General features: G+C 34.5%; 3 protein-coding genes across 3 annotated transcripts; 2 read left to right on the forward strand and 1 right to left on the reverse strand.

Moving 5' to 3' along the window:
* The first annotated feature begins 2,981 nt into the window (after positions 1–2,981).
* On the forward strand, positions 2,982–8,169 carry LOC123663292 (collagenase-like). The gene is made up of 8 exons (XM_045597981.1): positions 2,982–2,997; positions 3,293–3,391; positions 3,694–3,853; positions 5,309–5,475; positions 5,906–6,007; positions 6,502–6,647; positions 7,381–7,489; positions 7,775–8,169. The coding sequence occupies exons 1-8, from the start codon at positions 2,982–2,984 to the stop codon at positions 8,167–8,169; spliced, it is 1,194 nt and encodes a 397-aa protein (XP_045453937.1).
* A 2,480-nt stretch (positions 8,170–10,649) lies between these two features.
* Positions 10,650–76,865, forward strand: LOC123663370 (cholesterol transporter ABCA5-like). Its single transcript, XM_045598059.1, is given in 36 exon segments — positions 10,650–10,787; positions 43,774–43,927; positions 48,785–48,964; positions 49,387–49,559; positions 49,907–50,144; positions 50,880–51,106; positions 51,253–51,331; positions 51,653–51,760; positions 52,269–52,412; positions 52,897–53,047; positions 53,227–53,359; positions 53,561–53,791; positions 54,147–54,261; positions 54,577–54,726; positions 55,949–56,116; positions 56,444–56,519; positions 56,891–57,067; positions 57,362–57,534; positions 57,898–57,996; positions 58,879–59,035; positions 59,330–59,681; positions 60,049–60,235; positions 60,454–60,570; positions 61,400–61,619; positions 61,918–62,005; positions 65,072–65,240; positions 66,011–66,151; positions 66,737–66,943; positions 67,547–67,707; positions 69,471–69,678; positions 71,526–71,617; positions 71,844–71,934; positions 72,612–72,705; positions 73,030–73,180; positions 73,764–73,927; positions 74,976–76,865. Coding segments are annotated over 36 exon segments (5,562 nt in total). The 5' UTR covers positions 10,650–10,713; the 3' UTR covers positions 75,089–76,865.
* A 38,491-nt stretch (positions 76,866–115,356) lies between these two features.
* LOC123663373 (mitochondrial fission process protein 1) lies at positions 115,357–118,254 on the reverse strand. Its single transcript, XM_045598061.1, has 4 exons — positions 118,203–118,254; positions 117,400–117,527; positions 116,969–117,066; positions 115,357–115,534 (listed from the first exon to the last, which is right to left on the reverse strand). The coding sequence occupies exons 1-4, from the start codon at positions 118,252–118,254 to the stop codon at positions 115,357–115,359; spliced, it is 456 nt and encodes a 151-aa protein (XP_045454017.1).
* Positions 118,255–142,829: the final 24,575 nt, after the last annotated feature.

A 142,829-nucleotide genomic window follows, 5' to 3' on the forward strand; every position in this document is an offset into this window, starting at 1 on the left:
ATATAATGATAACGTAGTATTCTCCTGGTGAGACAATATTTAAAATTAGTCCAATATTTCTTGAATTTATAAGCAATAAAACAAAAAATCCAATCTCTTCTATCTGTAATTAGTATAGATTACGACAAAATTATCAAAATAATCTTGGTTTCATATCAGTTAATACTATTTAAATACAACAAATATTGTAAAAGATCGGTAATTGTCAAAATGGTGGCGTGGTGCGCACTCCTTTGTTTATTGGCCATATCGGTAATATATTTCTTCTTTTTATTACAACTAAGTAGGCAAACAGGCATACGGCTCACCTGATGGTAAGCCAATATCGTAGCCTATAGATGCCTGCAATACCAGAAGCATCGCAAGCGCATTTCTAACCCTATCTCTAATCCCCAGGAGCTCTGGTCACCTTACTCACCAAAGGAACATTGCATTGATTGAAAGCAGTATTTGTCTGTGATCTTCTGTAAGGTCGAGGTCTATCCCAGTCTTACTTAACTTTCTATATTTCCATAGTTATCATTGAGTTTTTTTTTTTTTTTTTTTTTTTTTAATTCCTAATCCTCCGATATAGGGGTCGGACCCGGTTTTTTCTAGTTTCTCTTTCATACCAGTTCTCGCATTTATTCTTCTCGCACTTTCATTCCGCATACCTTATCTTTCTAGCATTCATCACCTTTCTCACACACTCTCTCATCCCTCTACTTTTAAGGCCTACTTAGTAACCGCTTTTTATTTCCATTTACACAGGGTAAATAATTTGACACATTTATTTATAATAATTTTTCTTTTTACACAGTGGTTCTGTCTTTTTGATTTTAAATGCTATACAATTTGCTATGATGATAGTCATCATCACCATTACAAAGTATGCTAATTTCTTGTTTTATCTTATATATTACATCGGGTCTATCCAATTTGTTCCACATTAACGTTTCGAATATTCTATACTTTCTTGGTATCTTACATAAAACATTAGAACTTACTAACTTATCTATTTTATAATTTTTTATGCAAGGTTTTTTAATTTATTCAGCCTACATTAAACAATTTTTATTTTCTTACGTAATCCTAACATACCTAATTTATTAATTTATACAACAATTGTCTTACTTTATTCAGCCTACTACTTAACAATTTCATTGACATCAATTTACTAGTTTATAATTTTTTTTTAATTTGTTCATCCTACTTCATGACTGATTTTTAAATACCATTATACATTATTATATACATACATTTATTTTATAATATACATACAATACATTTATTTTATAATACCATATCTTACTATAAATATAGAATTATTAAAAACAATACAATATTTTTCCATATTCGATCTACTTTTTAACAATTCAGTATCCTGTTTATCCTAATTATTCTACTTAGTGCTATGCTAACGAAATATATACTTATTATATAAACTTAGCATATTTGCCTATCTTTCTGTTAAGGAGCAAGTCGTTTTCCAACATCTATAGTTTTAGGATAAAAAGGAAAAGATATTCCAAGATTTAAGCCTATGTTGTTATCCTTGTGCCCAACGCGGAAGTACCGCACATGCAAAAGTGGCAGCGCATTTCCCTCTTGCTCTGCGAGAATCTTGTTCTGCATCAAACATACAAGTTTCCTCCAAGGCCAAGACTCCCGCAGATCGTCCCGCACGCATCTCGCCAAGGGAATGAGGACTTTCATTTTGCATGCCTCTGTACCGGCCGTCGCACCCTTAGCAGTACGCGACCGATGATCGCGCCAACTCGTCCTATTTCCTCCTAATTGGGCAGGAACTGTCGAACGCATTATGCTCTACGTTTTCGAGCTTCGCCCTCCTACAGTTCCTGCACGAGGGAGGGACGGAGGACGCGACACCGACACACTCCACCTTCAAGTGCGGGCCGCCACAGTGGCTACTAGTGTCCACCGATTCAGCGCAGTACCTCTTACTATGGCCGTACCCTAGACACCGCGCACACTGGACCAGCGGCGACTGGTCCTCAGCCCTCACCCTCTGAAGGTCTATGTGAGCATACCCTTTTTGGGTAATTCTGCTCTAGAGAGTGGGCGAGGTTTCCAAGACCACATGGGTCGTATGCAGGTTCCTCGTCTTCTTCCGGAAGCGGACCCTAGCCCTGCTGGTCTCCTGGTCGAGGTCATCGAACAACTCCCGATTTTGGTTTCTCAGGGCCTTCAATATGTCCTCGTCAGTATGGACTGATATGACGCCCCTCAAAACCAGAAGCAGGTCCCTGTTGCTGACCTCTTCGACCAGGAGACCCTTACCTTTCTCTTCAACTCTCATTCGTGCTTTGTTCCTCTCTTCTTTCGTACTAAAGGCCATCACTATTTTCCTATCCTTGGCCTTGCGCACCTTCTCAACTCTAATCATATCATTGAGTTAGGGTACAGTAGGAAATATCCAGCTCAAAATGTCGGACTGAGGAATACTCAGAATTACAGAAGATCAAAGCCAAATAATACTGTTTTAAAATAGTGTTATGTTCACGTGTTGAGTAAGGTGGCCAGAGCTCCTGCGGAGGGTCAGGAATAGGGTCCACAATGTGTTTGCGATATTTTTCGTGTTGCAGGCGTTCAGTGCCTGCGATCATCTTTATTAAACCCTTTACCATCACGTCGGCTGTACGTTTTTTTTGCCTGAATGAATTTACGAATGAGCCCAACATCAAATTAATGAGTTGTTACCCGACATTTCCTCTTTTCTCATTCTTGGATTGAAGATAGAGTAAATTTCTTCTTCTCCCATTGATTCCTGGAAAAGTACATTTATGGCTTCTCAAGTCCCGCTTTAAGTTTTCTTGGACGGTGACCCATCATGTAAAAATTATTTTTAATAATTTTTACTTAATAGGTTACATAAATTAGTAAAGTTTGACTCCGATCGGATTAATTTGATAAAAGGTATTAATTTGATTAATTAATTATTTTTTGTTATCACCTTATCATCAGTGATATCATTAATAACAATGTTTTTCATCGAAAGTACCTACCTATAAAATTTATTAAAAGATTACAATAATAATAATAGTAATAATTAATTATATAAGACGGTTTATAACACTTCATTACTTTCAAAAAGAGTTTGAATTTTATACAACCTTTTTTATGAGGGACATTTTTTTTATATCATTTATATTTCCGTGTATTGTGTATTTATTTATTACAAATTTAAGGGCCATTTTTACATATGTTGTTTGAGTATTTTTAATGTCTTCTCATTCACTATCAGTTTAGAATGTAGATTTTGATGGGAATCTATCTCTTTCTGTGTCAAAAGAGGAATATAATAGAAACGTCATATTTAACGAAGAATTTTTTTTTCAGGTTGGTGCTGTGCCAACCCCGTCCCAGCTCGTCTACCCTGAAGAAAGACGAAGTGTGTATATCTAAATTTTTCGCGATAATATTTTCTGAACAAGCACGCTGTGTATGTATGTGTGTGTGTTTGTGTGCACGCATGTATGAATAAAAAGCGAAATTTAATTTAATTGATTTGACTACAATTTTTTTTTGCCAAAAATGAGTAGCAAAGGAATAGCCATTGTTAAATTGGCACATAGTAAGTGGGAACTCAAAATTGAAACGATTGAAATAGCAGATTTATTAAGGATATTTATATTCTTATAGAGTAGGAATACCTAACGTCAAGCAATTAAAATATGTGGTTCTTGTCCGTAGATGGAGACAGCCGAATCGTCTCCGGTTGGGAGGCAAACGATGGTGATATCCCTTACCAGCTCTCTCTTCGTATGGTAACAAACATTGGTTCAGTGGTCTCCTGCGGAGCTACCATCATTCACAACGAATGGGGTTTGACCGCTGCTCACTGCACTGCCAAGTCAGTTCAATCGATTTCTTTTTAAATTTTCATTTTTAGATCTTTTACGAAATTTGAAAAAAAATCAGATAGTTTTTGATGCAAGTGATTTTCCCCCGATTGTTAAATATTGCAATATATATTTATGTGTTTGTGATTAAAAGCCTAGGGAAAAGAGTTTCAAAGCTTCTAACTCGAGAAATTACGGACTTTTATACAATTTTCATCCCCTATCACCCATTTAAGGTTAGATTTTTACAAAATCTGAAAAACATATTTACTTAATAAGTAGTCTAAAAATAAAATAATACGTTACCAGCATCAAAAATAATGAACTTTTTGATTAAGCTTTCAACCCACTATTTCACCCCCGAGAGGCATAGTTTTTCAAAATCTGTTCTTAGTAGACGTTTATTAAACTAAAAAGTTAGTGATTGTAGCACAAAAACTGAACGAATTTCATACAAACTTCCTCGAGCCCTTAGACCACCTTCCCCCTGTCACAAAATTCGATCTTAGCGGACTTTTACGGCGGACTACCTTGACCTGTGAGTCAAATTTCAAGTTTGTGGCATAGTAAATTTAGGACTTTATAAAATCTTTTGAGAGCCTTTAGACTTCCTTAATATGACCCTGTTGCAACCTTCGTTCTTATTGGACGTTTATTGACTGTGACTTATCTCTCTGCCAAATTTCAAGCTTGCAGTACAAAAGTATAGAATTTTCTAGAACCCTTAGACTTCTCTAGTGCGGCCCTATTGAAAAATCCGCTCTTGGTGGACGTCTGTTCACTATAAGTTATCTCTCTGTCAAATTTAATAATTGTGTTTGCTAGTAATCGAAAGAAACCGTCTTCAATTACATCGACAAGTAATACAACGTAAGTAGACGAAAAAAATTAACAAACGCACTAGTCTTCACTACGATTTTCGAAAGTTCCCCTCGATTTCTCTGGGATTCCATCATCAAATCCTAGTTTCCATTGGATCTTGGTTATTGTGTTTGGATTATAAGGATATCATGGGATATTTCCTTTCCAAAAAGAATTATCAAAATCGGTTCATAAACGACGAAGTTATCCCCGAACATACATTAAAAAAAAAAATTTTTATCTATATAAATATATATTTTTTAGTAGCACAAAACATGATGGACTTTCATCACATTCACATCAAACTTGTGAGAACCCTTAGATTCCCTTAATCCGGCCATATGGTGAAATCCGTTCTTAGCGGACGTCTACTAACTGTTAACTACCTGTCTGCCAAACTTCATTTTTAAGCATCCAGCGGTTTTTGAGATTTCGTGATAAATGAATGAATCAACGATTTTATAAAAATAGAAAAAGAAGATTTACAATTTATATATGATTTGTAATACTGTTAAAACCTTGTATTTTTAAAAATTTACAATTCACAAGAAGAACTAAGTAAATACTTAGTTACCCTGAGTTTAATTTGCAAATGATTCTTTCAGCCGAATCACCATTCTCATTCGCGCTGGCGGTGTATCGCTTTTACGCCCCACGCTTTTCTTCGAGACTACGGAGTACTACAACCATCCTCTTTACATCGAATCTTCGCCATTTGTTCAGCCCCATGATATTGGCGTTATTAAGTTCAACAGAATCGTCGAGTACACTCGTGAGTTCACTTTGCTCAAATTATTTAATTTTAAGTTTCAGAATATTCGTTTATTTTCAATACTTTAGACAGAAACAGCTGGAAAGACTTACACTTACTGTAACAATTTATTAGCTGTTCTTATTTTAGTTCGTTCTGAAACAAAAAAAGGACTTCTAATTACATCGACAAGTACCTATATAATACAATACACAGTATTAGGGATAACTAAAAAACTGTGCCTTAAATATCACCGAAATTTAAATGATACGAACCAGCTTTCGAATTAAAAAAAAATAATAATCAAAATCGGTACACTCGGTAGAAAGTTATGAGGTACACACGTAAAAAATATATAGGAACTAAGAACCTCCTCCATTTTTGAAGTCGGTTAAAAACGTGTAAATATTTGTTTAGTTCTGATAGTTTAAGCGAAATTGATTTTTTCTAGCTTACATCCAACCAATCAGGCTGCAATCGTCTGTCGATAGGAACAGGAACTACGATGGTGTGAGGCTCATGGCCAGTGGATGGGGCAGAACGTGGACTAACGGTGAGCAAAAAAAATATATTCATATTTTTTTCATATTAATGTTTTAAATATATATTTTATTTGTGTAAATAGTTTTTTTTCTTATAATGTTGTAGTAAATAATAAATTGTAAGCAGCTTAAGTCAAAAACAAAGCGAATATTTTATATGTTTTAATGTTGTCTATGTCCAAATCTTGCGTATGGTCTCTAGATGCGAGTGCTCTTGAACTTATTTAGCAATAGGTCTACACAATAAACCTGCACTGTGTCTTAGATATACGAAACGTAAACTGGCTATGAGAGAAGGACAGAAAAAAAATGTGTGCTCGCACCTCTCTCTCTTGCTCCGTTCACCTCACCCGATCAAACTTTTCGTAACGTTCTCGGCACGCAGTCACCAGCTTACTCCCCCAAGTCAAGCAAGCGTATAGAGGTTTTACTTCAAATATAGTTAAAACTTTTCCAAGAACATGTAATTTTTTCCTAGTTAAATACAATTATTATGTACTTACAGGTGCCTCTCCCACTATTCTTAACTGGGTATATCTTAGTGGAGTCTCCAACCAGTTCTGCTGGCAATCATTTGGGGGTAGCAACATCATTGTTGACTCCACCATTTGTGCAAGCGGTTACAATGTCACTAGTCAGTCTACTTGTCAGGTAAGTTGTTAGTTTACCACCTTTTCAGTATAAAGTGCTTTTGATTTCAGATTATAAATATGTAAGCACAAATTTCGTTAAACCTCGTTACAAAACCGCAGATAGTTATTGATAATTATGGTGGTAAGTATGTCAGCCATTATTTGATAAAAAAGTTTGCCAGTGGCGATATTTTAGTTTGATTAACTTTTAATTGTTTGGCACTGTGACAGGTCTAATATATACGAAAATTAAAAAAATGAAGTTAGCTCCGTTAGCCTAAAAAATTAACACATAACATTTACTGTATTTTAATTACACCACAATCATAATACCAACCATTTACTGAAGTTAAAATTATCATCTATAGTCTTTTGGAAAAAAATAGGTTAACTGAAAATTTATATAGTATGGTATATTAATATACTATACTATATATATTAAGGCATAGTTACAACCTACTAAGGTACTGTCCCTGGTAAAAAAATACTGCTAACCATCTCGTGAACGCTGGTGTAGCGCATTAAATATTCTAAGATCTGGGCACATCATTAATGAGGATCTGTATTGTCAACGATTGCACATCGTGATTGAAAACAAAGCGTTATCCAACTGGAACTGTTCACTTTAGGGCAACACTAGACAAAAAACTACACAAAATATTCCGTTTGTTCTACTCCACAGCTGCTTTAGGCAAGCAATAGATCACTCTAAGAGGCGATAACTGCATAATATACTGCTTAACCATTTACAGGGTGACAGTGGCGGTCCTCTTGTAGTTGAAGATGTTGACGGTGTCCCCTCCCAAGTCGGTATCTCATCCTTCGTCTCCGCCACTGGCTGCCATACTAACTTCCCAGCAGGTAAAACATAATTATATCCATTCTAGTTATTATTTAATTAAAAGTAAGCTAAGCTTAGATTAAAATTAGTACTCGTATAGCAGCTCGTAGGTAGGAACAAAAAATAAATTTAATTTATAAATACTAAAGATTAATATACAACCTACGTCATCTCGAGAGTCTTCCATAGTGGCTGTCCCGGGAGCTTAGCTAATAATTCTATCTTAATTTGATAAATAAAATAAAAAAATTACATACATTACGGACTAAGGAAAATTATTTCAAATAATCAACTGTTCTGTCTAGGTTTCATCCGTCCCGGTCACTATCACGATTGGATCACTGAAGTCACTGGTATCAATTTGGACTGGGATCCCAATGCAAGTCCCAGCACTACTATTGCTCCTGAAGTACCCACAACTGTTACTATTTCAATACCCACAACTACTTCTGAAGTACCTACAACTACTTCTGAAGTACCCACAACTGCTTCTCCTGAAAGTGAGGAAGGTGGGGAAGGGGAAGGTGAAGGGGAAGGTGAAGGGGAAGGTGAAGGGGAAGGTGAAGGGGAAGGGGAAGGTGAAGGGGAAAGTGAAGGAGAAAGCGACGGTGAAAGCGAAGGAGAAAGTGAAGGAGAAGGTGAAGAAGATGAGACGGATGTAGTGAAAATAAAAGAATTGGCCCCTGTATATTATTATTAGAACAGTTTAGAATTAGTGACAAGAACGCTTAAAATTGTCACTCGGCGGAACCTAAAAAGACAAGACGATTAGTGTCATTATGTAATAAAATTTAAACCTTACTTACATGGTTTTTTATTTCGAATACGTACATTATTATTTTTAACACTCATTTATAGAGTCCCACAGGAATACACGTTCTACAATAATTGTGCTTACAAAAAGTCAGAGAAATCTAAATCTAATCGAATAAATCTAATCTAATTAGATACTTATAATAATTAATTGTGTATAAATTATTTTTACAATTATTATAGGATTAATTTTAGTTGTTTTAAAATTTTAAGTTGGTTGGTTTGGTTATATAAAACGAATGTTACGTGAATGTTTTGGGTTCATTACCTAAGTTTGGAGTTGGTTTTTTTGCTATCACGATACTGTCTTTGTCATTTATATTATTACTATTTTTTTCTCAGTTTGACTTTATTTTGTTTTGTATGGTACCTAATTACTTTTTACTGTATCTACAGATTTTGATAATTTAAATTTTTAAACACGCACTGGCACTCACCATCCTCATCTTACGAGTGGTGTTGCGTGATAGCTTTCTCACTTTATCTTTGATACCTAACATTTTTTAATTATTGGCAACCTTTATTTGTGGTCATTTTCGCACAGGCAGCGATATATCGTCATATTTAAAAAAAATAAGCGTTAATTTACTTTATATACGCCATAAAAGTTAAAATACTACAAATTATTATCTGTACTATCTATACTTGGCTGCTGAGTAGTTGCGACCGAGCGGGCTTTAACACCCATGGCTTTTGAAATTTCCTATATGCACTCCAGTTATGTGCATAATATTTCATTTTAATTAAAAGTATTTGCGGCCACTTTTTGACTTACACCCTTGTTATCAATGTATTTATAAAAGTTGGCGTAGCGGTTAAAGTACTGGCTGTTGTGGTTTCGACCCCCACTCACGACAGGCATTTCTATTGGCCATATGGATTTTTGTCGTGGCATTGGCGTTTGTGCTTGTGTATTGTTTGTGTTTCCGGACCCCTGACAAAGAAGAAAATTATAGCGGGAGGCGTTGAGTGTGAAGTATTTATTTATTTACAATTTTGGCAATTATCTCAAAAATATTTTTTCAAATCGGACAAGTTGATTCAGAGACAATTGGGTTTAAATTAATAAAGCAATCAGTATACTCCTGAAATCTTAAGATGCCACAATAATCTTATCTTCAACAAATGTAGTTGTAATAAACTCCTGACACAGCTTGTACTAGCAAATAAGATGATAATAAAATCTTTAATTACATATGAACAGATGAGTACTTGGAGGTTGTAATTCAATTTTGGCTTATCCTCTCAGAACCGACTAAACTATTGTACAAGATAGTAAACATTGGTATGCGATGATGACTTCAGTCATTTTCTTGTATGTAACATGTGTGATGTTGGTATGGAATGACGTAGTCCTTATGGACTAAAACTCCTTAAATAAAGAAAAAAAAAAAATGAACAGATATACATAGCTAGATTGAGCATACAGGTTTTTCTGATTCCGTATAAAAGACTCGGAACATTAATTAGAAACTATGGAACAAAATAAAAATGTAAAAACTCCTAACAATCCAGTAACGAGTAAAGAATCGACAAAAGAATAAAATAGTAATGCATGACCACGTTTTTAATTTGTGTCAAGCGTATACTTACAATGAAATGTAAAAATAGGACCAGAAATCTGTCATACGGCGTCGTATTGCAGTGGTTGCGTTTCGCGCATGCGTGTCTGGGTTGTCAGCTTAAACTTTTTTCCCATCAATGTTAAATTCCTTATTTAATTCGACCTCTCCTCGCGGTTCAACATTGTGTTGACCTGTTTCTGATTAATAGTTTACTAGGATTGAGTTGCTGAATGTTTTATAGTTTTAAAGCGGTTTCATTATTATGAGAAATTATTAGGTTTCATGAAAATCAAATTAATTTAACATACGATTACGATACGATTCAACCTGTAATATTCCACGGGAATAGACTTCTTACTCCATGTAGGAGAAGGATCGGAGCTTAATCCACCACGCTGCTCAATTGCGGGCTGGCGGTTATACTCTCTACTATGAGTATTTAATGATCGCTATCAGGTGTATATGATAGCACCCACAAGGACAGACAAATAGACCGGAAATAAATATTTTTGTAAATACTAATAATATGAGTATCCACTGCGTGTGGGAATTGAACGCTCCAGCAACACGCCTACAAACTACACGCACCATTACACCAGAGCGGTCGTCGTATTTTAACATATTTACCACAAAAAGTTGGTAAAGAGCGTCATACAGCAACACATACGAATCGTTTGGCGCGCGCGCGAAATAATCCCTCAAACCATGATGGCGGTCGGTCAAGAAGCGCGCCCCGCGTCGGTTTACTGATAACGCGTTACATTCCCCGTTATAAATATATAATAAATAAGTGGTGTGATAATAATGTTATAGTTTTAAGTAGGGTCAGGGTATTTTTGTGTGCCAGTGCGTCGTTATTGTGTTGCATGAGTGATCCCAATGGGGGCCTGGGTACGCGGGATGATGGACGCCGTACGCCGGCCAGCACCGAACAGTTAACGTTAGTATTGCTACATTTATAGTACTAAAAAAGGTTTTATATATTTAAATCGATTAGGTTTCATTAAATAGTTCGTATATGTATCTATTGTTTGCAAAGTATTGCTATGGGTGGTTACCACACCTTCGATCTATGGAATCTTTTGCGTAATATATATTTTTTTAAAAGCTTACATAAGCTTATTTTCTTATTAGATTTTTTATTGATTACGATAAATGTTTAAATTAAATTTTTTAAGGGAAATTCAAATAGTTTGAATGAATATTTAATATACCTTTTTACCTCACTAGTAAATTTTTACATATGTATTTTTTTTTTGTAAAATCAATGACTCAGTAGGTCTTCGCCTTATGGTCGCGTAACGAAATCAATGCCAGAATTTACTGGAACAACGAACTTACTAATCGGTCTATTTCAAGCCGGTAACATTTACTAGAAGATTATTCGCACTATAAGAATTTTACCACACAATATATATGGGACTGCTTTTAAATGAACTACATATTTTTAGAAGTACAAATTTGGCGAGTCCCTGGACGAAAACATGAAAAAAATCAAGAATTTTCTTCTGTTTTAAAGAAACAGTAAACGGAAAAAACATACGCGCCTTTGTTCACTAATCATAGTAATATTTCACTTCGTGGCAGCAAATTTATGTCTTACCAGTGTTATGTCCTCAGACATAGATGAAAATTGGTTACCAGAGTATATTCTTGGATTCTCTAAGTAGGATGTTATTATAGTTGCATCAAAAAAAAAAAGATAATTGTGTTCGTTCACAAGCGAAAAAATATAACGACATTAACTGATATCGACAAGTAATACAATGTAGGTGGTCGATAAAATAATCATTCAAATTTGCATTGTTAGGTATAACCCAAAATTTATTTATTTATTACTTCTTGCATAAATATAGTAACACTTTTATTTAAAAAAAGGGAAAAAAAAACAGCAGCACAGAAATAAATTTAAACAAAAAGTAGTTACAATGACAGCATTCAAAGGCGGTCTCATTGCTTTAAGCAATCTCTTCCAGACAACCTCAGGTAAAAGGAGATTATAAGTAACAAAGTGCAGGATTGGATCGGATCGGAATTACTACTCAAATCTCAATTAAATTTAAATAGGACCACATAATCATCATAATTTTTTTTATCAGCATCAGTTTTCGATTTAAAAAAATCGTCATAATCGGTGCTCCCAGTAAAAAGTTATGAACACCTACTCTTATTTTGTAGGGTCGGTTAAAAAGTTTTTCTATTTTATCATTTTAAATAATCTAACCTACTTCCTTGTAGCCTTCATCCTTAATTTTACTTTGGTAGGCAAAGAGGATTCTTGAGTGGATGACGACCAAAGAGAAGCCCTACATATATATGATGATCACTTAACATCTGGTCAAAAACTGGTAACAAGAAGAGTCGGGATACAACAAAGGAAGAGTTATTATTAATTGAAGGATTTTTTTTCGAATCGATGTAATATTGCAGAAAATAATTACTAATTACATTTTTTGCGGTACACGTTTTTTAACCTTCGAAAAATGAGAAGGTTTTCAATTCGACACTTTTATGTGTGTTACTCCAAAATTTTTACTGTGTCTTTTTCGATGATCTTCTTTTATTAGAAAGGTGCTGCTTCGCATAAAATACAATATAAGTCAGTCAGTCAGTTCAGCTTATGCAGTCCACTGCTGGACATAAGCTGCCCCAAGCTCGCGCCACACATCCCGTTTTCCCGCAATATAATATAATTCCTTTACGAACTGTTGTTACAAGAGGACTTACACGTTCTTACTTGTCTTAACATACCGCTTTTATGAATAATTTGGAGTTATATAGCCTATTACTTTCCCCAGTAAACATACTAATTCAATAAACTTTTGAAATAAGAGCCTTAAAATAAACAAAAGAAATCTTAAGCTGTAATTACATTAGTCAAAGACGTTAAGCGAAATGCACTGCCTCCACTATTTTTTCATCGAAAGGAAATTGTTAAATCTTAGTTCTTTACAAAATTTAAAGGTTAGTACCAAAGTGGGAGAGAATATTAGCCCAACTTTTTGACAATGTTATTAAGTTATCAACGATTTTCTGACAGAAAATGTGTGGTTTTTCATCACACGTCTTTAGCCATTCAACAAAAATTGATAGAGTTTGACTGGGAAGTCTTAATGTGTCCGCCATATAGCCCCGATCTTGCACCCACAGATTTCTCTCTATTTCGGTCTCATCAGAATTCTTTAGGTTATGTAGAGTTAAAACATCAAGAGAGGACTGTCAAAACTTTTTGACAATTTTATTCGGTTATCAGTGATTTTCTCATCGTCCTCATCGATTGATAAGTCAATGCAAAGAACTTTAATAAATCTGGACAGACGCCAACTGAGACAAATAACTGCGGCACTGACTGGACTCGGTCCGTATAACAAACATCTATTTAATATAGGCATTACCGACAGTCCCCTGTGCAGAGCTTGCATGGGAACAGAAGAAACGGCTACGCATGTTCTTCTCTACTGTCCAGGTGTAGCGGCTTACCAGGCACAACATCTTGGCACCCTGAAGACACTTCCGGAGATCTTCAAGAAGCCAAAAAGACTTCTGAAGTTTCTGGAGCAGCTTGGGTGGCAGAAGTTAATAGATTATTCCCACACACGCAAAATAGGCGCAAAGTCGTCGAGTTGTGGAAACCAGCCCGTGCTTACCATACCATACCATACCAAGTCAATACAAAGTAGGCATTAGAAAAATCCGTCAATTAAATACACATTATTAGGGATATCTCGTATACTCGTTAAATCTCGGTTTCATTTAAATGGAACCACACGACAAGCACCAACCAGCTTTCAACTAAAAAGAGAATCGAAAAAAATCGGTACACACAGTAAAAAGTTACGAGGTGGCACTCTTAAAAAGGAAAAAAGTCGAATTTAGAAGACGTGACCAAATGTTTATCATTAATACTATATGGCTAGATTATAATATTAGGTAATATGACAAAAACTTAATTATCTTGTCTAGACAATGGATCTAGGCAAAATAAATTATGGGGTCATTCGATAATATTTCCACGTAACGTCTGACTTATTAATGCCTTACTGTGCTTCGCGGTTTCAGACGCGTTAATTTGAGGGAAAAACTAGCCTATAGCCTTCCTCGATAGATCGAATACGAAAATAAATTTTCGAATTAAACGAACAAAATTTTTAGCTATATAATATTAGTATACTTATACTCAGAAATTGATGTAGAATTCCACTGTTACCGTTGATGGTTATTAGATGGGAAAGTCCAATAGAACAATACTTTGATGTGTATTTGGTTAGAAAATTTACGTTTGGTCAGCTGTCTAAAGATAACTTACCTACACTTTGTGTTACTACATGTTGTGTTTTGTGTGTTAGAGAATTTACTTTTAGACTAGCTCGTATGCGTAGTGTGTAGTGACTCTGTTTTCTGCTCCGTGGGTTATGAGTTTGATTCCCGCCTCGACTCTGGTGTTATATATGTGTTCATTTATATATGATTATTATTTATATGAATCTATCGAGAAACAAATATGATCAGTCGCCATATATATCTATATACGTGAACCAAAAATTTTGTACCCCTTTTTACACAATATGCGCGAACGAAGGAGTATAAAATTTCGCATACTTATAGTTTATATAGAGAAGGAGTGCAGAATGCTAATTTTTTTTCAATTATGCTTAAAAATACATTCAATCAATAAAAAAAAACATAACACACTACCATGTATTTGACACACAAACGCACACACATATACTCTTTTGTTTAGTGTTAATGTATGTGGTTAAATTATGGTCGAATTTTGACCACTGGGCGACCACTAGTAATAGATAGTATAATTATGTATTTTTAACTGATGGGTTCCCTGTTACATAGAAGAATTGGATCCTAAACTACCTCTTTTCCACCACCTATTGCGAAATTACTAATTCAGATTTCGTTTTCAGTCTATCAGAAAATCTCCTTGTTGACATTTTCATTAAATTTCTATTCGCAAAATTATACTGAAAATTTAATAACTGTAAAGTTATGGAGAAGAATTAGAACTTCATTACGTCTTTGCGAACGTTGTTTAGCCAAATTACTGATTCAGAATTCATTACGAGTCAAGAAATTATCAAGACGGGTATTTTTTTGAAACTATTAAGTGCCGGAAGCCTTAAAAGCCTTAGCTGGGCTTTAAGCTCACAGAGCCGGATTAGATTAGACCGGAGAGACAGGGCCTTAAAAAAGTCGCAATATTTCTGTTTCTGATAGCACCCAAGTTTGAAGCGACTATGTGATATGTAGGGTAGAGAATCCATACAACAGCTGAAAAGAATACAACTAAACATATAATTGTATATACCTTGATCCATTTGTTGATTCATCAATTGAATTATTTGGCTTCATTCTATAAAAAAAACTTATCCGGCTTCCGAACTCTACTGTCTAAGCATTGGCTGTTTTAATCTTGTTTTTAATTCTCTAATCTTGTAAAAGTATTTCTAGATTTTAAATCTATAAATAGGTATCGGAATTATTAGATTCAATTGCAGTATTTTTCATACTTTTAAAGAAAGGATTATTGCAGTGGAATGAAAAGAAATAAGAATATTTATTTCGCTAAAAGATACGCCACAACAAGGGCGTCAAACTCAATTTTGCAGAGGGCCATACATTAAATTTAGAATGCGTAGGCGGGAAAGATTCAAATTAAAAAAAAATATACTGAGTTATTATAGCATTTCATTGATTAGAATCGAGTGAAGTCATGATTCTTCTGTCTGTGAAAACGATTCGAAGGTGCTTTAGAAGCCTATTTGATCTGATCTCTGATTGACAAGCTATTTTTTATTTGAATTGTTAAGTAAATGTCCAGTTTGACGAAGCCGTATACTGTATTTATAGAACATATTAATAGATATTTTAAAATAATTTAAGTATTTATATAACTGACTGTGAACTTCTCACTACAGGCAAAGTCTTTCTGTCCATTTGATGTAGATAATTAGATATGAAAGCCGTCGGTCCCGGTTGTTATCATGTACACCTGATAGCGATCGTTCTCATTGTAGGGAATATATCCGCTAACTCGCATTGGAGCAGCGTAGTGGAGTAAGCTCTGATCCTTCTCCTACATGGGGAAAGAGGCCTATGCCCAGCTGTGGGATATTATAGGCTTATGCGTAAGCGTAAGATATGAAGGATTAGCGTTTAATCCGTTTACTTATACTATTAAATACCTTTTCAAGTCCCCAATTTACGCAGGGCATTATTTATTAGAGTTTTAATGAATGTGTCAAAAGGGAATTGAAAAATCCGATGTCAAATATCTCGTTATAAATTTTGGTAATTTTTAGGTCACATTGTATGAACAACTTATAAATCAGCCAGTTTTATATATACCGCTTATTCATAAAATTCCTTTCTTGTTAGGCTCATTAACATTCTACTATACGTCATTTGTATAATATTAATTGTAATTTTTTTTAAGTCGGACCAAAGGTAATTTGCCCAAAATTTGAGATTATTTAGACACACACATTATACACAGTATAATAGTATACATTTGTCATTGTTTTTGAATTCTGAAATATCTAAAGATATGCCTTTAAACCCGAAGAATGACACATCGTCATTTTACTGTCTTTTAACTTTATTGCGTGATTACATTAGAATTTTCGTGCCCCATATAGCATCATATTTACTTAGGGACACGATCAATAAAATAGACACATGGTAACGGAAATACGCATATATATACATAAATATTTAATATTTAATAACAAGCTGATTAATTGATTATGTCTGCTACATTCCACTGCTGGGCCTATGAATCTTTTTCAATATATGAGAGGGGTAGCTAACAAACTGACGATAATAATTAAAGTTAAAAAATAATAAAGTACACAAATACTTGACAGCTCTATACATAAATTAATTATATGTGATCTATACTAATGGAGAGCCGGTTTTTTTGTTCGGTTATACTGCGAAATCTACTAAACCGATCTGAATAATATTTCAACTGTCCCTACGCATAATATCAAAATTGAATAATTGTGTTTGCTCGCAAACGCAAAAAAACCGACTTCAATTACATCGACGAGTAATACAACGTAAATCGACGAAAAATTAGTAAAGTAACTACGCGTTATCAAAGATTACTCAAAAATTAGTTATCAGATCTCGATAAAATTTATATGTGACCACATGATAAACATCAGCTTTCGATTAAATTAAAAATTATTAAAATCAGTATACCAAGTAAAAAGTTACTACGGATTTTCGAGAGTTTTCCTCGATTTCTCTAGGATCCTATCATCAGATCCTAGTTTCCTTATCATGGTACCAAACTAGGGATATCCCCTTTCCAACAAAAAAAGAATTATCAAAATCGGTACATCCAGTAGAAAGTTATGCGGTATAATACAACGTAGGTCGACGAAAAAAGCGTCAAGTAAAAACGCATTATTAGATATAACTCAGAAAGTAGTTGTTAGATCCTCCTCCTTTTTTGGAAGTCGGTTAAAAAAGGCACTTTACATTTTTTACGCTGAATGATTTGTTAAGTATCGATTAAGAGTATAAACTCATGAAAAATGTGATTTTATGTGTATTTTATAGCATTTTCTCTTTTTTCTTTGAAAATATACATAAAAAGTAGTTTTTTCATGCAATAAAAAAAAAAAATTGAAAATTTTCCGTTCCGATACTGTACGTAGGAACAGTCGATTTATATTATAAGATGCAGTGTATTTCAGAGAAGGTGTTTAGTATATGATATGTTAGTGATTAGTTATCGCTATGTCGCTAGTAAAATAATAAACTCAACAGTCTTCAGTAACTAAGCCAGTATCGATCTCTGAACAGCCCAAGAAAATAGGTAACAGACTAGACCACGACAAACTTTTATATGGCGTATAAACATTTGTCATCAGTGGGATTGATCCCGTAGCACCTAGTGCAATAACAGTTTCTAGTGACCAATGCGTCAACCTATTGTCATAAACTCCGAGATATGTACGCATATAGAAAATGTCATTTTAAATCAATTCTTTACTTTCTCAAGGTCGTTTGAGTCCATAGAAAGACCAATCAGAAGAAAAATGAAGTTACTTCAGACTTGGCTCCGGTCTTTTGTTATATTGGAACGAAACTTACAGAATTCAAATTAGGCTGTATGGATTATAGTCCTTTGCCTTTCCCTATTGGGAAACTAAATTTTAAAACAACAACAATAACCATAGAACGACTTGTTTGATTCACTTTTTCTATATTTTAGTAACTATCTGGTTTCTGAATAATCCTAGTCTCTTCTATTTTAGAAGAACATGCTAATAAATAGGAACTATAAGAACTTTTCTTTGAAATTCTTTACTTTTTGTAGAAATACGTCAGTCATGTATGTATTCTGTGAAACAGTTTGCCGTTGAGAGCTCGCACGAATTTTATTGAATTTTTGTCACTGTCGTAGCTGGCTACGCGCCAAGCTTGCTCGGCTCATTCTACGTCACAATATTACGTATATCACTATATTTATTTATTATGGAATTGGAAATATTCTGAAATAGCTCTGCCCGTGGCTTGCCGTCTTTCGTTTGCTTTATATTCGACTTCTCTAAAAAAATAGTGAAAGAAGTTGAGAATTCTTAAGCTTTTAATAAATAACCAGCTTAACCCTTATTTCGATTACGTTGTCATTGTCAGGTAAATATTGAATAAGGTAGACCTTTCATCTGTTAACCCACATTATGTTTGAATATAGTTGGAAGAACGCTGTTTTTGACATATATAGTAGATGTGTCCTGCGGTCTCACTCGCGTTGATTTGAGGAAAAAACGTATTAGGCCTCTCCTTATAATGATGCATCGGTGCAGCTCGAACTCGTTATCATTCGATTGTGCTTATAATCTCCTAAATTATGTGTCCAAATTCAATGCCATAAAAGACATACCTAGTTTATCTTCATAAAACAGGTTTTTATGGAGTATTTTTTATTAGTAAGGGCTCACATGGCTGGCTATTCATTAAAATCAAATGATATCTAGGACAATTTTGTTAAAAAAGAATTACTTGAGATGTATTATGTATACTGTAAAACATTCGCAAAATCATTATTTTAGAACAAATTTGTCTACCACAAAAAAGGTTATAATGAGTCAACCTTATAAGATACACATAATTATGCTATCGCGTACATTTTTTTTAAAACTTGAATAGCGATCATTAACGTAACGCACGCAACGGAAGTTCTTAAACTTAATATTTTTTCCCGTTTTTGCAACAAACAAAAAAATTATCGTTGATTTGGTTATTTGATAGTTGATATTATTACCTGAATAGTAAAGTCAATTGTGACAGAGTGAATTTTTATGCAGTTCTTTGTAGACTCTACCAATGATTTTGATAAAGCTTGCGGCTACGTGGAGTTGACACGAAATGCATTTTGTCACTTTTCATATCTCATATGATCGATGCGAATAACTGGGTCCTCGTTGGACTGCGCCGTCACGCGATGTCACGCTTAGTCCTGTCAGTATTGTTTGATCACAGACAAGCACAGAACTGTACATTTAAAAAGTGGTGCAATATGATATCCCAGACGAATGATTTATTTATTTATTTTTATTTCGTGTTACGATATATGTTCCAGATAAACTCCGAAACTACTGAACCAATTTTTATCACATTTGGTAAACATCTGTCATTTGGCCTAACTTGGGAGATAGGATTGTTTTTATGTAAATTAGACCCGGTGGGTGGCGCTGCTGATTGAAATGTTGTAAGCATCTGTAGTTTGGTGCAACTTGAGAAATAGGGTAGTTTTTATCTCAGTTGGACTCGGTAGGTGGCGCTGCTATCGGTATGTAACTCCAAAACTACTGAACCAAATGTTACCAAATTTTGTAAGCATCTGTAATTTGGTCCAACTTGGGAGATAGGGTAGTTTTTATTTCAGTTGGACTCGGTAGGTGGCGTTACGTAAGCAATCAAATGTTGTAGCTGTTTTCCTAGCAGGACAACGTCTGCCGGGTCCGCTAGTATATTATTAAAATTATACATTGGCCACGTGCATGTTAAACAGTCTAATACAATATGTCAAGTTTTATATGACATTGGCCGTACATGCAAAGCACGTGTAGCTCGATGACAAATACCACGTCACTGTGACAATCGATGTTACATATTTAAATGCATACGCACTCTCAAAACTGCGTGCCAACGATTTAAGGCACTTGTTCCGTCATACGTATCTAGAATAAAAAAAAGTACAAAAAAGATTTCAACACAAATCGATATAACATAAAAATATATATAAGACTTTCTTTGATAATAGCAAATTAATGGCATCGCTTGTCTTTATACTTATAAAGTTTCAAAACTACAAAACGATATGATGATCTTCCTTCATTGACCAATAGTAAGATATTTAGGTAATTTTTATACAAATAGGTCGGTAAACAAGCGTATGACGGAGCTCTGGCTACCTTACTCAATACACGAACACATCACTGCTTGATAGCAGTACTATTTAGCTGTGATCTTCTGTAAGGTCGAGGTACTTTCCCACTTCGGGCTGCTACAGATTTTGAGCCGGATATTTCTCGCTGTGCCCTACCTCACTTGTATATATGTATTTCCAGTCTTGGTTTTTGTCATATATACACGTAGATACGATAGTTACTCATAGTGGCGGATATATCTGTTAACCTGGAGCATAGCAGCGTAATAAATTTACCTCCAATCCTCTGCCTACATGGCGAAGCAGGCCAATGCGCAATAGCAGGGCGTTTCAGACTGAGGCAACGCGATCCATTTTAACTGTGTAAGCCAATTTATTTTAAGAGGCTTGTCTGAGCCTTCGCTTTTCTCACACATCGAGCACGCTTTAAACATCAGTATTCGAAAAAATTTAATCAATCAATCAAATCGACCAACAATAAAATGTCACATAACGACATTAGCCTTAAATGTCAATACGGGTGGAACTGCGAGGGTAGTTTACCAAGAATTAGGGCAAAATTCATATCCAAACATATTAACTGCATAAGCATATTTCATATGTAGCGTAGGATCCATAAAATATCCCGAGTCAGTGGGCTAGGAGTGCGGGCGTCTGCCAATTGTTGTTTATTCGAACCCGGTTACCGACGCCGCTGTGTCTACGACTTTTAAGGTCACTGCGACGCCTTTAACTAGGTAATACTAGCGAGTTACGTCAACACTTTAAAGTGGAATATTTACAATAGTTATGATATAGGACGAATTGTTTTTTTTTCCGAATAATATGGGTCGATATGAGAAAAAAACATGTTTTTTATTTATCTGTGGCTTGCTTTTTTAGCTTTTGGGGGATAAACTTGAATAATAAGTGTAGTGTAATCTGTGTTTTTGTGATGTTCAGTATTTTATTTTTCTATTACTGTCTTAGAGGGTAAATACATCGTAATCGGATTCGTTTCTAAAAAAAATAAATGAAGTAGCTTACGGAAAATAATACAAAAAATCGCAGTAAATAAAATCTCATTTCCTTGTATGACAACTAAATGCTATTATAAAGGATTAAGCATGCATTTATTGTAGCAAAAGTAATTTAATTATATCCCTTGATAGGATTACACAGCTATCTACAGTAAATAAATTACTCTAAGATAGATTTAAAGCTAATATAAGTATTTATGTATCATAAAACTGAATCATGCTTTATTATATTATATACTAGCGGCCCGGATAGACTTTGTTCTGTCAAAAGTTAATACTAAAAATTAAATAAATGTAACGTTTTCCGAGTGATCACTTTATTTTTAATTTTTATTAAAAAAAAATTCTAGTATTAAAACCTTCCGTGGGCCGTATGGAACATACAATAATTGTGTTTGCTCGCAAACGAAAAAAAAAACCGACTTCAATTACATCGACAAGTAATACAACGTAGATCGACGAAAAAATAGTCAAGCAACTACGCGTTATCAAAGATTACTCAAAAAGTAGTTATCAGATCTCGATAAAATTTATATGTGACCATATGATAAACATCAGCTTTCGATTAAATTAAAAATTACCAAAATCGGTACACCCAGTAAAAAGTTATTACGGATTTTCGAGAGTTTCCCTCGATTTCTCTGGGATCCCATCACCAGATCCTGGTTTTCTTATCACGATACCAAACTAGGGATAACCCCTTTTCCAACAAAAAAAGAATTATCAAAATCGGTACATCCAGTAGAAAGTTATACGGTATAATACAACGTAGGTCGACGAAAAAAGCGTCAAGTAAAAACGCATTATTAGATATAACTCGAAAAGTAGTTGTTAGATCGCAAATAAATTTAAATGGGACCAATTGGCACACACCACCTTTCGATTAAAACAAAATTTGTCGAAATCGGTCCACACGGTCAAAAGTTCTGATGTAACATACATAAAAAAAAAAAAAAAAAAAAAATACAGTCGAATTGAGAACCTCCTCCTTTTTTGGAAGTCGGTTAAAAAAAATTTGCCGAATTGGTCGAGCTATTATCGTGTCGCGGTGTTTGTAGTTAAACTCCTCCGAAATGGCTTGACCGATTCTCATGAAATTTGCATATTGGGTAGGTCTGAAAATCGAACAACATCTATTCATCCCCCTAAATGTTAAGGGTAGTCCACCCCAATTTTTTTTAAATTTTTTGATATATTTTTTTTTATGATACAACATTAAAATACATACAACCCTAAATTTTCAATCCTCTACAATCAACCCCTATATTTTATTTGTTAATTATAAACTTTAATTTTTTTGGCAAGATTTTTATTTTTATTTTGTCATGACTTCGAATAAAAAAAATTATATTATTTATTTTCCACCTCTCTACGATCACATCTATATTTCCATCGCAATTTTTTTTATTATTTTTAATAATTTCCTTTAATTGTTTTTTTTCTCAATTCAATTTGATCTCCTGCCTTCGCAGGTCGATAACTGATCAACTATCAATATAATCAAAATATGAATAATTATTTTTGATGTTTAGATAGATATCGAGAATTGTAATTTAAGATATATTTGTTACTTTAATAAAGATTAATTTATTAAACTAAATAAAGCATACTTTCATTGTCTACAATGCTTTCGATTATAAGTAAATCCCCGCACACTTATAGTAAATAGTTTATTGGCAAAACTTTGCCGGGTCAGCTAGTAATAATAAATATAAATATGATTTTCGCTTTATTTAAATGTCGAATCGAAAAAGAAACTTAAAATTAAATCAAATCAAATTATAAACAACTTTATTCAAATAGGCTTCAAAAGCACTTCCGAATCGTCGTTTTACAAATTAAGATTTTAAAGTGATTATTAGTTTTTAAAAGTAAAGCTACTATCGATTCGGAATGTAGGTTCTGCAGAGAATGTAGAATCGGCGAGAAACTCTGTAGTTACTAATACTATACTATACTATAATTAAAATTTAAATTAAAAAAAAAAAACTTATGAAAATAAAGAACCTTTTTAAAAAAAAAATCAATTTGACCACAGACTACGAGTAAAGCAATCAACAAAAGAGTATGATATGCGTGTGTATGTGTCAAATACATGGTAGCGTGAATAATGTATTTTTAATATATTTTTATGCATAATTTTAAAAAATATTAGCATTCCGCACTCCTTCTCTATATCAACTATAAGTGTACGAAATTTCACACACCTCCGTCCGCGCAATTTTCGTAAAAAGGTGTACAAAGTTTTTGCTACACGTATTAATATACAGATATATAAAACTGTGTTTTAGTACAAAACTAGCGACCTAGCCATGGCTTTGCACGGTTGCAAAAGATAATAATAAGCGTAAAAGTAAATATAACTATAGATGAACACAGCTACAGCTTAATTATATCAATACAGCTTAATTACCTATATCAATTTTCTTTTCCAGTCTAATAAAACCGCGGTAATTAAAGAAAGTAGTGTACTTAGTAACGTCATGTCATTACGTGTTTTACGACTAGTTTCCAGCCCCGCTTTGCTCAGGTCATTAACCGGAATTCCGTTTCATTGCTTACCCCTAAGCTCGTAAATTATAAATGACAGACTTCGAGGAAATATTTGTACAGCCCTTCTGTCGCGTTCTCGTTTTGATTGAAATATTAAAGGCTACTTTGGCTATGGTAGTTACTGTTTGTCGGCATTGGACTGTTCTTGTGTGCTAAAGTGTATTACTGGGAACAAAGAAAATTATTTTCGGCTTTTAAACGATTGTGAAAAAGGTTGAGGTTTATTATTTAGCTTTTTTTTTTATTATGGGTGTTATTTGTGGCCAGTGGTAAATTAATATCAATTTCTTTTTGGGGGCCTGTTTCACCTTAATGAATAGATTGTGATTTTTAGATTAACTGGTTGTGTATAGATATAGTGGAATTTAACGGTATTCAAGAAAAATACAAACTTTGTATATTGAATAGTGTTATACATTAGATAATTTTGTCACAAAACCGATTAAAAAGGTGCTTGTTCTCCATCTTGAGTAACATAGAGAAAATAGTCTTCGCTATTTTGACACACTTCACTGAAAAAAGTATGCAAAATAATAAACTACTAGTAAAATAATGAATTTTTTCGTTCTGCTATGTTACTCACTTTTGACTCAATAATTTCAATTGACTTTTGAGCACTAGTCCCAAGCCTTTGGCAAGCCAAGAGCTGACGCTTATCTGGCTCAAAGGCGCAGCCTTCAAAGAGACAATAGCGAGTGTCGTGGGTACAATGCCACAGGATTGTCTTTGATATTTTCTTTTTATAGTTTAGTCTTGTGACTTTGTCTAACTACTATATGTCTCTCGTGGTTTTGTGCCCTAATAGGTTAAGATGTTTGCCTCCCTTTTTAGAAAAACCTCACAATTACTCTAAATTAATTAAATATCATTTTATAGATAATTGCTTGCTCTACTGGCATACATAACTAAAAAAATTATAATTGCTTTTGTTTATGTAATTTAATTAATTATTAAAATTATATATTTATTTATTTATTTATTTATTTATTTATTTATTTATTTATTTATTTATTTATTTATTTATTTATTTATTTATTACAGTTTACATTTATTGCACTTACAGTTTACAACCAAGGCGTACAATAAACAAGCATAAATTAATAACACTACAACAAATACATTAAAGAAATAACAATTTATCTTATAATACGAGTATACACATTAACATAATTCTAAATACTTAAAGCAAGATTTAACAAATTCAGACGAATTCATAGCGAATATATCAGTACTACTATTGGAGGCCAACATATTATTAAGTAAGCGAAGGGCTGACTGCGTTGGGGCGCTCCGAGCAGCTTGCGTCCGCACACACTCCACCGCGAACAGCGGCCGGGAGCGCCTCATGACCGTACAGCGCGGTGCGCATATACCACATGCCCCCAATGTCGTAGGGTTATCTATTTTATTATTTAGTAAATGGTAGTAGTGGAGCATAAGGGCACACTTTCGCCTTAGCTCAAGAGTATCCAAGCCCACCATACCATTCACATAAAGAGAGGGATACAAATAAGGATAGTAACCATATAGTTTAAAGAACAAATAACGGGCAAACTTTTTTTGCACTCGCTCAACTAAGGTTTTATAAAGTTTTTCGTGTGGATTCCAGATTAAAGCATTGTATTCCAATGTACTGCGAATAAAAGCAAAGTATAATATTAAAATTGATTCTTTGTTAGAGAATCTTGCTGATTGTCTTATAACAAACCCAAGTGCTTTGTACGCTTTTTGACACGTTAATTTAATGTGGTGATTGAATGTTAACGCCGAATCAAAGATTATACCTAGATCACGTATACTATCTACTCTAGACAAAGCTTCGCCGTCGACGGTGTACGTGAAGGAGATCGGGGAATGGGACCGAGTATACGTTACAATTTTACATTTAGATGTATTAAATGCTAATTGATTGTCTCTGCTCCAGGCACAAACATTATGTATGTCATTTTGAAACGCATCGCAATCATTATTGCCTTCAATAGTCATAAACAACTTTAGGTCGTCAGCGAACATCAGACATTGGGTTCTTTTGAGTACTTCTGGAAGGTCGTTAATCATGATGAGAAATTGGGTAGGACCTAAAGTACTACCCTGGCTTACACCAGAAAGTACAAAGTACGGATCAGACCGATAAAACCCAAGTTGGACGTATTGAACGCGGTTTGTGAAATAATTTGCAAAGAACTTTAATAAAGTGGGTGTAAAACCTAATTTTGAAAACTTATTTAAAAGAATATCAATATTTACGCGGTCAAACGCTTTTTGAAAGTCAAAGTAGGCAACGTCAACTTGTTTTCTTCTGTCTAAAGCCCTTGCACTGTAGTCGGTAAAATTAATAAGGTTCGTGGTAGTTGAGCGGCGGGCGCGAAAACCGTGCTGTGAGTCTGACAGTCGGGACTGGATTTGAGCAGTGATATGACAATTTAATATTGTTTCCAAAACTTTTGCAAAGCCTGATAAAATAGCTATAGGTCTATAGTTATCTATTCTAGATTTATTACCACTCTTAAGTACTGGTGTTACTCGAGATAATTTCCAAGCAGTCGGATATTTTTCGGATGATAGTGACAGATTAAAGATAAAGTGAAGAGGGCCCTGAAAAACAGACAGACAGTCCTTTATAAGATATGAAGGAATACCATCCGGACCTGCTGTCGAACGGGGCTTAAGGCGCCTAACTGCGGTACGGATGTCAGCCTCAGATATGTAACTTACAGAAACACACGCAGATGGGATACCAGGCACTGAACAAATTTCATTCATATCTAATCTAGGTTTTGCGGGTAGGAATACCGACCTAAAATAGGTTGCGAAAGCATTAGCAGCGTTTAATCCCGAAACTACATTGCCATTAATCTCATAGTCTGTACATAAATTATTAGATGCACGCTGATTTTTAACGAAGTCCCAGAATTTAGAAGGATTATCTTTCAAGTTAATTTCCATATATATGACAGCTCTAATTTTGAAACAACGTCAACATGATTGACGGTCGGTAAATATTTTACTTATTTAGTGCGAATACCCATATTGCTAGTTTATGAATAATGTAGCTAGTAGGCCTTTAATTTCATTGATTGATACAAGTATTCCATGATACAAGTAGTTCAAGGACTATACACTAGACTTTGTTCGTTTGATTTTCATCCTCTCCCCTAAGGTGTCGGTACTAAATTTTGTTATAAAAAGAATTCAATATTCTAGCTTAAAGTTTGAACTTTGCCAAGCTTAATTATATCAAGATACAGATAGAATGATAAAAATAAATGCAGCAATTTCGGCTTTAGTTTGAACTATGGAACACGTTTCAATTTATTTAACGTAATATTTTTAATGTATAAATAGAAACTGCTACAGATTTAGTATAACTATAGTTAGATGAGTAGTTTAGATCTAGAAATCTAGAAGTAATGATTCAAGATACCAAATGTAGCATTTTTACTAAGCAAAAGAACTCAACCAAGTTTAGTTATCTCGGTACAAGAAATGCTGGATAAAATCGCTACAACATATTCCTTTTAGTTCAGTCACGCACTAAATATAAAAAAGGAGAAATTGATGAGCAAAACGTGAGAATACGACTTTCTGAGTTGGAAATATCAGTTATTAGGGCGAGCGAAGTGAACCGTAACAATATCCCACAACTCGTACAGTTTTGTGGTCCACTTTACGGAAAAACTATCACATCTTCAGGTTTAAATTTTAACTTAGTAATTTAAATTCATATCTAGATGTGTTATAACACATTATGACTTTTATAAAATATAGATAGAATATAGAATTTTTGTAACTCCACCTATTATTACCTATTACCAGACCTATGACGTAGTAGTCTACGTCATCTTTTATAAAATTAAAATGTGTAAGCTATGGTTATCGGAATAACGAACAAAATCTTACAATATTTAAAAGTGAAATTTATGACATGATAATATTCTCTAATTAACAAATTCTAAAACGTGTTACAAAGAGATATAGATAGAAAATATTCCATAAACATTTTCTCCAAAATTGTTATTACCTACTATAAAAAATAATATAGTAATAAATATATAAATTAATAGTAATAATATTATGATAATTATATAATTAATATTATAATAATTTTATAAATTAAAATAAATTTGGGAGCAATTGTTAAGCTACGCTTTTTGCGATGGATGGATGGGCGAACTGTTGAAATGAAATGACATGAATTTGAATTGAACAGTTTGTAACGAAACTTGTTACATAGATAGTTAAATCCAGAACAACACGTAGCATAGTTTTCATTCTGACATTCCCACGGGATCGTAAATTATGCGGCTAAAAACATAAAGCACAGCTAGGAATTTAATAACTACAAAAATATTTGAATAAAAATGCAGTACTCGTAATACATACCTTTTGCAGAAAATATTTACAAAATAATTATATATACATATATAAATAAAATTGGAGTGTCTGTTTGTAATATTAAAATAACCGCTTTTTACTAAATTCATATGGATTACTATATGTATACACGGTACACATTCCAAAATAACATTTTTTTAAAGTTTTGTCTGTCTATCTGTCTCTCTGTTTGTTCCGGCTAATCTCTGAAACGGCTGGACCGATTTCTATGGGACATTCACTGGCAGATAATTGATGTAATAAGGAGTAAGTTAGGCTCCTTTTTTTTAGAAATTTATTTACTTTATAACTCTGCGAACTGAACCATAAATTTTTTGTCAAATTCCACGCGAACGAAGTTGCGGGCAAAACTAGTATATTAATATAATTTCATTTATACATTTAACAAGAGCATATAATGTAGTTTTAATAGGCAGGCAGATGCTATTGCTGTCTTTATCGCACCTACGTAATTCTAAATACGTTTCTCTCGTGCAAATGCTACCAAAATAAACTGCACAAAATGCAATGTTGAGCTAGACAACTTTCCCTTCCCTCCATTCCTAACAAAGTAAATGCATCTTTATTCGCTTCAGAACTGAACCCGTAGTTTACGGTGGATCGATAGGAATAGTGCTACGAGGGTGTGCTACGGGTGTGCCGTGAAGTCAAGGCGTCTGATCGTTTTCATTACTAAAATCACATAACGTTTATGGTAAATGTATAGCGTTGAAATACGTTTGGTAATTAACCTCAAAAGTTTAAAGGTTATTACAGTTTTATATCCATAGCTACTAACACTATTCTTAAGATATCCGTTTGACCTTGACAGGTAGACATGAAATTTTTACATTTTGTCGTATTTCAAACAAAAAAAATCACGTGTTTTAATACTATATGCAGGTACTTTTCAATCAAAATCAAAAATAGCTTTATTCAAATAGGCTCCAAGAGCACTTTCGAATCGTCATTTTAGAAATTAAAACTTTAAAAATAAATTATTATTTTTGTAAAAGTGAAGCTACCGCCGATTCGGAATGTCGATTCTGCAGAGAAGAATCGGCAAGAAACCCCGCAGTTACTCTTTTGAAAATAATATATAAACTGTGTCATCTATCATAGTTTAACTATATTTTTTTTTACAAGCAGGACCCTCTTTAATTTGAGGAAAAAACATCCTAAAATATAATATAGCCTTCGTCGGTAAACAGACTATCAAACACGAAAATATTTTTTTATAATATTACTAAAGATTAACATCTCATTGTTGATCATATATCATAATATTAGTTAAAATATTACAAACAGTACTAACTAAGCTAATACATATTTTACACGCACTCGTAAAATATCTTAAATGTCAAAAAAAAACATATTCTAGCAGCAGGGATATTCCACAAAAATGTCGCTATTGTCTGTCTAAAGACCTTAAGACCAAGGCGATATGAAAAATGTAACAAAGACACGTAATAACAAAATTTGGGAAACAAGTGTGGGAATGTTAAAGTGTTACTATAATTATAGCCGCACTCAATTATAGGAACCATGTCTTTCTATACCACATTGTTATGTGGGTACGTTTACTAAATTATGCATTTAGGATATTAATTTCAAGGAATTAATAATTCAGTCATCATTCAACTATCCATTAATTTTAACAAGGTCTACGTTTGATATAATTGAAACCTCAAAGTGGAAAAGGAATTCCAAGTTCAGGTAACCGAAATGATTCGTATGCATTTAATATAACTAATAACTTGAAATCCTGAAAATAAAATAAAGTAACGTTCTTTATTCAAATTAATTTGGTAATTGTCTATGATTGGTCACTATGATCACATGAGCTCATATTATTTGCTAGTGTGCTAGAAGTTTGAGGTTATATATCTTAAAATAGTAAATTTTAATTTGTTTGTAGATTTTTCGTGGTGTAGCCGTTTGCGTATGTGTTGCGTATGAACGTTTTTTTAAATAGGATTTTTGAGTTGCCTGCAAGAAATAGCTGATAAGTCGTAAGTTCTCCCGTCCTCGTTTGTGGAATAATTTCTAAAAAAATCTTTAATGTATAAATTAATAGTGTATTTGTGAACAGTAACATACAAAATAAATAAATTAAATTTTCATACTACGAGTGTAAAGCTTTCATTTCTGCAAGTAGTGGAATTTTCATTACAATTTTAATGTCTTTTTGGCCATATAGAAAATTACATAACTATTTTATAACTTGAACGTATGGAACACATTTTGGTCACAATCTATTGTCATTTTAGCGACAATCTTTCGACAGTAAGTCCGTGGGTGTGAAATTATTACCCTAATATACTGTGATACCCTAAACTTTGTGAGGTGAGTTTAATAGGCTTATCCCTGTGACGCATTGAGTCGCTTATAACATTTTTATTTTATTCACTAGCTGTGCCCGCGACTTCGTCCGGGTGGAATAATAAAAAAAAAAAAAAAAAAAATGGTGGAATTAAAAATGTCCAGCTCGCAGAGTTACAAAATAAAAACATTGTCGTATATAATAAATAAATAAATATAATAAATAAATATATAAATGAATTGATTTTCGGTATTCGCTATCACTCGATTAATTATGACCGTTTTTGTTCCATTATTGAAGTAAAGCTTCTTCACGCACGCTTGATTTTGAACGTTACAAAAAGTGTGATCGGGCGAGGCTAACGGAAGTTGAGAGGGAGATATAAGTTAGATGGAGCTAAAGAAGTTTTATTTCAGTCGTGTGCTCTAAATAACACCCTCGTTTTTGAACTAAAGTTTTTTTACGGACGCTTGACATGTAGACTAAGCTGGCGAATGTATGACGAGAGCGTTACGAAAAGCGTGATCAAGCGAGGCGAACGGGAGTTAAAAGGGAGATATAAAATAGTGAAGAAAGAAGGAGAGAGTTACGTTTCGTAAGTTTTACTTCAGTTGAGTGGGCTAAAGCACACTCGTTTTTTTACAAGTTACTAGCTGCTGCCCGCGACGTCGTCTGCGTGAACGCTATACAGCACCAAAAATACCTACGATTATACCTTTTAAAATAGCATTCATTTACCCGTATCTTCTTTACATTTCATATCTACAGAAAAATCTCATAGATGGCGCTGCTTTAAAATTGTCTTGTCTACTTATATTCATTTAATTATGTTTATCGGCTTAGTTACTTATATTGCGTAATTTTTATAGTGTGAAGCTAGCTTATATAGCATGGTTATTAACATAATAACAACAACATTCAAATATGCGTCGTTAGATTACATGTTGTTATAGAATGCGTTGAGGAAATAAAGATTCACTGCTCGTTCCCGGTAGGTGATAGCATGATAATATGTAGCCTATATGTTGACCCGACTTCTTAATTATATTCGTGCCAAATTTGAAGTAAATCCATGCAGTACTTTTTGAGTTTATCCCGGACATACATACGGACAAACAGACAAACAGACAAAAATTCTAAAAACTACATTTTTGGCTTCGGTATCGATTGTAGATCACATCGCAAGTATTCTTTTAAAAAAATATTCAATGTACAGTTTTGACTTTCCTACTATTTTATTATATGTATAGATTATAAGTTCTTACGCTGCTGCTTCAAATTATTTCCTGCTGTACCCCGAGTTAAATCTAAAATATCTAGAAGAATTATTGCTAGCGTGTAATGTTTTAAAATTCGAATGTAAATGTGTTACCAGGTGTGAAATAGAATGCCAATATTTTACGTCAATGTTTTTCTCAAGAATAGATGTTCTGTAACTAGTTATGTTGCTGAATTTTCAAACTTTCCAAACAAAAATTAAATGATGACCATGACGTGGCATTTTGTAATCTATAACGTTGCTCGATTATTTTAAATCAGACTGGTAAACCAAACATTTCACGCCTCGAAATAAACGAAATTAGCTGTCCAATAGGTTACTATGGAGCACGACTTTCCCTATAACATCATTTTTGAATACTAAAACGTAAATTATTTATTTAATGTCGTGGACATGTTTGGATTGACTCTGAAATCTTTTTATATACACTACAGTAATGCAGTAAATTGGTATGGAGTGGTTTTAAAGCCATATTCATTTTCTTAATAATAGAAGAAGAAGACTTTGGTAACTTATATCTTAGTTTGAGAAAATATGTTTTTTATAAAAGTTTAAGCGGGATAGCGTTGCATACTGACGCTGGCGTTTTGCTGAAATGGTTAAGGCTTAAGACAGTTTTATTGTAATTATGATATAGTACAACGCAGTTGAAAATATTATCTAGAAGATTTCCTGCTAGTATTTAATGTTCTGAAGTTCTCATGCAGTGTTCAGTACACTTCGGTTGACTGAGACATTAGGTTCATGTTGATAATTAAAAAAAACCGATTTGGTGCAGCTGTTTGGATGTTATGCGCATTCGTACATGTTACATACACCCGCTTGCTTCAGCCTGTAATATTCCACAGCTTGACATAAGTCTCTTTTCCCATGTAGGAGAAGGATCAGAGTTTAATCCACCACGCTGCTCCAAAGCGGGTTAGCGTATATATTGCCTACTATGAGTAACGATCGCTATCAGGTGTACATGATAACAACCGAGACCGACGGCTTAACGTGCTCTCCGAGGCACGATGGGGAGACGCACCATACAGCATAAGCACCAAGACCACGGCAAACATCTGTATGGCCAATACTAATGCGGAAATCGAGCCACCAGTGCTGTGAACGTTGCGCCAAATACACATGGGTGATAAATTTTTATTTATATACAATAATAAACCGTCAACAGTACCTTTAGTACGTAAAATAAATACGTCATTAAAACGTCATCAATATAAAAATAATATATATAAGAGTTTTGTATATACAAAAATAACAAATGATTCAAGATTTGAACAAATGCCAGCGTGCTCATCTTAATCAACTAATGAGTGATCCGAACAGCTGAATGGGACGCCATTTTGAACGCGTTTCTGCTTATTATACTGAAATATTTGCTGGAAATTATTTAAAAATAAGCATTTAATATTCTGCTACAACCTGTTTTGCAAATGATATAACTAATTAAGACGATCAAATATTTAACACTTAAAACTGAAAATTCTCTTTAAAAAGTATATTTCATATATTATGACGATCATCTGTTTTTACGGCATTATTGTCTGTACTTAAGGTCACCGTCGAGTGTACCTTACGAATAACCGAGCTAAAAAAAGGAATATATCGTCAATGCGACGATATATTAGTATATGTGTTTTCTCGCAGCTTTTTACTGGATGCTATGAAGCCTGGCGCTTGTCATGGGACCACCATGTCATTCACCAGTCAACGAGAAGTGCGAAAACTTTTCCATCTTTACACTTTAAGCTTTAAGCAATTGCTTTTCAAGTTATTCCGTAACAAGTGAGACAGAAACAGTTAGTAAGCCCTTTGGGCAGTTTGTAGTGACCCTGTTTTCTTGTCCACGCGTTGTATGTGCGATTCCCGCCTGAGTCTGGATGTGATATTTGTGTTTTTGAAGTAAAACCCTCTTTACGCACGCTTGATTTGGAGAATAAAGTGGTGAATATGTGACTAGAGTGTTATGAAAAGTGTGATCGGGCGAGGCGAACGGATGTTGAGAGGAAAATATAAGTTAGTGAAGATAGAAAGAGAGATATTTTCGTAAGTCGTTTTAACTGAGGTAGGGCACAGCAGGAATTCCCTGCTCAAAATATGGAGCAGCCCGACTGGGGTAGTACCTCGACCTTACAGAAGATCACAGCAAAATAATACTGTTTTCAAGCAGTATTGTGTTCCTGTTGGTGAGTAAGGTGACCAGAGCTCCTGGGGGGATTGGGGATTGGGTCGGCAACGCGCATGCAATGCTTCTGGTGTTGCAGGTGTCTATAAGCTACGGTAATCGCTTACCATCAGGTGAGCCGTACGCTTGTTTGCCGACCTAGTGACATAAAAAAAAAAAAAAGTTTTACTTCAATCGTGTTTGAATTACGAGAGACATCCGTATAAGACAGTTAAGACAGTTTGTGATTTCACCTGTATTTATAGATACTTTGTCTAAAGTAACTGAAATATTCTACAAAACACTGATTTTACTATCAACAAAAACTAAGTAATTTATTATCAAGTGAGTTTATTTGGGCTATTGCAATTTTTTTTTAATTTTACTTATTGCGTCCAAAATCCGCCAATTTGAATTTTTATTTCTTTTGTGTACCCAGTTTCACTTGAGCCATCAAAGTGAAACTTACGACACCACAAACTTAAAAATCTTCGAATCATATATGCTGTAGCGGAAAACAGAAATCATGTAGATTTCTGTATACTTACATACATACATACATGCATGAGTCGTTCCGTGACCATGATTGCTGTAAAGTATCCGAAACCTCGGGCATGTATAAATAACAAATAAACCGCAATAAAATCCGAAAAAGTTGTTTCATTATAATACATACATACACTCAAAAAACAATTCCTTCCTTCTGCAGTTGGATAAAAAATATATTAATATTATAAGTAAGTATGGCTTAAAAACCAAGCCTATTTATTATTAACAATTATACAAATTAATTTAGTTCAACGATATAATATATTAGTTTTATGAAAAAAAAGCTATTTGCAATAATTTTTTATTTTCTCGGTCGTCTGACCATTAAGTTTTTATCTGTGCAATCGGCCATTTTGTTCTGCCACGCAATCAATTATCTTATGATAATAATCCCACCCTGAAACACGGTATATTTTTGTTGACCTAATTATTACAATTTGTTTAAATAATAAAAAGATAAAATAAAAGAAATGAGAATTAAAGAAAACTTAAGACAGTTTTAATTAGTAATCTTTAAAAAAGGAAGTTCCCAATTCACTGTATTTTTAGTGCGTTATCACACAATTTTTTATTTAGTTGTCTGAACTTGATCAAGGTCTGAGGAGTAAAAACATTATGGATATATATTTATGAATATTCAATGATATCAGTACCCTTTTAAGATAATCGAGGCACGTCCTCTGTGGCACGTCAGTCATAAGCCGTTAAAATGGCGTGTGTTATAACTAGGAGAACTACGCATTATGATTGTACTTATATGCAGGTAATTATTATAAAATATTTGTTGCATTTTTTTTACATGTTGTACCTGAGACTTCGATCGCTTTTTATCTTTTGTTTGACACACGGTCGTCTATTCCCAAGGTAAGTAACTTAATGCGTGTATTATAGGTAACAGCCGCTTATTGTAGCCTATTTTTTTTTAATAAATATACATAAAAATAATAAATATATAAATACAAACATTACACCCAAACTCAGGAGGGAAACGAACCCGCAGCTCACGGAGCAAGAAGCAGGGCCACAACAAATTGCACCTACAGGCTAGTCATTACAGTAGAATACATTATCACATTGACGAAATTCGGGTGTAATGCTTATTCACCCTTTTCCTCTACCTCTTGACTAGTCTTGACTCGTTAGTGCAGTTGACCGCTACCCTGATCACAGCACCATCTTTGTAGTTATGATTCCCTCTTCAAAATCTGCTTGTAATATTTAAATATGTGGGTCTACAATTATAAAAATTAATTTAACAGATGGCTAACCTTACCTAAAATACCCAGATAAATTTTCCAGCCTTAGGACTGATGACATGTAAAATTAACGTATAAAAATATAAAATTTAGAAATCCAAAATAAATTGGAATTCAAAAAAAAAAAAAAATCCAGCAAAAGTGTAAGTATTGATCAACAGTGACTTACATTCTAAAAACCATGAATTCGTTATTATAATACCGGTTAAAAAAAACAGTGTAAGTGGATATCACCCTACAAGGGGTCGGAGCCCCTCGGCGCCATGTCTGTCAGGACTCCACTTCCGGCCGTGCCCCGCATTTTTCCCTTCCATTACCGTAACACTAGGTCTTTGAAAGCAAGTTACGTGAATTTTTAATGATTTCGTAACATTTGCCACGTAGAGGATAGCGAGGACAGGGTCAGGACAAAACTTTAAACGAAAAAAGTACACACACACACACATACACACTTTTATTATCATCATCATCATCACATGATCCAATCGCAGTCCACTACAGGACATAGGCCTCCACAAGTTCGAGCCAAAAATGGCGTGAACTCATGTGCCCATAGTCACCACGCTGGGCAAGCGGGTTGGTGACCGCAGGGTTGGCTTTGTTGCACTGAAGATGCTGCTGCCCATCTACGGCCTGTGTATTTCAAAGCCAGCAGTTGGATGGTTATACAGACATCGGTCGGCCTTTTAAGTTCCAAGGGGAACTGTGTTATTCCTTAGTCACCTCTTACGACACCCACGGAAAGCTGCGGGTGGCTATATTCTTTAATGCCATAGCCACACACTTTTATAGTCCGTAAAATTGATTTATATTTCAAACTTGCTTCCGTCAACTTCGTATCGATATATATTTTTTTGTGAATATATCGTTTTTTTTTGTCGGAGACAGTAATTAATTCAGAACGAAAAAAGGAAATTAGGCGCGGCATCCTGAGGTTGGCAGAACTGTCGCACTACCAGTTAAGGCGGCGAGACGTCAATGAGTCTCACAATTGAGAAGAAATTTGAAATTGAAGTCATAAAAACGAAGATTATGGCCCTTACAACGTCCTTTCTTTGCTCGATTATCCAACTGTTCGCCTACATGATGTCTGACAATATTAAGAATAAAGCTGTCTTCGTCATATTGGTACATACCTATATAACGGTCATTCTCCGATTCGGCGTTCTTTGCCTAATTACCGTGACGTTTTTTATTTTTCACTGATTTGACTTAAGCACATTAAAATATGAAACAAATCAAAAATACGAATTCAATAATTAATTTGGCACGTAACAGTTAATTGTGGTTTTCTAGATAATGAGACTTAAAAAATGTATGGGTATGGTAATTAGAAATTTTTTATATTTAATGTAACGGTAATTAGAAATTATGCTGTGTGGTTACGGCAGTAAGAATATAGCCATTCCCTCTCTTCCCGTGAGTATCGTAAGAGGCGACTAAGGGATTACACAGTTCCACTACCACCCTGGAACTTGAAAGTGCCGACCGATGGCGGGATAATCATCCAACTATTGGTTTTGAAATACACAGGCCGAAGACGGGCAGCAGCGTCTTAGGTGCAACAAAGCCAGCCCTGCGGTCTCCAACCCGCCTGCCCAGCGTGGTGACTATGGGCAAGACAAGACAAGACACATGAGTTCACGCCACGTTTTTCTTGAAATATATTCTCTCTTGCCAGGACAAATGCGACTGATCTCATCTTGCTCTACAAAAATTTGGACGTCTTGTTTGGTTTTCTCTACAGTAGTCCCTATATTATTATTATGTAAATACTTTGGTTCTATTTCTTTATCATGACTTTGTTTTGGTTTTGGATGTAGCGTGTTTTATATTTCAGTCTTAATGCTTGCTTCCTGTACTTTTCTTTTGCTCTTCTTAGCTCTATTGTTTTGTCTCAAATATGACATTTCTTTATTTGTTTTCTATACATGCCTTCTAAATAACAATAAGAGTGAGATTTTTTAGGTATCGGTTTCTCGACAGTTATCTTTGAAGATGGTGAAGTTGGTGAAGTTGGTGTTGAACACAAGGAAGACGCTCGTTCCGTAATATTCACACTTGTATCTTTATTTTCGCTCAAATGCTCATTATTGATTATTAATAAAATAACATACTTTCAGTAGAAGATGATGACAGAGCACTAGATGGACGCGGCGTTGATGTGGTTAAAGAAGGTTTAAAATTTGGTGTCTTTTTCAAGGGAACTAATTCTTTTTCAAAAAAAAGTCGACTGCAGAAAAATTTCGTCTTGCTGATTATCTTCTTTTTTTGATTTGGGATTTTCGGGACAATTTTGTACTCTTTTAGTGTACTTTTTAGCGCAGCGAGTATGATAAATCATTCAGATGTGGTGTGACAAAGTTTCGAGAGGATCTGTTATATGAGGAGGTTAGGAACAAAAAGTGACATTTACGTATTTTGCTCAATTCGGTTTTTTTTTTGTAATCGACTCAAAATGTTAAATTCTATCTGTTACTCCCAAGATTTTGTTCAAAAAATGACTAGTTTCATAGAAAAATCGATCTGAACTTCTGCTTCCGGAACAAAAAGATACATTTTTATTCAATTACAGAGATTATTAAGACTTGAATTCAAAAAGTGACATATTCTTAGGAAATACATTTGAAGAGTCTTTAGTCAGTTCAAACCGGGTAAATTTTCCCTAAAAAAAAAAAAATAATCGATTTAAAATATTGTTGAAAACAATAACATAGACAGCATCCGCGTGTTTTGTGACGGATGTGCTCTGGTTAGCCAGAGTCACCTCCATCTATTAAAGAAATTTTGATTGTATATCCTGTTCATAGGGACACACTGGGACATAGTTTTTTGCCAGCCGATCGTGTTTTTGGGCGAATAGAAAAAGATCTCAGAAAAGTGACAATGATAAACACTAAAGAACATTATCAAAAAATAATATCTCAGCATGGCAAAGTTCATTTTTTCATAATGAAAATCGTTGTGATTGTTTGGAACCTGATTGTGGAGAATTACATGTATAAGAAATAAAAATGTTTTGTGTGAATCTATTTTTATTTTCATACAGAATGGTTCATAAGGTAACATTTTTTAGACAGCGAGTTTCAGAAGGTGACATTTTACAAAATTATTGAATCAAATAGTGACATTTACAAGCTATTGGATCAAAGGGTGTCATTTGATGTGTATTTTATTATTTTTCTTCCAAATTTCAAAACCAGCAAGATAACCTTATAATACATCAAATTTAATACAAGAATTGACACATAAATGGTTAATAAAAAATAATAAAAATTTCTTAGATCAACTTGAATATTTATTTTCTCAATTTACTCAAAAAGTTAAAAACTGTAAATGACACTTTTTGTTCCTAACCTCCTCATATTGTTATCAAGCACCTCTATATCTAAGGTCACTTCTTCCTCGATTGTTTTCAATTTTCCCTTTTCCTTTTGTCTTTTATAGTAAGCTCTGAAATTTTCTCTACTTCTTTTTTGAGTTTTCTTACGGCTTTTGGTGACATTTCGCAGATAGGCAGTTTTTTTTTATTTTTTTTATTGTACCCTTCTTTCCCCTTTATTTTTTTTTTTGATTGCTAATACAAAAATGGGCATTTTTATTTCGTTCTCGGCATTGTCGCGCGGCAAGCCTTCTATTTTCTTTAACTTCCTCTTTGGTCTTTTTAGGTTTTCCTACCCTATAAGTTAAATAATTTGATGAATGGTCAGCATATAATATAGACATATTTACGGACAATAATAATAATAATAATCTACGAAAACCGCGGTAAACAAATATTACTTTTTCATACAACGGTAATTATAAACGTATGGTAATTAGTATACGGTAATTAGAAAACGATAAATTTTCCCAAAAATGTTTAAAACCGACACAGTATACAAATTCTAGCTTATTACAACGTACGGAGGCCAAAGTGCTGTCTCCATTTACATGATCAACTTGGGTCTATCTTAAAAATCTATTATTAAAATAAGAACAACGGTAATTAGAAAAGTTTTTAACCAAGGCTACGGTAATTATATACTCACGTGTTTCATTGGCGGTACACTAACATGAGAGTCATACAACTGCTGATGGACCTCGGTACACACTGAGGAGACGCGATGCGTACGGTAGTGATGTGCTAAATACTTTTATTTAGGGATGTGCACTCGAGAACAGCAGATGTTACGGTAATTAGAAGTTTCCATTGGACATACGATTACTTCATAATAATTATTTGTAGACTGGTTCTATTGAGTTGATATTTTGTTATGTGATACACGCTGCTTAATATCGTTTAAAACGTTGTAACGTAAAATGGATCAAAGTAAATCTATACGCTATAAAAATTACAAGCAAGTTTTAAGATTAAGTTGGTGTGCGGACACGCCACGGTAATTAGAGAACAGAGGTTTTTTGAACATAAGTTAAATTAATTTAGTCTTAATTACTTAAAACAGAAGCCAATATTTTTTTTACAGCTAGGTACGGATGCTATCTAAAAGATATAAAAAAGTGCATGATTGAATATGATGATATTACGGTTTAAACAAGCCCGGACACGAAAAATTTGCTAATCGGAGAATGGCCGATAAAAGATACCTTGGTGGAAATATTTACTGGGAAAAAGTATTAAAGAATCTTAAGAACTCTTCATGAATCTGCAAAAAATCTTTAAATATCTTCATAAGTCTTAAGACTAAAAAAATAAGTCTTTATTTTTTTCTTTTTTCTTTTTTATAACTGTAAAACTTTGAAAAGATCAAACTCTCTGAAATTTCAGACTTTATTTCGGAGTCACAACATTCTTTTAAGTCTTATTAAGATTTATGAAGATTTTTTTAAGATTTTTTTTCAAACAAATATTTCTATTGTGCTATAGACTTTTGAAACGAAAAAAAAAAATATATAAATTATAGTAGGATGTAACCCATTGTACAAGGAAGAAAACACAACGAAAATGAAGGGAAAAATAAATTACGGGTGATCTGAGGTCGGGTAGGGGTTTAAGGGTAAAAAACGATTTATCTCGATTTCCGGAGTTCCAATTTTTTAAACTACAAGTCTTATGGAAAGAAGTTAAATGGCAAAGTTGTAGGTAATAAAAAGATCTACAACTTTTATTCTTAAATTTTTTTCACGTAACCTCAAAATTCATGTTAAAAATATAAAAAAACAAGTTTTTGGTTTTTTATTTTTATCTTTTACATTTTTTTTACGCAAACTGGTGAAAACTTACATTTTTTTTTGTCCCAAATACTCTGTAATTTTTTTGATTTAAAATATTTATTTTTTCACGTTATTTTGACCTCAATATCCAAAAATCACCCTCATTTTCAATCGAAAATTCTTACGTCATAATATCAGTTTTTAAAAAGTCGGTGAGTTTTTTGTTTGTCGAAATCTCTATTTTCTGATGATAAAAGAAAAATACACATTATTATGGTTAAATGTTTTCAGAAAATGCAAAAAATAATAGGTAGTAAGGCTCAGACAGAGAATATTTTGGATGATCAAATGTTTGAGGCCGAAACAGCTACTCACGTCGTTTTGCTGTAAAAATGTTATACTTCTGCAGTCAAATTAACAAGATGAAGGCAATTACTTTTAACTATCAGAGTAATACCTAGCTTTATTAAAAACGACCGACCCGCCCCGGCTTCGCACGGGTGCAATGCTGATACTAAATATACTACAGAATGTCTTTATTTATAATATGAAGCTAGCTTATAGCATGGTTATTAACATAATTCTAACAACATACAAATATTTGTCGTTAGATTACACGTTGTTACAGAATGCGTTGAAGAAATAAAGGTTCACTGCTCGTTCCCCGTAGGTGATAGCGTGATAATATATGTTGACCCAACTTCTTAATAATATTCGTGCCAAATTTGAAGTAAATCCATTACATTTTAGTGTTTGTAAATTCTCATGTAAGTGAATTGTATTCTTTTGAGAAATAAATAATCTTTAACCTTAAAAAATTGATGAAAATAATACATCTATACATATAATAAAATGGTAGGAAAGTCAAAACTGTACACTGAATAATACTTGGGGTGTGATCCACAATCGACACCGAAGCCAAAAATATAGTTTTTGGAATTTTTGTCTGTTTGTCTGTATGTATGTCCGGGATAAACTCAAAAAGTACTGCATGGATTGGAGCATTGCACCCGTGCGAAGCCGGGGCGGGTCACTAGTTTATAAGTAGCGACCCGCCCCGGATAAAATTAAATTTATTTGTTTACTTTTAAATTTTAATTGAACTATGTTCTCGAAAACGGGTATCACTCAACGTATTAACTGCGGCGCTGATCTTCATCGAGCTTTTCTTCTTCTTGTTATTTTTTTTTATGATTCACAGATAACATTTGATATGTGTTGTATATGTAATGTCTTCCTAAAATGTATTACAATTGTCAATAGTAGTTACAGTTATTGGAAAAGTTAGACTAACCTAGACTATTTATTGCCTTTTAAAAGTTATAGTTTTGTCAGGATGTTTCGTGATTATTTGTACTCATAAAACGTTTATATCTAGTGAATTACGACGTCTAAGCCTTAAGGTTAATTGTGTAGCGGCACGCGAACCATTCTTTAAAGACGAATAGCTTTAAAAGAGTCTGGTGCAATGACAATGAATAGTCACTCTACGACATACATTGTATAAAGTGTATGCCTCAAGTATAACGGGTTTCCACCCAAATTTTTTTCTAAGTATAGGTATGTTTATACAGACAACACAATTTATATACAGACAGGTCGATATAAAGACGAAAATTGAATACATAAAATCGTAGTTTTCGCTTAAGTATCGATTATAAGTATAAAAAGAATTTAACTTCTTATATATTACATTTTCGTGTCACAATGTTGGTTATAATACTCCCCCGAAACGGCTGGATCGATTTTTATGAAATTTTGTTTGCATATCGGGTAGGTCTGAGAATCGGTCAACATCTATTCATACCCCTAAGCTATGGGGGGGGGGGGGATTAAGGGCGGTTAATAACATATCTGGCAAACAACGTTTGCGGGGTCAGTAAAATATATAAAACGAACTGATCCAGCAAACTTCGTGACGTCATATATTATTTTCGTGATTAATTCTTTCGTATGTATATATTTCGGTGATTTGAATTTCAATTTATTTGATATTCTTATTGCGTACAAAAGTCTTATACATGTAACGTAGCAATGTTAAAGTTTAACAAGAAGCAAGCTCTGATGACGATTCAGCCTGTGATTTGATCCTACTGCTGGGTAAAAGCCCCTTGCTTCATGTAGGAGTAGGTTCGGAGCTAAATCCACCACGCTGCTAAACCGCGAATTGGCGGATATATCCCTATATAGGTAGATTATACTTTGACTAGAGACGACGCCACGGCTCCTTAAGACCGAATAAAAATTCTTCATATCAAAGATTTCGACCGAACGAGTAAATCGTTCCATAGCTTAATTGGCTAAGAACACCGACACGATGAGTCGGAGTTGCGGTTCGATCCCTGCTGGAATTGTTGGTATTTTTGATATGATATTAAAAATGTTTATAATTTCCTCAACAACACAAAAAGGTTGTTTTTCTGTAGTAGAAGATACGCTATTATATAATTTGTATTTCGCAAATTTAGCATGTGTGTATTTTGTTGAAAATCTGTTAATCATCATCATCATTCATCAAATCAGCCTATCACAGTCCACTGCTAGACATCCACAAATTCACGCCAAAAATGGCGTGAACTCGTGTATTTTGCCCATAGTCACAACGCTGGGCAGGCGGGTTGGTGACCACAGGGCTGGCTTTGTCGCACCGAAGACGCTGCTGCCCGTTTTCGGTCTGTGTATTTCAAAACCAGGAGTTGGATGGTTATCCCGCCATCGGTCGGCTGATGATTGATTTATTATTATTTACATATACTGATTATTATTTAAGATAAATTATAAAAAGTGTATTTAAGTAAGAGAATAAAGTTTTAAAATTGGCAAAATTTGTTTCAGAAAATGCGAGAAGGAGCCAGACTGCGTGGCGATAGGTAGCAGACTGCGCGGGCCGATGGGCACCCGTCCGCCCGCGGCCTTCTGGCCGCAGCTGTGGGCCACCGTCGTCAGGAATCTGCTGCTCAAGAAGCGGGACACTAGGAAGACCCTCGCTGTGAGTACTTCAACTATTATAACACAAAATAGGATGTCTGCTGCATCTGCAGCAATCAAAGTTAAAGAGAATAATTTTAAATTAATTTTACATAACATTTTTGTTGTAAAATGATTTTTTAACTAAAAATAAATTTGAATTATCAATTCATATAAAATAAACTAAGAGTAATACCGTAGTATAACACAATGTAACATGTTATTAATTCGTACAAGACAGTATGTCGCGGTTTTATTACTGTCTAATTTCTGTAAAACATGGACAGTAAAATTGGTAACACAAAAATAAATAATACGAATAATAATTGGATTGTACTTGTGTACTTAATATTACAAAACAAAAATAATATGATTAAAAACAAATCTAATATTCGAAAAACGTATGAGTCAGGATGCACATATGTCACGCGATCGAATCGCCTTCAATTCTATAAAATAAAAATTATCAAACTTAAATTAAATTTCAAGTGTTCAACGGGACACATTTTATTCGTAAGTTTTTGTTATATATGTTCATTTATCCATCCAATCTTCAAGACAAACATGATTATCTAGACAGCTGCTGAGGTGAAAGCGAGAATGTTTTATAGGGAGATGAGTACCGGAAACCAAACGATTAGGGTAACAAATTGGTCGTTGGCTGGTCTACCGATCAGTAATTCGTTTTTTAGTGAGATGAATGGAGGGGAAATAAATACCAGATACAATGTAGGTCGTATTGCAATGCGTTAAAATGCGTGACTTGTTTGTGATATTACAAACGGTAAGTATTATTATGAAGATCATGTTTAAGTAGAACAGAAACTGTGACGTACTGAGGCTTCGTTCCGGACACATTCCGTGCAATAAATTCTCATTTCTAAAGCGGAAAATTACATGTCCGAATTGCTCCGTCTGTAATGTTGTTGATGGTTTCTACCACATATTGATGGAATTTGCCTGGAACAAGGACATCAGAGATAGATGTTCTTTTATTAATGAGTTGGGGAGATGTAATAGTATTCTGGCTGACCCACTCTCAGACTTGGCCCGAATTTTATATAAGTTAGTGGATAAGAGACTTAAGTTATGTATATGCAATAATTAATCTAAGTCTCCTAACCAGGGCGACATAATCGCTCTTACGATAAAGCCCTTAAATTTGATTTACAAAAAAGTATTATTATGTAAGTTGTTAGATATTATGGCCTTTTTCATAGATGTAAAATATTTATAGGAAAATATGAATACAAATAAATATCTGAAAATTTTAGCTGGAATTTATGTATCATCCGATTGACACGTATGAACATTTTTTGGGTTATGTTATTCGCATGTATAATAAAATTCCACAAACGATATTGAAATTGTCTAAAAACAAATTTAATGTTTGTAATAAAAAGAAATTAACAGCCAAAGCTTACGATTCGGTGTAGGGTTACATTGATGATAAAGATGTGTGGATAGTGACTCAATATTTGATGCAAGATAATACCAAATTTATATAAAAATACAATTAACAATATATATATTTTAAAGAGTAACTGCGGAGTTTCTCCTGTTTGGATGCCTGTTTTTCTCTGCAGAATTTGCACTCTGAACTGGCAATAGCTTCGCTTCACTTTTAAAAATAATTAAAATTTTAATTTGTAAAATGACGATTCGAACGTGCTTTTGAAGCGTATTTGAATAAAGATATTGTTGATTTTGATTTTGATATGAATTTTAACAATCAAATATAAACAAACTAGCCTTTACCCGCGACTTAGCTCGTATTGATTTAAAAAATAAAATAAAAGTATCCTATGTTACTTCTAATATCTCCAAGAATATACAAAGTTTCATGATAATCAGCTAAGTAGTTTTCTTGTGAAAGCGTAACACATAAACTTACATTCACATTTTATAATATCATCTAGGGATGACATCCAAATGCTTCTAGTAAAGAAAGTTTTTTCGGGTTCCAAAAACAGCAAAAAAGCACTTCTTTGATCACGATTAATGTATGTAATTGACTGAAAGCAAATAAAAATATTTTTGTTGTTGCAAGCGTCTATAAGCTACGGTAATCGCTTACCATCAGGTGAGCCGTACGCTTGTTTGTCGACCTAGTTGTATAAAAAAAAATCGGCTGCTACCTCAAACACAAGCACAAGTTATTTCACATTAAAAACAGAAAACTGTGCGCATGTATATTTTTTTATTTCTTACTTGTTTATTATAAGTTATTTGAAATAATCATCTAAATTGTCAGTCCCTGTAGTATCACAGTTATGTCTACGTGATATCTACTAGCTGTCACTCTTGATCCACCAAAAGCTTTTCAAGGTGAGTAAAGGCCTCGTTCTCATGTATGGAGGGACCTTTACGAAGCAGCAACACAATGTCACGTTCACAATGTTATTTACACTACACCTTATAATCTAAATTTTTTATACTCTTGGATCCACTTAAAATTTTTACAGTTACTCGTAAACAACTTTAGTTTAGCAACTATGGACTTGTAAAAAAAAAGATCGTTACAGATAACTAAAAAAAAAAAAATTAAAAAATTTGTTATAGTTATAATTTTACGTGATAACGTAATAAAGAAACATTGCATACTTTTGACAAATTGCATACTTTTATGAATTGAATTGAATGAAATAATTCACTGGATTATTTCGAACTGCTAGCTCTGACGCCACGCGAGAAGAGAGATTAATGTCTCACTAACCAACGCGTGGGCCGATTGTGCCTCTCTATCGCTCGTTCCGCGCTCTCGCTTGCACGCTCAGGCTCAGAGGCGGAACGTGACATTTTTTCGTTCGTGCAGCCGGTGTTCATCGATTTATAAGACGTTATCACGTCAAAAATAAAAAACGAAATTATGTATTTAGTATCACTGTATAGCAAGTGGTATCATTGGTAATTTAAAGTAGACATTGTAAAATCCATTACCAACGCTCGCGTCGTTTTTATTTCAGACGATGGATATAAAAAACCAAACGCGTTCAAACAGCTCTGTGATTTATGGGCAATATTTTTTGAGTGCGAAATACGTATATGGGAATTAGTTCATGTTCAGTTTCATCCTCGTTTACGGTTACATCTCTAGCGACTTGTAGCTTCATAAATTATCCGGCGTGATTTACTATATTTGTAAAATCATAAGCAAATTCTGGTTATCTATCTATTATTTTTTGCTATCATTATAAATATAAATGATTCGAGACGTATGTGGGAGCATCTTTTGAACGATTACATCAAATTGGATATTTCTTTTTGTGTTCGTCATTGTCAGTATAAGATTTGTATAAAAAAAATAATTTATATTTATTACTAGCCGACATGGCGAACTTCGTACCACCTTATTTTTTTCTTGAATATAATAATTATATATATCGAAATAAAATATATCATATCTTTCAAATTGGATCAAAATGCAAACGGTGTGCCAATTTGATTAAAATCGGTTAAGTAGTTTAGGAGTTCATCGCGGACAAACAACGTGACGCGTAATTTATATATAAGTCGCAAAGGAGGCGCGGCGTGTGGAAAAGTACACGTATTTCCTTTACACTGCAAATGCTCATTTTCTATTTTACTATTTTTGGTCATTCACTAATCATTAAACAATATTTATTTTGTACAGGGTTTCTAATAAAAATTAAATAATTGTACAAATAAAAAAATATAGTATATTTTTAGAAGTCGATAATCTTTGTAATGTTTATTAATACTTCTTTTTCTTCTTCTGCTTGGCATTATTAGTCCCAGCTTGTATTGCCAGGGTTGGATCACTTTGCGCGATCTTTTGCATCGTTTTGTGTTAGATCTTTGGCTCTCATGTCCGTGTAATGTTTATAAATACTAACTATATCAAATTAATATGCAGAAAAAACCGTAGCTATAATCTAGTTTAATATATATTTACTCGGCTACCAGTTCTTGAACATAAGACCCCTTGAATAAATTTACTAAGATGTACTTAAAGAAGATAACATAAAACTCGCAAGAACAATACTGAGCCATACCGTTCTTACGAGCATATAACAGTGATAAAAAATGTTTACATGTACACACGCGTTTGTCGAACTCTAAGGTAAGTTAGACAGTAAGGTGATTTAATGTCTTTATTTGGATTAAAAGCCGAAGGCAAAATATATTTTGCCAAACGTATATATAAATAATATAACTTAGGACAAAAATTAAAAACACAATTCTGGAGCAGACAGCAGAGTTACAGCAAACTGTGTTAACGGGTTAGTTTATTATGGCAATGCTTGATAATGTGGCATACTAATGGTAATTGGCTTATCAATAATTTTATCTAGTGATAAAGGCTAACAACTAATTAAAACTTCTGATAATAAAATCTAATGAAACTAAAACATTTTGACAAATTACTATTGTCATAAATACTACTGAGCAAACGTTAGAAGACGGCTAGAATAGTATCTAAATTTTCCCTAATTATCTTCATCTTTGAAAAACTCCTTTCCTTATGGAGAAAAAGGTTCATGCTCAGCAGATGGATCTTACAGGCTGAATCGACTTTGAAATAGCACTGTAATATATTTCTAACACTTTGGAGCAGTTATGACCGTATTTACAAATTTCCGTCAGAAATGGGGAACAACACTAATTGAATTAAGTACAGTGATTTATTGACTTTTGTTCTTAATTGAATTTCGTTCTTAATTCCTTTTTTTGTATCATCTTGTAATTTAATCTTTTACACTCGTAACCGTTTTAGGATTAGTTTCAAAGATTATCCAGTTTTATCTCTATCGATCCCTAACTATACCCATGACAAAGGCATTTCTAAATATTTTAAAATCCTCGGGATTACTTTCTTTAACAATACCTTCGTTTTTCGAACCATCGATTGTTTCAGGAAGTTCTCGTTCCGTTATACTCTCTGGGCGTGCTGATATTCCTCAAGATGCTGATGCCGAATCCAAACTTTCCTGAAGTCAGTAAACCGGGTAGGCTACTGAGGATCCACCACGATGCCATATCCGAGAACCATTCCGTCGCTGTGGTGGCCGATTGGGAAAACGCTAATGGAACACTGGTAAGTATTCCAAAATTATCAGTAACACATAGAAATTAGACCAAGCCAAAACAATTTTAGCCCGATATTAAAATATACATATATCCCGTTTATGAGTATTTGCATAAAATAAATTGCTAATTTGATATTCATGTCAAAAGTCATTTCAAAAGTGAATAGCGAAATTAAATCAATCCGCCGACCTGCAGTGGAGCAGCATGGTGGATTGAGCTCCAATTCTTCTCCTAGATGGAGAAAGAGGCATATGTCCAGCAGTGGGGAGTTACAGGCTTAATGCGTGCATGCGCAAAAATAGAGCAAACACAATTAGACATATATTTTTTACTGTTAAATATTTTTAATACTTTTATAAGTGTATCACTCTGTCCCTTGTAAAATAAGTCTTAGTATTATGTTGTTAGTATTGTGTTGTTACTTCACAGGGTTTTCTAGACGATATCAACTCAATGCTCATCGAGTCCAACCAACACCCAATCAATTGGATCAAATATAACAACACGACTGAGCTAAACGACGCTTATCACAATGACGCAAAACATTTTCCTCTCGCAGTTATTTTCCATACTGATCCTGGTGCTTATGGCGAACCACTCAGGTAATGCTTTGATGGCTTCTCTTTCGGTGTTCTGTTACAGGCAGTGTAAAATAAAGTTCCTAATTTTTATAATAGAGGGATATTCATAGGAGTGAAGTACTTTGTTTTAAAATGTTTCAGATTTCTAATATTCGTAATGTTTGTATCTTTTGGTTTCAATATTTTAAACATACCGTTAAATAGTATTAAAGACTCAGTTCTATACTCGACTCGTAGAATTAACTGATCAATTTTGCATATAGGTTTAGGTCATGCGGACATTTTTTAAAATTTTAAATCAATAAAAATTTAAATATATTTTAGATATATGTTCTAAACATAATTAATTTATATTTTAATCTTTTCAGATACACAATACGCACGAATCCCTCCCGCGACGGAGGAACGCCTTCCACACGAACTCTTACGACATCACCAGCTAAATGTCGAGAGAGGACTGGCTTCAAGGACTGGTCCTCGGACTGGTCGAGAGGGCAACTGATACCTTTGTCGGAAATGCACAGAGAAGACACATGTCCTGTTCTCCAGTATTACTACACAGGTTTTTTGGCGCTGCAGACTTTGATTGATTATGTTAAAATCAAAGTAAGTCAGTGTTGGCATTTTCTTTTGTATTCAATTTTAATTTTATGTGGCAACTATGTATTTCTTTTCTTTTTCGTGAATAATAAAAGGTTTAGAAATATCTTTTCTTTTGCAATAATTTTTGAACATCAAAATACGTCTACAAGATTTGCGTATAATATACAAGAAGGTGTTCGACTCCTAACTGCGTTCCTTTAAATGGTTCCGTACGGCGGTTCACGTGAAAAAAATTTTTAGCCTATATTAAAATTTGTCTTTGTTTAAATTGACGAGCTACTTTGATAGATTCGTTCTGCATGATACCTTTCGTGATCGCGTAAGTACAGCTATAAATTACAATGAATAAACATTCTACGAGAAAAAGAATTTATTTCCATACGCGGTTCTTTAGTTGTATCCGCCACTCAGTATTAATATTCAATTTTATTGACCTTTCTTAGGGCTACCAAAAAAAGCATTAGACGGTTATGGAAAAGTACGTCGCCAGAGTAGCTCGTGTATTAAAATTAAGTCAAATTTAAAACAGGTCTACGAAAGTTTTTCTACACATAGCGTGATATATAACACCTACAGTACCCCCAGTTGAAGAAACGCAGTTAGGAGTCATCCTATATACACATCAATATCTAACACAAATGTTTAAATTTAAAATAAGCTCTCCAATAGAAGCTTACGATTATCTGATAAAAAAATATTATATTACAATAAATAAAATTACTCCTTGGTTTTCCTCAGATGGACACAGGGACACGTTTCTTCCCACCTCGAGTAGACTTACGACAATTTCCCAAACGTCAGCACACAGGCGATTGGCTGGTGATATTCAGAGTGATCATGCCAATGTATATGGTGATGACGCTCTCACAGTTCATCACCTACCTCCTGATGTTTGTGGTGGGGGAGAAGGAAAAGAAAATACGGGAGGGGATGAGGATCATGGGATTGAAGGATAGTGTTTACTGGTAAGAATACTTCACTAAAGGCAAAGTAGCTAAATTATAATATCTGCATGTTTATTAACTTTCTATATAATTGATTAAGATTTTTATATCATCACACAAATATTGCATATTTATAGTAGTTAATTAAAATTAATGATTATTTTCAGGGGATCGTGGTTTTTGATATATGCTGTTTTCGTTACAATCCTCTCCCTTGTCAGTACTGTTTTACTCTTTACGTTAAAGGTAAGTCAATCCTTATACCTTATATCTAATGAGACCTACTCGTATATAGGCAATACAATATTTGCTCGTAGAACTTATACGGTAAATGGAAAGTAAGCAGATATGCTGCATTCGTAAACTCAAATTTGAATGCATATAAAATTTAAAAAGTTTCATAAAAAAACTATCATCGATAAAAAAATATTAAAATATATCAAAATTTCATATATATCATTTTCATACATATCATTTTCAATAGCATTCGACTAAAATATAGGCCGTTTAAAGTTCTGGATATTGTGTAAAGTTTGAAAACTTTTATTGATTAATTATAATTTTCAGGTTTTCCAACATTCGTCTTACATCTTGATTTTCCTGTTGATGCTTCTGTTTGGATTTACAATCATAACCTTCGCGTTTATGCTCACGCCTTTCTTCGACAAAGCTAGGGTGAGTCTTTTTTATTTTCTTTTTTATCACAAAGGTGGCAAACAAGCGAAGCAAGTAACCTGTTGACACTTCAAACATCAAGAGTATCACAAGCCAAAGACCATTTATATCTTGAATTCGGAATATTTTATATAATTAGTCATAAGTCAACATCAACTGGATGTACAACAACAAATAAAACATTTTTTTTTCTTTATTATTTATGGAGGGTTTCGTCAGTCTAACGATTTCACCCTCATAGGTCTTACAAAATATAAATAAAACATTAATAAAATAAAAATCGGTATTTAGATAATTGCCCTTTTTTACAGGTGTTCTTAAAATACTTAGGATATCTTCAACAACGAAATAGGTCACACAAAAATTGTCCATATGATCCATATGATAATAAATATTCGAGATTAAAACTTAATAACAGTTGTCGGAAACCAAAGTAATTCAACTAGTCTTCCTAGCAAATACAAAAATGTACTGTTGTTAAGTATACAAACTTCTCTTTAACTTCTAGACTGCTGGAATCTTGGGTAGCTTCGCCGTGAACCTGATGAGCGCTCTGTACTTCATCCAGGTTTTTGTCTCCAACGCTGACTCTCTTGCCTTTTGGTTCGTCTCTCTTATCAGTTCCAGTTGTTATGCTCTTGCTATGGACAAGGTAAGATCATATCTGACAATTTATTTTCTATAATATTTCTTGTTTGATAAAAAATACTTTAATTTTTTTCTTTGATATAATTTGCCAATCTCTCCTAAGCGCAATTGTTTTGTGCTCAACTATTAAGAAAGTCGTGATTAAACGTAATATTTCAAAGTTCGTAGACTGGGATGAAGACAGATTTGTTTTAAAAGAGTAACTGCGGAGTTTCTTGCCGACTCTTCTAAAAAGAATTGGTGGTAGCTTAGTTTTAAACTATAAGTAATTAACATAAATATAATTTTAATTTGTAAAATGACGATTCGAAATTGCTTTTGAAGCTTATTTGTTTGAAGTATAATAATTTTTGATTTTGATCTTGATTTTGATGGCAAAGTCTTCTTAAAAGAAGAATAAAATCTTTTGGAACAACATGGAAACGACATGGAAAGCTTATTGCAGTGTATAATATATTTTATAGTACTTCTATTTTATCCTGGTTTAGGCACTAGTGTTAGACATGGCGGGAGTGGGAGTGACCTGGGACAATCTTTGGAGTGGACCGGGGGTGCCATTTGGAGGCAGTCTTATCATGATGGCAGTGGATACAGTTCTTTATGGCCTCGCTGCATATTGGCTGGATGCTGTAGTACCTAGTAAGTGTACTAGCAGTGGATAGCAATATTTATGTCGTATTCATGGTAAATGTTCTTAAGATTTTAGAGACTAATATATATTTGAACATATTAATTAATAATTTGATCTGACTGAAGACTTAGTCTTATATAAGGTTCTACTAGAATGTTTATCACTTCGACGTTTCGATGTTTCGCAGGTGAGTACGGCATCAAGCAGAAGCCGTGGTTCTGCTTGCTACCATCATTCTGGTTTGGAAGGCGAGCGCGCGTGTGCGATCACCTTCACTCCAACGGAGACGTTAACAACAAGGACGTCGAACCCGTGCCCAAGTACTGTGCCATTTTACCACACTACTATCATCACCTCGATGCTATATCCAACCTTTATTTTCAACCACTACTTTCATACTTGCTGCTCAATTTAACAGACTGAGCTGTAAACTAAATACAAAATTTTTGAAGAATAAAACTTATTTTTTGTAATGTAAAAAGTTTCACAACGAGGTCGCTTAGTAGTTTGTGATGTTGCAGAGAATTACAAGACAAAGAGGCGATCAGGATCGTAGGTCTGCAAAAGAGTTTCCGGCATTGTCGGAGGCCAGAAGTGAAAGCTATTGATGGTATCGACCTGAGTATATATGAAGGACAGATCACTGCAGTTCTTGGACATAACGGCGCTGGGAAATCTACCCTTTTTAATATCCTTACTGGTCTTACTGCTCCAACTGCAGGAACTGCTTATGTATATGGTTTAGATGTAAGGTAAGAAACATTTAGTATCAAACCAGATTTTGAATGTAGCATTGCTATGGTGCCCCTAGGTAAATAGTTGTTGATCGCCATGTCAGATTTTCTTAAGATATTAATTTTCTTAAAACTTCTTATAAATTAATTTTTTATAATAGCAGTGCTAGGCAATTTTAATCGATTACTAATAGAATTGATTAAACTTTAAATGAGGACAAAATTTGCCGCATCTTGAAGAAAAATTGATTTTAGAGATACGAATATGTCCGAAATCCATCAGAAGATTGGCAGGTGTCCGCAGAATTTGGTAATTGAGCAGTGCAAGCGATTTGAACTAATCATGAAATCATGAAGTAAAAATTGATTTTAGAGATCCAAACGACATGCACGAGATCCGTCAGATGATCGGCGTGTGTCCGCAGCAGGACGTCCTGTTCGACTTGCTCTCCGTAAAAGAACATTTGCAGTTCTTTGCTGCTGTTAAGGTTTGAAAAATACTAAATAAAATTTGCATGTGAATGTATGTCCTTTTTGCTTCTGATCTGTAAAATTTTTGGTATACACTATTTTGGGTTTTGAATAAACTTTAATTCTGAATGTTGACTCTTTTTACGATTAATTTGTCTTAATGATATGTCCAGTTAAAAGGAAAGGAAAAGAATAAGGAATTGTTAGTTGTTGTTGAAAAAATAATAACAAAGTAATATATTTGCGGTATATGATTAATTTCTAAACTATAAAATACCAAATGTAATATTTCTTTTTTGTAAATAACTTCTTTCATAAAAATAATTTTTCAGGGCATACCACGACGAAGAATACCTGATGAAGTCCACAAGGCGATGTCAGAAGTCGGACTCCTGGAGCAAGCGGCAATGTTCTCGAAACACCTCTCTGGTGGACAAAAGAGGAAACTTAGTATAGCTATCGCGTTTATAGGTGACCCAAAAGTAAGTCAGCCTTATATTTAATTTCAAATTTTTTCCATCTATGTCATTACAAATTGTATCTAAAATCAGACTAGAATTAGTAAGATTTCAGTCAATTAAGAAATTTCTCATTATCATTTTAGCCTACCGTGCCTCGGAGAGCACATTAATCCGCCGGTCCCAGTTGTTATCATGTATACATGATAGCGATCGTTACTCATAGTAGGGAATATATCCGCCAACTCTGATCCTTCTCCTACATGAGGAAAGAGGCCTATGCCCAGTAGTGGTATATTACTGGCTAAAGCGTATTTTAGCCTATTGCAGTCCACTGCTGGACATAAGCCTCCAGAACTTGTGTTCGCACCAAAAATAAAGTTCGCTTATGTGTTTTGCCCATAGTCACCACGCTGGGTTGGCAGGTTGGTGACCGTGGGGCTAGCTTTGTCGCACCGAAGACGCTGCTGCCCGTCTTCGGCAATTTCTCATTAAAAAAACATTAAATTGCAGATCAGATATAATTAGGAATACAGACAACTTTTAATTGTGATATAGTATAATCAGAAATATCTTGCTCAAAACTTTTAGCAGCTTTACTTAGGAAGGTACCTTAAAAAAGATCAAAGCCAAATAATACTATTTTCAAATAGTGTTGGGTTCATGTTGTTAGTAAGGTTGGCAGAGTTTCAGAGGAGCGGCGTTTGGTTTGGTAACGTGCTTTCGGCGTTCCTAGTGTTGTTGGCATCCACAGATTACAGCAGCCACCATTACTTACTACTAGAAAGCCTATAGTATCAAACCCACCACCTAGTAATAAAAATAAAAGTTACCTAAAATTGAACTGTGATGTATAAGTGATTGCACTGAACCATCTATTCCCAGTAAGGACTGTACTATGACCTCAACAACTTTGTCCGGTTAATCAGTTTTTTTTTCATACACACTAGTTCGTCTAATAAGCGTACGGCTCACCTAATGGCAAGCGATATTACCGTAGCTTATAGAGGCTTGCAATACCAAAAGCATCACAAGCGTGTTGCCGGCCCTTCCTCCGACTCTCCCAGGAGCACTCTTCAGGTCATCTTACTTACCAAAAGATATTCTGGAAGATCCATACTTCCCTAGTCGGATTTCTCCAGAGTTTGAGCAGGAAATTGCCTGCTGTGCTCTACCTCAGCTAAGACTGTTGTTTCAAAAAATGATCCATTTCTGGGGTATTTCTAGCTCTAGTGTATCGCTTCAGATAATAATCCTGGACGAGCCGACAGCGGGCGTGGACCCAGTATCGCGGCGCCAGACGTGGCGCATCCTGCAGCGCGCGCGCCGCGGCCGCGTGCTGCTGCTCACCACGCACTTCATGGACGAGGCCGACATCCTGGGTGACAGGAAGGCCGTCATCAGCAAGGGACGGGTGAGCTCGTGTAACACTTATTAGACTGGTGTAACGGTGTCGCAGTGCTACACCTGGCTGATGAATACAAAGTTTACGTTTACTTTTTGTTGATGGTTAAAGAATATATTGAGAGGAGAATGTCACATCCTACAAGGTAATTTGAGTTACACGACTGACTCCTGTAACATCTCACTGCTGGGCATACACCCCTTTCTCCACAAATGAAGTTACGTAAATACAATAAGTAGTTTAAAATATTTTTTCCTAATAGGAATGAAGGCATTCTCCTTGGTTTATTTTTATAAATCAACTCTGGTTATAATGAAAGTCATTTATTATTCGCAGGTGCGGTGCGCTGGAACGTCATTGTTTTTGAAAAACAAGTTTGGAATAGGATATCATTTAACGTTAGTTTTAGATGGTAAGTAATATTATATTAAACCTATATTTTTGTACAATATCCTGACATGAGTGGCATCGTTACATTACACTTGTCACTTGACGCTGCGTGTGACAGACACGTGCCAAATGCCATAGTTCACCCCCCCAGTGATTCCCAGTGGTGTCGTCCCGTTACATTGTCACATGACGCGTGTCCCCTTGCGCAGGCGCGTGCCAAACGCCATAGTTCATCCCCCCCGTCCAGTGGTTCCCAGTGGTGTCGTCCCGTTACATTGTCACATGATGCGTGTCACCTTGCGCAGGCGCGTGCCATACGCCATAGTTCACCCCCCCCCAGTGGTTCCCAGTGGTGTTCCCGTTACATTGTCACACACGCGTGTCGTTGCGCAGGCGCGTGCCGCGAGCACCAGATCACGCGGCTGGTGCGCGGGCACGTGCCGCGCGCGGAGAAGGCGCGGCGCCACGGCCGCGAGCTGTCCTACATCCTGCCGCACTACGCCGTGCACCTGTTCCCGCCACTCTTCCACGCCATCGAGCTCGAGATACGCGACAAGACCAACCGCCTCGGTGAGTCACACTACTTCCCTTAATGTTAATACAGTTGCATTGATTATCGATAATTAGATCATTTGGGAAAAGTGCCAAATATTAATGTTAGAAATTACCAAACCACCGCAACAAAACTCGTGAAAAAACTGTACCAAAAATTGGTTCTTCAGACACGCAGACAGACATTGGCATTAAGTTATCAACGCCCATTTTTTGCTTCGAAGGTTAAAAATAGCAAATGTCTTGAGTAAAACGAGTTAAAATACTCTTCGATGTGTGTTAATATCTTCATTTCTGCAACAACATTCGAAGGTATAACAAGCTACGGGGTATCGATGACAACGTTGGAGGAGGTGTTCCTCAGCTTGGAAGGAGAAAACGCGGAGGAGACGGAGGCGGTGGAGGGCGTGTCGTCGGTGAAACTAGTTCGCGCGCGCGCTCTATCACGCAGTCTTTCGCTGCAGAGCAAGACCTTAAGCTACCAGGTATTTTGATGTCATTTTAGATCAGTTGATTGATGTTATAATGATGATGCACATTATGTTTTTCCTTTTTATGCACAAAAAATATGCTACGATTTTCGTTTACTCTAGTATCCTTATCCAGGATAAAATTAAAAGTAATAAAAATTATAAGGAAATAACAATCTTACAAAAGAGCATATTTGCAAAATATTAAATTATATGTTCTAGTCGTATAAGTAAGAAGGAACTACAGTCGAGCAATAATTGACGATCCATTACTTTGCAGAATTCCGCAGGTCGCTAATTCTTTACCTTTACCTTTTAACCTTTACATTTTTTAAATATTTTGTAACAAAATAACTGTAAACACGGAAACGTTTACAGGAATTGAACGATAAGGACCAACAAAACACAACATCTCTGCCTACGCCGCCGGCATCGCACGCGTTGCATTCCACCACTCACGGCATTGAGCATGTTAAGGTAAATAAGGTAGAAGATAAAAATATGAGATCGGGCAGATCGAGAAGATTCCACGATAGTAACTCACATTTGCACATTTACGTTCTATTCAACTAATTTGTAAATAAAGATTTTTTATTTAGTGTTGTCCTACATTTGGTAATGATATTTCTATAATTTTTTATCATTTATGTTTTCACAACAATAGTTAATATTAATAGTACCTAATAGTAATTTATAGTTTGCATATCATGTAATCTATTGTTTTATATATTTTTTTCATATAAAATTATGTATAAATTTTAAAGATAAAAAAGTTACGTTGAAAAGGGAAATTATAAATAATAATTAGGAATTTAATATTTGTGTAATTACTTTCTTACTTAATTTGTTATACATCTATCTACTGGATCTGAGGTTTTTGACGAAGATAAGTCTTAACCTTGTACGAGTAGAACTCTTGTTTTCCAAATGATTTTTTCAAATACTTGCATATATTACATATATGTGTTTGACGCCTGGTCGCCAAAGCGCTTGTGATGCTTGTAGTATTGCAGGTGTCTAAAGGCCGTAGTAATCGCTTACAATCCGGTGAGCCATACACTTGTTTGCCGAGCTTGTTGTATAAAAATGCAGATGCTTTTTCATAAAAATCCAAAAGATGGCGTTTAAGAGCAGATAGTAAACAAAAACTAATGAACGTAATGTAATAATCGACAATTGGTGTAGAATAATAGTTTTTGATACTTGAAAACTAGTGCCCTAGTCCCTGAAGAAAAGACTAGGACGAATCTAACAGAGAGCTATGGGGATAACCTTACTCGTACAATGCGTTTGTAGGAGTTAGTTTTGATTAAGGTAGTATTTTAAGTAATCTGAATCTAATCTACCTACTTGTATTAGGTAACACCAGAAGTCCCCGTATCAGTGGACGTACTGGGTGAAACGGTGAAAACAAACCCGTCGTGTTGGAGAACATTCTGCGCACTCGTGTACATCCGTACCGTCAGGATGATACGGGACCCCTACAAGCTTTATGTGATGATCTTCATGCCCATCAGTGAGTTATTTGATGTGTTTCGTGTATTTTACTTTTGTTTTCGTAGATCAGTCAAGGTTTAATTACTTATCGATTCTCATGAGTCAGTTTTACAACCTTTAAAAATAAGTCTCTCGATTTTATGTTTTTAATAGGACTCGTAATTTTTGAGTTTATACATGCATTGGTCTAGAAGGATTTATTCGGACTTTTTTCTTTTGCTTGCCGAAGATACTTTAATTAATGACACGAATAGAGCCAGTAGCTCCCACACATTGTCCGCAAAGCATAAATTATTAATTTAAATTGTTCCAGTTTCCTGTGCCCTAGGTCTCTACATGAAATCGCGTCAAATCGTCTTTTTTCGTATGCAGCCGCTCAAATTGGATCCTAACGCTTATTTCAACAAAACACCAATCGCATTGTACAGTGAACAGGACAATTTTAAAGAAATCATGGATTTTAAAGATTCATTAGAAACACTAGGAGCTCATCCCATAGATCAGTTTGATGGAAACTTCTCGAGTCTCCTAGACATGGAGAACTTTGGAGCGTTTAGTTTAAATTACAGCCTAGTTCCCTTTGGGAAAATCATGGCCTACTACAATAGCACTTATACTCATAGCTTGCCTATTATTATAAACTTATTGGACAATAGCATATACAGGTAAAGTGGTTTTTCTATAGCTATCTTTAATTGTGTCTGGATAATACAAATATTGATATATTAGACAGTATTTTATAGCACGATCATTCTCCTTTTTTTCCTGGTTTCGGAAAGTCGAATTAGGCGTAAAGTCAAAGTAGGCGTAAAAAATTAACTGAGGTTTATATTTCTATAGTAGATCAGTAACTAAAAGTAAAGGAACCAATAAAGTTTTTTTTTTTAATTTCCTAGATATTAGGCAGCCCTTTTGGAGTTTTCAAATCTATATAGTACAAAAATATCTTTTAGCAAAAATTATTCTGTCGTATTTAAAGACACATTCATTTTGACTTTATTGGATAGTTCACCGAAATCGTAACATTTTCAGGGTATTAATGTCGGCCTCCGATCAGCTGGACAGTTTTAAACCCATCGAGGTCCTGACCCATCCGTTCCAGCAGACAGAACAGCAAGAAGAATTCAATTTGGGGAATATGGTCTGCGCCATCTTTATGGGGATGATCTTTGCTCTGGTCCCGGTGACTTTGGCTGTTGATATCGTGTATGATCGAGAGGTAACATTGCAGATCAATCCAGATATATTAGTTCATTAGATTGTGGGTCCAGATAAAGATCTAGAGTGTAACTTTTATATAACATAGAAAGGTCACAAAAATGAGATCTAACGTAAAGTACTTTGTATACTATTCTATAATCGATCGATCGATCGATGTTTTGAGGAATCATAACTTGTGGAAATGATAACTAAATTATTATTCCGTATTTATTATAGATAAAAGCTAAGAACCAGTTACGCGTTAACGGCCTCTCGATGAGCATGTACTTCTTAACGTACTTCACTATACTTATCTTCATCATGATCGTCACCAGCGCCGGGGTGTTGGTTCTCGTGAGTATATCACTAATGTTATTATAATTTGTTGTTACCATTTCTTATCTATCATTTTCTTTGATTCCAATTTGAAGCTTGAATTTTTTTTATATGTAGGAGGGGAGGGAATAGCGGAAAATATCTTGTCGTGTTCCTGTGGTGAGTAAGGTTACCAGAGTTTCTGGGGGGGGATAGGTAGTAAGGTTGGTAAGCTACGGTAATCGCTTAACATCAGATGAACCGTACGCTTGTTTGTCGACGGAGTTGTATAAAAAATATGAGTAAAAATGTATGTGAGACGATTGTAAGGCTGATTGTAATAAATGCCTGCTATTATAGCTCTTAGAATAGTACATTGTAACTTACTGTAACGGGCTGTAGCATGTCGTCCGATGGGTGTTCTGCTGGGAAATTTCTTATGAGATGAGAAGTGTTATAACTATTGGGTTGTCTGAAAGAAATGCGCAATACACAATTTTAAACAAAACATCTGTAAGCTTTGTTTATAATGTATTTGTTGTGTACTATAAATTATAAATAAATAACTTCATACTCAAGGCCATCAATGGAAATTCTAAAAATAGTACATGTTAGTTGCAAGGGCTTAAATGTGATCCAGGTAAAATTTTACAAGCCTGTAAAGCCTGTAGCATCTCACTGCTGGGCATCTCTTTCTCCATGCATTTGGGAAATCCTCAAGGACCTAGACAAAAATACCGGAAAAAAATTATTATACAAATACAAATATCCATTCCAAGCGGGAATCGAAAATATAAAGCACCGGCGCGTAGGCACGTAGCACCCGCAATACATCAAAGCGGTTGTTTATTTGACAAGCATATTTCAGGTAATCCTCAACGACATACCGAGCCTCACAAACGGTTCCGCGATCACGATGCTCTCCGGCCTGCTGCTGCTGTACAGCCCTTCTGCCATCTTGTTCAACACGTGTCTCTCCTACATCTTCGATAAGATGGACTCCGCTCAGAGCATCATGCCCAACATCACCACTTGGGTCGGCGTCATCCCCTTCATTCTTGTTGCTGTTTTAGATACTTTTAAATGGGGTGAGTTGTTGTATTCTAGTATGTATTTCCATAAAATTATACGGTGTAGATTAAAAAAAACTTCCATTAGGTTTTTTTAAAAGTGTTTTTCGTTGAATATCAGTAGAAATAGTTATAAGTGTAATTACTGACTTTAAATAAATTCATTTATAGATTTACAAAATGAATTTTGATGATATTTTCTATACGAAACTAGTTTTCACTTAGCTAATTGCGAAATAAAATAAAAATTAAGTTTTTGATCATGATCTTTTAAATAGCCATTGAATAACTGTTACAAAAATTCTTTCTTTTGCAGGTAGCGACATCGCCTTTTATCTTCACTTAGTGTTCAGTTTTCTAGATGTTATGTACATACCGTATGCCATCATATATTATGTTGATAGGTAAGTTCTAACGTAATTTTATTTTCGTATTTATAGACTACTAGCTGTGCCCGCGGCTTCGCCCGCGTTGAAATTAGTGTGTCATAAAGTATTCCCGGCAAACTTCAATTGAAAATCTCATCAAAATCCGCTTAGCCGTTCCGTAAACCTCCCTGTTGCAAATGGTGGAGCCCTCTCTCCAATGGTGAAACCGCATGAAAATCCGTTCGTTGGTTTTGAGCGAATCGATCACATACACTTTTGGTGACTTTGTGTTATAATACACTAATTGTTGCCCGCGACTACGTCCGCGTGGTTAGGAAGATATATGCATTACTATTAAGATGTTTAACGCAAATTATTTTTTCATTTCAGTCACTTGAAATGCTTATCAAACTGAGTAACTTTTTAAAAGGCACAATTTAGTATAATTTAATAGTTATTTTTATAAAACCTCTCTATACAACACATTTTTAGTTTTATTTTCAGGCTGTATATGTTTCACACAAACTATTAACCCCAATTAAACCCCCATAGCGGTGGAATATCGTAAAATCCGTTCTTAGCGGACGTCTGCTAACTATAATCTACCTCCCTGCCAAATTTTATCTTTGTCCAACCTGGATGGATACAGCGGTTTTTGAGTTGTCGTGATGAGTGAGTTAGTGACCTTCCTCTTTTATATATATATTATGATGCATTATTTGGACACCTCCTCACCATCTACACATCATATATTTTAAAATTGAAGTCTCTTCTTCAAAAACATAAGACTTTCATACAAACTTCCAACCCTCGTTTTATCCCCTTAAGGGTCGAGTTTCGTAAAATCAGTTCTTAGCGGATGTCTACGCTTTATAAGGAACCTACCAGCTAAATTTCAAGTTTGCAGCTGTTATAGTTGAGGAAATTTCGTGATGAGTGAGTCAATCAACCATCCCCCGTTTTAACCCCAAAAGGCACTTGCTTTCTAAAGATACATTATTTGGACACCTTCTCACTATCTATAAAGCATAAATTTTAAATTTCAAGTCTCTTACTTTAAAAACATAGGACTTTCATACAAACTTGCAACCCCCGTTTTACCCCTTTAGGGGTCGAGTTTTGTAAAATCCGCTCTTAGCGGATGTTTTCGCTCTATAAGGAGCCTATCTGCCAAATTTCAAGTTTGTAGGTGTTATAATTTTGAAAATTTCGTGATGAGTGAGTCAACCTACCATCCCCCGTTTTAGTCCTAAAAGGGAGTTGATTTCTAAAGATACATTATTTGGTCACCTTTTTACCATCTATAGAGCATACATTTTAAATTTCAAGTCCCTTACTTCAAAAACATAGGACTTTCATACAAACTTGCAACCCCCGTTTTACCCCTTTAGGGGTCGAGTTATGTAAAATCCGTTCTTAGCAAATGTCTACGCTCTATAAGGAACCTACCAGCTAAATTTCAAGTTTGCAGCTGTTATAGTTGAGGAAATTTCGTGATGAGTGAGTCAATCAACCATCCCCCGTTTTAACCCCAAAAGGCACTTGCTTTCTAAAGATACATTATTTGGACACCTTCTCACTATCTATAAAGCATAAATTTTAAATTTCAAGTCTCTTACTTTAAAAACATAGGACTTTCATACAAACTTGTAACCCCCGTTTTACCCCTTTAGGGGTCGAGTTTTGTAAAATCCGCTCTTAGCGGATGTTTTCGCTCTATAAGGAGCCTATCTGCCAAATTTCAAGTTTGTAGGTGTTATAGTTTCGGAGATTTCGTGATGAGTGAGTCAACCTACCATCCCCCGTTTTAACCCCAAAAGGGAGTTGATTTCTAAAGATACATTATTTGGACACCTTCTCATCATCTATAGAGCATACATTTTAAATTTCAAGTCTCTTACTTCAAAAACATAGGACTTTCATACAAACTTGCAACCCCCGTTTCACCCCTTTAAGGATCGAGTTTCGTAAAATCCGTTCTTAGCGGATGTTTACGCTCTATAAGGAGCCTATCTGCCAAATTTCAAGTTTGTAGGTGTTATAGTTTCGGAGATTTCGTGATGAGTGAGTCAACCTACCATCCCCCGTTTTAACCCCAAAAGGGAGTTGATTTCTATAGATACATTATTTGGACACCTTCTCATCATCTATAAAGCATACATTTTAAATTTCAAGTCTCTTACTTCAAAAACATAGGACTTTCATACAAACTTGCAACCCCCGTTTCACCCCTTTAGGGATCGAGTTTCGTAAAATCCGTTCTTAGCGGATGTTTACGCTCTATAAGGAGCCTATCTGCCAAATTTCAAGTTTGTAGGTGTTATAGTTTCGGAGATTTCGTGATGAGTGAGTCAACCTATCATCCCCCGTTTTAACCCCAAAAGGGAGTTGATTTCTAAAGATACATTATTTGGACACCTTCTCATCATCTATAGAGCATACATTTTAAATTTCAAGTCTCTTACTTCAAAAACATAGGACTTTCATACAAACTTGCAACCCCCGTTTTACCCCTTTAGGGGTCGAGTTTCGTAAAATCCGTTCTTAGCGGATGTCTACGTCCTATAAGAAGCCTACCTGCCAAATTTCAAGTTTGTAGGTGTTATAGTTTTGGAGATTTCGTGATGAGTGAGTGACCTTTCGCTTTTATATATATTATAGATTATAGATAATTATAATAAAGAGAAAATATTTTATTTTAGTTTAAAAAATTCTATTTGCTCTTTGAAACCGTAAAATCAAATATGAGAAATATTGCAAATGAGGACTTTGCAAAATTCCACCAAAATTATTTTTCGGATTGTAACTGGCTATGAGAGAATGAGAGAAAGAAAATGTGTGCTCGCACCTCTCTTTCTTGCTATGTTCACCTCGCCCGATTACACTTTTCGTACCGCTGTCGTCACACATTCACCAGCTTAGTACCCCAAGTCAAACGTACGATTTTTAGAGATTCTAAGGCTAGTTCTTAAGTTTTCTAAAGTTGCAGTGAAGTACCGATGCATTTAAAAAAAAAAATATGGAATAACAAAAGCACGGGCATTATAAGCCTGTGGATATATCAGTTATTACTTCAAAAAATGGTCTGCTCTGTTTTTCCAGGGTGTACGTGACGTGTAACCTGCGCGGCCTGTGCACGGTGCCGTCGCTGTCGAGCTACTTCACGGCGGAGGTGTGGGTGCTCATCGTGGCCATGCTGGTGCACGTGCCCGTGTGCGGCGCCGCGCTGCTGGCGGCCGACAGGCTCAAGTCCGGCGGGAGGATATGTCCCGTGAGTAGTTATTATAATTTTTTTTAAGTGCAAACCTCGTTAGCCGCGTTGGGCACTTTTGGGCAGGGAAAATCTTATGGGTTCACGTCACCGATATGCTCATGACTTACGCGCAGCGGCCGTGTGCTTTGCGCGTTAGGCGCTTTTTGGATGAGTGAAATCTCGTGCGTTCGCCTTACCGACATGCAAATTTTAATACTAAAAGTTCTAAGTTTTCAGTTCTATCGGCAGTCTCTATAACTGCCAACTTTTTCAGTTACTAGTTATACTATTAGTAAGTACTTTGTATATTTATAACGCAAAAAAGCTGTCAGTGACGGACCATATCCTAGCGATTCTGGGCAGTTTTAGAACTGTTATTCTGAAGTAAAATTATCGTAAAAAGCGCACGCCGTTATGAAGTAAATATTTTATGTAGTACAAAAGGCATGGTTAATAAAGAGCCCGTGGATATTGCGTAAAAAAATATTGCGTAATATAATAAAAAATAGTATAGTTCTCGTTACTAGGACTTAATGCTAAATTTGGAGTAATAGAACTAATATGTGATCTTGTCGTTGTTCTTCTGGTGTTATCAATGCACGTTAAGCTGTCGGTCCCGATCGATAGCAATCATTATTCATAGTGGAAAATTTATCCGCCAACCCGCAATGGAGCAGCGTAGTGGATTAAGCTCCGAACCTTCTTCTAGATGAGGAAGGAGGCCTATGGCCAGCAGTGGGATATTACAGGCTGAAGCGTCAACCGAAGCGTATTGTTTCCAGCGCAAGGGCGGTGCGCCACAGCGCGACGACGGCGAGGCGGAGGCGGGCGGAGAGGCGAGCGAGGACGACGACGTGCGCCGGGAGCGCCGCCGCGTCGCCGCGCTGCTGCACGCGCGCGACCGCGCCGCGCCCGCGCTGCTCGTGCACGTGAGTTACTGTAGCCTACAGACGTCTGCCGACCCTATCTCCAATCTCCCCCCAGGAGCTCTGATCACCTTATTCATTAACAGGAACACAACACTACTTGACAGCGGTATTATTTAGCTGTAAGATTGAGGCACTTTCCCAGTCGGGCTGTTCCAGATTTTGATCAGGATATATTCTGCTGTGTAATACCTCAATAATGAGATCTACCTCAATATAGTACCTACCTCAGTATAGATTTCGGCACGGATTTTGGGCGCACGGCGATAGAGAGGTCGCACTATGTATCGTGCCGGGTCCCAGACAGAAAATAGTTCAGTACAAAAAAATCTTAAAGTGTTAAGTACTCATTAAATATGTATCTATAACTGTATGTATAAAACTTTGAAGTAAATTTTCAATATCTGTACCGATGCAACTTGCAACTTACAACTTTGCAATAAGTCCATATGTTAAAAGTAAAATAAAAAGGTGAAAAGAAAACTAAGAAGTATCAGTATCGACACAGATTCGCCCCATTATTTAAAACAGATTAAAATATTTTTCAATATTCAAAACTCCAAAATGAATCTAATAATGTCTCTTCAGAACCTTCGCAAGGAGTACAAGCTACGCGGAGACCGCAGCAACGCAGCGTGCTGTGGAGGCGGTGAGGCGCTGCGGCGCGCTGCGCTGGCGAGGTTATCGCTGGCCGTGCAGGGCGGGGAGGTGTTCGGCCTGCTGGGGCACAATGGGGCCGGGAAGACCACCACCATGAAGATTATCACGGCTGAGGAGCGCCTCACCTGTGGCACGGTGAGCCATCTGTATTGAAGACCAAAAGTACCAAAGGGACCTAGTCCTGATGAAATACCACTGGTATTTGTTCATCGATGTTCGGATGCTCTTATAAAACCTCTCGGTATAATTTTGGATAAATCTATGAGAAGTGGGTAGTATCTTGTAGAAAATTATAAAACACACATTTACATGTCTGGTGATAAGAGATGTATATAAAACTAAAGACCAATAAGCATCTTCAATTGCTTTGCAAAGATTTTTGAAATGTTGGTATATAAACATATTGTAGTTATGCTCATTTTTAGTTTATCAGACCCAAGTAAAACGGATTTATTAAGTCTAGATTTACTACCATCAACTTATTAAGCTATTCTCATTAATTGAACTCTGTAGTCGATACTTAAAGTCAGGTAGATTCTGCCTATACATTTTGCAAATGCGTATGCAAAATATATATTCTAAAAATTTCTTCAGAAGTATGCACGTTACTTCTCAACGATGAACTTAAAAAACTCAAAAATGCTAGCGCAAGTTGGAACTCTTGACCACGTACCAGTATTATTTATTGGACTATCTTGGATGATAAATTCACCACAACATAACCCAACCCCGTCTCAGGTAATGCTTGGCGGTCAGAATATCGAGGAGGCGCAGTCCAGCGCGTTCCAGATGCTCGGCTACTGTCCGCAACACGACGCGCTCTGGAAGAACGTCACCATCCGCGAGCACATCGAGTGCTATGCAGCCATTCGAGGGATCAGCAAGGCAGATACCCCCAGGTACTGTTGGATTCCCTTCTGAAATTTTCGTAACCCAAAATTAGTGGTATTTATTCTGTGTTAACAAGAAAATACTTTATGTTCATATTTAGGACTCATTTTTTTTCTATAGGTTCAGGAACTAAGTAAAATGTCCATTTTCCTTTAAAAGTGTACAATTTTGAACGTTTCTGTACTTGTTTTGTATGTGCAGATTTTATCTTACTTACGATTCCAACTCGTGAATAATTTATTCTACTGGATATTTCAATATTACTTCGCTACAGAATCGTCGAACCTTTTTCTATATTTTATATTCTTTATAAACTTGTACACAATATGTAGCGTCTCCTTGGTCTTACCACTTCATCAAAAAAAGTGTGTGTCTGTGGCGACATCTATCGCGCGAAATACGAACGACTACAAACTACGTAATTAGAGAAAACTGACGTATGCTACATCGCGCTATCAGAGTTTTCAAAGTGATTAAGTATATATACAAGATCCCGACAACGACCGTCGGGGCCAGTAGCCCGCCAGACACAACACCCGTCTGGTTGGAGGATCCTCCCTTTTCGATGGCGACGTGTTTCCTCACGCACCGCCAAACTGGTGACCCCGAGCATGAACATCAGCGCAGCCTTCGCAAAAGCCACGTCATCGTGACGTCATCATCACTTGACTCCGAGCATGAACATTAGCGCAGCCTTCGCAAGCTACGTCATCATGACGTCATCATCACGACCCCGAGCATGAACATCGACGCAACCTTCATCGTCATCATCACTTCCTCAAGCTTTCAAGCAGCAAGAAGCATCCAGCATCTACGGCTTCAGCCAGCCAGCATCTACGGCTACTACGGGTATACTGACCACCAGCATGCAGCGGACGCGCATTCCTGGTCATCACCCACAGCCTTCTCAGCGACTTTGGCACAGCACACTGCACTTCGGCCGGTCAGCAAGCAGAGACGCACCTCTCTTCTGGTCGACGCAGCAGCCAGCCACTACGCAGCACTGCACCACTCCGACTCACTGGAGCATATGCAGCATCACCGCAGACAGTTCCGACTCACCGTGAACTATGCGGCATCTGGTTCCGACTCACTGGAACTTTCCACTGGCCCGGCAAGCATCACAAGATGAATGGACGACTTAACCTGCTATCGACCTCCGGTCTCGGAGGGGAGTGATGTGGCGACATCTGTCGTGCGAAATACGAACGACTACAAACTACGTAATTAGAGAAAACTGACGTATGCTACATCGCGCTATCAGAGTTTTCAAAGTGATTAAGTATATATACAAGATCCCGACAACGACCGTCGGGGCCAGTAGCCCGCCAGACACAACACCCGTCTGGTTGGAGGATCCTCCCTTTTCGATGGCGACGTGTTTCCTCACGCACCGCCAAATGTCGACTTCACATATATGTACGCACAAAAGAAGTTATATAATTCATTGGCTAGCTAACTTCACGTTGCTAACTTTTTCTTCGTTGACCAGCTAACTTTAGGGTGTCGGTTTTTAGTAGCGGTGTGCACGATCATCGTAAAAATGTACTCTCATCATTTTTCCTCAACGCACCAAAATAAGTATAACTTCAAAAAGTAAATTTCCCGAGTATAAGTACGCACTTAACTTCTGAATGATTGCTCCAAATGGAATAATTGTTTAAAAGAAAATAAAAACAAAATTAATATGTTCACGAAAAACAAATATGTTCGTGCGAAGTTCACCAGGTCAGACAGTTTTCAATAAGAACCATGGGTCCGTCTTCCGCAGGATAGTGGAGGCGTACCTGCAGGGGCTACAGATCGCGGAGCACGCCGGCAAGAACGCGGAGGAGTGCTCGGGCGGCACGCGCCGCAAGCTGTCGTTCGCGCTGGCCATGGTGGGCAGCCCGCGCGTCGTGCTGCTGGACGAGCCCTCCACCGGCATGGACCCGCGCAGCAAGCGCTTCCTCTGGGACACCATCCTGGCGAGCTTCCAGGTCGGTCTCTCTGCCTGTATTGTATACAGTGTGTTGTCGTTCGCGCTGGCCATGGTGGGCAGCCCGCGCGTCGTGCTGCTGGACGAGCCCTCCACCGGCATGGACCCGCGCAGCAAGCGCTTCCTCTGGGACACCATCCTGGCGAGCTGCCAGGTCGGTCTCTCTGCCTGTATTGTATACAGTGTGTTGTCGTTCGCGCTGGCCATGGTGGGCAGCCCGCGCGTCGTGCTGCTGGACGAGCCCTCCACCGGCATGGACCCGCGCAGCAAGCGCTTCCTCTGGGACACCATCCTGGCGAGCTTCCAGGTCGGTCTCTCTGCCTGTATTGTATACAGTGTGTTGTCGTTCGCGCTGGCCATGGTGGGCAGCCCGCGCGTCGTGCTGCTGGACGAGCCCTCCACCGGCATGGACCCGCGCAGCAAGCGCTTCCTCTGGGACACCATCCTGGCGAGCTTCCAGGTCGGTCTCTCTGCCTGTATTGTATACAGTGTGTTGTCGTTCGCGCTGGCCATGGTGGGCAGCCCGCGCGTCGTGCTGCTGGACGAGCCCTCCACCGGCATGGACCCGCGCAGCAAGCGCTTCCTCTGGGACACCATCCTGGCGAGCTTCCAGGTCGGTCTCTCTGCCTGTATTGTATACAGTGTGTTGTCGTTCGCGCTGGCCTTGGTGGGCAGCCCGCGCGTCGTGCTGCTGGACGAGCCCTCCACCGGCATGGACCCGCGCAGCAAGCGCTTCCTCTGGGACACCATCCTGGCGAGCTTCCAGGTCGGTCTCTCTGCCTGTATTGTATACAGTGTGTTGTCGTTCGCGCTGGCCATGGTGGGCAGCCCGCGCGTCGTGCTGCTGGACGAGCCCTCCACCGGCATGGACCCGCGCAGCAAGCGCTTCCTCTGGGACACCATCCTGGCGAGCTTCCAGGTCGGTCTCTGTGCCTGTATTGTATACAGTGTGTTGTCGTTCGCGCTGGCCATGGTGGGCAGCCCGCGCGTCGTGCTGCTGGACGAGCCCTCCACCGGCATGGACCCGCGCAGCAAGCGCTTCCTCTGGGACACCATCCTGGCGAGCTTCCAGGTCGGTCTCTCTGCCTGTATTGTATACAGTGTGTTGTCGTTCGCGCTGGCCATGGTGGGCAGCCCGCGCGTCGTGCTGCTGGACGAGCCCTCCACCGGCATGGACCCGCGCAGCAAGCGCTTCCTCTGGGACACCATCCTGGCGAGCTTCCAGGTCGGTCTCTCTGCCTGTATTGTATAACAGTGTGTTGTCGTTCGCGCTGGCCATGGAGGTTTTGCTTTTATGAAAAGAATGTCACTAATGAGGAGATATCAGATTTTAGAAACAAAGCAGCCTCATATTGTTGTGACAATACCTGCTTTACTTGATATCACAGTACAACCAATAACTTGTTTTGTTACCTTTATAATATAATGAAGTGTCTCCTTGATTATAATTACCCCTTAAGTTAAGAAGTTAACATTACAGTCATAAACATTTTGAATATCATATCGAAAATAGACCGTTCCAGCGGGGATCGAACCCGCGTCTCCGACTGACCGTGTCGATGCTTTAGCCAATTAAGCTATGGAACGATGTACCCGCTAGATCGATATTTTCGATATGATGATTTTACTTTCGGTTTAAGCGAGTGATATGATATTCAAAATGTTTAGAATTCCTAATGTGTGGGTAACACAAAAATAAAATCGTACATATTACAGTCATAATTATACTTGAGTAATTTCCTCAAATTAAAAAAAGCGTCATTTTTGTTTTTTCTGCTTTTGACAGTGAAAATTTAATCTAAAGTATGAAATAATTTTAGACCTTATACTTTCAATTTAACATTCCAGGGTAGAAAAGGTGCTATTTTGACAACACATTCCATGGAAGAGGCTGACGCTTTATGTTCTAGAGTCGGGATTATGGTGAAGGGAGGTTTGAGGCAAGTATTTTTATTAATAAATGAAACGTTTTTAAAAATCAATGAAAAAAGCAAAGCAGATAAACCAAAACTAATTGAAAGAAGATGGAAATGGTATTATTTTTCTTGAGAGCACCTTTTTGATAATTTCATATCTAATTGCGACCCGATTTTTCTACAAAATAGGAAATAAAATAATCAAATGAATTGCAGTCTACTTTAGCATGATTTTTCTGTGTTATAACAGGTGTATTGGGTCAACACAACACTTGAAGAATTTGTACGGCGCAGGTTACACGCTAGAGATGAAGATAGGTCAACAAAATCAGAAACCTACGGTAAGTGAAATATCTTAAATTATTACCCTTCTACGTGACATTGGCGAAATCATCTGTGATCATTTGGCATTGTTGCATGCCATTTTAATCTAAAGAAGATCTTAAATACCCTAAATTTATTCATAAGCATTCTCTTGTAACTTTATTCTTGTGTAAAGGTTGTTTGCTGGTCTAGTTGCATGTGATATAATACGATTCAGCCTGTAACATTCCACAGCTGGGCATAGGCTTCTTTTTCCATACACGAGAAGAATTGGAGCTTAATTTACCACGCTGCTCCACTGCAGGTTTGCGGATAGTGGCATAAGAAAATAAAACGAACCATCCTTTTGAGTCTATGGCCAAATATCTATTTGGCGTCTTCATTCGTTCAAAGCACAAGCTAACAGCCTAACTCCGTGAAAATACAACATACAAATCAACTGGCATTAATCTAGTCTAGTCCTCTAGCTAGCAAGGCAGAAGAACTAATTTATTTTATCATCTCGTAAACCGACGATTTTTAAAAATAAATAAATAGTATTACTATCGCGTCGTATTACATCACATCAGCGTTCCACAGTTTACTGATATATGCTTTTGAATTTAGGGCTCCCGATAGGCCATATATATATAGGCCGAAAAGTCTGCCAAACTTTTAAATATTACAGATGTACATCGAGAAATTTTATTTTCAGATGATGGACTCAGATATATCATTGTCACCGTCCCCTCTACGATCAGCGAACCATTCGCCATCACTGGGGGAGGCAGATGAAGGTAATGCCTAATGTTCAAATTAATTCATTTTCGATGTTGTGAATGATTTCACCATAAATGTTTACTTATTTTTATTTTATTTTTTCAACGCGAAGCCACTTTTAAACTTTTATCGGAGTGTAAGTTTTTGTTATTATTTATTTTTGAGTTAGCCTGTTGTAAAAGCTACGTTTTGTTATTTTTTTTATGTAGCGTTCATTACATACAAAAATTAGGACAAGATTCCACACCCTAACTTATTCTAATCTATTGTATATGTTTTGTGCATCACACTATCAAAGATCTGGAGGGCCTGGGATCTTGGACCAATATTATGGTTATGAAGTACTCCATAAGTATTGCTTGTAGGGTCAGGAGACGGTTCACCTACAGTGGAAGGGGATGTCGAGGGGGAGGGGGAGGGAGAAGGAGAGGGGGAGACTGTGGACGTTAGTATACACACGCCGCTGGTAGGCAACACGCCATCTGTACGTCTGCACCATCAACGGTACGTAAATACTATTATAGGAATAGAAAAAAAAAATTTGAGGCCTTATTAAAATAATTTTTTTTGCTCGCAAACGAAAAAAAACCGACTTTAATTACATCGACGAGTAATACAACGTAGATCGACGAAAAAATAGTCAAGTAACTACGCGTTATCAAAGATTACTCAAAAAGTAGTTATCAGATCTTAATAAAATTTATATGTGACCACATGATAAACATCAGCTTTCGATTAAATTAAAAATTATCAAAATCGGTACACCCAGTAAAAAGTTATTGCGGATTTTCAAGAGTTTCCCTCGATTTATCTGGAATTCCATCATCAGATCCTGGTTTTCTTAAAAGAAAATTTGTCGAAATCGCTCCACCCAGTCAATAGTACTGAAGTAACATAAATAAATCTAAAAAAAATACAGTCGAATTGAGAACCTCCTCCTTTTTCGGAAGTCGGTTAAAAATATAATAGATAGTATGATGGTTAGAGCTATAAAGCTATAATCTTCTGTAAGGTCGAGGTACTTCTCCAGTCGGTCAGATTTCGAGCAGGTTATTCCTGCTGCACTCTACTTCACTCTCTCCCGCAGCACGGAGTCGAGCGGCGGCGCGCGCTCGGAGGCGGCGATCGCGCTCGTGGCGCAGCTGTTCCCGGCCGCCGTGCTGGAGGAGAGCTTCGCGGAGCGCCTCGTGTTCTCCGTGCCGCAGCGCTCCGTCTCCAGCCTGGCCAGCTGCTTCCAGCAGATCGAGGACGGTGGGTCGCGCGTCTTGTTAAATACCATTCAGCCATACATCCCACTGCTGGCCATAGGCTTCTCTCTCCGTGCAGGAAGAGGATCGGAGCTTAATCCGTTACACTGCTCCACTGCTGTGTGGCGGATATGTATCGCTATCAGGTGTATGTGATGACGACCGTGACCGACAGCTTAACATGCCCATTGAGGCAGGAGGAGTAAGTCTTCTGGTGTTGTAGGCGTCTATAGGCTACCGTAATTGCTTCTCATTATGAGGGTCGTTTTTATTTGCCGATCTGAGTGCCTAGTGCGAGTTTTGTTTAATCCGTCTCGCAATAACGGGCGTAAATTTTAACCTCATTTTGTATGGAAAATTCGGCATTTCAATCTAGTTCTCGCGTTTGCCGCTAGATGACTCTGTATCGATTGTATCGTATACTATTCTTTATCGTCTAGGCTGCACTGTTTAAATTCCCATGCAAAATAATCTTCACGTATAAACGCGTTTCTCGCATATTTCTGTGAATAAAACTCGCACTAAGCACTCTGTTGTATAAAAAAAAACCTATCTCGACGTTCTTATGTTATTCGATTCTACGTAGGCTACGTAAGGTCATTAAAATACGTACGGCACGTAGGTCATTAAAATTTATCGTTTATGATGGACATACTGTTCTATAATAAAATGAAATGTAAATATTTTAAATATGTATTTTATTGTTATTTGAAATTGTATTAAAATATAAACGTTTGAGTGTTATTTTTTTACATATATTAACTAGATCGGCACACAAGTGTACGACTCACTTGATGGTAAGGGATTACCGTAGCTTATAGACACAGTTACATAATTATTAAATTTAGAAAATAAATTTTTACACGAAAAGACTTTTTTCGTGGCGTTAAAAAGTAATAAAGTAGGTAACTAATAATCTGCAAATACATTGCTCTATTAAAAAAAAATCCTTTCATTCGTAAATTTTGAGTCAAATGTTGTATACTTGAGGTAACGCGATAGAGCGTCCATTTATCTATTATATAAATTTTGCCTTTTTGTTCGTTATCCAGCGAAAGAAAAACTGAACATCGTTGAATATAGCTTCAGTCAGACGACGCTAGAGCAGGTGTTCCTGAAATTCGCACAATCCGAGAACGTCGAATCTTCAGACCAAGAACATTAGGAAAACATTGATAGTGTAAGATTATGGTAATAAATACGGCGATTCCTTGACGATTTTTAAATGTTAAAGCATTTATACGTAAAACAATAAAATTTTATACTTATCCAGGCCTAATGTACGGCTAGTGTAATTTAAACGAACTTAGCAATATTCCGCAATGCTTTGCAACATTATTTGCAAGTGACGTAATTCTGCAAAGTGATTCAATAATTCCGCAAAGTATTTTAAAATATTCCGCAAAGTGATATAATCTATAGAGCGGTTTAGAAATTCGTAAAAAAATCGTCAAGTGAATTAATCTAGATTAGGTATCAGGCTTTTTAAAAAAACTGTAATATAAATAATGATACGCTTCAGGTATTCGGTAGTTAATTGTTTTAGTTTTCTGAGCTTTTGTATTGAGATTACGATGAGAGAATAATAATTAGGTGTAGTATAATGTTAGTGATGGAGGCACAGTATGAAGATATCAATTTCACACCTATTTAAGTGGGGTCAGTTAAGAAATTGGCCTGACCTAAATGACTTAAGGCCATATTTATTAAATCATGTTAAAATTCCGATATGTCAACAAAGTGCCTCCATCTCACTTATCAATCACTCAATGATCATTATATACTGGATTACTATGTGTAATTTCTTTTTATTAAATTCACAACTTTAATGATTTTATTTAAAAAAATCCACTTCCATAGTAAATATTAGAAAAATACTAAGTTAATATTGAAGACTGAATTATAGCTAATATATAATATATTTTTTTTTAAAAACAATAACTATACTTAATTTAAAAAAAAATGAACTTCTAAATAAAGTGTTAAACGTTATTTTAAAATTTCATTAAGTGGTTGAAAAGTGTACTCCGACCAGCATGTGTTGATACTTTACAAATTTTTATAATTTCATAATTTATCAACTTTTATATACTGAGTAGGATCGGTGGTGTAGCGTGGGGGGGGGGGGGGTGTCTGGGGGCAAACAAACTCACAGTGATTTTTTTAATTGACAAAAAAAATCAAATCACGTCTTGTAATGAGTCTTTTAAATTAATTAGGTAAAAAAAAATGAATTGGTACGTATTATATTGGTAGGTGGTAGGGGCAGCAAATTTTCGGTGAGCCTCGGACGGGAAAAAACTACGCTACGTCGCTGTGTAGGATCGATTATATAATTGCACTGTGGTGTTGGTGATATATATTTCATATGATTTTTTTTTAAATAAATTACTCTAACAGATAAACATAACGTTCAAATTACTATGATTATTTTTAAGGATTAATATACAAGACGCAACCAAAACAACAAATTAAAGATTTGCATGACTTTCTTTAAAATAAAATGTCTTTTATTCTTAATAATTTTAAAAAGACAATATGATTATCGGAAAAGTATAAAATATTATCTACAAATATTATTTCTTGACTAGAAAGAAAAAGAAAATGAGATATCTCAACATACACAGTGCAAATGTAAATAATAAAATTGTAATCAAACATACAGTTTATCAGTGCCTGATAAATTGTGATTCGAAATTACCGACCAGAAGCCTGTAGGCTTATTAAATATTGATAGACAAATCCATTTGAAGATATATCTAAAATTGTATGAAAGAATTAAATACACTGTATCGCCACAGATTATACTAATTTTATTTTAGAAAATTATGAATTTACTTGAATAAAGTTGCCCAATTATTTTATTGCTTCTAATTAATAAAACCTGGTGAATGCACGTTGAATGATTGTTAGAATTTTACTTAAAGATATTTCAACAAAAACTGACCGTAAATTTACCCGACCAAAGTTTCTACAATTTTTGAAAAATTTCTAAAATGGTCATAAAAAACGTGTGCGATGTGGTTTCAATGTTTTCAATCTTTAAAGACATGTAACTTACCTTCAAACAGATTAATCGTTCACTTGACGTCTTTAACCAGGCGCTCGGGGGTCTTATTTTTTCGTTCTTTTAATCGACAATCATAGATAAAAAACTGCACTACACTTTGACGTTCTTATCTGACAGTCACGTCAATTTATAAAATACAGTTGTAAAAATTGGAATTAGCTACAATCGTAAGATGACTCTAATGTTATAATTATATCTAAATCAACTTTCGAGTACCCTTATTTCTATTCTTAATTCAGATATTTAAAAAACTATCATGATCATTAGTTCAGCCTATCGCAGTCCACTGCTGGACAAAGGTCTCCACCAGTTCGCGCCAAGAATGACGTGAACTCATATGTTTTGCCCATAGTCACCACGCTGTCGAAAAAAAACCTAGTTTCAATTAAAAGTTATTAAATTCATAGAGAGCTAATAACAGTTTTTTTATCATTGATTCTCGATTATATGAGCAACGTAATGTAACTATTAATCCGCCATTTGTGTTAAATTAGTTACAATTTACTTGACATCAAAAATCCCTTAAAATCTTTTTAATAGTAAATGTTTTTATTGAATGCTACTTAATAACCATATATATATATATATATATATATATATATATATATATATATATATATATATATATATATGTATAACAGATAAAACATAGTCCTAAATTTCTGTTGCTTAGATCTAAATTATTCCGTTATTAAAATAGATCAATTTAAATTAATGGCAAATTCCTGAAAGTGATCCCTATGGAAAAAATCTTATAAACTTTTGAATTTGGTCTGCATTTGTCCATGTTTTTATGAGGCTTACAAGATTTTATTCCATAGAGTAGGCAAAATGATACCAAAATAAAAAAATGAGAGCTAAGTATCTTGAAATCTATGAAGATTGTGATGAATGATTGATATGTGTCATGGAGTTAAAATTAAAACGTCATTAGTTGCCTGTTATAAAGAAGACTTGCTTCAAAATGCTATAATTAATGACCCAAATGATTGATCTATAGAAAAGATCCAGTTTAATTTTTATTTATAAAAGAATGTTGTCGCTTTAGCTAATTTCAAATTTGTAATCAAATTATAATAAATATTGCCACTAAGAAAGTATTTCTGTAACCTTGAATGAAAAACATGTTTGAGATGATCTATGGATAAAACTCAAGATTAGATCTGCAACAAAAATCAAATGATGCTTATAAAATAACATTTTATTTTGTAGTTTTTTTTTCTACTATTTTTTTTTAAATTTAATTTAAGGTAATTTTTAACTAATTTCAAAAAATAAGATTCTAGATTCGATCGAATTTTTTATGTTACCTTATAACTTTGACTGGGTGTACCGATTTCGATGATTTTGTTTTTAATCGAAAGCTGGTGCTTGCCATGTCCTATTTAAATTTTATTGAGACGACGAGTGCTATTTGAGGTGTCCCCATGTTATGACATTAAATGATTGCATGCGTATTTAATTGACCGTATTATCGACTTCCTACGCCGTATTATTTATCAATGTAATTGAAGTCAACTTTTTTTTCGTGTGCGAGAAAACACAATCATGTCATAGTTATTTCGCTCAGTTAATTTAAATATTTACATCATTCCAAATTTCATTGCTTAAGAAAAGGTAGAGAATACAATAAAAAATCAAATAACTTTACGAAAATAATCACCAGTTTTAAAAATATACCTTAGTACTGAAGTGTATTTTTCTTTGTCTTTACATAAAATAAATAAGGCAAATTATTTTAGTGCAACTAAAAATAATTTTACAAAGCAAAATCTTCTAAAGATGTATATTTTGATGTCCTAATCATTAACTATTATTTGTCTTAGTTTTAAATGTAGGCAAATATATTTGTAATATTAAATAAAATTTACTTTATTAGGAAGGTGTTGTAAACCCTGAAAAATAATTTTAGTAATGTCATTTATTTTTAAGTTTTAATAATAACAATGATATGGTAACACTTGTATGTTTTTTAGGTTATTAAATTTTGACAAATAAGTAGAATTTTTTTGTTAATTTTTTATGTTAACTTAACGAAATAGGCTCATTTTACTGCTAGTAACGAAATTCAGCACAAGTGTTACCATAAATAGATATAGACTTAGATTAAGAAAAATGTACATTTTAGTTCATTTTTATGTATTTATGATTTTGTTCTAGTCATCTATATTTATTTTTGTTATCTATCTTTTTTTGTGTTACAATAAAATAAACATATAAATCTCCTATGTGAAACATCTAAAGGCGTAGTTCAATGGGATGGGCTCGTTTTCCACTTAACATGTATCACCAGAAAGATCAACTTAAAAAATTTAACACATTTTCGCAGCCGTTCTAGAAAAACTTAGCGTATTTGTAGTAGACGGTGATAGTAAAATAAAGCCAATCTTCTTTGAACTTAATATGAATGCCAAGTGCGTGCAGAGCTGTGCGGTGCCTATGAGAAGCTTGTTTAAATAAGATAATTACTTGTGAGGTAAAAGCTATAGCCCAATATCTTTGTTATGTAGTTTTTAAAATGGTAAAAGTTTTGTTATTCGAAATTATCGGATCTTTGTCTTATTTTAATGGAATAGCTTTACGCTCGCAACAAACTGTATGAACACGCGTTACTTGGACGACGGCTGACACGTCACTGGTCAGAAATCAAAACTGCGTTTCCACAAATAACGCAAACAGCAGGGATGTTAGACGATTACTCGGAAATGTCGAACTAACTAAAAAAATGGTACTGGCAACAAAAAAATGGTACGCCTATGTTCCGCTGCAGCGCTGCCAACGCTGATGTGTAAACTGTGTCGGAAATTGCAGCCTAGTGAAAAAACTGACAGCTCCGTATAATATTTGATATATTTCATATGCGTCTCTAAAATTTGTCGGTTATTCTGTATTGTCGGTCAACGGCCAATCTTGGTATTTTTGCATACAAACACGTACCATGTACCATGATCGAGTAGACATGGTGCATAGTACGTGACACTAAAAAATGGTATGTGTACCATTAAAATGGTACATCTGACATCCCTGGCACACAGCGATACGCGCCGACGTGTCATCATTTATCTTACACTATAAGCCTAGACAAAGAAAATCATTGCTTTTGTATGTTTCACATCTGAGACGTTACTCTTCCCCTTTTTATATATATTTATAAAATATTAGTTTTAGATAACTCAAATTTGTATATTTAGTATATTTTTAGTATGTTTTGCTATTTACCTAAGCTCCGACACATTTGTATTGCGAATTGTTGAAATGCGTCTAAATTAGTAGAATTGTTATAAGAAATAATAATAAAAAAAAATATAAAAATTACGAAGTTCTGTTCTTTCATGACCTTATCAAACAATCAAGTACTTATGATTAATTAGCGCACAAGAAAAGTTTTGGGAAATCTAGTAATACCGTGTGAGATATGAAAATTAAGTGGACATTGCATGAATTGGGCTCTTAATGCTGATCTATTGAACATTTTCCACTTGAACTTTAATAGTTTGTTAGTGTCACATATAATATTTAAGAGTCTTCTTTCTATGATTACATAAGGCGAGAGATAATTTACACAAAAAATAAACATACACAGCGAAAGTGAACTGTGAAACTTACTGAACAGTATTGGTCATTTTTAGAATGTTTTAATCGACGACAGAGTTGGCACGAAAACACAAGCTTTGACACGCGTCCGTTAAAAAGATACAACGATCTATCTGTTGCGTACGCATCACTGTCGCACGTTATAGTTATACCTTTATAGGAGTCAAAGAACAGCTGAGCTGTAGGAAAAGGGTTATCTTAGGAAATCACTTCCTATTGCAGTCCACTGGACATAGGTCTTGTGTTGCCCATAGTGGACTGGCTTTGTCGCAGCGAAGACGCTGCTGCCCGTCTTCGGCCTGTGTATTTCAAAGCCAGCAGTTTCATGGTTATCCTGCCATCGGTCGGCTTTTTAAGTTCCAAGGTGGGAGTGGAACTGTGTTATCCTTTAGTCGCCTCTTACGGCACGAGGAGATGGCTATATTATTTACTGCCGTAACTACACAGCATAATTAATTGATTGATAGACTTAATGGTATTCAGTTGAGCCATTGGAGCATGTTTAATTCCACCAATATTACGTAGCATGAAGAAAAAATTTAGAAGATTGATAGAACATTGAAGATTGATAGAATAGAAAACTGGCAAAATAATCAGATTTTCATTATTACGTCCTAATTTAAAACAATTAACGGTAAAATAAAATTACAGCTGTTAGTAACTAAACTATTACAAAATAATTACACTAGGATAGATATATAATTTATTTACGAGTTAATTTTATTGATATCAATTAGAAAATATAACAGTTACGAAATTCTAAAATGGTGGTTTAAGCATAGATCAAGTAAAAAAAAGTAGATAACGCGCGGTCTTTGTTGATACTGAAGCCACAAAACTCGGCTCCTTCAAGTAAACACACGCGCTCACGCACACATATGCATCAAACTACGCTCATTTTCGTTAGTGTCTCACGGGGCCTCGAACAGTAACTTTGCCTTCAAAATGCCGTTCTTATGTAATTAAATGGTGCAAAAACAATACCAAAGTGAATAAAAAGTCTGAAGAAATATCGTTTCACACGTAAGTACATACAAAACTTTATATTTCTTGTTATTCCAAAATAATATTGGGGTTATTCGGAACTTATAATTTCGATGTCCCGAAATGACGTACCGAGGGAGTGTTACCAGTAATTTTTATTTCCATTAGCCCAAAATGCGGGTAAGTAAATTGTAGGCAATCGTAGAAAAATAATTAAGTAGAAAGTGGACAACATTATTGTTTTTTTTTATCGTGTAGTTTTTATATTTTTCCTAAATTGAAGTCAAGTTAAATATGAATTTTTAACTCGTTTGTTTCTGTTTAAGTTTGTGAATTAACTACTCATATTTTACTAACTAAATATCATGGTTTTAGGTTTCTCAACGAATATTTTAATAGGAGATGAATGGGTAGCTGCTTTACGACTGAGCCGAAATGAACTACAACGACAGCCATCCTCATCTAGTTGGTTTGTTCAAACCATTTTGATAAAGCTGACATGTACGGTACAAAACGTTTACTTCGAAGAGTACCATCAAGTACATACTGCTACTTACTACTACGTATTTTAATGTTATATTTTTTGTTCTAGGACCTACCGGATAAGTCTAAATCAGTCCTTAACCAATATTCAATCTTTGATACACCTAGAAAACATAAACTAAGAGAAAAGTTAAAAAAACAGGAACTTAATTTAAAAAAAAATGTAAAAATAAAATCAATTTATTACAGCAAAGAGTGAGACGTCTTTAAAGCAGGAACTTGCCCCTCAGAGGAATCATCAATTACTTAAAAACGCAAGTTTTCATTGACACAGATTTATATAATTAAATAAATCAAAACACGGCTACAATAGATTTATGTAACAATTTGAATCGAAAAAAGAAGTAAATATATTTAAAACTAGAAACAGGTTTTTATTTCCACATACCCATTTTACCTATATTAAATTAATTGTTTAATAAAAATTTTAGGGTCTTTTTTTAAAAAGTGTCAACACTTCACTCACTCACACATCCTTAAAAAAGTGGCTTCACTTTTCTGTTCTAGGTGCGTTATCTATATTTTTTACTTTATCTATGGGTTTAAGTCATCTAGTCAGCCATGTTTGATAAAGATAACATATATTTATTAGAAATTTACTTATGAGATAATAAAGACGAAAAAAATATAGCGTCCACTTAGTTTTTGTTTAAGTTATGTTTACACATTTTTCATGTAAATATAATTATAATATTATAAATTAAAAAAATATATATCAAATATTTGTAATTATGATAAAAAAGAAACACTTTGAACAGATTTGCGTACATTGCTTCAAGTTTGTAAATTTTTGTCAGATAGGCATTTGGATTGTTTTACGTATAGTTTTGAATTTTGCAGTTTAGCCGGCGTTCATTTTTATGGCTATTAAATTAGTAAAATTTTATGATAATTGTTACATTTCTGCTGCTATAAATTGTTACGTTATATTTTATGGACTATAACAGTTATCTCAGTTAATGGATTGAATAACCCAAAATATAATAATTAAATTTATTAAGCCTTCCAAGGAAATTTATTTACTTTTGTAGGTATTCGTTAAATATTGTTTTACATGACAAACATACTTGACATCTATTTAGTACAGCAAATGTTTTGTTTCAGCCTTCTCATCATCAGCGTATGATATAAATGTATGTAAAGACACATTTTAAGATTTTACTTTGTATTACATCAGTTAAGAAGAACTTTCCGTTCAATTTGTTTCCCTTGATAAGGTGAAAATATCATAAAATTAATTGTGTTACTATTAACAAAAAATTGTAATTGTTTATCTGAACAGACATTTTTGTAAAATAGTACCTAATATCATAATTTTCATAAAATTTTCATACATATTTTATCTCTTTTTATCTGGGCTGTCTGGATTCAGATCTATACTTCAATAACTTTCAAAGATCACATGAGTCAGTGGACCATGTTTGCGAATTATATTATTGTTCGTCATATTATTTTTCATACTAATTCTTATTGTGGAAATCCTGTAAGAACCAGTGTTTAATATAAAGTACAAAGTAAAAATTGGGAGATAAAAGTTCCTTCGGATATTATAGAAGCAACACAATTTGAAAAAAAAAAATAGTGTTGTATTTTATATATATTTTTTAGTTCTTGATTTTTTTTCAATTTTGTTGATTGGTTTTTAATTAAGTACATAAAAGTATTTAGGAAATTTAGTATTTTAGAAAATTACAAATACCGTAAAATAAAATAAATCAAACGAAATAATAATAATATTAATAATTCAAACTATTAAGTGAAATAAAAAAAAACGTGTCTTTATTTATTTTTGTCGACAGTATAAAATTACATAAATAATTTAAAAAAAAAGTTTACTAAAACTAAACTATGTAAATAAAACTATTTAAACTATATAAACGTAATATCAGTCGTGTGACTGATATTACGTCACTTCCGTTATATATTTTTCTTACGGTTTTAGTATCACATTTTTTTCAGTTCGGTCGCCCAGCCAAATGTCAAGCCTGCCGTAAGAAACTTCGTTCCAATAACATATTATAGATAGAAAATGCCGAAGTAATACTCAATTTTATAGTGGAAACAATGGCACCAACAAAGTACAACTGTAGAATAGTAGAAACATCAAAGCCGTAGCTTTAGCACTAGCAGTAAAAGTGACAGTAGTAGGAGCAGCACAATTGACTACATCTAAATGATTCAACCTGTACGATCCCACTGCTTGCCATAGGCCATAGGCTCTGTCTTCGTATAGGAGATGTGTCGGAGCTTAACCACCACGTTATTCCAATGCGGGTTAGCTGATATATTCGCTATCAGGTGCTTATGATTACAACCTGGACCGATAGTTTAACGTGCTCTCCGAGTCACGGTGGGGGGACTTACAAGAAAACACGCCTAGAAATAAAGATTTGTACAAATACATATATCCATCCCGAGCGAGAATCGAACCTGCAACTCAAATGTGTTTTGGCGCCAACACAGCACACGCATCACTAAACCAGAGTGCTCTCTTACTTATGTACAAACATACACATAAGTACATAGTGCATAGACATTTCAATTCCTTAAACTTTTGCATTAAGAAAAAACTTTTTTGACGCCGCTTTGGCACAACTGTCACAGCACTGGTTTGTGGCTTTTGCGCTGGCGGTGGTGGGTTCGATTCTCGCATATGACAAACGTTTGTATTGGTCATACAGATGTTTGCAGCGGTCTGGGTGTTTGTGCAGTCCTTGTGGGTCTTCCCACCATGCCTTGGAGAGCACGTTAGGCCGTCGGTCTCGGTTGTTATCATGTATACCTGATAACGATCGTAACTCATAGTAGAGAATATATCCACCAACCCGCATTGGAGCAACGTGATGGATTAAGCTTTGATCCTTCTCCTACATGTAGAAAGAGGCCTATGCCCAACAGTAGGATATTACAGACTGAAGCGTAGAAAAAACTTATCCATATTTGTCATTAGTAGTACCACAATCAATACTAATTAAAACTGTTCAACTATGTTATTCCAGCGTCAAGGTTTTACGAAGGGACATTTTCGTTGTTTATTGCTTTAGATGTCATTACGCCAAATTCATTGAGAAATATCTCCATCGCGGTGTTATAAGTAAGTTATTTTGAAACGAGTAACTAAACGATTTGGCGTTCGTAAATATAATTAATAACTAGCCGACCTAGCGAACTAATTTTTTTTCTTGAATATAATAATAAATTATATATGTCGAAATAAGATAGGTATAGCCTATCTTCCATGTTTGATCAAACTGCACACAGTGTGCAAATTGATTAAAATCGGTTAACTAAGTAGTTTAGGAGTCCATCGCGGACAAACAACGTGACGCGTAATTTATATATATTACGAAAATTATCTGACCCACGGACATCGTAACGTTTTATTTTTTTCGTGAATACAGTGGATTTTTTGAATTGTAAGTAAATAGTTACAAACCTGTGCCCTGAAAATAACGACACACAAGAAAAGACACATGTATAAACATGTTGATGATTTATTTTTATTTGAAGGCGCGAAGATACGAGCTTATGAAAGATTGAGTTTTGATTTTAAAGACAGCCTAGCCGAGAGTCATTGTCGATGGCAGACGGGCAGCCATCTTGATACAAGGACTGTTGTCAAGATGGCGCAGGATAACTTCGCTTGTAAAGAATCGCTTAGTATTATAATATTGCAATTGAAAATAAAGAAATGTAACTGAAGCTTGAAGAATGAATATTGATAAAGCCCACTATTATATAGGTAGTTATACAGATACTGACGTAACATTAAATCAAATTTAACTATATGACCCAAATGAGACGTTATCTTAAACTGCTGTACGAACTGTCACGTGTGCCACGTGAAGTTAAAATGATTGTTGTTTTTTAAAATTTTACAATTTTATGCGTATTTTTTTTTAAATAAATTATCATTCCGTAAGAATATGTATTCTACAAAATATTAAATAGTTAAAAAATAGTTCTTCGTCATTATACTTATTAATTTTGTATACAAATTTTATTAAACTTTAACTGTAAGGTAGGTTTGTAAGGTATATTTATCCATTATTCTGCATGATTAGTCCACACATCTTTGTTAGTTATATAATTTTGTACTGAATGATCTGTATAACTATTAAAAGGGACAAAAAAATTGGATTGTCTGTTGCTGTTGGCCTGATCGCCCTTGAGAACGCCACCGGGTGTGGTGGCCAAGTACTGAGACACAGTCCTTTAAGAGGGCTCGGGATGTTCGTTCGCACCTCGGCTTAGAATGAAGTCGCTATGGCAAAGAGACAATAATAAACACACATTTGATAAACACGGCTTAAATGATTATAAACAATATTTTAATGCTTAAATCTATCATATATTTTGACTAAAAATTATATTTTATAAATTAAAAGATTTGTTTAATAAGTAAACAAGGATTATGTATGTAAAGTAATTTAATAACATGATTTATTTATTGCTAACCACATACTGGATTATGTTGCCATAAAATAATTGTTATCAATTATTTTATTATGTTTGTTCGTTGATAGTAAGACTATATAGATGACGTTACTAGTTCATTAATAAATAAAATGCTACGTATATAGAAGTAGACGGATGTTCGGATCTTCTTTTAATGATTTTTAACCGACTTCAAAAAAGGAGGAGGTTACTCAATTTGACCGTGTATATATTTATGTCGGTTTTTTTTTCGTTTGCGAGCAAATACAATTATATTGTATTGAACAGATTTTATAACTGTATTTAAACGAAAAAAAAACCGACTTCAATTATATCGACAAGTAATACGACGTAGGTAATCAGTAAAACAGCCAATGAAATACGCATTATCAGGCATAACTCAAAAAGTACTCGTCAGATCTTGATAAAATTGAAATAGGACCACGTGACGAGATCCAGCTTCAAAATTAAAATTTAATTGTTTTAATTAATTAGTTATAGTTAAGGGCAAGCTATTTTATTTTATTTTATTTTATTTAGCTATCACTGATAAAGAATGTATGTAGATTCTGCAGAGATGAACGGGCAAGTTCGCAGTTACTCTTTTAAATAAACTGTTAGATCTTCATCACCAATCTTGCGATTGAGACATTGCGGTTAAAATTCTGCCATCATTCATATGAATACGCTTCAGCCTGTAACATCCCACCGCTGGGCAAAGGCCTCTTTCCCCATGCACGAGAAGGATCAGAGCTTAATCCACCACGCTGCTTCAATGCAGTTTGGTGGATATAGTTCTACAATGAGTAACGATCGCTATCAGGTGTACATGATAACAACCGGGAGCAACGATCATGCTCTCCCGGCACGGTAAGAGACCCACAAGTACTGCACAAGCACCCAGACCACGGCAAACATCTGTATGGACAATACAAATGTTTGTCATGTGCGGGGATTGAATCGCAACCTCCAGCGCAACAGCAACAAACCAGTGCTATGACCGTTGCGCCGACGCGTCGTCATATGAATAATTAATATTTATTTTTGTATATATTAAATTAATTATGCGAAAAAAATTGTATGTTAATATATCAGATAAAACAATCCTAGGCGATAGTTCAAGGACAATTATTAACAACCTACTAATTCAAACTGCAAATTCGTGTTTTGTGTTTTCTTTAGGACATGTTTTGCAAGCTGCAGTCACGAGTTACCCGTTAGTTATTAAGGTTAGATTGGATATTTTAACAACTTAAATGTTATGCTGCGTTCAGACCGCTGTAGTGCATTGTAACAAGAATATTGTAAAAAGTATTGGAATAAATGAAACACGTGTTTGAGTTGTGATGATCAGGGATTGCAATTAGTTGTTACAATTCTTTTGTATTCAACGTATTTAATAATAATAATAATAATTATTATTATTATTTATTTTAAACCTATGTCCATTTTTGTTAGTTACATTTTTTTTCCTAGACTATGTTAGTTTCAACAATTGTGACAAAACAAATTATACCAAATCAAAATCCAATCAAACAACACTAAAATCAAATGCAACATCAATATACTAAATTCAATTAATACCCAATAATATTAAAATCATCACCACATTCAATACTAAAATTCAATCAATATTACAATAATTAAAAAAATTAAAATAAATACTATAATTTAATCAAAATTACAATTATTAAAATTAAAACTAAAATCAAAATTCAATCAATACGAAATTTAAATAACAATTACAATTCAATCAAAATTAAAATTCAATCAATTAAAAGCTTAAAAATAATGACTTACTCAATTTAATTCAAATAAAAAAAATCAATATATTAAATTGTCACAAATTATCACCGTATACAATATAAACTCAAAATTAAAACAAAAATCAAAAATTTAAACTAAATTACGACTTAAATCAAAAATCAAAATCGAAATTTAAATCAAAATTAAAATTAAATGTCAGTTACAATAATTCTTAACAACCATGTTCATTAAAAAAAAAGTAAGTAAAAGCTACCAAAATTTATTTATTCATGCTTGCCTCGCAGCTATGTGTGCACCATGCTAGCGTCTCCAGAGTGGACTGTCTAGTTTTACAGCTAATGTAATGTCTTTAATTTCGTTTATAATAAACAACAATAAGTGTGCTACATTCAAGAGCCATCAGTAGGATATGAACCCTATGTCGGGGTTCTGGAAAGAGGCTATACACAAGCGTAAACGTCCAGACTATGAGACCTGCAAGTATATATTATGTGCGGTTTTCGAACGCTAACCCTGTCTCTCTCTTTCTCTCTCTCTTCAGCCCATCGCAGTCCACTACTGGACATAGGCCTCCACAAGTTCGCGCCAAAAATGGCGTAAACTCATGTGTGTTGTCCATAGTCACCACGCTGGGCAGGCGGGTTGGTGACCGGAGAGCTGGCTTTGTCGCACCGAAGACGCTTCTGCCTGTCTTCGGCCTGTGTATTTCAAGGCCAGCAGTTAGATAGTTATCCCGCCATCGGTCGGCATTTTATAGTTCCAAGGTGGTAACAACCATTAATGTTTTATTTTGGATCCTATTGCCAGACAACATTTTGAAATGTGAATATCCCGTTTTACATAAAAGTCATATAATATATTGTTTTATTATTATTATTTTTGTAATATATAAAAGTTAAGTTAAAGTTAGTTTTTAAAAATATGTTACTACATCTTACATATGATGTGGATGGAATGTAAATAATGTTGCACATATTATTCCCCATTTTTTTTACGTGGGGAAAATCCATCATGGATACCCTCCAGCGCGGACGCGCCAGAGGGTTATGTCAGACTCCTACTGACTAAAAACCACCATCTGTGAGCAGTCGTCCGCCTGGGTGGGGCGAGCTGGGGTCGCGCTAGCATTCGCCACCTCGCCCCGGCGGTAGATATATAATATTCCCCTAGCCATGACGCTGAAACTAGCAGCCACTCTTTATATCTCTGCTTCTAAACAACAGATTGATTTGTAACTTTACACAAATTAGTATCGTTTGTTCATCTAACTATGGAAAAAAATCCAAAGGGTAAATACCACCCCTTCTATTTTTTTTTTAAATTTAAAAACTAAAAAAGGAGGTTAATTCGATATAAAAGCTAAAAAATTAATGTTACTAAGCATAAAATGGGGTCAAAATTTGAAAACAAAGGTAATTTATAATAACAAGAAAGATTAGAAAAAAAAAAATTTACTTTAATTTTTTTTAATTTGGGATTTTTTCTAAGCAGACGATTAAATAAAATTTATTAAAGTTATCATATCTCTGCTCGTGAACACTAAATTTTGTTGTAACTTTGCAGAAACCTTTCTGTTACTGTCTAGAAACGATGATAAATATTTCAAAAGGGATACTCAATCCCTTCTATTTTTTTTTTATTTTTTTTTCTCTAAGACAATGCCTATATACTACTTCTTCAAATGTCTATATCTCTGCTCGTGGACACTACATTTTGTTGTAACTTCGCAGAAACCTTTCTGTTACTATCTAGAAACGATGATAAAAATTTCAAAAGGGATACTCAACCCCTTCTATTTTTTTTTTATTTTTTTTTTCTCTAAGACAATGCCTATATACTACTTCTTCAAATGTCTATATCTCTGCTCGTGGACACTACATTTTGTTGTAACTTCGCAGAAATCTTTCTGTTACTGTCTAGAAACGATGATAAAAATTTCAAAAGGGATACTCAATCCCTTCTATTTTTTTTATTTTTTTTTTTCTCTAAGATAATGCCTATATACTACTTCTTCAAATGTCTATATCGCTGCTCGTGAACACTACATTTTGTTGTAACTTCGTAGAAACCTTTATATTACTATCTAGAAACGATGATAAAAATTTCAAAAGGGATACTCAACCCCTTCTATTTTTTTTTAATTTTTATTTTTTCTCTAAGACAACGCCTATATACCATTCAAATGTCCTATATCTCTGCTCGTGGACACTACATTTTGTTGTAACTAGAGAAGAAAAATGTCAGGTGTCAGGCGTCACTACACGTAAAAAGTTTAGTAAAACTCAGGTTACTAAAATAAGTAGTGACGATTGCGGACCTGTTACCGAGAGTAGACTACGCGAAATTATTAAGGAGGAGCTCTCAAATTCCATAAATGCGCTAGTAACATCTCAGTTAAAATCAATTAACGAACAAATGACAAATTTTAGCGATTCTCTTTCTTTCATTAATGTGCAATATGAGGAAATAAAAACAATACTGGAAGAAAAAACTGCCATAATAGATCAGTTAAAAAAGACAACGAGCTCCTTAAATCTTCAGTGAGACATCTTAGCAATAAACTTAACATCGTCGAAATGCATATGAGGGAGAATAATGTCGAAATAAATGGTATTCCTGAACACAAATCGGAGAATTTAGTGAACACTGTACTTCAACTAGGAAAAGTAGTCAGCCATCAACTTTCTGTTGAGGATGTTCAATGTGTTACTCGAGTTGCTAAACTTAATAAAAATAATGATAAACCACGCTCCGTTGTTGTTAAACTGCGCAATGCGAGGCAGCGTGATGAACTTCTTACGGCAGTGGTAAATTTTAACAAGGCCAATGTTAGCGACAAATTAAACTCTTATCATCTAGGTATTGGAGGCACGAAGAACCCTGTCTTTGTATCTGAACATTTAACTCCTGCCAATAAATCTCTCCATGCAGCTGCGCGTTTAAAGGCCAAACAATTAAACTACCGTTTTACTTGGGTTCGCAATGGAAGAATTTATATGAGAAAAGATGAATTCAGTCAAGCTAAATTAATAAAAAATGAAGATTGTCTAAAATTAATAAATTAAGAAACAAATGGTTCACGCAAGTTATAGTGTTTTATTCTATTCTAATGCTTGAAATTTACTATCAAAACGTTAGAGGTCTAAGATCAAAGACAGACGAAGTATTTAAGAATATTTTAATTTCGGATTATAAAGTAATAGCTTTAACAGAAACTGGGCTAAACTTTAATATTTATAGTAAGGAATTATTCGATACTCGTTATGTTGTGTATAGAAAGGATCGGTTATGTTCACAGACTGGGAAGAAGGATGGAGGAGGGGTACTGATTGCGGTAACACGTGAAATATCTTCTTCTCGTATACTTAATTGGGAAGGTGATTTAGAGACATTATGGGTTGTTATAGAGGTAACTATACAAAACGTTGTTAAAAAAATTGCGATCTGTGTAGTATACTTACCTCCACCAGTGAAAATAGAAACTTTGAATAAATTTCTTGAGAGTGTTGATAACGTAATTAATCATGTAGAAGATATAGTTATTTTGGGAGACTTTAATATGAGCTTCATAAATTGGAATTGTAATGATAATTTTTTATATACTACTCCGTCAAATTATGCTTCTACATTGGGTTATGCTTTGGTTGACTTCTTATCTATTAATAGGTTTCACCAATATAATTGTGTTAAAAATTGTAACGATAAGATTCTAGACCTAGTATTAAGTAATTTATCGAGCATTTCAGTACGCAACTCTCCAGATATGCTTAGTAAACTAGATCCGTTTCATCCAAATTTGTTAATAGTTATTAGTGATACTCACATGCCCTGTCTTCGGTCGAAATGTTGTTCAAGGTATGACTATTTTAAAGCCGATTATGAATCCATTATTAATGACTTAAAAAGCATAGATTGGTTAGAAAAGTTTTGTGCCTGTAATGATGTTAATGCCATGGTTGCAATGTTTTATACTTCTCTGTCTAGTGTTATTGAAAAATTTGTACCGACTCGTAAACCACGTAATGCCAAGTACCCCGTATGGTTTAATAGAAATTTGATTAGATTATTGGTGGAAAAAGATAAAATTCGTGCAAAACTAAATAAGTACAAAAATCCTAGAGATAAATTAGAATTTAAAATACTGCGGAAGCGCTGTCATAAGCTTTTTAATAATTGTTACGCTGAATATATAGACAGGACTCAAACTAATATTCATAAAAAACCTAAAGCTTTCTGGAGTTTTTTCAAAAATAAGAAGGATGCCGAATCGTCTATACCTGCATCAATGACATTGAATAACGTAACGGCTAACTCTGGTTCCGAGATCGCAAATCTCTTTGCCGTTCATTTTTCGTCCGTTTATACGCATAACAATAATGCTTCTCCAACCAGATTTTCTAATCCTAACATTCCATATATAGGTAAAATAAAGTTTAACGAAAATGAAGTATTAAAAGTAATAAAATCTCTGGATATACAAAAAGGTGCTGGTCCGGATAATCTTCCTCCTCTTTTCATCAAGCGGTGTAGTTCAGCTATTGCTTTACCACTAACCCTTATTTTTAATCTATCGTTAAGGGAGGGAGTTTTCCCTGAAGAGTGGAAAAAGGCGAGAATTGTTCCCGTACACAAAAAAGGTGATCGCATGGATATACAGAATTATCGTCCAATATCGATTCTCTCGTGCTTTGCAAAGCTATTCGAAAAGATATTATATCCGGTAATATCGAACCATTTTGAACGTTTTCTTACAGGTGCACAGCATGGTTTTAGGAGGGGTCTTTCTGTTCAAACCAATTTATCAGTATTTATCTCTGATTTGTCGCGTGCGATTGATGGTGGACAGGAGGTTGATGCAATTTATACTGACTTCAGCAGTGCTTTTGACAAAGTTGATCATGTTTTGCTAATCCAAAAGCTGGGTCAGTATGGGATTGAGAGTGCTTTATTAAAATGGTTTGAGTCGTATTTAAGCAAGCGGCCCCAAAGTGTTGCTGTCAATGGCTTTGAGTCTGGTACATATTTGGCAAATTCCGGTGTACCACAAGGTTCACATTTGGGATCACTCTTATTTCTGGTGTTTATTAACGATATTACGAGTAAAATAAAACATTGCAAAATTTCTTTGTTCGCTGACGATTTAAAAATTTATAAAACAATAAATAATAATATAGATGCAAGTTTAGTTCAGGAAGATCTTAATGCTATTTCCACATGGTGCTATACCAATAACATGACTCTCAATGTTAACAAATGTTTCTTTATCAAATACACAAGGAAAAAAAAACCGCTTGTTTCAAGCTACTTAATTGGTAATAAATCACTTCAGGAAGTGGCGGAAATTAGAGATTTGGGAGTCATTATTGATAAGAAATTGACATTTAGATCCCACATTGACAAAGTGGTTACGAAAGCGGCTCGTTTGCTAGGTTTTATTAGACGTAATACCAACGGTTTCTCTTGGTCTACAAAAATTGTTTTGTATAATGCCTTGGTTCGCAGCCTTCTCGAATATGCTAGTGTTGTTTGGAACCCCACCTATATTGTGCACTCACAGCGCGTAGAAAGTATACAACGTACTTTTACGAGGTATCTTGCTTTTTCTGCCAGTGGCATCTCACACAGACAGCCATACAATCAACGATTGGCTTGGTTGGGATGAGCCTTCGGGACAGGCGCGCACTTCTCGAGCTATGCTTTTTATATATAATTCTGCATCATGATGTACATTGTAGCAGCTTGGCTGAGCGTATATCTCTTTCAGTCCCACGTAGGTACCCAAGAAATAAAATCCATAACATCTTTTATATTCCAAAATCAAAAACTCATATGGGAAATCAGGCGCCCGTGGTTAAACTGTGTTTGAATTATAACAAAATTGCAAAAGATTTACCAGGTATTGACATATTTGGTGATCATTATAATGCATTTAAAAAGAAACTTATTGCTCATTTTCACAAATAATATAGTTTTTTTTTTCTTTTTTAATATTCTCTTTTGTAAACCTTTTTTATATTCTACTTGTAATCCTTTTTTTAAGTAATTAATAGTTTTATTTTGTGTTATGCAAGCTGAAAAAAAAAATTGAATGTTATGCATGCTAGTTATTGATATATGTATTAAGGACCTTACTGTATACCTAATGTGCTTGTTATAACAATGTAAAAATATGTATATTGTTAGTATGCTTAAATAAATAAATAAATAAAATGTTTTTGCGAAGTTACAACAAAATGTAGTGTCCACGAGCAGAGATATGATTACTTTCACAAATACAATATAATTGCCTCCTTAGGGAAATTGCAATATTAAAAAAATAATCAAAGTGGATTATTTATTTTTTTACCTTTTTTTCTATTTTTTTTTAATATTCTAAACGACCTTTGATTTAAATTTTAACCTTATTTCATGCTTAAAGACATAGATTTTTTTCTATTATATCGAATTAACCTCCCTGTTTGGGTTTTTAAATATAAAAAATAGAAGGGGTGGAATTTACCCTTTAGATCTTTTTCATAGTGAGATGATATAACGTCACTAATTTCTGTACAGTTACAACTTAATCTGTTGCTTTTTTAAGAGATATAAAGCGTGGCTTCTAGTTTCAGTGTCATTTAATTTTGGCTGCTAGCTGCTAGCTGCTAGTTTTATGTAGTTTCATCCCCTAGCCTAGTCTCTACGTAGCATAATGACGAATATAATTAATGGTTCATTATACTCTAAGCGATTTGCTTGTTTTAGTGTTTATATTTGTAATTTATATTTCATTTAATAGCCTTTTTTAAATTATTTTGTATATGAAGTTAACAATCAAAATCAAAATCAAATACAGCTTTATTCAAATAGGCTCCAAGAGCACTTTCGAATCGTCATTTTACAAATTAAAACTTTAAAAATAAATTAAATTATTATTTTTGTAAAAGTAAAGCTACCACCGATTCGGAATGTTGATTCTGCAGATAAGAATCGGCAAGAAACTCTGCAGTTACTCTTTTGAAAAATAATATATAAACTGTGTTTTAGTACAAAATTAGTAACATGTTGCATAAAATACAGCGTCACTAAGTCCACACATCTTTATCAACTATGTAATCTTGCACCGAGTAATAAGCTTTATCTATTATTATTTTTTTAATAAAAACTTTAAATTTATGTTGAGACAATTTCAAAATTGTTTGTGGGATTTTATTTTACATTCGAATACCAAAACCCAGAAAGGAAACGTTTACTTTGCGCAGTCGGAAACTTGGAGTTACAATTTTGTTATTCCTTCTCGTGTTTACAATGCGATTATTACTATTTATTTCAAAACAATGAATATTTTGGTGAATATACATATATTGTTATAAATATACTGCGACGCAATTGTTGATATGTCTATCTTTTGGAAAACATCCCGTAGCGGGACTCGAGTTCCAAGATCGTAAATACCGCGAATAGCCCTTTTTTGCAAGAATATAGTCTCAATATCATTACCTCACAGTAACATGCCGTAAGACACAACACTATGGAAATAGCTAAAATATATTAAGCGTGCAGTTGCAACATCGGTCAGTTGTCGTACTTTTCTAACTGCGAATGCTGCGGAGCTGAGTCTACCATTCAAGGATGACAAATGGGAATTCTACTGAAGTTTTGAGTCTAAATGTATCCCTAAGAAAACTGTAGTATCATTGACAATAAGCCTCTCGTTATTTATTATAAAATTATAATTTGGATACTTAACATTAGGTACCGAAAACACAATGCACTTGGTTTATTTGGCGTTCAAAACCAAGTTATTTACTTTAAACCAATCTTGAATTCGCGACAAAGAAGCGTTCACGTCATCATAATTTACTTTTTTCCTATCAACTTTAAATATTAGAGAAGTGTCATCTGCAAATAGTACTATATCACAAATATATTTGTTTAACATATAAAAATCATCAAAAACTACGTCACACCTTAAGGGTAGGGGGGATATATTAAATGTAACAATTATTCTACTCGCAACTTTCCATGTGCGAAGAGTTATAAAAACATAGTAAAAAGTTATGAAAATATAGTAAAATGCACCCTACGTTTTTTACTCTGAATTGCATTAATCTCTTAATAACTTAAATTTTATTATAGTTAATTTTATTTCGAAGTAATTAATTAAGATTGATTGTTCGATCTTCTACTACTGTAATATAAACTCTCTGTAATTAAAAATTATTATCTACTTTTTAGTTATTAGCGTGTTTTTTTTTAGTTTTTTTTTAAGGTTAATTTAGTATGGGATAACTTCGTCGTTTATAAACCGATTTTCATATTTTTTTTTTGTTGGAAAGGAGATATCCCAGATGTGGTATCATTATAAGGAAACCAGGATCTGATGATGGGATCCTAGAGAAATAGAGGGAAATTCTCGAAAATCCGCATAACTTTTTACCGGGTGTACCAATTTCGATGATTTTTAATTTAAAAGCCGGTGTTTATCAAGTGGTCACATTTAAATTTCATCGAGATCTGATTACAACTTTTGGAGTAATCTTTGATAACGCGCAGTTACTTGACTATTTTTTCGTCTACCTACGTTGTATTACTTAGCGATGTAATCGAAGTCGATTTTTTTTGTTTGCGAAAACAATTATATGTTATATCTTTCGTATCGAATAAAACGGACTTACCTCGCGTTAACGAATGGGTTTATTATCAACCAATAAACCTAACTTCAATTTACGTCCAGAAGTATAGTACAATGGATAGTATAACTCAAAAATTACTCTTCAATAAATATGACTGCACGATACACACTAGCTTTGAATATGAGATAAACACATAAAAATAATTACAGTCAAATAGAGAACCTTAAAAAGAGGCTTTGAAATTAACATGGTTATTTTCATTGCTAAAATTATTTTAAAAAGGGATATTTACCATGATTTTTATTTTTATTTTTTTCAAGACATTCGTAGATAATTACGAAATATCGAGTTTCGCAAAATAACTTATCGCTTCAGCCTGTAATATCCCACTACTGGGCATAGGCTTCCTTCCCCATGTAGGAGAAGGATCAGAGCTTAATCCACCACGCTGCTCCGATGCGGGTTGGCGGATATATTCCCTACTATGAGTAACGATCGCTATCAGGTGTACATGATAACAACCGGGACCGACAGCTTAACGTGCTCTCCGAGGCACGGTGGGGAGACCCACTAGGACTGCATAAATATCCAGACCACGGCAAACACCTGTATGGCCAATACAAATGTATGTCATGTGCGGGGATCGAACCCGCAACCGCCAGCGCAACAGATACAATCCATAGCTGTGACCGTTGCGCCAACGCGGCGTCACAGCCATGTTCACAAATTACACAAAAATTCACAAATTTATTAAACAAGTATATCCACACGATACCCGTAGTATAGAAAACAGGTAACAGGTAGATTTGACATTAGGTAGGTCTTTCTCTCGCGCTTTATAATGACATTTATTTTGAAGAAACAAATGTCAAACAAGAAACAAAAAAAAGACTTGTAGAGTTGTTTAATATTACTTTAAAATGTAATAAATTTAATTTATTTGTCTCAACAGGCTAATAGGTAAAGAAAATAAGTTAGTAAAATAAAGGTCCAATATAAATAAATATCTTATATCTTTTAACATACACACATGGTCGACTGTTCTATATATATTTTTTGATAAATATACATAGAAATAATACACACACACACACATATAATATATAAATACAAATATTACACCCAGACTCAGGCGGGAATCGAACCCGCAACCCGTGGCACAGACAGTAGGACCACTACAAACGGCGCCTACGGGCTAGTCAGATATAATATAATAACATTATAAGCACAATATGAATGAATATTTTTTTTTAATAAAAAGTTGAAAAACAACTGTGCGTGTCCCTTTGTAGGTAGCTGAAGTTGTAGGGCTTAAAATAGAAGTTAAGTTAACGCAGTTAGCGGAATTGCTCTACCATACTTTAAAATTGTATTATTATATGTAACTAGTTCTGCTGTCGACTAAGGGATAACATAGTTCCACTACCACCTTGGAACTTAAAAAGTTGATCGATGGCGGCATAACAGAAATACACAGGTTGAAGACGGGCAGTAGCGTCATCGGCGCGACAAAATCAGCCCTGTGGTCACCAACCCGCCTGCTCAGCGTGGTGGCTATGGGCAACACACATGAGTTCACGCCATTTTTGGCGCGAACTTGTGGAGGCCTATGTCCAGCAGTGGACTGCGATAGGCTGAAGTGATGATGATGTTATAATGTACAAAGTAATTCATGTAATATATAATAAAAAATTACACAATTTGTAAGTCCAACTAAATGAAAAAGCGAGAGTAAATTGCTATATTTGGAATTCAAGATCGCCATCGCTTATGACAAACACCAGCATCCCCGTATCAACGTTGGATATCGCGTTATTACGTGTTTTAGTGCAAACTTTGTACAGAAAAGCGAAGCACGTATGTGATTACAAACTGACGTATTTGTGATTTTTATACTGTGTTATAAATAAATGGTGAAAAATTATCTTAGTGGAGAATAACTTAGAGAATTTTCGTTTTTGGTAAGTTTTTTTATTTATGTATAATATTTCTATAAACATTTAGAAAGCTTTTTTAGTAAAATAAAAAATAATTTAAAATGAATCCCTACTTAAATCAATTTATATTGTATGAATCTAAATTACATTTAATTAATAAATTAATATTTCGAAAAAAAAATGTGTTAACATCAAGCGTCATCTAGTACAATTGAAAAAAAATTGATCTTGAGTAAATAAAAAAAAAAAAAATGTAAACAATTTAAAAATGGAACGTAATTGTAATCATTATTTTTTGAAAGAACTGGGAATATTTTTCGAGGTTGCATCCATTAAAACTATGTAAAGAAAACTTCTCTTTTAATAGGAAAGGTGGATTTTGTAATCAGTTTTATTACGATGGAAATATTTGTATACGGTACATAAGCAAACTTTGTTATATAGTCAGCAAAGTCTGTATTATTTTAGTGATGCATTGTTTTTTTTAACTGATTAAATTTTTTCGATTTTTTTTGTGATACAAAAGTAAACTTCAAAAGTAATAGACAACATAGAAATTACGCCTTACTTCTAAACATTACTAGGTGTAATAATATAAGTATATTAAAGCCGGCTAATATCCGAAAACGTTGTACCCAATGAAAATCTCGGCATCATATTAAATAAATAAATAAATAAATATTGATTATTGATAATTGATTTCCCCATTGCTGGCCATAGGCCTATATCTACATGTTGAGGAAGAGTCGGAGCTAAATCTACCACGCTTTTCAACGTGTGGGGTGGGGAGACCAGAGCAGTATGACTAGCACCTGGCACCTAACGATACTGTGCCTCCTGTGACTAGTGATACATGTCAAAAATAATCGTTTTTCAGGAAAGCAAAAACAACATTAAAACATTTTTTTTCGTGTGATGATTTTTTTTTTTTACTTGTTTGTTCAAATAATTTTTCTTTTTTTTTTTTCGTTTACGAAAGTTTTAAGCTCAAAATGATATAACTCTAAGATCAATAGTCACCTAAAATGTGCTGAAAAATAAACGTAAAATCAAATACAATCACATTTAAATCACAAAGCACGAAAAATAGTGGTGAATACTAGTAGCGATTGATTACTGACAAAAGGATATACAGTAGACTCTCGTTAATTCGAAACTTGGGGGACTCGAAAAATATTACGAATTATCGAGTGTTTGAAATATCAAATGGTTCGAAATTTTTGAGAGAAAATAAATAAAACTTCGAATTATTAAGTGTTGATCAATTATTACGTACAAATTTATCAACATCTATTCTTTAACAATGACAAAAGTCACCTTTCTTCTCACCTCCCTCTACTTTTTCGATTAACTTCTTCTTTTCAGCAATCGTCAAGGATTTATACGTTTTAGGACTAATAACTAACATAAACTTTTAATCTGTATATAACGAAAGAGTAACAGAAACTTAACATAACTAAACAAACCAATTCGTGCGGAAGTATATGTCAAACTAACTAAACTATAATATAAACTATATGTAAAATATAATATAAACTATAATATAATAAAAACAAAGACTCGTTGAAGATGATACATTTATGTACAAGTTTGACTTTTTTTGTCTCGAAATGTACTAAGCTTTCTGTTTCTTTCTCCCTGCAACTTTGAATTGTCGAGTGTTTGACGCCGATGAGTTCGAATTTACGCGTTACGTAGCAATCGTTTTTTCGTTCGAATTACCAAATGTATTTAAAAATGTATTGATTTAGTTCGAAATATAAAGAGATGTTGTAGGGAACTCGAATTTCGAGAAGTTCGAATTATCGCAGGTTTGAATTAACGAGAGTCGACTTTACCAAAAAATATTCCCGTATAAAAAATCTTATGGCATTACCATAAAAATATTACGATTTTTTAGTATATCAATAGAACGGTATAACTCGAATTATTTTCCTTATCACAGGAGGCTCTGAATTATCCTTTTTTTAATGTAACTAGGTCAGCAAAGAAGCGTACTGCTCACCTGATGGTAAGCGATTACCGGAGCTTATAGACGCCTGCAACACCAAGAAGCATCGCAAACGCGTAGCCGACCCTATCCTTAATTCCCCCCAGGAGAAACAACGAAAAGTACGACAGTCAAAATAAAGTTCTTTATTATGAAATTTTGATTTTTTGTAGACTTACCACTCTTCTTTTAAGAATAGAAATTTTTTAATAAGCCGCGGGTCACGTTACGTTTTAGATTATTATCTATAAAAATAAATAAAATTGGAGTGTCTGTTTGTAATAATAAAACAACCGCTTTTTACCAAATTCATATGGATATACACGATACATATAGCAAAATAACATTTTTTAAAAATTTTGTCTGTCTATTTATCGTTTTGTTTGTTCCGGCTAATCTCTGGAACGGCTGCACTGATTTTGACGGGACTTTCACTGGCAGATAGCTGATGTAATAAGGAGTAACTTAGGCTGCTTATATTTTAGAAATTTATTTATTTTATAACTCTGCAAACTGAATAATAACATTTCGTTAAATTCCACGCGGATGAAGTCGCGGGCACAGCTAGTTAATAATATATTTCTGTCTATCTAACCTAAATAGAAACGGCGTTGAATATTAAGCAATAAAGATACATTAATTAATTTTTATTAAGTTTAATTATGCAAATGTCCCCATTAGTATCGCTGACAATAAATAAATGTTTTATTTTATAAGCTTTAAGTATTTTAAAGTTTGTAACAAAATCTCAGACTTTATTATTAAGACGCAAAAGAAACGAAATTCAAAGGTTGTTTTATAAGGGTAATGACCAGAATGTATCAGCGAAAAATATCTGCACCTCATTTTAATGACTAGGAGCACTTTTATTTGTTTTATGGTCTTGGTGAAAATTTTACATAGTTACGTTGACGGGGTGATATTATTGGAAGAAAAAATAAAATTAATAAAAATGGAGCAGAGGGCTTTTGAGAAAAATGCTGGTCGATATTTTTTTAGGTCACCATTGTGATGAGTATCTAGTATCTACAAATGTATGAGATTATGTTTATTTATTACTAGCTGCCTGGACAGACTTCGTTCAAAAGTTTATAGTAAAAGTAATTTTTTGTAATTTTTTTTTAAGTCTTAAGCCTTCCGTGGGCCTTAAGTAACATAAAAAAAAATTAGCCGAATCGGTCGAGCCATTCTCGAGTTAAGCGCTTAGCAACATTCATTTTTACTTATACAGATAAGATATGAAAGTATAAAATAAATACAAATAATTATAAAAATATTTATTTAAATGAAAATCTTTAAACCATTTAATCCTAATACAGAGGAAAACTTTAGAAGTTGGGAGCTACCAGACCGTCCGTGCTGGAACTTGTTCGGTGTTGCATTTACAGCACTGTCTTTGTATACTCCTTTTGAGCTGATTGCGATTACTTTCAAGTTATAAATACTCGGGGACTGCTCTCATTTGGACATGGGATGGATATTTGTATTTTTACAAATATTTCTTTCCGGTTTAGATGTCTGTCCTTGTGGGCCTCCCCACCGAGCCTCTGAGAGCATGTCAACCGGTCTTTCCCGAATTTTATCGTATACTTACACCCGATAGCGATCGTTACTCCGTCAAAAATACTCAAATTAAAAAAAAATCGTATTCTATGCTTAATTAACAATAGTTAATATTTTACGAAAACTTTTACTTTGAATTTCTTTATCAGTAGTTAATATTTATGAAAAGTTTTTATTTATTCTCTCACGTAAAATGTGCTTGTGTATTTTATTTAATCTGTGTCCTGTGTCTGTGTCCGTTATGAACGAATGTATGTATGAATTACGTATCGACATCAAAGAGGTTCTAGTTGTAGCGTAAATATATGCAAACTATTTTTTTAATAAGGGAATATAGAATTAATATAGATTTTTTTTTTACTTATTAAAATACTCACGTTTTTTGTATACTAATAAGATTTCAAACAGGCGTACAGTCTACCTGGTACTATGCGGATACCGTAGCCTATAGACGCCTAAAATACCAGAAGCATTGTAAGCGTGTTGCCGACTCTACCCTCAACCCCTCACTTGAGCTGTGGCTACCTTACTCACCAAAGAAACAAAACACTATTAGTGCGGGTTATATTTAGCTACGATCTTCAGTAGCGTTGACGTACTTCACCAGTCGGGCTGCTCCAAATTTTGAGCAGCATATTTCTTGCTAAGCTACCTCAACAATACAGACGCCTGGCTATACATACATAATGTACAGAAATTTCTCATAAGAACAGTATCTTAGGCAGTTGATATAGCTATTTGACGTATTTTATTATATTTTATTTTTTAAATTTTATATAGCATGATCACCATAAAATTTTACTTTGTCAGTTAGACATTTCAATTCGAATTCCGTAAATGTTAACATTGTAGTTTATTACTATAAGTGAATCAGCTGGCAGTCAATTTTAGCTCCGTCTGATAAGCCCTATCACTAATTTATGCGCTAGATAAACTCTACGAATAACCGGTAAAACAAGTTCTCTATTGATCGTGTCACGTTTCCGTAATTAAACTCATTTTTAAATAAAAGTGGTATAAGTGATTAAATTAACAATTATGACATTGTAAATCTTCGTCAATAGTACAATTTATTGCAACGTAAATAAATATTTTGATAAGAGTAACGTATAAAACGTACAAACAAACGTTGCGATATTTAAATAGCTACGTACGTTTAATAATTAATATATGTTTGAAGTAATTGAATCCGCCAGCCCGTATTGGAACAGCGTGGTGGATTAAGCTGTGATCCTTCTCCTATATGGAGAAAGAGGCCTATGCCCAGCAGTGGGATAGTACAGGCTAAAGCGCGAAGCATAATTGAAATATGTGGTAATAATATAAATCTATACATAAAAATACAATTGAAGTGTCTGTCTGTGATTTCAAAATAGCTGTTTTTTCAAGTTCATGTTCACATTTTCAGTTATTTACATGATAAAACAACACAAACCAGTTTTTAATTATTTTTTTGTTTGTGACGTTCTGTTTGTACACTTTAAACAGTAGAAAGAGCAAATTGTGGAGCAACATATAGGCTACTTTTTATTCCGGGATTCCGGCGAAATCGGAAATTACGCTGAAAAAACCGACACCGAACCGTCACCGACAGATGTGAAATAACCAAACGTGTTTTAAAGACAATTTTTGCGGACAAATTTTTACATTTATACTAATTTTATATATATTAATATTATAAGTTGAAAAATTTCTTTGAACGCGCTAATCTTAGGAACTAATGGTTCGAATTGAAAAATTCAACTGAGGTAGGGCACAGCAGGAATTTCCTGCTCAAAATATGGAGCAGCCCGACTGGGGTAATACCTCGACCTTACAGAAGACCACAGCTAAATAATACTGTTTTCAAGCAGTATTGTGTTCCTGTTGGTGAGTAAGGTGACCAGAGCTCCTGGGGGGATTGGGGATTGGGTCGGCAACGCGCTTGCGATGCTTCTGGTGTTGCAGGCGTCTATAAGCTACGGTAATCGCTTACCATCAGGTGAGCCGTACGCTTGTTTGTTGACCTAGTGACATAAAAAAAAATTGAGTTGGATAGCTCTTTTACCTATTGATATTTTTCCTTAAATTAAGGCGGGCAAAACCGCAGCGCACGACTAGTAAAAAATAAAATAAGTAAATAACACAAATAAAGGGTCAACCGATGATAATAAAAGGCTTGAGTTTAAAAGACTGACTACGTCATTTAGAAACATATATATTATTTTTTGTATTTTTTTATTTCGCAAAAAAATTACCGGATATAATGTCCAGACTCCACGTTGTAACTTGTGCGACGTTGCTACTGGAATTTCCAGAAATAAGACACGATCATATCGCGTGACACATCACATCTACATATCTTTATTTATTTATAAAAGATTAAATTAATTCGTACGATTTATCTTTGTGTAACCCACACATTAGAGAATTCTAAACATTTTTTAATATCATATCAAAAATCGACCGTTCCAGCGTGGATCGAACCTGTATCTCCGACTGACCGTGTCGGTGCTATAGCCAATTAAGCTATGGCTATAACATCGTTGTTACCTTATTACCGAATTAGAACCGAATATAAAATCATCATATCAAAAATTTCGATCTAACGGGTACGTCGTTCAGCCCTAGTGTGTCCCCCCACCGTGCCTCGGAGAGCACGTTAACCCGTCGGTCCCGTTTGTTATCATGTACACCTGATAGCGATCGTTACTCATAGTAGGAAATATATCTGCCAACCGCATTGGAGCAGCGTGGTGGATTAAGCTCTGATCCTTCTCCTACACGGGGAAAGAGGCCTATGCCCAGCAGTTGGATATTACAGGCTGAAACGAACTATGTTTATCATAATCGGGAAAACAATAAAAAAGTATCAAATAAAAGGTAATTTTAAAAATCGCGTAAACATTTTATTTTGACGTTTGACAGATGACGTATAATCTAAACTGACCTTAAAAAAATATGAAGTTCAGTGTTTAGTTGTACACTCTTATTTTGTCGTTATAAATTGTGAAACAAATTTGACAAGCGTTTGTTTATCTATAATATAAAAATGAGTCGCTGAATGTGTTGCTAAGCGCAAAACTCGAGAACGGTTGGACCGATTTCGCTAATTCTTTTTTTTTTTAATATTCCTTGAAGTACGAGGACGGTTCTTACGGAGAGAAAAATTCTAAAAAAAAATAATTAAATTTCCTGAAAAAGTCTAAAAACAACACTTTTCTATACTCCCATACAAAAGATTTGTGATAATACTTAAAAGTCACTGTTAGGCGATACGAAGTTCGCCGGGTCAGCTAGTTTTAAAATAGTTATATACTCTATGGGTAAGTTTATATTTAACAAATTTATCATTGACGGTATATTATAAGAATGGAAACTTAATGAAAAACAATCCATCCGATAATTGCGCATAATATAGATGGTTACCTGCTGCAATAACAAGCAAATATAAAAATCTCATACAACAATCGTGATACGTAATTATTGACGGTAATTTTATTGTGTCAAATGTTTGACACGCGAGGGTATTTAGGAAAATTAAAAATTACTCAAATATTCACTTTGTTATTTATATGTTACTAGCTGTGCCCGCGACTTCGTCCGCGTGGAATTTAACAAAATATTGTTCAGTTCGTAGAGTTACAAAATAAATATATTTCTGAAATAAAAGTAGCCTAAGTAACTCCTTATTACATCAGCTATCTGCAGGTGAAAGTCTCGTCAAAATCCGTCCAGTAATTTCAGAGATTAGCCGGAACAAACAGAGAAACAGACAACAATTTAAAAAAATGTTATTTTGGTATATGTACCATGTATACATCCATTTAGTAAAAAGCGGTTATTTTATTATTACTAACAGACACTCCAATTTTATTTATTTGTATAGATGGACAGAGATATATGAGATATTATAAGTTTAAGTAATTAAAAGAAAAAACCAATTAAAATATACGACTGCTCCGGTACAGTGTTGCGTGAGCAGTGTAGGTATCTAAATACCGCCGGGTTGGATTACCGCTCGGAGTGAATATTATTATTCCCGTCCACTCGGTTATCCCCACCATGCCTCGGAGTGCACGTTAAGCTGTCATTCCCGGTTGTTATTGTATACACCTGATAGCGATCGTTACTCATAGAAGGGAATATACCTATATCCACTGGATTAAGCTCCGAATCTTCTCCTATATAGAGAAAAAGGCCTAGCTGTGGAATACAGGATGAATCGATTAATTGAAAGAATAGTGATGAATTTGCTTAGAGATTTAATTTGACTAATAAAAATTAACCTATTTTCAGTATTTCATTAACGGTCTGTATTAGATTGATGATCAACGCTCTATTAAGTATTCTCGCACGTATGTTACTGATAGGATTTAACAGCAGGGATAGACCATTTCCTACAATTTGTTTTAATTCGAGCTATGAACAGTACTTAAATCTTGGATTATAAGTTTGTGGATAAAAGTTCGGCACATATAAAATGAAGTTTAAAAAGAAAAATATAGCATAATATTGTTTTATCTGATAGATACCATTATACGTCAGATAAATTTATCAGCGTTCGCAAGTAACTATAAAAGTCTTAATAGGTTGATGTTGTTTATTCTGTATATCTATGTATCTTATCTTTATATAAGTGATACTAAATATGCTTAAGAGTGAACGTATCATCAAATGCAAATAAATTATTTATAAGGCCACACGTCAACGCTATGAATGTCACGCTGACAGCTATATCAACATTTTTTTTGATTAATTATTTAAAGAATGATATTAAAAAACTACCATAGTAGACAGAGCAATCTTTACCTAAGGGTAAAGTTATGTGAATCTCCGGGGACATAGACACGAGGGGCGAAAATCAATAATTTTAAAATGCTTACCATTGCTGCCCCAATACTACGTCTTTTTCAATTTGAATCACGACAGAAGCTTGACAGATCATTTTCATTCTAGAGCTTGATATAGTTAAAATGCCATTAGATGCGTAAAATATCCCTTACCCGTGTTCAAGACCTAGTTAAGTATTGGAAAATCCATTACATAAATAAATAGAATAACCAGTATACTGAGCTGTTCATTTGTTAGTTTAAAAAAGGATTGAACAAAAATTACTTATAAATAACGTCAATTTCGTTGTCGATCAGACCAATTCATTACAACAAGGAATTATATTTTGTTGGGTAAATAGTGCCCCATAGCCAATGACTAAATTTAGGTGCTTCGCCTCTGCTACGAATATGTTTGACGGTCCTGTTTCTATGCATCATGACATTTTGATATGACATGAAACAAATATTTTAGATAACATGTTTTTGTTAAATTCAAGTAAATAGAGCAAATGTATACAACTTGTATAGTAATAAAATGATAATAAAAGTATAATTAATAACGTAACAAATTTGTGTTTAAATTTTATAAGCTGTTTCGTATTTAAGATGTTATTAAAAACTGCATGTTTTTGATTTAAATATATTCAAGTGTTTTAAAAATATTTTAGATAATTTTATAACTAAGATAAAGAAATTTCGTACTTACTACCTACATATTTTCAACCTTTGGTACTTTGTAGGCCAAAATTAGGAACACATTATGATTTATTTTTGAAAGTCAGAAAATGCATTTAAGTTTTGACAAACACAGAGAGACGGATTTATTAAAACATCTCATATTATTTATTAAAACTTACGAAACGTAACTCTCTTTTCTTTCTATCTTAAAATATATATCTTTCTCAACTTCCGTTCGCTTCGCTCCATCACACTTTTCGTAACGCTTTCGTCACGCATTCATCAACTTACTCCCAATGTCAAGAGTGCATAAAAAAGTTTTACTTCAAAAATGCTGTGCAAAGTTTACCGGGTTCGCTTATAAGAAAGAAAATTCTAAAACAATTATTGTTTTAGAATTGAGTCAGATTCGTTTCTCTGTATTGAGCAAATTTCAGAGAACATAGAAACCGGGCGTAATGTATGTATGACAAGTTTGTTAATTGTCACATAACGGTAAAGTAACCTACAGGTAATTCTTAAACCAGTACTTTTAATTAATCGAGTTTTACTGTTAGTTCAAGTTAACGGTTTTTTTTTTCAATTACGAAAACTGGCTTGCCTGGGATTTTTGCGATTTAGATAAAAATATGACACGAGTTGATCGGAACTTTGTGAATGTTTTTTTTTTTTTAAATAAATAAGTAGTTGTATTAAGTAAATCTTTAACTGTAGTGGATGATACACTTTTTGTAATATTAAATAACTAATTACGTACAATTAATTAGTTTTAGTGTTGTGGTAGAAATTATATAATATTACACGGATTAGATAACAAGAGGAAATGAATTAGTAGCCTTTACAAATGTAATAGCAAAATTTATTGGTGTGTTATTGCTATTTATGTGTTAACAGGCGTTGATTCTTTAGTTCTGTTAAAAATTATATCTTTTATTTATTAGCAAAAACGTTAATTTTATAGAACATATTATATTAGTATTCAACAATTATTTATTGTTATATTTATATGTTATTTTAATTATGGTAATTTTTATAACATATTAAGTGAAACTTATTGAATGTTTATTGAGGTGAATATACCCTGCTTAAAATCTGGAGCAACCCGACTCGGTACATACCTAGGCTTACAGAAGATCACAGCTAAATAACACTGCTTCCAAGTAGTGTTGTGTCCTGTGGTGGGTAAGATCAAAGATGGCCAGAGTTCCTAAGGAAGATCGGGCGTAAAGTTGGCAACATTTTCAGACCGATCTTTCGTGATTATTTTTTTAAAATACCAAAATAAATGTAGAATAATTTTCATCCATTATGCAGATGAGAGAAGATCGTCTCTAGCGCGGATCTCCTACTAATATTGCTTACATAAAAATATATTATACGATCTTGAGGCCTTCAAAGAGACTGCTTTCTTGTAATGATATTACACCCTCCTCGCTTCTCCCGTTGACGTAGGTGTCCGAACGGTACGGTAACAGTTTACCACCAGGCGGACCACATTCTTATTTATCACTTTACGGTAGGTATTAGCTGTATTAAGAAATAGTCCAGAACTATTAACTTACCACTTTGAACTACAACTGCAGTATCATGGTTTTAAGCTATTTTGTCAAGCGATACTGAGCTCTCGGCGTCAGTGGGAATCGCTTTGCGCATCGCGAAGAGGTCAGGTATTTGACGTCATCTGGATGTTAGTGTTTTGTCTTCGATAACTTGTAACAGAATTTATATCCTACTGTAGACTATGAAATGTAAAGCGTTCATTATTTACAAGATAGGGTAGTAAAAACAACTTTAGGAAAATAAGCAGAAACTATTTTGGGAATAGAAACTATTTTGGTTTAATTTAATATAATTCATACTACAGAGTAACTGAGGTACAGCAGGAAATTTCCTGCTCAAAAGATAGAGCAGTCCGACTGGTGTAATACCTCGACCTTACAGAAGATCACAGCTAAATAACACTGATTTCAAGCAGTGTTGTGTTCCTGTTGGTGAGTAAGGTGACCAGAGCTCCGGGGGGGGGGGGGGGGGACTGGGGATGGGGTCGGCAACGCGCTGGAAATGCTTCTGGTGTTGCAGTCGTCTATAAGCTACGGTAATCGCTTACCATCAGATGAGCCGCACGCTTGTTTGCCGGTCTAGTTACGTAAAAAAATACTATATTAAAATGAACGAATACTGAGATTTCAGAAAAACTTTTTCTCTCATTGAGATTTTTTATTAACAAAAGTACTAATAAAGTTACTTCCAAAAAAGTTTCAACAATTTAAAACCGTTTATGAGCAAATTTTGTTAAAGGTTTTTACAGGTTCATGTTTTCCCACATGTTGTAAGTTTTACAAAATATGTACAATATTATCTCAATAATATAACAATTGGTGATAACAAAATTAGACATCGGGTTTTATTATAAGATTTATTTTCTGAAAAACAAATATTTTTTTATAAAATAGCACTTTAATTGTTATAATAACATTAATTAATAATTGACAATTAATACGATTGCATAATTATAAAATGAACAAGTAATACTAATAATGTCAATTTAATATTCGGTGTTACCATTACAAATAATATACATACGGTTACAAAGATTAAAAATGTATTAACAATAACAATGGCAATATCTATAGACCAAAAAGGTAAATTATAAATAATCATCTAATCTAAAAAAATAAATCACAGCCTACACTTTCTACGTCTTTTTACGTTACTACAATTTTCCACAATTCCACTTTAGGACAACATTTGAAACTAAGCTAATTAGCAATAGGCTATTTTTTGAAATATGGATTAACTTAATTATATTATATAACTAGCTGTACCTTGCGCGCGTTGCTAGACTTTTATTTTTATGGTCGTACCAACTCAGAAACCTTTGTGGGCTCATGCACAACACTTTGCTGAAGATCAATAAATAGTTTACGATTCTATAAAGGACACACAGATAAACATTCATTTTACATATAGGTATAGATAATTTACATAATATTAAACTAGATTTGGAAGGAATTAAATTGATTCCAATTTTCAGTAAAATCATCTGAAAAGTGGTCATCTTTGGAAAGGTGACCACTTTTGAAAATTATTTTCCGAACTGATTCATGACTATTATATTGCAACAACTACAGATTTATCTAACTAATAATTGTTTTTTCACAAATGAAACGACTTAAATATGTAACTGAATACGATCGAATAATACGACAAGTAATAGCCGATAATGAACACATGACACGGAACAGATTTCGATAAAAAAAAAGATTCATCAAAATTGTTTACACTCAGTAAAAGAATTGAAGCAAGACATAAAAATACAGTCGAATTGAGAACATTTTTAAGTCGGTCAAAAAGCTTTTCAAGAGATTCCGGATATATTCTAAAATAATTCTTGGGGGTAGCTAATAATGTAATTTTAGCCTAAGAGCCAGCATTACCAGTTGTGTATAACGCTATTTGATGGTTGATGATATCCAACAAATAAAAGCTTTTGCTGTATTATTCTTTTTTACCATCGAATTACATTATATTTATGAGATATTTCTATCCGCAAAATTTAATTGAAACAGGTCCTAACGGTCTATTCTACCTCCTGCTGTTAAAGTCTAATCGTAACTTATTTGCAGGATAAACTATATCCACAGCTGGTGAAACAGGCCCCAATTACATCAACATTAATACATATAATAAAAATGTAACGAATCGCTGTCTGTAAATGGAAGATATATGAGAAAAAATATTATTGAGACCTTTATCAACGCAAATAGTACCAAAAGCAATGATTATTAGAATTGTTGTCTGTGCGTTTGTGCACGCTAATCTCAAAAACGGCTTATCCGTTTTAGATGTGGTCTTCATAATATATTATGGTAAGCTTCAGTTAACATTTAGTGTTTATTTCATGTTAATCCCTTCATTAATAAAAAAGTTATGGCACGTTGAAAATATAAATAACCAAACGATGGTGTTTATATTTCAAAATAAACCAAAAGATATATCCAACAAGATTCTGTCCAAAGTCACTATTCCACGTAGACGAAGTCGTGGGCACAGCTAGTTTATAATACATACATTTAAAACAAGTTAGTCTTCCTTCTAATTCTACATTAGCTACGCTGAATTTCAAAATCAACAAATGATTGAAAAATATTTATATAATTATGACGTCATTAACCGTTACAGTGCGTTCAATGAAAGGAGATACCAGACGTAAACAATGCCCATTACGGACGACGGAACATGCAAAATATAGTCTATCTCTTTCTATCTTGTTTGTTTCCTACCTTCTGCGCGGCTCTCGGCTAGGGACGGCAAGATCAAATGAGACTATAGCTGGGTTTGAAAACATTCGGACGGCCCTTTGATTTTGCATCTATTTATTTTTATTACATTCCGTGTCCTAAAGTGATACATAGTATAAATAAACATTCAATAATAATTAATTGTTTCCTTGGATAATACAATTATATAAGATTTAATACTTTTTAAATAGTAATTATCAAAATATAAATTTATTTTACATTCTAAAAATTTGTGTAAGTAAAAAAGGTTACAAAACCCTGCATAGGCGAATGACTTGACATTTGGTTTGTTTACGTCTGGTATCTCCTTTCGTTGAACACACTTAGTTTGATCACTCCGGTACGCGACATTAAGTGATATTAGAAATTTTTAAAATATTTGTAATAATTTTTTTAACTTAATGATAAAAATAAATGAAATCCAGAGGTGTCTGTATTACAGAAATACTCGGTACATTTGTTTACTATTAACTTTATTTAATATTTATATAAGCTTTTATTTATAGCATAGTCTATATAATATTTTCAAGATCTAAGTGCACTTAGCAAATCTTTTCAAGCTGTAGCCTACAACTCTTACCATATTATTTATTTTTGTGTTACCCACACATTAGGGAATCCTAAACATTTTAAATATCATATCAAAAATCGACCGTTCCAACGGGGATCGAACCTGCATCTCTGCGTGTCGGTGCGCCAGCCAATTAAGTTTATAGAACGATGTAACCGTAAGGTCAAACTCATAGGTATGAGTAATACTATACAGTATTTACAAAATTTCAAAGAATAGAATTTTTATAAAAAATGAAAAGGTAATCCTCGAAAGTTCTTTCAGCTTAATTTTTTGTATGGTTTAATTAATTTTTTATTTATATTTTATATGCGGCGAGGTTTTAGACTCCTCCCCTTCCGGCGATTGTTGGTTGTTGTTCTTTTTTGTTTAGAAATCGCGCGTTTAACGAAAAATAAATTCACTTGGTATCCGATTACTTGCTGTTGTGATAATTCGTGATTTTTTGATTATAAAATGTTAATAAACAATTTTTAACAAAACATATAAAACATACCTTTCTCACTTCTAGTTTATAGTACACTAGATATAAAACATACCTTCATACCGTATACATTTATTAGTGTAGAATGTAGATACTTATATTTTGGTAAAATTTAACATCAACATATATAAATAAACATTCTTTCTATTAAAACAAATATAAATTATATTAAATATAGAATGTCTTAAATGATTTTTTTTAAACTTAAATTAATTATAATATCGTACTGGGAATTAAAAAAAAGAAAAAAGAAATGTGCAACAATTCTGTGCGTAATTGAAACAACTTTCTTTGATATAAAATCGAAAAATATTAATGTTACTATAATTACGATGTTTGGCGTTTGGAATGATAGGCGCGAACTTTGGGCGGCCTATGTCCAACAGTGGACTGCGATAGGTCAAAGTTAGATATAAACGTTATGTTATATTATATTTTAATACGAAGATAATACGATTTAATTATATTTTTTTCTTTGGTAGCTAGATTTCAGCATTGTAGAAAATATAAAAGCGAGTATGAGCAGTGTATTTCAAGTTATTCTATGTAAACGTTTCTACTGTCCCACAGCTGGGCACAGGCTCGATGTAAAAGGAGATTAAAGCCTTACCCACAATTAGTCAGTGCTAATCACGGGCATATGGTATGGCATATAATGTTATATTTTATAGGAGACAAGTGTAGGAACGTCTTTACTTGCATGAGTTATGTAAGAAATTCTTGTAAAACAGATTATTTAAGGGACTTCCATTAATCACTTGAGGCTCAAAGAGGGGGGAGGTCTACGGCAAAAAATCACGAAATATCACATTTATGTTGATGGCGCGATTTCTAAATAAAAATAACCAACAAAACAAGGTAGGGGTCAAAAGTGCTAAAAAAACTTGTCGTGATTGATGGACGACTCCTTAGATGTTTAGTTTGTTTTGAGCGTTGTTGTTTATTTTGATACCTAACTTCTAAGGGATTACGTTTTCCAACCTCATATATGTACGTGTGTATGTATATGTATGGATGAATGGATGGATGTAGGTACGTATCTCAAACTTGACACGCTTTGTGGGTCAAAAAACTTTTTAAATTTTTCTGACTGATTATAAATAAGAATAATATATATTAATTTCACATTGGAATATAGGAATAGCTGCAAATTAGTTTTAACATCTGCACATCCATTATTGTCATCATTCCTCGTATTTACATAAAATTAATTAGTATAACTTACAATAAAATAAGATTAACAAATTTTTGATCACCGTTAATATTGGAGTTTTTTTTATAGTTAATAGAAAATATTGTATTTTATCCTTCGTTTGTAAGTCTTTAACTGAGGTAGGGCACAGCCAGATTATACCATGCTTAAAATCTGTAGTGGCCTGTCTGGGGAAGTACCTCGACCTTACAGAAAATCACAGATAAATAATACTGTTTTCGAGCAGGTGTTACTGTAGTGAGTAGTGCAACGCGCCTGCGATGCTTCTGTTATTGAAGGCATCTATAAGCTACGGTAACCGCTTACCATCAGATAAGCCGTACGCTTATTTGCAGATGTATAAAAAAAACCCTGTGCCAGACATTATCTCCTTGTACCATAGACAAATCGAGAGTAAATTATGGATCTATATACATATTTTTCGAGTAATAAATACGGCCAAAAACCCAGTTTGACGCAGCATCCGGAGGATGGCAGCACCGTCGGGCCGTTCGGTCAATACGGTGATACGTCATTAGAGTGAGAGTAAATTTGAGAAAATGATTATTACGATGGATATAGTTCATATAGTTTAACTCCATTACCCTTTTGTTTTCACACGATGTCTGGCGCAGTGGAGTAGCGTGGTTTTGCCGCCTAAACCAATTCATTTTTTTAACAAATTAATTGAACACTCTCATTGCAAGCACAATTGCATTACTATTTTGTTTTAAATTACGGACGGGATTTTTTGTCCATCAAAATAGTCGTGATGATGAAAAAAGTCCCGTCGTATGACATTCGGGGTAATAACACCCCCACCCCCAAACCCCACTACGCTACGCCATTGGTCTGACGACAGTTGTAATAATGCTGTCGATATACATACATATTATCTAAGATTTCATCCATCGTCTGTATGTCAGATTCATGAGTACTGTCACGCTTAAGTCTATGGGTCCCACGATTATAGGAATAGAGGCGAGACCTACTGCTACAGTTATCACGCTCCTTGGAGTTGGCGGGATTTTCGTTACATTATTCTTTAAATATTGCCCAGTATACTTGCATATCCTGAAAAATGAATAAATTAAAATTACTTTAATTATAACCCAAATTATATATCAGTCAGTCAGATCAGCCTGTTGCAGTCCACTGCTGGACATAGGCCTCCCCAAGTTAGCGCCAAACATCCCGGTTTACCGCAATCCTCATCCAGCCTACACCGGCAATCTTACGTAGATCGTCGGTCCAACGGGCCGGAGGACGTCCCAAATACCCATAACCCTACATGTAGCTTTTTTAAATTTAAACAACTGCTCTGGTGTAGTGGTGCGTGTAGTCGCTTAAAGCACCGACGGTTTGCGGGTTCGATTCCCACTCGGGATAAACGTTTGTATTTGTGCAAATATTTCTTTTCGTTTTGGATGTCTGTTCTTGTTTCTCGGAGAACGTTAAGCCGTCGGTTCCAGTTGTTATCATACACACCTGATAGCGTACGTTACTCATAGTGGGTAACATATCCACCAACCTGCAGTGGAACAGCGTGGTGGATTTAACTGCAATCCTTTCCTACATACAATAAAAGGCCTAAGCCCAGTAGTAGGATGTTACAGGCTGAATCGTGATCGTGAATGTCATTCTCCGTGTGGAAACATGTCTTGGAGAGCGCGTAAAGGGACCGCCAGTCCCAGTTGTTTTCACAGACACCTAATTAATTAATCTCAAACCTTTATCCTTGCTTTACTTCCTGCTTATATATACTATTTTATTTATTTATTTATTAGATACTTTATCGCACAGTTAATGTATTAAAGAACTGTACAAAAGGCAGGCTTAATGCTTAAAGGATTCTCTACCAGCTAACCTTAGTAAAACCTTGTACGTCACAAGAGCAGATGTTTGTAGGTGTGCAGAATTGGATATTACTAAAATACACATTAAGAGAAAGAGACAGAAATAAAAGGGAGGAAAAATAGGGTAAAGTTAGTGACAATCGTTCCTATCAGTACGCACGCACGCACGCACGCACGCACGCACGCACGCACGCACGCACGCACGCACGCACGCACGCACGCACGCACGCACGCACGCACGCACGCACGCACGCGCGCGCGCACGCACGCACGCACGCACGCACGACGCACGCACGCACGATCCTGGAATGCGAGGGAGTGGCCACACACCGGGCAACCATCCTTAGGGAAATAAGGACGCTTCGAGAAGCCTGTGAACGCCCTATGAGGCTTCTAAGCTTCTGGAAGGAGCTGGGCTAACTGAACTAGTCAGCCCTTTTTTCACGCATAATGGACCAGCATTGAGTCTAAATGCGGATAATCGAGCCCACAACTACAGCTACATCTGAATTGCTTGCTTTGAATGTTCAACTTAAACTTCTCATTCTAATTAAATACACTTTAATTTGTTAATTTGTAAGTGACAGCAATGCCTCACTATTGAAATGAATAAAATATAGTTAACTTTATAATCATCAATATTTATACATACCTGTTTATAACAAAGCCTGGAATAGCGACCGATGCTAATGTCTGCCATATAAGGGCATCTCCCGTTTCTAAGAGGATATTTCTGGCCCGGTTGTCTTTCTGAAATTTGAAAAATTTTAATTTAATAATTTGTTATGAAGTACTATAGCACACATCATTTTTTTTAATATTATGTAGAGCTAAACAGATGGACAGTCTGTCTGATTGATTACTTGTAATTGTTGGATGCTTGTAATACCAGGAGCATTACAAGCATGTTGTCAGCCCTAACCCCGACCGTAAAACATGGAACTATGACTACCTTACTCAACACTGGAAAGCAACACCACTTTAGAATAGTGATATTTAGTTGTCGGTGATCTAGAGATTTCGAGCAGGACATATCTTGTTGAGCCCTACCTCAATTATCTATACATGTAAGGTAAATTTTACCTTATACATTTTCAAACTCTTATCTCCAGTGTCAGCGAGCACGTAGGCGAATGCCAGGCCATAGCTCGCACGTACCAGCTTCACGGGCACAAGTGCACGAAACGACTCTCCGACTTCATTGGCATATCCTGCAAGCATGAACCTGTTTAGCGACCGTTACATTACCGGAGATGAAGGGTAAGTGGCTGAGAAATCCTAATTTAACATTTTATTGTATTTATTAGTATTCGAATGGTATAATCTGATCATTTGACTAGCCTGTTAGGGCAGTTTGTACTGGCACTGCTTTCTACTCTGGAGGTTTTGGGTTGTAATCCGTGTTGAGTATTTGTGTTAATTATTAGCAGTATTTAAATTATTTAGCTTTAACAGTTGCCTGTTACCTATAACACAAGTATTAAGTTGCTTACCTTAGGAACAGACGACCATGTGTGTATGTCATGAGATATTTATTTATTTATTATTAAATTAGCTGTTAAGTGAATTGTAATTGAGTGGTACGCGGGGGTTGAGGGGGACTCCCCAATCTCCCCTCACACCTTTTCGCCCTTAAATTCATGCCAAAAGATTCTAAATTTCAACCAATTATTTTTATTGAAACGTGTGTGTGGATAGTACAATATTTATCACCTTTATGTCTTCGTCTATCTTCTTTTAAATCATGTATAAGTTTTTTTTTTTAATTTTTAAAGATTAAATACGATTACATAAGAATTACATACGTATCTAATCACTTTATATTTATTTATTAAATTACCAATGTTTAGTAAAAAATAATTGTATTAAAAATTTATATTTCTTACCTAAATATCGCACCCATGTATCTCGGAATAAATCTTTTCCTTGTTCTGTCATATTTATTCAAATTACAAGTAGATAAAAAGTAAGAAGAAAAATGTAATAATTAGCAAATAGTTTTATCTTAAGAACTTAGCAACAAGATAACACACAAACCTCAACCGTTTTAATAAAATATCGAAATTTTAACACTTTTTTTTATATTTACTGAATGTAATCACTGAACATTATTTACTAAAACGTAACGTTGATATTCAGAGTCAGTAACCTTTAAATATTAAAAATTGTATATTATAGTTATACATTATAATTTATAATTAGTGACCTAAGTAACAATAAAATTAACATTCAATATTCATACTTTTACATCGACAACGAGAATAATTGTCACAAAGTCGTCTGACTGATATGCCAAATGCTAGCAGTGGGCGTTATTTAACGTAATCGGTTTCAGTAACTAGTTACGAAGCTAATAACCATATACGTAGTTTCGCCGATACGAATGTAACGATTATTTTACGTACGCAGTTTTTTTGCGTACGCAGTTTTATCAAAAACTTGACACAACGACCGGCGCATAAGCGTTTTGCCTAATAACGTAACAGGTTACTAATATTAATCATTACAATACGCAGATACGCTTACGCGTAGGATAAAAAGAGATGGCTATAAGTACTATAGAATCATCTTTGTTTTCGAATATGCTCATGGGATTTTGTACGCAATTGACTATGAGCATAAGTTTATTTTAATACGCACAGTTTTTTTAAAGAAATTTTAATTTCGGTCGTGTTTCTTTTTAAATATTTTCGAATTTACTATTTAGCATTAAGTTAAGACAGTTGACGAGTGATTAATTATTAACGATTAATGTTATTGTCTCGTGTTGAAGTAGGTACTAAAATAGTATGGGTTTTTTGTTGTATTTTTAATTATATGTATGTATGTATTGTATTTCGAAAAATAATTAAAAACTGTACATAAAATCAAATGAACTTCTAAATACGCCTGCATCGATTATTATGACTATACAAAAATCAAAAAGTAATTTAAATAACATGTTTTGCAGCCAGTCGTAAGCCTGGATAAAATATGAAGGGAAATTAATTTAATTATACTATCCATCAATATTAACGTACGTAACGGCATTCGTATATGTTACAAGTTATAACATATAACTACTTCATAACCATAATACAAACAAAAGTAATATAACGTCGCCGTCCCGTACTGATACTGTATACAAAAATAACTAGTTTCGAAAAATAAGCAGTTTCGAAACTAGTTACGCGTATCCACGAAACTACGTATAACCGATTACACATAAAAGACGTTACGACCCACGACTACCAAATGCCAATTGAACAATTAATAAAAATACAGATATGACTTATAACATAAATGTTGCCATGTTGAAGAACATTCTACTAAATTAGATATATAGAGCAGGTCGTGTCATCCTCAATTTTGTTTCTTAAATTTTACACTAACTTGATAACATATTAAGGCATGACTCAATTTATAAGCACAATAACTCGAATTTTAATAATTCAAAGCTTATATAATTTAAAATTCTATACGATACAATGTAATTGTTGGATCCCTAGCAAAATTTTGGTTCAATTAAACAAATTCAATGGCTTTTGGAAGTCTGAGGGCCTGTTTCACCAGTTGTGAATAAAGTTTAACCTGCGAATAAGTTACGATTAGCCTTTAGCAGCAGGAGGTAAAATAGGCTATTAGGACCCGAAAAACTGACTGACTAATAAATTACAGCCTTTGGATTCCGTTTTGCAACAAGCCATGTCTCATGAATACAGTGTAATTACATACGATGGAGAAAAAATACCTCATAAACTTTAAAATGTTTTTTTTTTTAATGAAAGTAAGATCCATGGGCCTTTGAAACCCATGTCCTTTTTATTTCTAAAACATGCTATTTTTTTATCAAGGTAGGCGTTATTCAACAACATCTTTGTTTATCTCAGACTTATTATTAACAGTGGACTCATGTCTCTAACAGAGACGTGAGTCCACTGACCAGTTCTTATTCTAACGTACGATGCATTTTTTTTAAATATGAAATAATTTTATATATATAATTTTTTTTTATCTTATGTTGATTATCTTAACCTGTCAAATAGTGTTATCCACAACTGGTGAAACAGGTCCTAAGTAAATTAGGAAAAAAAAAACAAATACATAAACGATAAAATCGAAATTCTCTCGTTAATATAAATTTTCACTAATTGAAACACTTAGAATTGAAATATGAACATATTTAAGCTATGTGATTTGCAGTTTAGTTTTTAGTACGTTATACGTATCTCATCGTGTCATTGTGACCTTTTAAACTTTTATTATGCTTAAATCAATAAACACTATATTTTAACATATAAATAAATATTGCTTTTAGTATTTCTAACTCTTTCGTTTACCTCTCGATATTACAAACCTTTCAACATTTCGAACTTTTAGTAGTTCGAAGTATTAGAAAAGCCGCCACAAGTTTAAACTTTCGAGAGTAAACTGTGTTGTAAAAGTTAATTAGGTATACAGGGTGGCCGATCACTTGACGTCATAAAAAAAAATTTAGGTCCGGTATGTTGTGGGGTATCCGAATCACCCCCATGTATGTTACGCGATTTTTTATAGTTTAGGAGTTATGAATTTTTTTCGATTTTATGAGAAATTTCGACTTGACCATCTTAAAAAATTTCTAAAAAAAAAAGCAAAAATCTTTTTAGGGTTTTATTTTTTGCAACTAAATTTGCATAAGTTATACTTTTATGCATAAAATAATCAGCTTCGTCGCTTTGATGAAAGTTATGAAAATGTTGGTCTAAAGTCAAAAATCTACGTTCTGTGAATTAGGACTTAAATTTTCAACTTTAAATTAAAAATCTAAACAGGTGACCTTATGATTTCTTAGTTAGTCTTAAAAATGCGCCAGACTCTCAGCTTTCATAATAATAATAAAAAAGCCGTACTTAATATGGAAAATTTGGCTAAAATCGGTCTTCAAAGACAGCAAGGTGGAGAATTCTTAAAATTAGCCTATTGATTAAAAAATTTTTTTTATCATTCCTAAGGCTAATTAATGATTAGAAAATGCTGGAAACCTATTTTGTTGGTTGGATAAAAAAAGTTTTAGGCTTTTAAGTAAGAACGAGATCATAATGTTAAAATCATTTAAAATTTTTAAAATTTATAATAAATGTTCAACGTGGCCAGTTCCAGAAACAATACACATTCTATACCGTCGTAAAAAAACGGCAAATTTTACTTGCAATAACAATAGGCTGAAAGAATAAGAAACTATATTGCTATCTCCCTCACTCTCGGTGGCAAAGAGGCCGATCGCAACCGATCAAAGCTAGTTCGTTAGTTACTGATCTCAGTTGTGCTCACATTGTGTTTACTGATACTTGTGTCACCATTCGTTATTTCATTGCTACTGAAGGTGGCCACGTTGAACATTTATTATAAATTTTAAAAATATTAAATAATTTTAACATTATGATCTCGTTCTTACTTAAAAGCCTAAAACTTTTCTTATCCAACCAACAAAATAGGTTTCCAGCATTTTCTAATCATTAATTAGCCTTAGGAATGATAAAAAATTTTTTTTAATCAATAGGCTAATTTTAAGAATTCTCCACCTTGCTGTCTTTGAAGACCGATTTTAGCCAAATTTTCCATATTAAGTACGGCTTTTTTTTATTATTATGAAAGCTGAGAGTCTGGCGCATTTTTAAGACTAACTAAGAAATCATAAGGTCACCTGTTTAGATTTTTAATTTAAAGTTGAAAATTTAAGTCCTAATTCACGGAACGTAGATTTTTGACTTTAGACCAACATTTTCATAACTTTCATCAAAGCGACGAAGCTGATTATTTTATGCATAAAAGTATAACTTATGCAAATTCAGTTGCAAAAAATAAAACCCTAAAAAAATGTTCGCTTTTTTTTTAGAAATTTTTTAAGATGGTCAAGTCGAAATTTCTCATAAAATCGAAAAAAATTCATAACTCCTAAACTATAAAAAATCGCGTAACATACATGGGGGTGATTCGGATACCCCACAACATACCGGACCTAAATTTTTTTTTATGACGTCAAGTGATCGGCCACCCTGTATATTTTAATAAACATATATGATATACTAAAAGACAAAATTATGTAAAGAGCATTATCATTTGATTGTAAATGTTTACATAGACAGTTTGTTTCTACATTGGATTCGTATGATAATGTTTTCTTTTATGTAATAATTAAAACAGTCCTATTAATTACTAAACTTTAACGCAATACTTAAACTTTTAACGCAAATCGGTCGACCGTTTTATTCAAACTTGATGACATAATATATAAACATATGTATGATAACGACATCATTTTCATCTCACGATTTAAATAAATACTTTTTAAACAGTATTAGGAAGAGTATATAAAAGCATTAAACAAGTACGATAATAATTTTTTTATCAAAATAGTAGTTAATAATAGTTTCGATCGGTTTCACCAATCAGCTGTTCTTTCATTCGGCCTTCAAATAACAATTTTGTTCAGTACTTAAGTTGACAAGTCGTGAGTGATGTGTTATAGGTTATGTGTATGTTATTTTTGTGCAAAATAATTACGCAAAATGTTTCAAATACAGCAACATATACGTTTTGAATGCGTAAAATGACGTGTTTATAAAGAATGTGATTAAATCGTAAGTTGTAGTTATAATTTTTTATTAAATAATAAATAATGAACAGTCGAAAAACTAAAATATCATAAAGAATGGAGTGTTTTCTTTTCAATTTTAATTGAAATGACAACAGACTGTTGTTTTACCAAATAAAAAACAGTGATGTCGCTTTTACTTTCAATTGTTCAAGTTTCGCGAAGGTTAATAAACTTGTAATTGTGTTGTGTAAATTATTTCGAATGACTTATAACTACAAAATCGAAAACAACGTACCTACGTAATTAAATGTTTTATTTTTTACTTTTTCGTCGACAAAACTTGCGTTGAATAAAAATGTGTACTCTTTATATTTCAAAGCCACTGTACAATTTCATAATGTACACTTTGAATGTTGAAATATAAATATCATTACAATAATTATTTACTTAATTTAATGATGAAACACTAAAATGACGCATCGCGACTTGAATGAAATGTAAATAACGACAAGAAAACTTTTAAAATAATTTTGTTATTAGTTATATACACATAATATATTAGTTTGCCGTGTTTACTTCGCTGGGTGACAATTTTCGTAGAGCTACTAAACCGATTTTGAAAGAATATTCAAAATCAGTTCAGGAGCTCCATAGATTAGCCCCTACAAACAAACAAACAATCTGAGCTAACTCTACCTTTTTATTATATTAGCATTAAATTACACAATCTATGCACTTCTATACTCGTAGTTCGTATTGAATTAAAATTTATTATGACTCATTTCAACATTGAGATATCGACATTGGGATTATACAGAAAATTTTAATCAGCTCATGGTTTTTTTTTTATGTCACTAGGTCGGCAAACAAGCGTACGGCTCAGGTAAGTGATTACCGTAGCTTATAGACGCCTGCAACACCAGAAGCATCGCAAGCGCGTTGCCGACCCAATCCCCAATCCTCCCAGGAGCGTCTTAACCAAAACAATGGCCATAGAACTGAATCGAAATATGAAGTAGGTCATAGCGGGTAATCTGGTTTAAAATTCGGTGCAGCTCGACCGGGGAAGTACCTGAACCTTCCAGAATAACACAGCTCACAAGCAGGGTTGTATTTCTGTGGCGAGTAAGGTAGCCAGAGGTCTCCTGGTGATACGCTGTGTTGACGGCAGAGGTAGAGTCGGCAACGCGTTTGCGATATTTCAGGTGTTACAAGCGCTGGTAAGCGTTTGCTGTGTGGTTACGGCAGTAAAGAATATAGCCACCCAAGGAATAACACAGTTCCACTACCATCTTGGAACTTAAAAAGCCGACAGATGACGGGATAGCCATCTAACTGCTGGGCTTGAAATACGCATGCCGAAGACGGGCAGCAGCGTTTTCGGTGCGACAAAGCCAGTCCTACGGTTACCAACCTGCCTGCCCAGCGTGGTGACCGTATGGGCAAAACACATGAGTTCACTCCATTTTTGGCGCGAACTTGTGGAGGCCTATGTCCAGCAGTAGACTGTATTAGACTGAAGTGAAGCGTTCGTATCGTAGGCTACGGAAACCGCTTATCATCATGTGGAAAGTACTCTTGTTTGACACCTTAGTGATATGAAAAAATGTATATCAGTGAAATGATAAATACCTGGCGTGCTCATATAACGCTAAACTTAAGGATAGATTTGAATTCATCGTCATCGTCATTGACAACTGATAGAATATAAACAAATAAACATAGATCTCTCTTGCAAAGTTTTCCACTTTTCGCGGTCCAGTGATGCTAGCGTCCAGTGGCTGTCAGTGACCTGTTTAATGTCACCTGTCAACCTAGTGGAGGGTCTTCCAATGCTACGCTTACCGCGGCGAGGCCGCCACTCCAACACCTTGAGACCCCAACGTCCATCAGTTGTTCGAAATATGTGCCCCTCTCGTTGGCACTTTAAGTTTGCGATCCGTTTGACTACGTCGGCTACTTTAGTTCTTCTACGTATCTCCTCATTTCTGATTTGATGGCGCAGAGAGACTCCAAGCATGTCTCTCTCCGTCGCCCGTTGAGTGATCTAAGCCTTCATATAATATTATATTGTAAAATTACAAAAAAAAAGTGAAGTTTTTCCATCGCACATAAAATAAACTGATGATAAAAGAAATAAAAATAAAATATAATAATTTAAACTGAGAATGTCAGGTATAAAGGCAGTAAACTTTTTTTTTTTAATTTATAGTCTATCCTGTGAATTTGTTCAAATAGGCAAATATATATAAAATCGTCAGGCCATTGACTCATTACGAAATCTCAAAAAAAAAAAAAAAAAAAAAATTACAGACATAAAGATGAAATTTGGCAGGGAGGTAGTTTATAGTTAGTAGACATCTGCTAAGAACGGATTTTTCGATAGGACCGTATTAAATGTGTCTAAGGGCTCTTACAAGTTTGTACGGTAGTCCTTAATTTTTTCTGCTAATAAATTGAAACTTGACAGGATAATTGTGTTTGCAGGCAAACGAAGAAAAACCGACTTCAATTATATCGGCAAGTAATACAACGTAGGTAGGCGAAAAAATAGTCAAGTAAATACGCATTATGAAATATTACTCCAAAAGTTTTAATCAGATCTCGATGACGTTTAAATGTGACTACATGACAAACATCGGCTTTCGATTAAATTAAAAATCATTAAAATCGGTATACCCAGTAAAAAGTTATGCGGATTTTCGAGCGTTTCTCTCGATTTCTCTGGGATCCCATCATCAGATCCTTATCATGGTACCAAACGAGGATATACATATATATACGGTCGAATTGAGTAACCTCCTCCATTTTTTGAAGTCGGCTTAAAATAGATAATAGTTAGTAGATGTTCTCTTATAACGGATTTTATGACAAGGACCGCCTAAAAAATGTCTTAGGACCGTCGAAAGATTTTCTAAAATTTCTTATTTTTATGCTACCAACATGAAATTTTGCAGAGAGATAGTTTACATTTAGTAGAGGTCCTCTAAGAACACCTTACTAACTAAACTTACCCAATCAAAAGCTGCCTTGATATGAGTAATAGCATGGCTTGTCATATTCAGGTAGTCATTCGATTCGGTAGTAATTTAAAAAAAACTTTTTTTTTAAACCTTAACTATTATTCATTACGCGTTTTTATTGCGACACTAAGTGTATCATTTCAAGTCAAACAATTAAGGCATACATAATATAAAGGGGATAAACAAAATACCTTATTTTTTACTATTCCCGTATTTAATTATTTGAAATTACTAGGTAGGTATTCATATAGTTAACGCAAGATATTACCAATTTTATAATAAAACGCAGTTTTTAAAGTAAATACGGACTTTCTTGTGGATTCATCACTTTTAACTATTACTAGCTGCGCAGACAGACTTCGACCTGTCAAAATATATAGTAAAAAAAAAAAAAAAAATAATTCTTTTTTCTTTTAGTATAAAAATATTCCGTGGGCCTTAAGGAACGTATCAAAAATAAATCAGCCGAATCGGTCGAGCCATTTTCGAGTTATGCACTTAAAAAACATTCATTTTTATTTATATAACATAGATTCATTAATTAAATAAACAGTGTCAAAAATTATTTAAAACAGATTCATTAGTGCTTTAAAACCTACATAAATACAAGTTATTTTTGATTTTGATTTTGAATAAAAACGAATCTAATAAGTGATGTACTCGTAGGGCACAGCAGGAAATTTTCTGCTCAAAATACGGAGCAGTCCGACTGGGGTAGTACCCCGACCTTACAGAAGATCACAGCAAAATAATACTGTTTTCAAGCAGTATTGTGTTCCTGTTGGTGAGTAAGGTGACCAGAACTCTTGAGGGGAATTAGGGGTGGGGTCGGCAACGCGCTTGAGATGCTTTTGGTGTTGCAGATGTCTATAAGTTACGGTAATCGCTTACCATCAGGTGAGCCGTACACTTGTTAGCCGACCTAGGTGTAAAAAAAACGAAATTTGACCATAATTAAAAATTGAAATTAAGGACCATAAAAAAATTCAATTCAACTACAGACTTTGACAATTAACAAAAGAGTAAAATACATGGTAGTATGTGTAATGGTTTTTTTTTTTATTGATATAATATATTTATATGAATAATTCAAAAAAAGATATTAGCATTCTACACTCTTTCTCTATATGAACTATAAGTGTGCGGAATTTCATACTATTCCGTCCGCGCAATTTTCGTAAAAAGGTGTACAAAGTTTTTGCTTATATAGTATAGATAAACCAGAATGTTCAAAAAATAAATCGGAAGCATCGCTTTAGTGTAGTGGTACAACGTGTTGGCGCCCACACACCGACGGTTGTGAGTTTAATTAATAAAATTAAACATAGATAAAATAATAAGAAAAATAGAAAAAAAAAAATAGCAATTACACAAATAAATGACCTATGACACTTTTTTTAAATTTAATGCGTTTGACCGTACGATCAGTACTGAGTTGATGATAACATACAACATATTAAGAAAATAATTTATACTAACGTGTAAAAATACAAACATTAGAAATGTAAATATCAGATATAATTTATTAAAAGTAATCTATTTTAATTTAATTTCCTGAAAAATATGAAAAACAACATAAAGGACATAAGATTTTTTATCTTTTACAAATAAACTATATTTTAAATACATAAGACTTGTGCAAATTATGTTTATGCGAACCAGTTATTGATTTATGACAGTACTAGCTGTGCCCGCGAATTCGTCCGCGTGGAATATAACAAAAAAGTTATTGTTCAGTTCAGAGACTTATAAAATATATAAATTTCTATACTAAATGTAGCCTAAGTTACTCCTTACTTCATCAACCAGTGAAAGTCTTGTCAAAATCGGTCCAACCGTTTTAGAGATTAGCCGGAACAAACAGGCAGGCAGACAGACAGATAAAAATTGTAAAAAATGCTATTTTGGTATATGTACCGTGTATACATCCATATGCATTTAGTAAAAAGCGGTTATTTTAATATTACAAACAGACACTCCAATTATATTTATTTGTATTGAGTATAGATATACCACTGTAACTAACTAATGCTAGTGACGTTTGAGCGTTATAAGTCTTTATTTGCAATGTAACGTCAAAGTACCGATATATTTTACAAGCAAGGTCAGAAACAAACACTTAAACAAAATAATAAAATATTCCGTTGTATTTTAATATTTGTTTAATATTTAACGTGGTTGATAAAGTATTATATGATATTTACTGAAGGACGTTGGTGATTTAAAAATGATTTGGCAATTGGAAATAATAGTAATACCGACTATTTTCGGCTTCGGCGACTTGGGATAGTCGAATTCCGGTATAATAAGACATTGGGCAGGGTATATAATAGAAGGAAGAATGCGTGCTTAGTGTTCGAGTGCCCCTTTCGGAAAACTGTCAATACAACAGACCTGCAAGGACACACGCTTGCAGGATTGCGGAAGTGCTATAGCGTCCCCGGGATTCCGCCATAAGCGTGACGAAGGGACACCCCAGGGGTTGTGGTCTGTACGAGTCTGACATGACCCACGGCTCCTCCGGGCAACAAAAGAAAAAAGAATTCATAATAGAACTTAACGGAGGTAGGGCATGGAAGAAAATGTATGCTCAATATATGGAGCAACCCGATTGGGGAAGTACCTACCTCGACCCTATAGAAGATTACAGTTAAATAATACTGCTTTCAAGCAGTGTTGTATTCCTGTAGTGAGTAAGGTGATCAGAGCTCCTGCGTAGGTGGGGGGGGGGGGCTGTGGTTGGCAACATGTGTGAGATGTTTCTGGTGTTGTAGGCGTCTTCACATAAGCTGCGGTAATCGCTTACCATCAGGTGAGCCGTACGCTTGTTTGCCGACCTAGTTGTATCAAAAAAGTGTATGATACATAAAAAATGACAGTACGTGCGCTGTACACTAGTGCCTTCTCTCCTGCCCCTGCCAATTTCTAATGTAACTTCTACAATTATAGATAGTTTGGGATATGAGACGTCAGCCCTAGTGAGTCCTCTTACACTAACATGGGTTTTGTTAAGCCTTATAACTTTCCGGGTTCGTCACCCTATAGAGAAAAGGGGATAGCATGAGAGAGGGAATGTGATAGAATAGCTATAACAGGCCGCGGTATCATATCCGCAATGATTATGAGACAGAAGAATCGCCCTCTAAATGGTATGCATCTTGAAATGGTATTTGCTTTTTAAATAATCAACATTTAAATACCTGATACAGATCTTCTCTTAAGAAGAGAGATGTGATGTGATGATGTTTTTAGTGCGCTAAAAACCCTGAGATGTTGATGATGTAAGAATCTTAAAATTTCTTCAAAAATATGCAATTGACGTTGAAATATTTTATTTAAATCGAACCGGAAATATGTATTTAGCCCAAGTTTAGTTATAATGGGAACTAGCTGGTAATTTTTAAATAGGAATGGAAAAAAATCTTTGCGATCTTCATTTTTTGTGTCTGAGCGTAGTTTCATGGATAACATATTATTTTATCCGTTTTCAATTAATAAGTTAGAATAAAACTGGTACTCATTTTCATAGTAACCAACTCAATTTTTTTATGCCTAAACGCTACATTTGATTTTATTTCTTCTTTTGTAAATAAATGTGCTAAAAACAGTTTGCTTAACTTTGGCGGATTGTTTTCTAATGTTTACGCGAATTTCACTCATTATAATGAAACAACTTTTGCGGATTTTATCGCGGTTTATTTTTTCGTTATAATAACTTTGGCAGGTTCAATAATAGTAGGTATCGAAAAAAATTATTGAAGTTTGTCTAATATTTTTTTTATGCATAACCCTGTGAAATATGTGTTAGCACTGATTATTGGTGATTTTCTTTCCTGTATTTGTCAGTTAGTATCTAATTCGAAGTAACAAATTTCAAGCCTAAGTCATCATCATCATCATTCCAGCCTATTGCAGTCCACTGCTGGACATAGGCCTCCACAAGTTCACGCCAAAAATGCGTGAACTCATGTGTTTTGCCCATAGTCACCACGCTGGGCAGGCGGGTTGGTGACCGCAGGACTGGCTTTGTCGCACCGAAGACGCTGCTGCCCGTCTTCGGCCTGTGTGTTTCAAAGCCAGCGGCTAGATGGTAATCCCGCCATCGGTCGGCTTCTTAAGTTCAAGGTGGTAGTGGAACCTTGTAGCCTAAAAAGCCAAGCCTAAGTATACTACATAAACAAGAAATAAATGTCTGTATGTAACTGGGTTGTCTGGAAGAAATGGCTAATTAGGCATAAGTCCGCCCATTGTACTTCACTGTCTGTAACTATATTTATGCTTTGTTTTTTAATATATTTGTGGTGTACAATAAAGTATACAATAATAAATAAAACCATTTGTAAAAATTTAAATTTATAATATCAACCCTTATTTTTACCCTTTATTCGCATACTAATTAATTACTCAACTTTCTATTCACGTAATGCTTAACTCTGCACTATTGGAGCCCATCCTTACACCTTTAATTACCGTCTTTTTTTGGAAATAAAATGAATAAAAAAAATTTTTTCGAACCCCGCGAAATGCGTTTGTAGATTAGTAAAAAGAAGACTTAAAAAAACTATTTTAGTACCAATTCAACTAAAAGGATCACAGTAAATTTTGTGTCTTTTTCGATCTGGACACAGATCCGGTCTCGCTGCTATTGCCCGTAGGAAGGTTTTGGAGCTGCCCTGGGTACGGCTCATCAAGGATGTTATGCTTTTCTAATTATAGCTGTAAATCTGTCGCATCCTGCTTCAACTAAAATTCGCAATGCACTGCAGTGCTGGGGTAGCTTCATCAGTCTCCAGAAGGCCTTATTAGACACGGTACGAAGGACCGTGAAAGCAGTCTTTGTCAACCGACTTCCAAAAACGAGGAGGTTATCAATTCGACTGTATTTTTTATGTGTATTACCTCAGAAATTTATACTGGGTTGACCGATTTCGAAGATAATTTTTGTAATCGATAGGTACTTTTTGAGTTATCTCTATTAATGCGTATTTATTTGATTATTATTTTGCCTATCGTGTCGTTGTATTACTTTTCGATGTAAAATGTAAAAAAGTTGCTATTTTTCGTTTGCAAGCTTAAAAAATTACGTAGTTTACCCATAGGCCATACACGTTTAAAGGTTGTTACCTCTTTACTACTCTGTGCAAAACAATGTGTATTAGAATGAAAAAGTATACAATATAGTAGCGAGATTACGTGAGTGTTCCCGCGAAAGCGAATCCGAGGCCACTTGAGACAAATGCGAAATTCAGAAACGTGGTCATATTTGTGAAGACCAAATATGAACTGCGTGTAAAGATTCTGAAGGCGTTCAAGCTTATTTAATTGCTCCTCTTTAAGACCAAGATAGCAAGTGTCAGTATAGTCAACAAGTGGTAGAAGGAGTGACTGTGCTAACGTGATTTTGGTAGGCAAAGGGAGGAAATATTGCAGTCGTCGCAATGATCTAATAGCTGCAAATAGTTTACGGCTGATCTCACTGAGCTGAGGTGCCCAAGAAAGATGTATATCGATAGTTCCGATGACTTTGTCGCTGTAACTGATTACGGCGTTGTTATAAACGACTGGTTCTATAAGTTACCAATCTTTTCGACACACAAGCTTAGAATTTAATTCTTGAGCACAATGTTTCTACACTTTATTTATTTTTATTTTATTTATTTATTGATGCAAAAAAACTTTTAACTAACATTACAGTGAACCTAATGCGTTAGTTAAGTTGATCACAAATTTTAATCTATCTACAGATTTTTGTATATAAATAACATTAAATTTAACAAATAAGTTAAACAATTCAATAAATTCAATTAAAAAATAATAATAATAACATATCTCTTTTGGGTTATTTCAGAATAGCAGCATTGTTATTTTCCGCAGAAAAACCGTTCCGTTTTAACTGTCAACATGTAAATATGACTAAATGAGTAACTGCGCATTATTATTGCAAAGTAAATTTTACAATTTTTTCCTTTACATTTAATTTATTCGTTTCAAAAGTGCGAAATTAGTGTCAATATCACGAAAAGGAGTCACAACGTCCACACAAGGTTAGCTTGTTTTTCTACGCTGTAAGTTCCTATAGTTGGTTCTTTATTTATCGCTATACCCTCTATTTAGTTTTATTTTAGGTAATCCCACATGTCTATTTTATTCTATTTTTTTTATTGTCAGTATATTATTTACTGTTGTCTAGTTAAAAACTTTAATATTTGAGGTTCTTCTATAAGTATGCGCGTCCCGTTAGTGGTCCTATTATATATATTCTGTCCCATTTTTTCGGGGAATCCCATATATTTGCCTTATTATAAAATTCAAACAATAACATGTTTATGGAATAATATTATGTTTGAATGTGTTTGAGGAAAAAATATTTGCGTTTATTTTTTATACGTAGATTTCGCTAAGGATACGAAAATATTTACCTCATAGGTTGTAGCCATACTTGCTTTATTCATTTCTTCCAAAGATTTACTTAATTTTAATATTTAATGCCTAAATTATTTTTTAACATGTGTTAATTGCTTAAATTAAAATTAACTGGCATTTATTTGATTGTTATTAGACCAGATTTTTAAACATTTGCTATGTTTTAAACTTAATGGTATTTTTATGCAAAAATCTCTTGCAATTGATCAAATAAAGTAATTGATAGGTATAAAATTTTATTGAAATTCTAAGAATATACTTAGAATATACGAGTATTGTGCCAAAGGCGAAATTTGTAAATAAGTCCAATTTACACAGGTAATGACTGGCCATAATTGTTTTGGCGAATACCTGTGTGAGATCGGATGTGAACCGATGGCAGTTTGCCGCCACTGTGGCGTGGATCAGGATACTGTGCAGCACACGTTAGAGTCGTCTCTGGCTTGGTGCACTGAGTGTCAGATCCTGGTCCGAGAGATCGGGGTTTTTCCCTGCAAGCAGTTGTGTCAGCGATGCTCCTCAAGGAATCAGCCTGGAAACCCTTGATCTCCTTCTGTGAGACTGACATGTCCGAGAAGGAGACATCTGAGAGGGATCGGGAGAGGTCCGATCTATCTCGGCGCGGAAGACGAAGGCGTCGTCGTCTCAACCTACTTGCTCCTTCAATGCCCGGGGCATAATAAATAAGGTCTACCCTCGGGCTGTAGATGTGTGAGAAGGGACTCGCACGTTCGATTTTCCTATAACCTCCTGGCAGCCGGGATGCTGCTGCTCGCTCAAACGAGTAGTTTGGTGGGAACACGATAATGCGGTCACCAACCCGCCTGCCCAGCGTGGTGACTATGGGCAAAACACATGAGTTCACTTATTTGTGGCGTAAACTTGTGGAGGCCTATGTCCAGCAGTGGACTGTATAGGCTGTAATGATGATGATGATGACGATAATGCTTGCCCCCCATGACGACCTCCAACAGCCCCGGGTGGAGCGAAGCACGTGTCACAATGTTAGTTAACATACTCTTCTAAAACGGCTGGACTGATTTTTATGAAATTTTGTGTTCATATCTGGTATGTCTGAGAATCGGCCAACATCTATTTTTGATACCCCTAAGTTATAAGGGGTAGGGGGAAAGGGGGCTAATAACATTTATGGCAAAATAACGTTTGCGGGATCAGCTAGTTAATATAATAATAGTACGTATTTTTGTCTTCAAGCTACTCCTAAACGGCTGGACTAGATTATTCCTTTTTTTTGTATTCGTTGTTTTCAGGACTAAGTTTAAAATATTCAGAAAAAAAATATTACACTACAAGTTAGGTCAGCTCGTAATTAATCAATATGACAAAAATGGCCAAATAATTGACGTGGTCCAAGCGTTTGTGCTTGGGCGTTGCGTGTGTTTCCAGACTCACGACCAAAACTCAAATGTCATGTCAAACTAAATCTGGCGTATTTATTTTTCTTATTAAATCAAACTGCGGTATCAAGGTGTTTCATATACGCAGAAATATGTTTGTGATGATGGAGGCTTTAGCTTTTTTATCAGAGAGTTTTGCATAAAACTTATTCACAAAGATTGTGCAAATAATGATAACGTTATAATTACGTGTTGGTTAATTTAAATAAACAAAACACGTATGATTTTAGTATCGGCTTTAAATATTATAACATAAAAAGATAGTGTTCCTCCATTTCATTCAATTTTTTCAACGAGTTTTGTGTGGTTGACAAGACATAGACAATGTAAGTGGATTTTTTTTTAAATATTTTTTTAATCTGATAAGTTAAAGTCATTATAAATTTTTGCAAATAATATTCGGTATTTATAAATATTTGCAAGAACACAGTGATTATAATAAATTCATTGTTATTTGTGTTTGTTGATTTATCTATATTAAAATGAAATGGTCAAACTTTTTACTAATTTTGATAGTGAAATTATGTACATCTGTACATTCTGTTGAACGATCTAATTGATAATTGTTTTTAATTGAATCTATATATAATAATAATATATATATAATTATTTCAAGCTTTATAAAAAAAATGTTGTTTTTAAAGACCTACTGAATCATTCTTTTTAACTAACGTAGAAATGTCATACCATAAAGATGCAAATAGCCAATTACTAAAACAAGGATTTTTTTTACGGTTTTTACTGTTGGGGGTAGAAAGTTGAAAATTTAGGGTTGTATGTATTTTTCAATGCCAAATCATAATAACATAGAAATAAAAAATAATTTGCCGAAAAAATTTAAAAAAACATGTTTTGGGGTGGGCTACCTTTATAACTTAGGGGTTTAAAAATAGTTACGACCGATTCTCAGACCAACCAAATATGCACAAAAATTTTCATAACAATCGGTCAAGCCGTTTCGGAGGAGTTTAGCCCCTAATAAACGAGAATTTTATATATTAGGTATAGAATTTTAAAATATTGACGGACATATTAAGACAAGCTGTGTTTTACCTAACTTCCGATTTCATGGGAAAAGACGGGATAAAAGTTTTCTGTGTGTTAATTCTGGACCTTTAGCTATCTACGTGCCAAGTTTAATCACAAAATAATTTTGTGGTGTTTGCATGAAAGAGCAACATAAACTAAGTTAGGGCATAGCAGGTAATATCCTTCTTAAAATCTGGATCAGTCGGACTGGGGAACTGCCTTGACCTTACGGATAATCACAGCTAAATAACACTGCTATTAAGCAGTGTTGTGTTCCTGTAGTGAGTAAGGCGACCGGAGCTCCTGGGGTGGGGCATTAAAGGTACGGTCGGCAACGTATGTTTCTGGTGTTGTTAGCGTTTATGGGCTATGGTAATCGCTTACCATCAGGTGATCTTTACCCTTGTTTGACGATCCGTTGTATAAAAAAAAAAAACAAATGTCCAAATATTCGCATTTATAATAGTAGTAACATTATTTGTCATTCGCATAAATTAGTAATGTAACTATTATTAGGTCAAATGAAAACGACCGTTGTTTGATTAGATATAATGAACACAACAAGAACAAAATGATTTCGAGTGAACTGGGAAAAGTTTAAAAAAAAATGTAAATAATTAGAAATATAGTAATTGGATTTTTCGTCATAGAAATCAATCTTGGTGATATACATAGACAGAAAATACTCTCACACTGTGACGCCCATTTATAGATAGGATCAATAAATCAGATATTTTTACGTACTTCACATAAGTTCTAATTTGCCGTCCAATAATTTAAAAAAAAAGTTATAAGCAGCGTATGTGTTAACATATAATCGATATTTTTCGGTGAAATTTTTCGGCTAACCTCTCTTTTAGACCGCTCATTCAATAATCACATAATTATATATTTTGGCTGACCCTTTTCTTTAGTTATCCATTGTAAAATTCGATTCATTTTTCACATCTCTATTGTGTACGATTATGCTCAGCTTACGCCGCTCCTCGTGCTCGGCTTGCGCCGCCCTTCACAGACATCCGCCCCATATCATGGTCCTTTTGGCCCTAGGGTAAACACGCCCATGGCTTTAATTACCTTTACCATACGTACATTACGATTTTGAAAAATCTTATTGCTTGACATTTAAACATCAAAATTAAAACACGTATTCAAGTATTCTCTAATTTTATTATTTAACTGTTTTGTTATAAACTTTTCTCCCAAAATATTTTTTTTTCGAGATAGCTATTATTATTTATTTATTAGCTATTAGCTGTTTAATTCGTTCCGGAGTTAATCTATGATTATATTATAAATAAATAAATCTTTTAGTATATAATTTTCTACAAAATCTACGATAAAACCGACTTCAGTGACATTGACTAGTAATGGAACGTAGGTGGTTGAAAAAAATAAACAGTTTTGATTCCCAACAAAACAGTTATTACGTGTTGAATAAAACACACAGCGGTGTATGAAGAAGCAGTAAGTGAGTTTCTCTCTTTTTATAGGAATAAAGCCAAACAATTCCAGTTTAGGTTTACCTTTATACAACCACCAGACCCGACCATAAATTATTGCGCGCTGACAGTCATACATCCGCTGCATCTGCTTTTATTATGCATTGGGTGTCTTATTTTTCTCTATTGTATATTCTTATGGCACTATATTTTGCTATATTTGCAAGCACTCAAAGATTAATGGAACAGGTATTTAAAGGACCTTCTTTTCTTGATACAAAAAAGTTTCTTGGTCTTTGTTGGTGAAAACATTTTCATAAATATTTTCTGTAGTGTTATTTGTCCCATAAAACTGTATTATTTGTGAGCTTAGTAATCTGAGTAAACATATAATTTCTTGTAGTGAGTGGAGTCTACACTCCATTCTAAGACTTATAAAAAAAATCACGTCAGATTTACTCTCTAGAGTCCTTGGTGTCTCTAAGGTCTAAACATGCACAATAGCCAGTTAATGTGTAAAATGTTTATTTAGATAAACTGGTCTGCAGAAATCTTAAACTTGATTGGTTTCCGCAACTGGATTTATGACAGTGGCAAATTCAAAAAAGTGAATCAGACTAATTGGTAGAGCTATTACCAATAAACTATTCAATTTTCTCCATGACCTAACCGAGTAACTTAAATGAAATGGCCAGACCATTTTGTCAAGACGTTATCAATTAGATATACCTCAGACTTGGATGGTTTCCGCAACCTGATTTAAGACTATAGCAAACCTTAAAACAAAGTATATAGACCAAACAGAAGAGCTCAGTTTCATTTGAAACTTAAGCAACCATAGAAATGGCTTATACGTTAATATATTGTTTTGTAATGTTTATGCGAATTTCACTCATAATGAAACCACTTTTTCGGATGTTATCGCGGCTTATTAACTTGTTTAGATGCCCGACGTATCGGATACTTTACAGCAACCAATCTCCGCAGTGACCATGGTTGCTATAAAGTATCCGAAACGTCGGGCCCATGTATCTGACACACACACGCACATTATATTTTTTGCTGATTGTCATTCTGTAGTGAGATAGAAAATTTAAAAAAAGTTTGTTTATTTTAATTATTTTTTGGTTTTCTTTGATTTAAAATTTTAATTATGGTCGAATTTCGACCTCTGGGCGATCACTAGTATATATATATATATATATATATATATATATATATATATATATATATATATATATATATATATACCACGTTTACTCTATAATACGTTTTTTTTAATGTTACATATAACTCATACATTTTACTCTAAGATCATAAATGACGCGGATAGCCCGTATCATTAAGGCTTTAGCTTATTAGCTTGTAAGGTAAAAATATATGAATATTTATACTTAGCCTTAGGAATGCTGGCTGGCGACAAATAAGTCATAGTAAAGCCAGGTGGCGCCAACTAATCAAATGACAAATGTGTGCAGAATACTCTATTATTTGTTTTAGTTTGTTTGATAGAAAATAAAAATAGCAGACGTAGGTAGAACTTTAGGGTATTCATTTGTTTTATTAGATAACTTATTACTGCATTTATATTATAACACAGATGATTTCGCCAATGTCACGTAAGATAGATTACACCAAAAGTTGATCGATGCGTATAATATTTACAATCCTCGTCCATCATTGAAGACTTTATATTAATGTTATAAAAATAATCATCACATCATATCATGTATTCATTAATTCTTGGGTTCATTCACGATTGACGCGCATGGTTTCAACTGAGGTAGGGCACAACAGGAATTTCCTGCTCAAAATATGGAGCAGCCCGACTGGGATAGTACCTCGACCTTACAGAAGACCACAGCTAAATAATACTGTTTTCAAGCAGTATTGTGTTCCTGTTGGTGAGTAAGGTGACCAGAGCTCCTGGGGGAATTGGGGATTGGGTCGGCAACGCGCTTGCGATGCTTCTGGTGTTGCAGGCGTCTATAAGCTACGGTAATCGCTTACCATCAGGTGAGCCGTATGCTTGTTTGCCCACCTAGTGACATAAAAAAAATAAAAAAAATAAAAATGGTTTTGGCAATTGGCAATATCTTAAAGACTGGCATAAACACCAACAGTAAATATGCCATTGTTAACCATTTCATTTAACCCATCAACAAATGATTTCGTTGTACGTTGTCAAATATTTAATCACGATTATCATAGTATATCATATCTTTGCATGAAATCTGAGCGTGTTTTAAAATATTGAATCTTTTATGCGCAAATCAGTTTTTTAACCGACTTCAAAAAAAGGAGGAGGTTACTCAATTCGACCGTGTATGTTATATATATATATATGTTCGGGGATAACTCCGTCGTTTATGAACCGATTTTGATAATTCTTTTTTGTTGGAAAGGAGATATCCCTAGTTTGGTACCATGATAAGGAAACCAGGATCTGATGATGGGATCCCAGAAAAATCGAGGGAAACTCGAAAATCTGCATAACTTTTTACTGGGTGTACCGATTTTAATCATTTTTAATTTAATCGAAAACCGATTTTATCATGTGGTCACATTTAAATTTCATCGAGATCTGTTTAAAATTTTTGGAGTAATCTGATAATGCATATTTACTATTTTTTCGTCTACCTACGTTGTATCACTTGTTTATATAATTGAAGTCGGTTTTTCTTCGTTTGCCTGCAAACACAATTATTTTATAAGTGTGTTATACAACGCAACTAACATCACTCTATGTCAGTTATTCGTCATTATCATATGTGTGTACACTGTATTATATTGACTATAAGTAGATAAACCTGGCTTATTTTTTACTTGCCGAATCATTCAATTTTATGTAGTGTTACTTTAACACACACTAAAGAGGATTCATTTAAACTAACATTGTAATAACTATATGTTTGTTTTTCGCATTTACTTATTTTTGGTACATCATTCATGTGGCATTTCATCAGAATATTTTATTGTAACAGTGGTGTAGCGTGGTTTTTTACCGCCCGGGGCACACCGAAAATTTGCCTCCCCTACCAATTTTTTTTTACCAACTTAATTTAACACACTCATTACAAGCACAATTTTCATTGTGTTCATTAATCGACTTCAAAAAAGAAGTTTCTCAATCCTACTTTATTTTTTATGTGTGTTACACTGAGGACGCGATTTGGAATTGTTTTTTTTTTATCAGTTGAAAAAATCGTAGTGATTTTTTCGCCCCCCCCCCCGATTTTTCGATTTTTGTGGGCCGCCCGGAGCCCGGCCCCCACTATACCACTGTTGATATAAATACGTTAGTTATACACGTATCTATGCACGTGTTAATTTTTTATATCAAGATGTAATCGTTTTGATGTGTGTATCTGTGCAGTGTATTATCTGTGTTTATCTAATCTACATTCATCGTTTAGAAAATTTTATTTATGATTGTGATGCGGTAAGTTGGATGGTTCTTAAATTCTATTGAGGTAGGGCTCAGCGGGATGTAATTTGCTCAAAATCTGGAGCAGCCCGACTAGAGAGGTACCCCAGGCTTTTGAGTACAATATTTCTTGATATGGGCATAATTTAATATCCTTCTCCTATCCTCCATATCCGAGCGTCAAAGACGTCCTTACTTGTCCCGAGACTAATAGTCTTTACGAAGTTACCCTACAAAGTGTATGATAAAAAAAAATAGTAAATAAATTCATAGACTACCAGGGCGGGGTGAAAAGTTTCCGGCCTGACCTAGAGATCGCGCTAGCAGGTCTAATTTTTGGTTTGTATTCTATAGTACTATATCTCACTAGCATTTATGTAAATTTTCGGGTCGATGGCTCTGATAGTATACATTTGAGAGGCGCTTGAACAAGACACCTCGATTGCTTACGTGAAAATGGTAAAATCAGAGAAGCGGAAGGTCATCAAATACTTCTATTTAAAAGGCCTAACACCATTTCAAATTAAAGAAGCGCTGGATTCCACACTGAAAGGCTCTTCACCGTCATATTCAATAGTGAAACAGTAGGTTTCTGAATTTAAGAAAGGTCAAACGAGTACTTCTGACGAACCACATTCAAGACGCCCCTTTGAGGTCACGATTCTCGAAATTATTGAAAAAATTCATAAAATGGTAATGGAGAACCGCATATTAAAGTAAGTGAGATAGCTGATGATACTAGGATATCAATTGAACGTGTATGCAATATTTTACATGAACATTTGAGCATGGGGAAGCTCTGTGTTAGGTGGCTGCCGCGTTGGCTAGCGGTCGATCAAAAGTTGACCCGAAAAACTGTTTCAATCAAAAATTTGGCGCTGTACAAGCGCAACCCCAGCAAATTTTTACGTCAATTTATAACTTGGATTCACCACTACACTTCTGAAAATAAACAACAGTCAAAACGATGGATTGGACCAGGTAAACCAACCTGAAAGAAGGCAAAGACAGTTTCATCAGCGAATAAGGTTATGGCAACTATTTTTTGGGATACAAAAGGAATTTCCTTCATTGATTATCTAGAGGAGGGAAAAACTATCAATGGTCAATACTACGCACATTTATTGCAACGTTTAAAGGACGCAGTGAAAAATAAACGACCAAACTTGGCGAAAAAAAATCTTGTTTCACCATGACAACGCACCTGCCCATTCGTCAGTCTTTGCGATGGCTAAAATCAACGAATTGAAGCTCGCATTGTTCTCCCAACCACCATATTCGCCAGATTTAGCCCCCAGCGACTAGTATCTGTTTCCTAACCTTATAAAGTGGCTTGGAGGTAAAAAATTTGAGAGCAACGAGGAAGTCATCGGTGCTGCATATGAGTATTTTGAGGGACTTGATAAATCAGACTTTAAAAGTGGTATCACTGCATTAGAGCACTGTTATGAAAAATTTATTAATCTTGATAGAGATTATTTTAAAATATAAAGCGAAAAAAAAACCGAAAAAAGTTGTTTTTATTTATCAGGCCGGAAACTTTTCACCCCGCCCTCGTATAGCGCCAATTCCAACTTGCAAATTTATAGTAAATATATTTTGTTCTATTTTTAAAAAACTGTATTTAATTATAAATTTAGTAATATATTTCATTAAATACAGCGCTGCTAACCCTACACATATTTAGCATTAATATAATCTTGAACCGAATTTAAGTTTCATTATTAAGGGTCAGGTCTAAACTCCAATGCTTGTCCTATACCAAGGAATGGTCTGTGTCCAGCTTTGTGATGCTTATATCTTTTTTCACGTGGGTTCAAATTCAGATAATATATTTTTATCGAAACAGATAAACAATGCTAATCTAACGGATGTGCCTAACGATAGTTTTGGCGAATGTCAAATTGACATTGATGCATCTCTTTACAGATAACGTAATTTAACTTTATGATACGCTTGTTTGTAACAAATATCTTTATGGTTTTTATGTTCACTGCATTATTTCGGTTGTTTTGTTATCTTATCTCTCATAATGTGAAGCTAATATAGATAGTTAAGCTTTTTATGAGATTTTTTAATTGGCTTCCTTGTAAGTTGTTGATGATGTGATGATTTGTTGATGATGTCCGATGTTTTGACCAATATTTATATGAATAGTAAAATTATTGACACGATTCAGCCTGTAATATCTCACTCGTGAGCATAGCACTCTTTCTCCATGTAGAAAGGAGGGTTTGGAGCTTAATTCACTAGGCTGCTCCACTGCGGGTTGACGGATATAATCTCTACTATAAGTCACGATCGCTATCAGGTATGACAACAACCAGGACCGACAGCTTAACGTGATTTTCGATTGACGGAGGGCGGGTTTTCACAGACCGACATCCAAACCGGAAAGAAAATTTTGTAAAAACAAATGTCTATCCTGAGTGCCAGTGCGAGTTTCATTCACACAAACATGACAGAAACGCATTTATACGTGAAGATTATTTTGTATGGGAATTTAAACAGTGCAGCCTAGACGATAAAGAATAGTATACGATACAATCGATACAGAGTCATCTAGCGGCAAACGCGAGAACTAGGTTGAAATGCCGAATTTCCCATACAAAATGAAGTTAAAATTTACGCCCGTTATTGCGAGACGGATTAAACAAAACTCGCACTAGGCACTCTGAGAAAGAATCGAACCCGCAAATCGTCAGTATGTAGACGCCGATAGCACGCACACCAATAGACTAGAGTGGTTGTTGACAGTTCTAACTTAAATATGGCAGGCTAATTCTTTTGAAATGAAATTTCTTTAGGATCGTTGTGATTTGAAACGCTATCAAACGAAAATGCACAATCACGACAAAGAAACAAACACATGCATTCAATTCCATAGGAAAGAATAAGATAGAATACATGACACAGTATTTTATCTTCTTGGTGAAAATTCTCCAGTAGGCTAATTTTCAGAAGTTTCATATTCCCATTTTATGATACAAAAAAAAAAAAAATCCAATATGGTAGACTAGCTATTGCTAATGCTAGTTTTAGTTCAGCCACAATAATAGGATTTGTTTAAATAATTAAGTTCAAATACGGGTGAAATCGAATAGTGGCAATATTTGTATCATGATATTAATCCTTATCCATTTTAATGATTTGATAACTGACATCTTATTAAAGAACTAGATTGTTCTAACC

The sequence above is a fragment of the Melitaea cinxia genome, chromosome 20, assembly GCF_905220565.1.
Source record: "Melitaea cinxia chromosome 20, ilMelCinx1.1, whole genome shotgun sequence".
Classification (NCBI taxonomy): Eukaryota; Metazoa; Arthropoda; class Insecta; order Lepidoptera; family Nymphalidae; genus Melitaea; species Melitaea cinxia.

Coding starts and splice junctions, on each gene's coding strand:
- LOC123663373 (XM_045598061.1), bottom strand. CDS start 118,254: ATGACAGAACAAGGAAAAGATTTATTCCGAGATACATGGGTGCGATAT. Junction 117,528..118,202: donor TACATGGGTGCGATATTTAG/GTAAGAAATATA, acceptor TCATGCTTGCAG/GATATGCCAATGAAGTCGGA. Junction 117,067..117,399: donor AGAGTTTGAAAATGTATAAG/GTAAAATTTACC, acceptor TTCAAATTTCAG/AAAGACAACCGGGCCAGAAA.
- LOC123663292 (XM_045597981.1), top strand. Junction 3,392..3,693: donor CTACCCTGAAGAAAGACGAA/GTGTGTATATCT, acceptor TCTTGTCCGTAG/ATGGAGACAGCCGAATCGTC. Junction 7,490..7,774: donor CCATACTAACTTCCCAGCAG/GTAAAACATAAT, acceptor TGTTCTGTCTAG/GTTTCATCCGTCCCGGTCAC.